General features: G+C 42.5%; 1 protein-coding gene and 1 non-coding gene across 2 annotated transcripts; both read left to right on the top strand.

The window, feature by feature from the left end:
- Positions 1–15,403: 15,403 nt before the first annotated feature.
- On the top strand, positions 15,404–65,494 carry LOC126419443 (UDP-glucosyltransferase 2-like). The gene is made up of 4 exons (XM_050086631.1): positions 15,404–15,547; positions 31,019–31,241; positions 50,114–50,333; positions 65,188–65,494. Exons 1-4 carry the CDS (start codon positions 15,404–15,406, stop codon positions 65,492–65,494), a joined length of 894 nt encoding a protein of 297 aa, XP_049942588.1.
- A 2,606-nt stretch (positions 65,495–68,100) lies between these two features.
- Trnas-cga (transfer RNA serine (anticodon CGA)) lies at positions 68,101–68,175 on the top strand. The gene has a single exon. It is a non-coding gene; the product is annotated as a tRNA-Ser (tRNA).
- Positions 68,176–134,390: the final 66,215 nt, after the last annotated feature.

The raw sequence follows: 134,390 nt of genomic DNA, 5'->3' as shown, positions 1-134,390 counted from the left end.
AGAAGCATCAGTTAGTTCAGAAGGTTAGCTTTACTAAACGCTGTCTCATGAGTTGTGCGGTTTGCAGTTATGAACGCGATAGAAGAAAGTGCTAATATCATGTAAGATGCTGGCTCTCGATCCAGAAACCAAGCAACAAGCAGGTTAGTAGAGGACTGCTTATTATTCACTGGTAAAACAAACATCTGAGGTCGGACACGGTTTTCGGTATCAGCCAATAGTTCACCATAAATGTGTTTTGTCACAGCACTTTTGGTACAGTAGACCACACGTTTCTGTGACCTCCTATCCTGACTGCGGGGCAGTGGTTTGTGGCGATGTTATTTCGTTTCTGTTTCAGAGAGGTACTCACATGTTATATCGACGATTTTATATTCAAAGGCTGTTTCCAATGCTAGAGAAACAGTTACACATTTCGATTAAAAAAAGTTGTTTTTGTAATTCAGTAGCTATAAAGGAAAAAAATTCCTTCCAAACGCCAGAAAATTCTTCGCATTGACCGCTGTAGCTCTGCGAATAACGCGCTTCGATACATTTACTCGTTTTGCGTAAACAATCTTAGCTGCCTCATCCTGTAAAACAACAAAACATGGTAATTTTCCTTTCGATGGTATTTCTTATGGAAAAAATTTATGTATGATCGATTTCGAAGCTAATACGGTTGATCATCACGCACCTTTGTTTGACTAAATCCTTCCACGCACTGAAGCAAATCCAGATGTACAAGCGCACGCACTTTAATCCTATTTGCGTTCCCAGCCGACTAACTTTATCACGTCACATTAACTGATACGTCAGTCAAGGTCAACCAGTCAGTTAATGTGTCGCAATGCAATTCGCACTGTCGGTGGCGTAAATAGGATTAAAATGTGTGCCCATGTACGTCTGCATTTATATGACTGCGTGTTTCCCATTAATCAGGCAAAACTACCAAATGATAAAGCGTGTTATTTTTAATATCGATCGCGTGTAATACTTTTAAATAAACGAATATAGCTGAAGCAAAAGCTATTATTGTCATATTTCACAAGCAACTGATATTTCTACGTTGTAGTTTGTATTATTTGTTCTCGCATATTTCTCCATATGCTATACTCATTATGCTCAATAATAAGTTTTATTGCAGCGTTTATATGTATATGTTTTTGTTGGTTATAGGAGATCAGGTTATGATGAAACAATAAACGATACATTTGGAAATACTGTTATGTTATTTCATGTGCTATGAAAGACACGTGCAAATATGAAGTAATACAACATTATATGAAATTCGGCATTTGTGTACTATAGTAATAAGTTAATAGTATAAGAACATGTATGTTTTCGACACTTAAGCATTGCATCTTTTATACTTTCATCTCATATCACATGTAAACCGTATGTTAAGTTCATGTTGAACACCATAGTGTGCCAGTGATTAATTGTCTAACACGCTAAAGCAAGGACCACAGAGCATCACTTATACCCAGAAAAATTAAAGATTGTTTTTACCAATTAGTCACGTAACATTTGTATCGGTAAAGTTAAGTGCTTTCAGTATCGTACTACTTTTTTCTACCCGTCTCATTATTGTGTATATGGAATATTAGATATGTAACTACATCTGAAAATGCAAATGTTTTGTTGCAGATGGAAAACAGCTGGCTACGAATTCTGGTGGTGGTCTCTGTGTGTGCCGCACTTGCCAGCCACGTTGACGCAGCCAACCTGTTGGTTTTCTTCCCACTCCCAGCCAGAAGCCACTGGTTTGCTCTGAGGCCACTCATCACAGAGCTTTCCAACAGAGGCCACAACATCACATTAGTGATTTCTGAAGTGGAGAAGGACCTGCCCGACAACTGGGAAATCATAAGAGTTCCAGTGATACTTCCACCGACCGGTAAAGAAACTTACAAACATTTCTAGTCAAACATCGAACTACGTGAAGCAAATTTTCAAATTATATACGTGGTGTTCCTGATCAGGTGTTTTTTCTCTGTAATTCGAAACGTAGTAAGTGAAAAGGATATCTACACTCATGCTCATAAATTAAGGATAATTGCAGGATGTAGTGCCACACAACGTGGCAATACACAAAACTGGCGCCAGGCACATAGGGAACCCACACGACACAGATCTGTAAGTCCACGGTCTTGGTGATAAGTTGAGAAAAGCGTCCCGAAACACATGTTCTACAAAACACCTCTGTTTCCTGCGCATTTACCCCGACATCAATATGGGATATGATTACCATGCACACGTACACAGGCCGCACAACGGGTTGGCATACTCTGGATCAGGTGGTCGAGCAGATGCTACCGGGGTATAGCCCTCCCCTACTTGCACCAGTGCCTGTCGGAGCTCCTGAAGTGTAGTAGGGGTTTGAAGACGTGCAGCGATACTTCGACCGAGAGAATCCCAGACGTGCTCGATGGAGTTTAGGTCTGGAGAACAGGCAGGCCACTCCATTCGTCTGATATCTCCTACAGGGTGTTTCAAAAATGACCGGTATATTTGAAACGGCAATAAAAACTAAACGAGCAGCGATAGAAATACACCGTTTGTTGCAATATGCTTGGGACAACAGTACATTTTCAGACAGACAAACTTTCGAAATTACAGTAGTTACAATTTTCAACAACAGATGGCGCTGCGGTCTGGGAAACTCTATAGTACGATATTTTCCACATATCCACCATGCGTAGCAATAATATGGCGTAGTCTCTGAATGAAATTACCCGAAACCTTTGACAACGTGTCTGGCGGAATGGCTTCACATGCAGATGAGATGTACTGCTTCAGCTGTTCAATTGTTTCTGGATTCTGGCGGTACACCTGGTCTTTCAAGTGTCCCCACAGAAAGAAGTCACAGGGGTTCATGTCTGGCGAATAGGGAGGCCAATCCACGCCGCCTCCTGTATGTTTCGGATAGCCCAAAGCAATCACACGATCATCGAAATATTCATTCAGGAAATTAAAGACGTCGGCCGTGCGATGTGGCCGGGCACCATCTTGCATAAACCACGAGGTGTTCGCAGTGTCGTCTAAGGCAGTTTGTACCGCCACAAATTCACGAAGAATGTCCAGATAGCGTGATGCAGTAATCGTTTCGGATCTGAAAAATGGGCCAATGATTCCTTTGGAAGAAATGGCGGCCCAGACCAGTACTTTTTGAGGATGCAGGGACGATGGGACTGCAACATGGGTCTTTTCGGTTCCCCATATGCGCCAGTTCTGTTTATTGACGAAGCCGTCCAGGTAAAAATAAGCTTTGTCAGTAAACCAAATGCTGCCCACATGCATATCGCCGTCATCAATCCTGTGCACTATATCGTTAGCGAATGTCTCTCGTGCAGCAATGGTAGTGGCGCTGAGGGGTTGCCGCGTTTGAATTTTGTACGGATAGAGGTGTAAACTCTGGCGCATGAGACGATACGTGGACGTTGGTGTCATTTGGACCGCAGCTGCAACACGGCGAACGGAAACCCGAGGCCGCTGTCGGATCACCTGCTGCACTAGCTGCGCGTTGCCCTCTGTGGTTGCCGTACGCGGTCGCCCTACCTTTCCAGCACGTTCATCCCTCACGTTCCCAGTCCGTTGAAATTTTTCAAACAGATCCTTTATTGTATCGCTTTGCGGTCCTTTGGTTACATTAAACCTCCGTTGAAAACTTCGTCTTGTTGCAACAACACTGTGTTCTAGGCGGTGGAATTCCAACACCAGAAAAATCCTCTGTTCTAAGGAATAAACCATGTTGTCTACAGCACACTTGCACGTTGTGAACAGCACACGCTTACAGCAGAAAGACGACGTACAGAATGGCGCACCCACAGACTGCGTTGTCTTTTATATCTTTCACATCACTTGCAGCGCCATCTGTTATTGAAAATTGTAACTACTGTAATTTCGAAAGTTTGTCCGCCTGAAAATGTACTGTTGTCCCAAGCATATTGCAACAAACGGTGTATTTCTATCGCTGCTCGTTTAGTTTTTATTGCCGTTTCAAATATACCGGTCATTTTTGAAACACCCTGTATTTCAAGGTACTCCTCCATGATGGCAGCTCGATGGGGCCGTGCGTTACCATCCGTCAGGAGGAAGGTGGGACCCACTGCACCCCTGAAAAGGCAGACATACTGGTGCAAAATGGCGTCCAAATACATCTGACCTGTTAAGTTCCTCTGTCAAAGACATGCAGAGTTGTACGTGCACCAATCATAATCCCATCCCAAACCATCAAACCACGACCTTCATACAGGTCCCTTTCAAGGGCGTTAAGGGGTTGGTATCTGGTTCCTGGTTCACGCCAGATGAAAACCCGGAAAGAATCACTGTTCAGACTGTACCTGGACTCGTTCATGAACATAACCTGGGACCACTGTTCCAATGACCATGTACTATGTTCTCGACACCAGGCTTTACGGGCTCTCCTGTGACTAGGGGTAAGTGGAATGCACATTGCAGGTCTCCGGGCGAATAAACCGTGTTTGTTCAGTCGTCTGTAGACTGTGTCAGGAGACAACTATTACAGGAGCTATGGTAAGGTCCCGACCAAGGCTACCTGCAGTACTCCGTGGCCGTCTGCGGGCACTGATGGTGAGATATCGATCTTCTTGTGGTGTTGTACACTGTGGACGTCCCGTACTGTAGCGCCTGGACACGTTTCCTGTCTGCTGGAATCGTTGCATAACCTTGAGATTACACTTTGTGGCACACGGAGGGCCCATGCTACGACCTGTTGTGTTTGACCAGCCTCCAGTCGCCCTAGTATTCTACCCCTCATAACGTCATTATGAGGTATCCCATGACCTTTGTCACCTCAGTGTATATTGCATTACAAATCGTCCAACTGTGGAATAAATTCTAGTGAGGAGATGTATTCGTTCAACACAGTAGCAGATTGCTGGTATAAAAGCGAAAGATAAAACTAAACCGGTGTGGTAATATTAGGAAACATAAGATAACATTTCGAACATTAAAGTACTCAGCATGGAAGATTATACAGCACCTTAGGCATACAAACACAAGAAAACAAAACACAGTCACATACGTTTCTGAGGTTAAATTCGTTAGCCCTAAACGTGTTAATAGCGTAACGTAACGCACTGTAAACAACAACGAAAATACTAAACAATCATCATACACAACGCCAGTGTGTAAAATACAAGAGCGTAGGTGAGTGTTAAAGACAGACGTGTTGTTCTTTCGTCGCATTTTGGGCGTTCTCTCTCTCTCGGACCTTAAAGTTAGGTTAATTTCTTCCTATGTAAAATTTAACGAAGATACCACAATTAATTTTGTGTGCTCCTAATTGTGAAAATTAGACGTATTTGTAATGTGCTGTATATTTTTCCCCTAACAGTTATGGGTCCGGAAACCTACCTGAATATTAGTCTTCTTAATCATGTTTGCTTACTTGATTGCCGCTATACAGGGTGGTCAGTAGCAGTTTGCAAAGCTTGTATAGGTGGCACGGGTAGGTAATACTGAGAGATAATTGTGAAGGAAAAACTTCGGTAAGTTGCACCGCTTCCGAGTTGATTACCATTGAACTTAGCCAGTTAGATTGTTGCACGCGCCAACTCAAAAGACCTGCTAGAGACGGTGTCAGCAAACTTACCCTTCGTTTGGTTTCCAACACTCAAGCGAGAGAGCGATACAAAAATAGGACATGGGACGGAAGTAGTGGAATGAAAGGCTGAGCAGTCTCGTCTGGTATCATCTATGATTCCACGATATGAGAACATCTGACGCTAATTACACACATCAAAAAATGTATTGCATCACCTCGGTTCCGAGAGTTCCGGAAACTGTACAGAAATTTGGAATAGAGATCAAAATAAACATCATTTCCGCCCCTTTTTATTTCTAATGAAAACCACACATTGCATATTGTACAACCTACCATACAGCGAGACCTTCAGAGGTGGTGGTCCAGATTGCTGTACACAGCGGTGCCTCTAATACCCAACAGCACGTCCTCTTGCATTGATGCATGCCTGTATTCGTCGTGGCATACTATCCACAAGTTCATCAAGGCACTTTTGGTCCAGATTGTGCCACTCCTCAATGGCGATTCGGCGTAGGTCCCTCAGAGTAGTTGGTGGGTCACGTCGTCCACAAACAGCCCTTTTAAATCTATCCCAGGCATGTTCCTTAGAGTTCATGTCTGGAGAACATGCTGGCCACTTTAGTCGAGCGATGTCTTTATCCTGAATGAAGGTATTCACAAGACGTGCTCGATGGGGGTGTGAATTGTCGTCCATGAAGACGAATGCCTCGCCAATATGCTGTCGATGTGGTTGCACTATCTGTCGGAGGATGGCATTCACGTATCGTTACGGCGCATTCCATGACCGCAGCGGCGTATGTTCGCCCCACATAATGCCACCGCAAAACAGCAGGGAACTCACCTTGCCGCACTCGTTGGACAGTGTGTCTAAGGCGTTGAAGCTGACCGGGTTGCCTCCAAATACGTCTCCAACGATTGTCTGACTGAAGGTATATGCAACACCCATCGGTGAAGAGAACATAATGCCAATTCTGAGCGGTTCATTTGGCTTGTTGATGGACCCATCTGGACAGCGCTGCATGGTGTCGCGGTTGCAAAGATGGACCTCGCCATGGACGTCGGGGTGAAGTTACGCATCATGCGGCCTGTTGCGCGCAGTTTGAGTCGTTACACGACGTCCTGTCGCTGCACGAAGAGCATTATTCAACATGGTAGCGTTGCTGACAGGGTTCCTCCGAACCATAATCCTTAGGTAGACGTCATCCACTGCAGTAGTAGCACTTGGGCGGCCTGAGCGAGGCATGTCATCGACAGTTCCTGTCTCTCTGTATCTCCTCCAGGTCAAAAACATCATCGCTTTGGCTCACTCAGAGACGCCTGGAAACTTTCGCTTGTTGGCACAAAGTAGCAATGCGGACGCGATAGAACCGCGGTATTGACCGTCTAGGCATGGTTGAACTATAGACAACAAGAGCCGTGTATCTCCTTCCTGGTGGAATGACTGGAACTGATGGGCTGTCGGACCCCCTCCGTCTAATAGGCGCTGCTCACGCATGGTTGTTTACATCGTTGGGCGGTTTAGTGACATCTCTGAACAGTCAAAGAGACTGTGTCTGTTATACAATATCCATTGTCAATGTCTTTCTTCAGGAGTTCTGGGAACTGGGGTGATGCAAAACTTTTTTTGATGTGTGTTTATCTGGAGGACCACTCGAATGTGAGCGCACAACGGCCTGTTTGTCCAGCTTCTCCGCCAGTTAGCTAGAAAACGGCGCAAAACATCGAATTTTTTTCTTAGAGGTTATTTCTCAGCACAATCTACCTTGCAACACCCTTACGAGCTTCTCAGGCAGTTTCTTACCACCCTATATAGGGTAGCACCGCACATCTGCATGCCTTGCGAGACTAACATTCCTGGAAAAGGATGTTGCGGAGAACTGACTTACTCACAGTTCAGAGGATTTTTACAGAATATATTTTCACTCTGCAGCAGAATGACAGATGAAATTCTACGGTAACGGAAGCAACAACGTTCCAATAAACGTGTGTATGCAAAGGGCCGTTTGCGAGATAATTTCAGATAATTTCGATTGTGTGCTTACTAGTTGCCAGTCACATCATTAAATATTATTGCAGGTGATGCAGTTATATTATAGCTATATACTTTTCGATTAAGCTGTTATTTGATTAGTTTAAAAGTTAACTCAAGTCCTACCTTAACCAGAAATACAGTACAACTTCAGCACGTTACATGGTACAATTTATTGTATACTCTACATCTACATAATTATTCTGGAAGAGGGATCATCGAACCACCTTTAAGCATCCAGTTCTCTAGAGCTCCTTTCTGGAACAGAGCGCGGGAGAAACTTAAATCTTTCCGTGCGAGCTCTGATTTCTCTTATTTTATTATGGCAATCGCATCTCCCTATATCTGTGGGTGCCAACAAAATATTTTCACACTCTGAAGAGAAAATTGATGATTGAAACTTCAGGAGACGGTCCTGCCGCTGCGAAAAACGCATTTCTTTAACAGTCCAGTCAAATAGTAGATATACCTTGCAAAAGGTGGGGTAGAAGAGTTTATTTTTTCAATTCGTTCATATGGTTGGAAAGATTAGAAAACCGAGTTTTGCCAACAAAATTTCTCTTGGGAAAACTTTCTGCAGTCAAAAAACTTCGAAAATTTCGGACTTTTTTTAGTTTTTTCAAAATATCTCAGTTTCATTTGCTCCTATCGCTTTAACGTCTATTTTCTTTTTTAAAGAGCACAAAATTATCTACAAATTTGATTCTTGCCATTTTTTTCTACTCCCAATGTCTAAGGCGCTACAGCGCCTCAGAAAATACCAATTCTTCAAATTTTCAGCATAGTGGGAAGATACCTTATTTTTTAACACTATTTTTTCAGTTTCTGTTTGTGTAGTATAAATACATTATACATCACGTTATAAGTTGGAATTTACCACCTCACTTTCAGGTATTCAATTTCTCTGTATGCAACATGAGGATTACTGGGCACCCAACTATTGTGATTCTTACATCACTACCTGAAGTTCACTATGGGCCACCTCAGCCCTGGTATTTGTAAAACTATAAGTATAAAAATGCATCATTAAGAGACATAAAAACACACACACACACACACAAAATAAATTGTCTCAGGAACTGAACTATTATTAGCTGCAATAGGCAACCTAATTAGGTAGGTAATTATTCTTGTGTATAAAAGCCACACAGTTGACATTAAAAATAAGTAGCTTCATTACAGTTAAAATGCATTGTCAGTTACTAAAAAATGTTGACAGTTCAGGGTGTGTAATACTTGTAATATTGCACTTAAGCGCACTTGAGACAGATATGAGCATCACTTCCAACGTTTTGATGGGCCAGGTTCCTCAGTGTCACAAGAAATACCTTGAGTTACGGATTCAGGGCCTGTACATAGAGTTGACCCCAGATTGACCTCTTCTTTAAACAGCGAGTCAGCCTCAGCAAGTTCGTTGGTTTCGTCAGCGGTTTCCTCAACATCCTCCATAACATCTTCTTCACTGTCTTCATATATAAATTTTGGCATGTCTTCACAGTTGACCCCAATACATTTGTTGCAAATTGAAGAACATTTCAAACCCACTTTTCTGCAGGAGCACGCTCCGCCACAGTTCAGCTTGCATGAGCATGAAACAATGTGAAGAAGTGCTTCAGGTGCTGGATCTTGGCTCATTATAGCGGGTATTGGACCGTGGTCACTGTGATTCCAGCCCCATTTCTCAGGAGGTTCCCAGTTTCCCATTCAACTTTGGACTTGTCGGTAAGTCCGCAACGAATGATGTTGTGCAGCATCTTGTGTAGGTGGTAACCGTGCAAGATTCAGTTTGCTTTTTGTGGCAGACTTGGCGAATAGCTGGTACCGCAAATGCTCTAGTGTGTGGGAACTGCTGACACCTCCACTATACAATGCGATAGCAACCTGTTCTCCTGCAGTTATTATTTCTTCACGGGTAGCATGTGGTTTATTGAACGTGCAAAACGCTGAGGTTAGGTTTTCATTTTTCGCAACAATATTGCAGCACTTAATTTTTCCTTGACCAAAAAAAGCAGATGTTGTATCACATCCGCTAAAGGCGTGAGTGAACAGAATATATTCACAGTCAAACTTGTAAGATGCAGTGGAAAAGCACTTGTCTTCTGCATTTCCTCTTCCTGGCTTTAAGAAAAATAAGTTTTCAATGCCTTGCCCCAAACCGGTCATCAGCACAAGCAGGTCAACATCCTCTCCTACAATGACAACACTTCCAAAATCTTTGGTTCTTGAAATGGCAGATGTTACAATTATAACGTCAGTATCTTCTTGTGCCTGGTGCACTTCAATGCTACACTCCAGAAATTCCATTTTAAGAAGTGTGATCAAACGCATCTTGTTTCGTTCGTTGTACAAGAACTTGTCCTGAGGGACTTGGTTCACCATCTCTGATTCAACCACAACGTCAACCGAAGAATGTTGTTTGGACCTACGAATCCTCTCAGCACTCTTTGTGCTACATTTGTTTCCCTCACATGGATACCCATCAAGTACAATATCAAATTGAGATCCAAAATGACGTTGCAGGTAAGAAACATAGCTTTGGGCTATTGACTTGAAGCAAACATTTCGAGTCAAAGTCACTTTGTGGATAAGGTACCCTCCATCAATGACAAAAAATTTACTCGGTCCACCTGACTTCACATCTTCCACTGGAACGAAGGCATTGTAGAATGAAGGGACATTGGGTAAGGAGCAAGTTCATATTTCAGAAAGGCTTTTTACTCTTCATCACTTTGTTTCATTAAACAAATCCTTTGGAAAAGAGTTAAAGGACCAACAGGAGTAATTGTAGTGCTCCCAGCTTTTACAGAATTGAACGCAGAAAGGAGAGTCACAACTTTATCTTTTCTACGGAAGTTTACATCGTGGAAATTGTCACCAACTATTCTTTGCTCGAGATTTGAAAAATTGGTATTTTTTGACCCGCTGTAGCGCCTTAGATACTTGGAGTAGAAAAAATGGTAACAATCAAATTTGTAGATAATTTTGTGCTCTTTAAAACAGAAAATAGACGTCAAAGCGATAGGAACAAATGAAACTGAGATATTTGAAAATACTGAAAAAAGTCCGAAATTTTCGAAGTTTGTTCACTGCAGAAAGTTTTTCCAAGAGAAATTTTGTTGGCAAAACTTGGTTTTCTAACCTTTCCAACAATATGAACGAGTTAAAAAAATAAAATCTTCTACCCCACCTTTTGCAAGGTACAGGCTTTTTTTCTGACAGTTTCACTGGACTATAAGGGTTATCACTCTAATCCGTGCATCATATCCGGGGCACTATCTTCCTTATGTCGCGATAATACAAAAGGGCTGGCCTTCTTTGAACTCTTTTCGACGTCCTCCATCAATCTTATCTGATGTGAATCTGACACCGCACAGCAGTACTCCGGAAGAAGGCGCAAAAGCGTAGTGTAGGCAGTCTTTTTAGTAGACCTGTTACATTTTCTAAGTGTTCTGCGAATAAAACACAATCTATGGTTTGCTTTCCCCATAACATCGATGTGTTTGTTCCGGTTTAAGTATTCGTAATTCTTATCCCTACATATTTAGGTGAATTTACAGCCTTTAGATTTGTATGATTTGTCGTGAAACTGAAATTTACCGGATTATTTTTAGATTTCATGTGGAAGACTTCACACTTTTCATGATTTAGAGTCTATTGCCACTTTTTGCAGCATACAGGTTTTTATGGTCTGATGATTTTACATGACTGTAAATGGCAGCATCATCTGCATATAATTTAAGAGGACTACTCAGATTGTGTCCTAAATCGTTTATGTAGATCAGGGACAGCAGAGGGCATTTAAAACTTCCTAGGGGAACGCCAGATATTATCTCTGTTTTAGTCGATGACTTACCGTCAACAGTTACGAACTGCATCCTTTTAACAGGAAATCACGAATCCAGTCACACAAGTGAGACGACACTCCAAAGGCACGCAATTTAATTAGATGTCGCTTGTGTGGAACGGTATCAAAACCCTTCTGGAAATCTAAAAATGTGTAATCAATTTGACAACCCGTGTCGCAGCACTCATTACTTCGTAAGAATAAAGACCTGGTTAAGTTTCCTAAGAATTATATTGTCTGAATTCGTGTTGACTATTTGTCAATATATAGTTTTCTTCGAGATGGTTCATAATGTTCAATCACACTATTTGTTCCAAAATCCTACTGCAGATCGATTTTAATGAAATAGATAAAAAATGGTTCAAATGGCTCTATGCACTATGGGACTTAACTTCTGAGGTCATCAGTCCCCTAGAACTTAGAACTACTTAAACCTAACTAACCTAAGGACATCACACACATCCATGCCTGAGGCAGGATTCGAACCTGCGACCGTAGCGGTCGCGCGGTTCTAGACTGTAGCGCCTAGAACCGCTCGGCCACTCCGGCCGTCTGAAATGGATAATTCAGTAGGTTACTGCTATTTCTCTGCTTGGGTACTGGTGTGAGGTTTGCAGCTTTCCAGTCTTTGGGTACATATGTTTCTACGAGCGAGCAGCAATGTATGACTGCTAAGTATGGCGCTATTTTATCAATATATTCCGAAAGAAACGTGACTGGTTTACTTACAATGTGGACCGGAAGTGTCTGAAGCTGCTTCGCTACACCGAGGATATCTCCATCTAAGTTACTCAGTTGCAGGTGATTTTGATTCGAATTATGGAATATTTACGTCGCGTTCTTTAGTGAAGCAATTTTGGGAAACCGTGTTTAATAAATCTGCTTTAGTGGCTCTGTCATCAGTATCATGACCACTGTTATCGCACAGTGAAGGTATTGATTACGTCTTGCCACTGGTGTACTTAACATGAAACCATAATATCTGTGTAATTATCTGGCAGATTTCGAGACAGAATTTCGTTGTGGAAACTATCAGAAGGATCTCCAGTTGAAGTTAGCGCTAAATTTCGAACTTCCATAAGAATTCGCCAGTCTTTGGGATTTTACGTTCTTTTAAATTTGGCATCTGTTTAAGAATGTGTTCCAAGCGTTGCCTTCGTAGTTGGCTGCAGTACTGCGCTCGTCTTTGGACTGACTTAGGAATACATTTCGCACAGCTTGACAATATTGCACGATTCACTTCTCCAGTTCTTTTACCAAATCAACGCGAATGCTGTCCAAGACATTAAGGTCAACTGATCTAGGAGGCCAGAGTACTGTGTCTGCCCTACCTACCCATCTTGTTCTGTTTTGGCGCATTAAATGTCGTCATACGTCAGCAGCAAACATTCGTTGCTTAAGGGATACATTCTCAAGCAAACCTAATAGGTCCTGTGGCAGTAACCAAAGGTAAACACGTCCACCAAGTTCTCTTACATGAGCGTTGGCCCAATGAAATGAATACATAGTACCTTCAAACACACATTCAATTACACTGACGGGAAAAATCTCAACGTCAAGCAGGAGTTGTGCGACAGAAACGAACGTCGTTGGGCGTTTTTCTGTATCTGAAAGATAATGACTATTCCAATTTCGTGCCACTATCAGTATGCAAATCAGGTTTGTTTTAAATACACGCTATAATGGTCGTAATTGATAGTTACCTTTGAAAATGGACGTGATGAGTTGATATTAGTCAACAATGCCTTTAAGGCAACAAAGACGCCATTATCGTGTATAGGGCTACGAGAAGCTGGATGGTCTTTCTGCGATACTGAAGAAAGACTTGACAGGAATTTAGCCACAGTACACGATAGCTGGCAGCGTTGGTCACAAGAATTTACGGTCACAAAAAACCGGGCTCCGAACCGCCGCATGGCACTACCGAGAGGAAAGACCATCTGTTCGACGTGTGGCCCTGTCGCATCGCACTGCATGTGCAGCAGCGGTCTGAGCAGTAGTTGGCATCACGGTTATGCAACGAGCAGTTACACATTGGTTTCTTCAAGGACAGCTCCGAACCAAACGCCCTGACGCGTGTGTTCCACTGACCCCAAACATCCGCCATTTACGATTTCAATGGTGTCAGGCAAGAGCTCATTGGCTGGTAGGATAGAGGTCTGGTGTGTTTTCAGGTGAAAGATTTTTCTGCATCGATGTCAGTGATGGTCGTGTGTTGGTTAGCACATGCCAGCTGAGGGCCTGCAGCCAACCTGTCTGTGTGCTATACACACATGCCTATACCTTGAGTTATCGTCCAGGGTGTGATTTCATATGACAGCAGGAACGCTCTTGTGGTTGTCCCACGCACTCTAACTACTACAAAATTGTGCGACTGCTTGGTGATTCGACCTTTTGTGCAGCTATTCATGAGCAGCATTGGCTCAAATGGCTCTGAGCACTATGGGACTTAACATCTATGTCACGAGTCCCCTAGAACTTAGAACTACTTAAACTAACTAACCTAAGGACATCACACAACACCCAGTCATCACGAGGCAGAGAAAATCCCTGACCCCGCCTGAGCAGCATTCCAGGGGGTGTTCTCCAACAGGATAGCGCTCGCCTATAAACAGCTGTTGTATAGCCCATCATGTTGTACAGAGTGTCAGCATGTTGCCTTGGTCTGCTTGATCACCATATCTGTCTCCAATGGAACACATTTTGGACATGATTGGACGACAACTCCAGCGTCGTCGACAAACAGCATTAACAGTCCCTTCATTGACCGACCTAGTACAAAGGCATGGAGCTCCATCTCACAAACTGACATCCGGCACGTTTGCATGTTTGCATTCAACATTCTGGTGATTACACCTGTTATTAACGTACCAGAATTTCACATTTGCAGTGGATTATCTTGCGCTTCCGTTAACCTGTGATCTTGCAATGTTACTCACTTAAATATGATACCTAGACAAACGTATTCCCGAAATTCCATTACTCTAAATTAACAATTTTTTGGTGTTGCGATTTTTTCTCGTCACTGTACATGCGGTTGCTCTTGACCAGAGTGTAGGCTTACATCGAATTTGAGCCCATTTAGATGGGTCTTATTGGAAAAGTTTATATTCAAACATCAGTTGTGCGAACTATGAAAATGTTTCATGCTAAATTCAAGGGCTGTTCGAAACCACACGTTCCCACTTATGAGGCAAATAACCCGTCTGCGGGTCCACGTTTACAGGAAACTTCTGTTCTCGTATATTTTCACATGCGCCTTATTTCGCTATTGATTATGAGACACCTTGTATACTGACATTGTGATTATGACATGGTAATGACGTGTAACTTAAATTTCGCACAACTCTTCTAAATCAATACATTCGAAGGAGTTTAATTTATTCCAACAACTTCTACAGTAAGTTTGTGAGGCACGTTGAGCTGCAGTGATAGAGAGTATGTTGTTGAATGCAGTAGCATAGCATCAAGGCATTTGTGCATTGTGAAACTTGTACCCATTCACATGATACATTTTTTTTCTTTTTCAGATGGGAATCTAAATACATTCCAGACACAAAGTGCCATAGTAAACGGTTGGGTGATATATCCCTTCTTGAGCTACATGGGTTCAGAGATGTGCGAGAAATACTTGCAGCATGAAGTCTTCCAAAATCTGATACACACAAAAGAAAGGAAATTCGACCTTCTTCTCATGGAATTCTTCCTGAATGAATGCCTAATAGCCTACTCTCACAAATTCAGTGTTCCTGTGGTTGCTCTATCTTCTTTTGGTGGATTTCCCATGACAACCGATGTAGTTGGCGACCCATATATGCCGTCATATGTTCCTGATACTATGTTCGAGTATACAGACCAAATGACTTTCTGGCAACGATTAAAGAACGCTTTGTTAGTGATGTACGCAAGATGCATTTACAGTCATTGGTATTATCCGAAACTTGATAAAATCGTTCACAAGTATTTCAATGATCCAACGATGCCAAGCGTGTCAACCCTGCTGACCAACACGTCTCTGGTGATCCTTCAGAGTCACGTCAGCTTCAGTTACCCTCGACCCCATGTGCCCAACGTGATTGAGACTGGAGGAATGCATATCCAACAACCACAGGCGCTACCAAAGGTAAGCTTATGTTTTTCCTAAGTATCAGAAGGATTAAACAGTTATCGGAATTTGTGGTACATTGTTTTAGAATACACTATAAACAGTAATTGCTTGTAACTGAAGAACGGTCATAATCTGTTCAGGATTTTCAATACAGTGTACTGTTTCAGAACATATGATCAGTACTAATTACTAATATATGACAAAAACTCACGAAGTCCAGTATCAGGGAAAAACCTCGTTTCGATCCTCACTATTAAGAAAGTACCCATGGACAACATAAGAACGGTTATTGCAGGTGTTCATTTGATACTGTAGCCTCAGGTTAATTCCGTCTATCGACATTTACTTACGACTGACTTAGCGCCCGCTGCTTCGCTCGCGTTTGCTGTGTGGTTTGCACAGATATTTTTCGTTTTTCTTTAATCGAATTTTTATGTTCTTCACAAATGCTACACCATGCAAATTTTTCGTGGTAATTAAGGCCATAGAAGCATGGTCTTTTCCGAATGTACTTACGACCAAAAAGCTGTTCTGATAACTGGAATCCAAGATTTTTTTTAAATCATGTCTTTGCGTTCCTCTGTGTATATTTCCATACAAACTTTCACACCCTAACATATATTTCTTTATATTTAAGCGAGAAGTGAAATACCAATTTTCACAGATTTAGCCTTAACATTTTTTTTAATGCAACGAAATATTTTCTTACAAATTTTCGTCCTCTGTTTCACGCCCATAGGGACTGCATTTTTGTTTCTAGCAGAGAAGTCAAATACAAATTTTCATACCTGTAGCCTTTAAATGCTTTCATAATAAAATAAATTAATGAAGCTTTTCATCTTTCATTTCACTCCCTTAGGAGGTTGAATTTCCAAAAACACTGAAACTCTTTTTTTTTTTTCTAACCGAGAAGTCAAATACCAATTTTACTAGACAGTTTGACAGATGCTTTTAAAAATGCTGTAGTAGTTCTGTAATAATGATTTATTCTCAAAAAATTTCACCCACTATTTTACCCCCATATTAGTTGATATTCCAAAAGTTATGGAACACTTATAATTTTATTTCGGCCGAGAAATCAGATAACAAAATTTCGTTGTTCTACCTTCAAAATTGCCTAACAGTGACATATTTCCAAAAAGACTTTCGTCCCCTATTTCACCCCCCTTAGGAGTGTAGTTTCGAACAATCCCTTTTTAAACGTTGCTTACAGTATAAGAGCCACATCAAATGTCAATATTCTGTCGTTAATGGTTTGGCCTGGGGACTGATGAGTCTGTCAGTCAGTCGGGACACTGCCTTTTTTGTTTAGAGATGACTACTCATTGTCGCTCTCAGTCGCTATTAGTGACGCTGCTTATTCTTCTTGTTTTGTTTTGACCATCCTTGCACTGAATACAGGGTAAAGTAACAAGGAGTGGCCAGCCAAACAGTATTAGGTACGGGAAAATACTCGTATTTAGGGGTGCCGTCCCTGTAAAACAGCGACAGGAGAGTGGAAGGGCTGCCGGATTAAGTGAGTTTTTTGTAACCATATTTATTAGAACAAAGACATTAATGGGATCATTCTTGGCACATTACCCATATTTTGATCCAGTGGGCACAGTTAAAAAAAAGCTAATATTGTTGGGCACAGCTGCCACTTTAAGCAAACAACACTCGCCGGGGTTGTCCACAACTGCCAAATTTTAACGACAGTTTCACAGGCTATGGGGAAGGGCCTAAATTTTAAAACTTACGCCAAATCTACGATAGACATTAAAACTAAAATTAAAATTAGGGCAATGCAGTTTGACCCTGCAAATAATCAATCGACGTACTGTTATACAAACTCAAACGTGCCGTCAGCACCTGCTTAAAGAAAGTTCTTAACAGGGGACGTCCATGGAAAACATACACTGTTTAAAAGATGTGCCAAATCCAAAATTTTTAAGACATGATAATGAAATTTTGTACCATGCTTTAAATGAAATTAACACATGTACTGTTAAGTTCTGTAGATTATATACATTTAATTTTTTATGGAATTTAAAAATTTTATTTTCAGAAAACAGTATATTACCTTTTTCTCAGAAACTACTCAAGAGATTTCTGCAAAACTTTCCTCGAGTAATCTATTTGCATATAGTAAGCTTCTTTCGAGAGGACATTTGGTTACATCGAATAGGAAAATTTTAATAATTTTTAAATATAGTTCTGTAAGTATAATATAAAATTCATACAGAATTCCAAGAAGTTTGCTCCATATCTCAGCTTACACTCACAACTTCACAATTTACTGTTGAGACAACATTTATTGTGTTTATAGGTATAAGTGTACAAAATTTCATAGTTGTAGCCGTCATAAATTCGGAGAGAAAGGTACATAAACTTTAAAAAGCATAATTTTTTAGGAAATACAATATAAAGTTCAACCTGATGTTTTCTCTTATGTTACCTCTTCATATAGCTTCATGTTGGTACTCAGGATCCTCTTCCCGTTCAAGGCTTCTCTTCTGGTTTCTTGTTCTCTGCCTTCTTTCCTTTACCAGGTCTTCAACTGACTTTGCAGCTTCTGAGAGGCACTGTAAATCTGCTTTTCTCAAGGTGTCTTGAGCGCAATTTCCTATGATAAGTTTTTAATTCTGCTTACAGTCCGACAGTAGGAAAAGGCAAAGAAGAACTGCTTCTTCACCGACAAAGTAGCTGGTTTGTTATTGTTCTATGATACGGAAGAGAGTCACCGACGATCTATAAAACCAAAGAGCGTACATCACAGCCTTCTACATGCATGCTGTGCAATTTTACTTGAAAGTAGTACAAGGAGTCATTTTCCACCCTGCTAATATTCAAGTGTTGCTTCAAAAAGTGGGAGTGGCACGAATGTCGAGTCACACACTTAATTTCTTTTGGGCACTTCGGGTGCGATTTCATTATCGAAACTTTGAGGACTTATTGTCAATGAATTTTACTAATAAATAATAAATAAATTGAAAATTAACATTTTATATCAGTTTCAGAACGCCACACCTAATGTTTCTCAGTAGTAGCTAGCAGTTTCGGCCGCCCTCCTTTTGATGTGGCCATGTAGAAGAATAATCTGCACCACAGTCGGCGAGACTTCCAGTGTATCACCCGATGTAAGGTCGTTGCTCTCTCCGGCCGCAATACCGGGTCCGTCGTCCGTTCACTGTTTACTGCCACATCCCGATCAAGGAGACTCACTGTCAGACGTGCGTCCTGCTTTCACTGACACTCGCGTCAAAGACGCCTTCTGTCGCTCAAGCGACACGACTGCCTCGAAATTCAAGCTGCCTAGCTTCAGGTGGTGCAGCGTGCATGCCGCAATAGTTTTCGACAGTTATGATGGCGTGCCCATTTCTCTGACATTTGGCGAATACTTTCCTGGAACACGCCTACTCGACCTTTTCACGTGGTTCTGGAAGAGTTGTTGGTTGTTGAGCGTCAGGAGTCCCTCACTTCTCGCCCCATCATACGAGGGGCGTTTGAAAAGTCCGTGAAAAGTCAGAGAGATGACACCACCGGCGCGTATCGAGGTCATGTTTAGTTAGTAGCATCTTTGGAAAGAACGCACACCAAGTTTCAGCCATAAAGGTCTATTTCTTTGTGTTTGGCATTCGTGTGGATCAAGGAAGTCGAGTGATTGGCAAAAAATGGACGAAAAAGAATTTCGTGTGGTGATTAGACATTTTTTTATGAAAGGCAAAACACCTCAGGAGACAAAAGAGAAGCTTGATAAACATTACGGTGACTCTGCACCTTCGATTAGAACAGTTTATGTTCTGGATGACCTGTGGAGGCTACGACTCTAGAAATCATTGATAAAATCCATAATATGGTGATGGATGACAGAAGAGTTAAGGTGCGTGAGATTGGTAGTACTGTGGGCATCTCGAATGAACGGGTGCATAATATTTTGCATAAACATTTGAACATGAGAAAGCTATCCGCAAGATGGGTTCCTCGATTGCTCACGCTTGACCAAAAACGGAATCGTGCGAAGTGTTACATGGATGTTTTGCAGCTGGTCAGGAAGAATACACAGGACCTTAAGCGTCGTTTCGTCACTGTGGATGAAACCTGGATACATTACTATACTCCGGAGACCAAACAACAATCTAAACAATGGGTTACCAAGGGAGAATCTGCACCAAAAAAAGCGAAGACGATTCCTTCTACCGGAAAGATTATGGCAGCTGTCTTTTGGGATTCTCAAGGGCTAATCCTATTCGACTATCTGGAAAAGGGTAAAACTATTACAGGTGCATATTATTCATTGTTATTGGACCGTTTGAAAACAGGCTGCAAGAAAAATGAAAGCGATTGGACCGCAAAAAAGTCCTTTTCCATCACGACAATGCACCAGCACACGGCTTAGCCGTTTTGATCGCAAAATTAATGGAAATAGGATTCCAACTCGTTTCATATCACACCTGTTCTCCAGACTTGGTTCCCTCGGGCTACTATTTGTATTTGTTCCCCAATTTGAAAACTGGCTGGCGGGACAAAGATTTTATTCAAACGAGGAGGTGATTGCAGCAAGTAATAGCTATTTTGCAGACTTGTACTATTCCTATTAATCGGAAGGAATCAACAAATTAGAACAGCATTGGACGAATTGTATAAGTCTAAAAGGAGACTACGTCGAAAAATAAAAAAGCTTTATCCCAAACAAGTAAATAGTTTTTATGTTTGCACTGACTTTTCAAACGCCCCTCGCATCACACACGTGCTCGATTGGTAGCAAGTCCGAAGATCGTGCTGGGCAGTGAAGTTGCTGCAGAGCACGTAGAGTTGCACAGGCAGTGTTTCTGCGAGCAGTATTATGTTAAAATAACACATCACCTTCTTGCTGCAAGAACGGAAAAAGAAAGGGTCTAATAACATTCTGCACGTGCCGAACGCTGGTTAGGGTTACCTCCAGAAACACCAAAGGTGAACAAGACTTGGGGATTATTGCACCGCAGGCCCAATGGCCTGGGGTGGTGCCAGTGTTTCTTGGTCGAATGAACTGTACGAGACAGCGCTCACCAGGTGTACGTTGTGCGCTCAGACGACCGTCACTTGCGTGCAGGTAGAATCTGCTTTCATCGCTGAAGATTGCAGCTCACCATTCCATCTTCGAAGTGTTCGAGTGACGGCACCAATCGAGCCGTTTACGACGATGCTGTGGCGTGAGTGGAAGACGGGCGACAGGTGAGGGAGCCCGTAGTCCCACTGCTAATAACCCCTCGCAACAGTGCATGTTGACTCGCCTAGGTTCACAAACCCTCATATCCGCGCTATGGTAGATGTACGATATGCCACTGATGCCCTTACAATACGACAATCCTGGAGGGCGTCTTTGCTGTGTTGACGTCCAGAACTTCTTCTACAGGTGTGAGAATGTTCACTTGACCACTGATACCAGCTTCGATGCAGCACATCTGGCTGTGAGCAACCCTTATTAATAGACAGACACAGATGGCGTTCTGAGAGCTATTTCGCTACGCTATCTGATGGTGCAAGACTTGAAAACATTATCAGTACGTCTATTATTCCCCATGTGGCATATGTCGTCATTGGATCAGAATCGACGTCGTCTTCCCAAGGCTATTAATTTTTTTCTGGCAGCGTATATAGTCGTATTTTTCTTTTACATAGAACCACCAAGAAGCAGCCAAAAATGTTATGGTGCTGCAGCAACGCTGTCAAAGGATACAACACCCTCAGCGACAAGATCACTTTATTGACAAGAGTGGCGAGATGTAGTTCATCATTTTAGGAGTGTATTCAGATCAAATGAAACACACGTGCCATAGTAAAGAATGTCCAAACACTTGCATCAGTACACAGTGTTCCCCTCCGCCTCTGGCGCAACGCAGACACGTATTCTCACATGCATATCATAAAGATCCCGAATGGCATCCTATGGTAGACTGTCTCAAGTATTTGCGCCTTTTGTTGCAATTCAGCATTGTTCTTGCAGGCCTTGGAGTACGAGTAAGATCCCGCCTCATCATGCCCCACGCGTGTACAGTTGGTGAGAGATCTGCTATTCTTCCTCGTTAGGACAGTTTTTGTACACCGGAGCTATAAGGTTGCTTGGGAGCAGCTGTATGTGGACATGTATCGTTCAGCTGAAGAAGTACATCACAATCCTGCAGTAGAAATGGGACTAGCACTGGAGTAACAGCCTGGACAGGGTAGAGGATACTGCTATCTGCAGAAACACCAAATGTGACCGCGATTGTCCCCTACGCCATGAACCCTGGGCGAACATACTCTGGAATAGGCAGCTCACCAGGTCCTATGCCATACACATGTATATCCATCGTTAACATTCATACAGAACCTGCTCTCAATCACTGAAGACAATAGTATGCCTTTCCACTCTCCAGTCAGCTCTTTCACGACACCGGTGTAGCCATGCTTGAAGGTATATGTACTTAGCAGACGTCCAGAACTTGCTCTGCTGGTGTGGCAATGTTCCACAGAAAACTGTTGAAACCATCGACACACCATCGCTACATTGTGCCCGCCATGTGCATCAACCCTTCAACATGTTCAGCAAGCTTCCCGCATGCCCACAGTGTGACCCTGTTCAGATGGCTGAAGCTGTCCAACTGGAGTACGTACTCGTCAGTGGAGCACGGTTGTACTCTAGAATGAATGTTCCAAACAATTTTCACCTCTAAACTCAGCACAGTTGCTGCCTGCAGGGTCAAATCAAAGCGTTCACAGACAGATCTTCTGAGCGACATCTGATCGCCGGCAACTGTCACAAATGAACAACTAACTCTACAACTCTATGCACATATTATACGCTGGTGCCACTAAACACAGTCCTTGACGAAGTTGCATTTTTTCCGGCTGTGTAGCTTTGACAACGTCATCCTCTCACAGCTTAGCAAAATGCTGGAAGTGCGTATATTACAAGGACAAAGCATTGCTATAGGTGCCACGTGTTTGGCAAGTGACCAAAACGTTTTGGAACCTGGGTTAGATCGCAGCTGATGCTTAAATCGTGAATAAAAATCATCAGTAATGGCGTCCAAAGACTTCTGGTCTATGAAGACACCCTAGTTCTACCATCGACCTACTCAAAAACGACGTGAATTGGACAGTTCAGGACATTCTCTTGCCTTGCATTAAACACACACAACGTGTATCCACAGAACTTGTGCCCTGTAATTGGGACAGTGTAACGCTGACCTGTCCACTGACAAAAAATCGCGATTACTCCGTCATTCAGAATTCCAGGAGGGGTTTGCAAGTGTGAGGTGACCATCAGATAAATATTGAATAATCAACAAAACGGTAGCATTTTACAAGCCCGAAAATAGAATGTCAGAAGTCTGAAAATACGGAAGCTAGAAAATACGAAATGTAAATGCAAGGCTTGGTCTAGATTTAGTGGAATTCAGCAAAGTGAAATGGAAAGAAGATTAAGATTTCCGGTCAGACTAATATAGGGTAATATCAACAGCGGCATAAAATGGTGTAATAGGAGGGAGGTTCGTCGTGAACAGGAATCTAGGACATAGAGTGAGTTACTCTTACCAGAATCAATAGCAAACCACCGCCTTACAATAATAGTTCTGGTAGACATGCCGACGTCACAAGGGAATGATGAAGCGGCAGAGAAAATGTATTAGGACGGTGAACTAATAATTCAGTATGTAAAGAGAGGTGAAAATCTAACAATTATCGTGGGGAAATGAAACACTGTAGTATACGAGGCAATACAAGACAAAGTTGCTGAAGTACATGGGCTCTGTGGTAAGACTACAAGGAGAGAAAGACTGAGTTCTGCAATAAATTTCAGCGATTATACCGAACACAGTATTGAAAATCACAAGAGGACAATGTAGGTTAGGAAACGGATTGAAGATGAGGGTAGAGCATACCGTGGTGAGACAGAGAATCCGAAATAAGATAGTGAATTGCAAGTCTTACCAAGGAGCAGATCTATATTCAGATCACAATGTACCGATGACGAAAGGTGAAGTGTAGTTTTAGAGTTTCGGTCAGTAAAAAGAAGTGGGAAACTGAACTACTGCAGAACATCTCTACTGCTGTAAAAACTGTGATAATGAATACCACAGTAGATAGTTCATTTGAAAAGTATTGGTCATTTCTAAGAAGTGTACTCACAGAAGTTAGACACGAAAAAATGGGTACAAAGAAAGAAACTGTGAAGAATGATTGAGCGACATAAGAAATTGATCGATGAACGAAGTGAGATAAAAAAGAAATACTTATGAAAAGACATGAACATAGCAATATTTCTTTCTTTCCTTCGCTTGTGCCTTTATCCCACGGTCGCGCAGGTTCGGCATTGTTAGGAACGGATTTGCCAAGATTAATGTTAAGGGGTGGCCTGATACCCTTCCTGCCGCCAACCTGTACCCCCCAGGATGGAATCAGTGTACCCCAGCTGTCTGTGTCTAGCGTAATCCATGAAAGAGTGTGAATGTGTTCAGATGCCTGCAAGTCGTGGAAATGAGGCAGGACGTGGGGGCCACCCCGATATTCACTTAGTGGGATGTGGAAAACCGCCTAAAACCATATCCAGGCTGGCTGGCACACCGGCAGTCGTCGTTAATCCGCTGGATGGATTCCATCCAGGGCTGGCGCGCTTACTAAAGTCCAGGAAGCAGGGCATTAGCGCTCTCGGCTGGCGGGTTACATGAATATAGCAATATGTCACTTAAGAAAGAAGGAAATAGCAAGCTATGGTTGCAGAAAAAGAAATCAAAAAATTAACGGTAGTCGGAAGTTCAGGTTCAGCAAATAGAAAAATTTGAACAAACTCCGATGAAATTAAAATCAAAGGCTTATTATTAGGAGTACAAGAGGAATTCCGCTGTTAAACGCAGGGTATAGAGATGATAGGTGGATATAGTACAACGTAGGGCTCTATGAGTGAGAGGAACTGTCTGATGTCGTAGTAGAAGAGAAGTTGGAATCAGTTCAGAGGACATAGGGGATCTATTATTAAAAACACTTAATAGAGCTTTGGAACATCTAATAAGGCAAAAGCCACAGATAACATTCCCTCGGAATTTTTTAAATCGTTGGTGGAAGTGGCAACCCAACGACGATTGTATGAAGCATGTCATCGGACTTTCGGAAAAATATCATCCACATAATCGCGAAGACAGCATGGGCAGATAAGTGTGGAAAAAGATGATACAACTAGCTCAACAGCACTTGCATCTAAGTTGTTTCCAAGAATAACACACAGAAGAAAGCAAAAGAAAATTGTGGACCTCTTACTCAAAGATCACTTAGGCTTTAGGAAAGGTAAAAGCATCACAGAGGCTGTTCGAAAGGTTTCGCTTGATAAAAGAAAAAAGATTTAAGAAAACGCATAGAACTCAATAGAATCTGGCGAACTAGAAAAATCGGTGAATGTAAAATTGTTCAAGATGGTTAAAATTCTCGAAAAACAGGTGTACGATGTATGGACAGACGGGGAAACCAAGAGGGAACAGTGAGAATGGAAAGCCTAGAACGAAGTAGTTGGATCAAAAAGGGTGTAAGAGGAGGATGCAGTCTTTCACCCCTATTGTTCATATCCTTGCAAAGAGGAATCAGTCATGAAATAACAGAAAGTTTCGGAAACGGGATTAGAATTCAGGGTGGAATGATATAAATAATAAAAATAGGTGATGACATTGCTATGTTGAGTGATAATGAAGAAGTTAACGAAATGCATTGACTAGAATGAACAGTCTCGTAAGAACAGAATATAGATTGAGAGTTAACCGAGTACAGACGTACGTAGTGAAGAATAGTAGAAATGAGATTAGTAAAAAGTCAACAGCAATATTTGTGACAACGAGGTGGATGAACTGAAAGAATTCTGTTAACATGGAACCAAAATAAAACGTGACAGAAGGAAGGAAGACTTAAAAGCAGTTCCTTTCTTAATGAAGTGTACTAATGGCAAATATCGACCTCTATTTGTGGAAGTAAATTATGGACTGTTTGAAAACCGGAAAAGAAGAGAATCGAAGCGTTTGAGATGTGGTACTAAAAAAACATGTAGAAAAATGACATACTGATGAAAAAAATGAGGAGTTTTTCCTCATAATCGGTGAGGAGACGAACTCATGGAAACGGTTGACAAGAAGAAGGGGCAAGATGATAGAACATCTATTAAGACATCAGGGAATAACGTCCATAGTACTAGAGGGACCTGTAGAGGATAAAGACTGTAGGGGAAGACAGGGATTTGAATACATAGAACAGATAATTAGGAAACTAGGGTGTAACTGTAAGCGCTGCTCTCAGAGATGAAGAAGTTGACAACAGCGAGCAATTCGTGGCCTTACACATCAAACAGAAGATTACTGATTCAAAAAAATACTACGTGCCTGTAGTTGTAAATTAGATTATCTCTTTAGTACTGATATCTAACCTATGTCAAAACACCATTTAGAAAAATCGAGTCTGCCACTCGATGACAGTGGTACAGTTGTAAATCAATAACACATTTTAGAAACTTTGCAGTGGTTATTCATAGCAGGTGTTACACTTAATCAAACTCTTCCACGATAACAGCTGCACAATGTGGAGTCTCTTCTCCTTAAGATATGTCCCAGTAATAATTTTATGAAGTACTTTGAAGTCCTCTTCGAAGGCTTTTTCCAAAGCCACGAAGAAAGGTACATCGTTCCTCTTTAAAAAATAGTCGGTTTCATAGTTCGTTAGCTATAAATTAAAACTAAACCAGCCCATGTTAACAAATTCGCTACGTTGTCTGCTATACCTTAGCGAAACCCGCACCCCAATGTACGAGTATGTAATTATTCTGGGTATATTTTGGGTAGTGTGCCTTTGCTGCCTCACTCTGCACTGTGTATGGATTATATATGATCCTGTCTTCGTCCGATTAGTCTGACAGGATTACGACCCGATAATTTCGACAAAACTGTCTTTCTCCCTTTGGTAAACTCACAAGCTTTTGTTTACGCTTTTTATTACTTCTTGAACTCACGGACAGGGAGGTGACTCCAAGTTTCATCCAACGTCCCGAATGTGAGCGTAACGTCCTGCTATTATTCCTAAACACTGGTAATGACTCTGAGCATTATGGGACTTAACTTCTGAGGTCATCAGTCCCCTAGAACTTAGAACTACTTAAACCTGACTAACCTAAGGACATCACACACATCCATGTCCGAGGCAGGATTCGAACCTGCGACCGTAGCGGTCGAGTGGTTCCAGACAGAAGTGCCTAGAACCGCTCGACCACGCCGGCCGGCTAAACACTGGTAATATACATTGAAATAGTTTCTGCTTACAGTTTTAGTTAACTTTCGGAAATTGTGGCACTAAGCACGCAAAGTGCTTACTAATATCTAGTTCCTCGTTCAGTTAATACGTCTTTAATGTTAGAAATGTCATGCTCATTCGATTTTAGATCTTACTTTTCTACAAAATTGGTTCCCTACGTGGCGATTTCAAGTAACAGGACTGAGATAAATTTAAATTCTCTAACGGTACCAGAAAATTTGAACGAATTAAGCTATAAATCAATATTTTTAAGTACCAGTGTCGAGTCAGTACTGAGTTTACCCAGTTTGGTTTCCTAACTATCCAAATGAAAATACCGAGAATGAGAGGAAAATTATCCACGTATTCTATACCACATTAATCATTCACGCTGATGCAAACAGACATGGCATGTCCCTTTTATTTCAAATGTTATAAACTTCATCCAGCCTATTGTAGAATATTTTAAGGGTATTTCCAGTCACAAGATTAGAATAATCGAAATGTACTTACAGTTGTTCACTATGTGATGGCCGATTTCTTATGGGGGGAAGGGGGGGGGGGAGTGGAGGAAACAAGCTCCTCCCACCAAATCCCAACACACTGACAGGCTTGGGGGAAATGTGAAGATGTGAAGGGGGGAATAGGTGGCAGAGGGGGCTGCGCTTTCCTCACGAAATGCTGACACTACACTTGTGCTTACTGGTTAGGCACAGCATGGCATTATAATAACTTCGTAATGCCTGTAGAACGCATAGATCGCGTAAAACACACAAAACGCCAGTGTTGACAGCGACCATACACAAAATACTTACGCTTTAAAGTCCGACCTGTACCGATTTCACCAGATTCAGACCTAGAAAGAGCTCTTTATAAGTAAATAGTGGTTGGAGGGTAAAACTTATATTCGAATAAACATAGGAAGGTTACAACCTGTGACCATAGCCAATAATGTGAGAACTATCTATATTGAATTACTCAGGATGAGGAAAATACATAAATACTAAAAGTTCCAGTTCACACACTCCAGTATTGTTACACAGTTATCTGCATTAAAGTTAATGTCATTCTACATTCTAAATTGCTCTTGAAACCAGTGGGAATTTAGTAGACACATCGAGTATGGCAATTACCTTTTATAATTATTCACGAGTGATTCTTAAATGTGCGTCTTATTACTGATCAGCGGATTTATGCTCCGGTTGGAGCAAAAAAACTCTGACAGAAAAGCGGGGATCCAGCTGCCTCAATCCTTATTCTGCCTTCTTCACAAAAAAATTTGGCGTGGGAACATATTCTCACTTTAATAACATGAAACATTCTAAACCCTTTTACGCAACCTGTCATTGTAGTTAAGCCTTCATACTCAGTTTCATCCGCTCACTGCTACTGTCTATGTCTCTCTCCCAAAGCCTCATTCTTCTCGAAAACGATTTACATTAAATCCCACTGCCACTGTCTCCTCTCTCACTATTGCCTTCACCCATCTCTCTTCCTCTTTCATTGCCACTTTCTCTCTCCTGCCATGTCACCTTTCTCTTTCATTCCAACTGGTATGTATATATTAAAATGGAGACCTAGAAATGATGGAGAGGCTTCGTCCCACCATAGCCCTCATTGGTTCATAAACACACAACATTCCACAGCAGTCCACCAACCCCACCGCCGCCCCACACGGAACCAAGGGTTATTGTCTCATACCAGACGAGTGTAATTCCAGATGTTTGTATGATAGGATAATTATGGTGTTGTACCCGTACGTGGAAACGGTGTTTGCGCCGCAATCGCCGGCACAGTGTAACTGAGGCGGAATGAGGGGAACCATCCCGCATTCGCCGCGTTAGAAGACCCCCACTGGTACTGCCTCCTCTCCCTTCCAACATCACTGTCTCTCCGCTAGGCCCCTATTGCACGAAAAGATGGGAATATGTTAACCTACTAAAATTTTTGTTGAGCAAGACGTCTGCCTAAGGCAGGTGTTTATCTACTTATCTGTCAGAGTATTTGAAAGAGAATAGCCCTTTTTGTGCTCCGACTCGAGCATTTTTCCACTGGTTCCCTCCTTTTCTGTACTTTACGTTAGTAGACTTTAGATAGTTCATTTACATACTTCGACTCATTTGTATACTTTGACACATATAAACAACAAGTAAGCACGTATAATACAAGATTAACACAAAATCGTTTGCCTTACATTTTTTCTGGATGCTCATAGATCACAATTCATTGAAAACGCCCGGCTTGTAATTTGTATCTTAAAACAGTAGAAATGTTATTAGAAATATTTTATTGAATTTGCAGTCTTTCCAATTTTAAGTAATTTGTAATAGTCATTTTGAGTTCCTTTCAGGCATGTTAATACCATTTTTGTCCTTTTTTTTTTTTGCTGCGGTACCACTTTGGGCATACTTGTATTACAGAGACAGCACGTCATAACGTTTAATTGGTGGAAAAATGCTGTCTAAAAACATATTTTGGTGGCCTCATATCACCTGCCATGACCCTAAAACCACTGCCATGTGTTCACTACGTTAGATGGAACTACATTTACACCTTAGACAGGATATTAGTGTATATTTTACGTGAGCAAATACGGTAACTTCGAACCTCTGGATTTCGGTAACGAATTATGATACCGAAACAATTTTCGAAGTTTCCCGAGAATATCATGTAAAGAACATACTGCAGAAATTTCCACAGTCTGCCATGAATAGAAATTATGGAAGTGATCATTCCCATGGTTGGTACTTGCGCACCCAGATGTCATGATTTCTCGGAGTTTTGTGAGGAACAAACGGTGCTTGCATAAGCTGCCTTAGGTTCAGCCCAAACCACACCTAATGCAAAAGAACCAACTGTTTTGTTAAAGTTGCCTGGGTTGCAGAAAGTGTAAATTTTGACCCAGTACTATAGGATAGCTAAAACTTGCCCTTTTTCCCATAGGTATACAAATGTTCGTTACGCCAAGGGCTATACAAAACACTTGACCTCATATCTCTACGATCAATAGAACCCGACATACGACCCTCTAAAAAATCGCATTTTCACTCGCGGTGTTTTTGTAACCCACTGGTAGAGTGTTGGTCATCCACGGACCGATTACTACTCTCTTTTTCAATGCATTTACCTTTCCCTGATCATCGTTTCCATTAAACTCATATTTCACACTGATTTCCGTATCAGATACCGGCACTGTGTAACAGTCAAAAATTTACTGCCTCACTCCATGCACACGAGAACGAATAATAATAATAAATCATATACTGTCAACAGTAAAATCCCCAGTAACTCTCTGGTAGGCTACCAGAGAACTTAGCTGCAGTAGATATTTCACGTTCAATACGTTTTATAAGTACGTTATAAAAACCATATCGTACTGGCTGAGTTGAACAACATTAATCGAACCACAGAATCTCATGCGGCTTGCATGTGGGCGCAGGAACGTCGGAACAGTGCTTTTCGTATGTCTCATTCATTCCCGCACCATAGAGGACAGCATTGCCAGACTCTGTACTTACAATTGTATCTAATTTTTTTCTTAGATATGCGACCATATCCTTTCAATTCCAGAATGTTTTTCGTAAACCATTTTACCTAACCGAAATCTTTCCTTTTCAGCTTTAATCTAAGTTTTTACTTGTCTGTATCGTTTATTACTACCGGTTGGTGTGGACTGTGATCATCGTAGGGCAGCGAACTTGGTAGATATTATACCTCGTTAACGCGGAACCGATTTAAGTTGACAAAAAAAGAGTTCGACTTTTGGCCCCCAGTTGCAAATTGGCGGTGTGAAGCAGGAAAGACGTATAGGAATCCTGAATGATACGCCAAGGTACCGAGTTCGTGTCTCGGTTCAGCACACCGTTTTAATCTGCCAGGAAGTTTCAAGTATAGAAATTTTTCCATAACTTGTAACGAATTAGGAATGGGACGTGGCCAGGAAAAGTCAACCAAGTGAGAAAGGCATAACGTTTGTTTTATTGTTAGCTACCACTTACACAGCTGGTTCAAAATGAGCACCGGCGACGTCGACGAGGTACTGCACTGCGCCAGATTTGCAACTAGTGACCAAAATTGGAACTAGGTTTTCTCGTATTAACGGATTAGCATATCTATGAAATTTCGTTGCCATACGGTAATTACAGCCCAAACTGGGCGTTTACGAGTATCTGCACTTTTATTACCGCGGTGCTGATTTAACTGCTTTGTTGTTTTTTGAAGGATCTGAAGAAACTTATGGACGCCGCAGAGGACGGAATCATATTTTTCAGTATGGGTTCTGCCGTAAAGAGCGCAGATTTTCCAGAGGAGAAAATCCAGGCCTTTATAAGTGCGTTCTCCAGGCTGAAACTACTGGTCCTCTGGAAGTGGGAGAACGACACGATGCCTGGAAAACCATCGAATGTGCATCTGAGCAAATGGTTTCCGCAGTCTGATTTGTTAGGTAAGAGTGCCTGTACATTTCTGTAAAACTCATTCATTGGTGTCCATGTTTCCATGTAGCTATCGCTGGTCATTAGTAATTTTGTTGTGTTTTTGATGTGTCTTGGGTTAAATTTCGAACAACCTATTGTAAATAGATAAATCATTTCTATAACTCGTATTTTTTATTTTGTCTTGTCCACTGTAATGAATAGTCCACCTATGGAACAATAACTATGTGACGAGCATATCTTGTGCCCTCTCGTAAAGAGTTATACACTTCTTCCACGTCTGTTCTATCTACCCGCTCACTATTTCCTACTCTGTATACCCGCTTAATTTTTAAAATGGCTCTATCACTTAGGGCTGCTCTGTGCATTCACGAAGAATTTAGCGTAGGAAGCACCGTTCAAACCGCTCTTTAAGGATTTCGCAATTCTACTACCCCTGTCATTCACTATCTCGCTAGGTTTGGGTTAATAAAGTTCACTCATGCAAAAACATCTTCAGCATTTACGTCACTAATGACGACAGTAAAAATCACTTGCGCTAAGTACCGTACAGAAGAATAGACCCAACTCACCACGGTTTGCATGTTCCATTTTTAAAAGGCTTCCTAAAGATCTGAGAAGAAAAGCAGAGTGCCAAGCCCCAAATCTTCAAATCAAGTTTGATAGCCCCCTCAAGGCGCAAGTATTATTTTGAACGGCAGTTGCTGGTATTTTGTAATAATGTATAACGTATAGTTAATTTTCATATATTGTCGCAGGTGTGTTCATCAAAGAAAGGGTATTTTTTGCTTTAGACGTCTAGTTCCGTAGGAACGAATTGAGGGGCAAATCTCTAAGGACATACATAGCGCCGGCCGGAGTGGCCGAGCGGTTAAAGGCGCTACAGTCTGGAACCGCACGACCGCTAGGGTCGCAGGTTCGAATCCTGCCTCGGGCATGGATGTGTGTGATGTCCTTAGGTTAGTTAGGTTTAAGTAGTTCTAAGTTCTAGGGGACTTATGACCACAGCAGTTGAGTCCCATAGTGCTCAGAGCCATTTGAACCATTTGACATACATAGCGACAGAGCATGATACTACAACATAAAAGCAATAACAGATAAAATAAAACGCTAATGAAACCAAAAAAGACAAGCCATAAGTTTATGTAAACGCTATCAACAATATAACACAGGAATCAGCTTATTTTTTCAAGAAACTCCTCGACAGTCTCGACAGAATAGGAGTGAACCAAGAGAAAGCTCTTCTCTTTAGATCTGAAATCGCGTGGATTACTGCTAAGAACTTTGAATTCTTGTGTTAGCTTATTGATAATCGATGCAGCAGTATACAGCACACCTTTCCGCACAAGAGTCAAGGAAGTGTGATACAAATGCATATTGGAATTTTGCCTAGTATTAACTGAATTAAAACTGCCGATTCTTGGGAATAAGCGGATATTATCAACAAGAGACAATAGTAGAGAATATATGTCTACTGAGAGGCCAATGTCAGAATAATGGACTGGGGTCTACAAGAGGTTCGCAAACTTACACCACTTATTGCCCAAATCGCCCGTTTCTGAAGCAAAAATATCCTTTGAGAAAGGGAAGAGTTATCCCAAAATATAATACGATACGTCGTAAGCGAATGAAAATAATCAATGTAGGCAACTTTTTGTGTCGAACTATCACTTACTTCAGGTACCGTTCGAATAGTAAAAATGGCAACATTAAGTCTTTGGACAAGGTCCTGAACATCGGCTTTCCAAGACAGTTTACTGTCTATTTGAACACCTACAAAATTGAAGTGTTCAGTTTCAATTATCATATGCCCATTCTGAGAAATTGAAATGTTGGGTTTTGTTGAATTAGAAACTCTAAAAAGTGAATCTTGATAGGATTAAGCGTTAGTTTATTATCTACAACCTAAGAACTTATGTCATGAACTGTACTATTTGAAACCGAGCCAATGTTGCACACAGCATCCTTTACTACCAAGCTAGTGTCATCAGCAAACAGAAATATTTTAGAGTTACCCGTAATACTAGAGGGCATATCATTTATATAAATAAGGGACAGGAGAGGCCCCAACACTGATCCCTGGGGCACCCCCCACTTGACAGTACCCCACTCAGATCCCACATCGCAGCCATTCTCAACATTGTGAATAATGGCATTTTGATGTCTGTTGCTAAAGTAAGAGGTGAACCAGCTGTGAGCTACTCCCCGTATTCCATAATGGTCCAAATTCAGGAGCGCTATTTTGTGACCAATTCAATCAAACACCTTAATTAAATAAAAAAAGATGCCTAGCTTTCGAAACCTTTTGTTTAATTCACCTAGTATTTCACAGACAAAAGAGAATATAGCATTTTCAGTTGTTAAACCCCTTCTAAGACCGAACTCTACATTTGATAGGAAATTATGTGAAATAATATGCCCAGTTATTCTTATGTACAAAGTCTTTTGAATAACTTTAGCAACTACTGATGGCATAGAAATAGATCTAAAATTGTCTACATCATCTCCTTCTTCCTTTTTATAAAGCGGCTTTACCACTGAGTGCTTTTATCATTCAGGAAACTAACCATTATTAAAATAAAAATTACAAATTTGGCTCAGTACAGGGCTAACATGTGCAACACAGTACTTTAATATTCTGCAAAGTACTCCATGATATCCATGAGAGTCTTTAGTCTTCAGTGATTCAGCTATTGACTCTGTCTCCCGCTTGTCAGTATCACAGAGTAATATTTCAGACATCAGCGTAAGAAGGCGTTTTCCAAGAAAAAGATGTGATTCCCTGTAGAACTTTTTTGAATTTACTTGCAGTGCCCAGAAAGTGATTGTTAAATACTGTACATATGTCTGACTTATCAGTAACAGAAATATTTTTACTACGAATTGACTTTATATCGTCGACCTTGTGCTGCTGATCAGACACTTCCTTCCAATTGACCATATGATTTTAATTTTGTGAATTATTTATTCTATTGGCATACCACATACTCTTTGCCTTCCTCATAACATTTTAAGCACCTTACAATACCGTTTGTAAAGGGTTACTGTAGCTCGATTGCGACTACATCCAACATTTTGAAATAATTCCCACTTTGCTCCAGATGAGATCCATGTCCCACGTCAGCCACTCAGGCTGTCTTTTACTGCTAGTACCCTGTTTAGAATGTTCTAATGGATAGCAACTGTCAAAGAGCATGAGAAATATGTTAAGGAAAGTATTATATTTCTCATCTATGTTATCGGCACTTTAAACATCCTGCCACTCTTATTCCTTAACGAGGTTTAAAAAACTCGCTATTGCCGTTGGATTAGCTTTCCTGCATAGTTTGTAATTAACTGTAACATTTGTCTGAATACAAAAGCCTTTTAGTGTCAAAATTTGTGCATCATGGTCTGAAAGGCCATTGACCCTTTTACTAACAGGTTGTCCATCTAGTAATGAAGAATGAATATTGTATTTGGGTGTTCTACTCTTCCCCTGCACCCTGGTTGGAAAATCACAATCTGCATCAGATCATGTGAAGTTAGGAGATCCTCCTTTCCCTTGGATAATCACAGACAAAATTAATACTGAAATGACAATATATAAATATCTAATTTTTGGTACTTCCTGTAAAGTGGAACAAGAACCCTCTCTAGCTTGAGAAGAAATCTTCAGAAGCGCCCCAGGAAGTGTGATAGGACCGCTCTTATTTTCTGTATACATAAATGATCTGGTCGATACTGTAAGCAACATTCTGTGACTGTCCACTGACGATGCTGTGATGTATGGGAAGGTGTTGTCGTTGAGTGACGACCATCCAGCAGCTGTCAACCACGCTGGTGGAGGAATGGTTCTCTCTACCAAAAGAACTCCTGACCAGCATTGTGGCCAGCATGCGACCACTTTGCAGAGCATACATTTCAGACCCAGGTGATCACACACTCTATAAAGAACCAAGTCTCACCTTTCTTAATGTCCAGGAGATCATTATGAATCGCGTTGACTATAGTGTAACATTATCTTTGAAGAAATGTGTCATTTCTGCTCGACTCATTGTATGTCTTTCAGTTACCTGCAGTACTACACTGAAGCGCCAAATAAAGTGGTATAGGCATGAGTATTCAAATACAGAGATATGTAAACTGGTAGGAAACGGCGCTGCTGTCGACAACGCCTGTATAAAACAAGTGTCTGGCGCAGTTGTCAGCTCGGTTACTGCTGCTACAATGACAGGCTATCCAAGATTTCAGTGAGTTTGAACGTGGTGTTATAGTCGGCGCACGAGCGATGAGACACAGCATCTCCGAGGTAGCGATGAAATATTAGTATTCCCGTAGGACCATTTCACGAGTGTACTGTGAATATCAGGAATCCGTTAAAACATCGAATCTCCGACATCGCTGCTTCAGGTAAAGGATAGCGCAAGAACGGGACCAACAACGATAGAAGAGAATCCTTCAGTGTGACATAAGTGCAACCCTTCCCCAAATTGCTGCAGATTTCAGTGCTGAACCATCAACAAGTGAACCATAGAACGAAACATCATTGATAGGGGGTTTCGGAGCTGAGCTCGTGTAATCTTGATGACAGCATGACACAAAGCTTTACGCCTCTCGTGGGCCCGTCAACACCGACATTGGACTGTTGATGACTGGAAACTTGTTTCCTCATCGAACGAGTCTCGTTTTAAATTGTACGCAGCGGATGGAAGTGTAAGGGTATGGCCACAACTTCATGAATCAATGTATTCTGCATGTCAGCAGGGGACTGTTCAAGCTGGTGGAGGCTCTGTAATCGTGAGTGGTGTGTGAGGTTGGAGTGATATGAGGCTCATGGTACTATGTCTAGATACGACTGACAGGTTACACTATGTAAGCGCCTTGTCTGATCACCTGCATTCATTCATGTCCATTGTGCATTCCGACGGACTTGAGCAATTCCAGCAGGACAATGCGACACTCCACACGTCCATAATTGCTACAGAGTGGCTATATGAAGACTCTTTTGAGTTTAAATATTTCGCTAGCCACCAGACTCCCCATACACTAACAATAATGATTATATCTGGGATGCCTTGGAACGTGCTGTTCAGAAGAGATGTCCACTCCCTCGTACTCTTACTGATTTATGAACAGTCCTGCAGGAGTCATGTTGTCAATTCCCTCCAGCACTGCTTCAGACATTAGCCGAGTCACAACCAAGTCATGTTGGATGCTCGCCGGGGCCGTACACGATATTAGGCAGGTGTTCCAGTTTTTTGGCTCTTCACTGTATAATGTGGCAGTTCTTTGTTTGTATGGTCCAAGTTTTATCAATCTACGTTAAATGAGAGCAACGCACCATGTGAAAGTTACTTTCGTCCTTTATTTTTGTGCATTAGTTGATATTGGCACTTGAGGAAGCTCACATGGGGCACCACTGTCTTCTAGCCGCACCTTGCACAGGCCTATTAAGCTTTTCGATTACTCCTTCAAACCTCTGTTCAAATATCCCAGTGCCCTTGCTACATTTCACCCAGCAAAATTACATCCTGCGATGCATTTAGCAGTGACACGGTTCGTTTTCTCTTGCGACAATACGTCGGGTATCCGCTGCATTTGCTTGCTAGTGCGTCCGTGCTCGAAACTATAGCTTCGGCTCCTGCGTAGGACTTACATTGTAGCCCAAAACCGCAGTATAATCTCTAATGCCTATTGAGGATCTAAATGAGTATTTCGCCACGCCTGCATCTCTATTTGCCAAAGGCCTTGCCGCAGTGGTAACACCGGTTCCAGGCAGATCACCGCAGTTAAGGGCTGTCGCGCTGGGCTAGCACTTGGATGGGTGACCATCCGTTGTGCCGAGCGCTGTTGGCAAGCGGGATGCACTCAGCCCTTGCGAGGCAAACTGAGGAGCTACTTGACTGAGAAGTAGCGGCTCCGGTCTCGTAAACTGATATACAGCTGGGAGAGCTGACATGCCCATCCATTTTCGCATCCAGTGACACCTGTGAACTGAGGATGACACGACGTCCGGTCTCTTCTCTTGAATTATCGGTGGTTAGTACGAACGAAAGGCGTCATCATCCGGCAAGCCTTAACACAATTAGGAGCCAGTTGCGCGAATTCGTTCGGTCGCTGCAGTAATAGACAACATAACAATGTAAATGATCAATTTCTTGGTCGTTCCATTTCTGCCCATAACAACGGATACTTTGAACCATTCTCTGACCTCTAGCGTCTTCTCAATAGTCTGGAAATAGGGACCCATAAAACCAATACTCAGAAAGGAATCTACCGAAGAACCCTCTGACTACAGCCCATTTGCAATCCACCAGCATTATCTAACACTTCAGAATACATCCTTTTCGATCTGCTTACAAATTACTTCACTCAAATAAGTTTCTGGATGAATACCAATCTGGTTTCTGCAAAAATCACAGAACGGTGACTGTTCTTATAAAAGTGACTGACAGACTATGGAAAAACAAGAGGCAACTTTTTTGTGCTTTTTGGATTCCAGCAAAGCTTTCGATACTGCCGACTTTTATATTCTAATGCTAAACTCAAAGGACAAAACTTTTCTTTGAGTACTGTACAGTGGTTCTACTCACACTTTACACCCCGCCAACAGTGTGTAATAATCGGAATGAAGAGGGCACAATGGAGGAACGTAGTAGGAGGGATCCCACAAGGAACAGTACTTGGTCCATTACTTTTCTCATTATAAGATAATGTTGTGTCAACTATTATCTCCGTTTTCACATATCATTTATACGTTGACGACGGTCAGTTACACATAATTTTAATCCCAACAAACCTTCGCACAGTCATCCAGCACTTAAATGCTGTCTTACCTGCTTCGTCCTAGTCAGTGAAGAACACGGGTTTGAACCTAAGACATAAGCAGTCTTACTCGCTCAGAAATATTACCCCTTGATTCAGAGATTCTCTTCTAACCTTATTCCTAACAGCCCAGAAGTCAACTTTTCATCTGTAAAGAGTGTGGAGATAACTCTGAACCACCATCGTGTCGACTGGACTAAACACACGGATATAGTCTTTAAGAAGGTGTCAGCATCACTTCAGTCACTACAGAAATATAAAAAAGTATTTCCTCTCGAGCTTAAAGAGTAACTCGTAAAGTCACTAGTACTCCCTATCCTTGATTGTGGTGATACTATTCTCCGTTGACTTTCGTATGGGAGTTCATACTGTGTGGAAGCGGCGATAAAAGCTTATGCACATTACATTTGCTACTTTGACCATATACTTTTGCCTGTGAACAGTTGTCGACAGTGGGCCGTGACTACATGCCGATAAGTGTAGAAATTATCATACCTTGTGTTTGCTCTATCGACATCTCAATCAATGCACTCCTTATTTATTTTCAACCTTTACACTACTATCTGGCCAACACAGCGGAAACATTCGTTCTCAACAGAGTAAAATTCTTTGTGTGTCATTGCAGACCACTGCCTTGCTCGCCAAATCATTATCTGTATCAGGAACCCGACTTTGGAACAATCTGGCTCTAAATGTTAGAGAAATTAAAAACCTTCCAAACTTTAAAAGACAGCTAACGGCCCACCGTCTATCACAATATCAATCTCTTCCACATATTTATCTGCGGCTCGCTCTTCCCTCCTCTTGTCTATGCTCTATTGAAATTATCTCCTTTCCTAACAGCCATTGTCACTTTCGTTTTAATACTCTTCCCTTTCATTCCTCCTTCCACTTCTTATAATACTGAACAAGGTTTCAAAAGTGCTAAGCTAATAAGTATCATTCTTAATGTCTCGATTATTTTATTGTTATTAGTGTTATTGCCAACCGCTGTGGCGGAGTGGTTCTAGGCTCTTCAGTCCAGAACCGCGCTGCTGCTACGGTCGCAGGTTCGAATCCTGCCTCGGGTATGGATGTGTGTTATGTTCTTAGGTTAGTTAGGTTTAAGTAGTTTTAAGTCTGGGGGACTGATGACCTCAGATGTTAAGTCCCATACTGCTCAGAGCCATTTGATCCATTTACTGTTATTATTTTTGATGTTATTGACAATTTTTACTATTATTAATAACATAAATTATTATTATTGCGTTTGTTATGCACTATAATAGCTAATCAATTGCATTCTTAATACCTTGGTTATTTTATAATCAAGTAATGTTACTGTTGTTGTTATTACAAATTATTAGTTTTATTAATAATGTAAATTATTATTGCTGTGACTGTTACGTAGCGTATTTTGTGTGAATTGTTCTTGGAGAGATGTGAGAGGCCGGCTTTACGACACCAATCTGTTCGGGCTACATAGCAAATAAATAAGTAAATACATAAATCTTTTTTATGGTCCATTTAGCGTGGGAGAAAAAAAGCAGTCCGATTCCTTTTAACTTTCTGTATTCTCGTCTAGAAGAATATCTTTATTTCTAGGAAATATAGTTCGCTACTTCTTCAGAGATAATATTTATGCTACTAGAGTGACTTGTGAATACTCTTTTTGTTTAATCTTTCATACTTTCGTTACAAAAATATGCCCCGTTGGATGTTATCATTCAACATATAAAGTACCTTCGTTTTCATGGGAAGTATCATTGCTGCATGAATAATAATTCTCTATGCAATACGGGGTTATTCTAAATATTGTACCCATTTCAAAACTTCGTATTTATTCAAGCACAAATTCAAACTGAACAATCTTTATACAAATGAAAAGAGGAAGTTTCAAAGATTTTTTTATAATGTCTGATGTCAATTTAATCATTTGTCATAAATTAGTTCTTAATAATTATTTATTAACGAGAAATGTGCTAAATGTTATAAATGTTCGATGTGGCCACCGTTAGCTCCATGGCAATCATCGACGCTGTAGCCAAGCTCGTCTCACACGTGTGAAGGCGTATCTGCTGTTACTGAGTGCACGGCAGCAGTCATCCGGTTCCGCAGATCGTTCAGAGTGGTTGGTATAGGCGGTATGTAAACAGCTTCCTGCACGTAGCCCCATCATAAATAGTCGCAGGGAGTGAGATCAGGAGATCTCGGTGGCCAGAAGCGCAAAGCCAGGTCCTCAGGTCCCCTGCGACTGATCAGAACTGAGGAAGGGAGTCATTCAAAAAGCCTTGTACATCAGGTGCCAATGGGGCGGAGCTCCATCTTGTTGGAAAATGAAGCCCAGGGAATCTTCCATAACTTGAGGGAATAGCCATTGTTCCGACATGTCCAAGTACGTATTTCCCATTACAGTTCTTTCCGCAAAGAAAAATGCTCCATAAACCTTTGTACGGGATACGGCACAGAACGGATTGATCTTCGGTGAGTCTCTTTCGTGTTGCAATGGTGGATGTGGATTTTTCCAAACCCCATATGCGAACAATATATCTGTTGACTTTTCCACTAAGGTGTAATGTCGCTTTATCGCTAAAAAATACACACTGTAGAAATGCGTCATCTTCCATGTTTGTTAGCACAAAATGCGAGAAGCTTCTTTTTGTCATTGGTGTTGAAAGCCTGCACAAGTTGTAATCGGTAGGTCTTGTACAGCAAAAGCCGTCTCAGAACTTTCCATACAGTTGGTTGGGGTATTCCAAGTTCTCGACTGGCTCTGTTGATAGACTTACTGGCACTACAAACAAAACTTTCTTGAATTCATCGGACATCATCCTCTGACACACGCGGTCGGCCTGCGCCCTTTCCTTTGCACACACTCTCAATCAGTTTAAACTGCTTAAACCAGAGGCTAACGCTTTTGCGAGTTGGTGTTTGAATACCAAATATGGTACGAAATGCCCGCTGCACTGCAATTTGCAGCTCACTTTTCGCGAACTCAAGGACACAGAAAACCTTGTGCTCCACAGTCGCCATCTCACTTACAATTGACAGCGAAACGGAATTACGGCCCTACCGCCGCGCGAACTCTACCGGCCGCTTCTGAATCCATCATCGGCCTCCTGCTGCGCCCGCCACCTCCCGCCAAAAACTTTGAAACTTCCTCTTTTCATTGGTATAAAGCTTGTTCGTTTTGGGTTTGTACTTGAATGCATACGATTTTCTGAAAATGGGTCCATCATTTAGAATAATAATAATAATAATGTCGTGTGACGATGGCCTCCCGTCGGATAGACCATTCGCCTGGTGCAAGTCTTTCGTTTTGACGCCACTTCGGCGACTTGCGCGTCGATGGCGATGAAATGATGATGATTAGGACAACACAACACCCAGTCCCTGAGCGGAGAAAACCTCCCACCCAGACGAGAATCGAACCCGGGCTCTTTGGATTGACATTCTGTCGCGCTGACCACTTTTTTTAAAAATTTGTTTTAAGTGGAAATTTTTTTCTACCAAATTTTTTTATATGGAAAAAGGCGTCTTTCAGTTACGACAAACAAAATTAGAATGTACATCCGTAGCAACAACAGAACAAGAGTTCCTTCTAAACTATGAAACAGAATTTCAAACTAATAGTATGATGATAGGTAATAAAGAAAGAAAAATGTAACCAAATTCCGCACGCCATTCCATGTGCGTGGCCCATTTGCGTACAGATTCCATGTTCCAAATTGATAAAACATTTCGCATCGTGTGGAGCTCCATGACGGCGGTCATCCTCTGCCCGGTACTCCCCAACTGTGAGGGGGGATTATCGAAGACACTAAGCAAATAGTTCGCAAATACTTGTCGGTATCGAGGTGTACACTCAAGTGTGCTATGACTGTCCTGGAGAAATTGCCAGTAATCAAGTACCATCTTCTCTTCGTCTCGAAAGAGGTAGTATATGGACATGCCTTTAAACCATGTTAGAGCGTGAGTCTTCGCAGGTGGGAAATAAGTATCCTCTGGACACAGGAGGAGCCGTGGCTCAATTGTGCGAGGCGCGATACGTAGGTAGCAGGCGAGGATCTTCTGCACTAGCAGCCATACCTCTAACGCCGATCCACACGTTAAACGGTGTTCGTCAGTATCCACGAGGTGGCAACGTGGGCAAAGGGGGGAATCCGTCATCCCTTTGTCGTGTTACAGCCTTCCCGTTCACCACGTGGTACCACGCGGCTCGTACACGCGTGGGGAGGAACGGCTTCTGGACCGCAGTCCACACTACAGGCCATAGAATCGTAGGGCTCTTCCTCTCAATCACATTGCGAGGGATGGATCTTAGCAGCAGCCTGTAAACGTCTCTCGCCTTCGGAGTGCGAGTGTTGGGGAGGTCTGGGTGCACGTAACTATAGTCAAGAATAAATGCCGAGAGGTGCGAGAGTGAGGGTGTAATGTGCGCAGTCGTGACAGGTGGCAGAAGAGACGCCGGCAGCAATTCCTCTAACAGACGTCCCGTAAGGGAAGCATCGTTGTGGGTCCACAATTTCATCATTGTGCACAAGTATAACGCTGTAGCTCTCGCTCGTACATTTATAAGTCCCAGTCCGCTATCAGGCGGAGGAAGGGTGATTTTTTCGTAGCGGACTTTGAATAGGTGTCCGGTGGTAAGGTAATATCCAAACGCTGCTTGCAGTATGTGTGCCATCGCTGTCGATATCGGTAGGACCTGAGCCTTGTGGATCATCTTAGTCGCCACGTGAAGGTTGAGGTATTCCACACGCTGTAGGAGGTCCATCCGTCGAAGTATTGCCTGTAGTAATCGTGCATAGTTCATGGCAGCCGTGCGGCGCATATCCTGTGTAAATGTTATGCCCAAGAATCGGATCTTGTTGACTATTTGGAGTGGGGCTAAAGCGTCCTCCTGTAGACCTCTCCCAATGGGCATCGCTGCCGACTTGGCCACATTCATGAGGCTGCCCGCTGCGAATCCATAGCGATTGATCCAGTGTATCACCGAGCGTACCTCGTCACCAGATCGGACAAGTAATAGAAGGTCATCAGCATATATCCTGCAGTGAAAGGTGTGATCCCTCAATGACATGCCCGAGCGCCTGTTTTTCAACCCTCCGGCAAGTGGTTCGAGTGCGATCGCGTAAAGGATCATGGAGAGTGGGCATCCTTGGTGAACTGACCTTCGGATCGGAAAGGGACCCGCAATCCGTCCATTCACCAGTACACGAGATGCAGCTTCACGGAAAAGGCGCTGAAAGATGTCGAGAAAGTCAGGCGGAAGCCCTTACGGGTCATAACAGACAGAAGGAACTTGTGGTGAGCTCTGTCGAAGGCGTGGTCGAAATCAATGGAGATCAGAGTAGCTCGAAGGCGACAGGATGTGGCGATGGCTATTAAATCTCTGCATTCGCTGGTTGCTATTTGCATGGTGGTCACTTCGCCCTGTGTCGTTTGCTCCATGGAGAGGAGTAGGGGCAGAACCTTCTTTATGCGGCTGGCGAGTAGTCGGGCGAAGATTTTATAGTCCGAGTTGAGCATTGTAATTGGCCTGTAGTCCTCGACCGTCCGACTTCTGGAAGGATTGTGTATCGGCATGAGGAGACCTTCCACGAATTCAGGTGGCACGTGGGATCCAGGGGGTCATCAGTTCTTGGTACATGATGATCCATCGGGGCATCATTAGATCGCGGAAAGTCCGGTAAAACTCGAGCAGCAGTCCGTCTGGCCCGGGAGATTTGTTGAGTGCTCCCTTGTTAAGAGCGTCCTCGATGTCGTCCCGTGTAAGTCCAGCTAACAGCGTCGCCGCTGCTGCATTGTCGAGGGTGTGCGACACGTGCTGCAGTACGTCGTGCTCGTCCGCTTCCTCTGTATTCACCTCGTCGTAAAACTGGCGATAGTGATCTGCAAAGGCTTCTGTAACTGCCGCCTGAGTCATTACGACCCTACCACCTGGCAATATGAGGTCCGTGATCAGCTGCTGTAGGCGTCGGCGGCTGTCGAGCACGATGTGATGCGTAGACGGGTTTTCTCCTTCCGCTCGGTCTTGACGTCGCGATCGCACGACGACCCCCTCCAAACGTTTCCTCGTAGGAGACAATATTTTACCTTTAATTCGGCGGCTTTCCATTTGTCAGTTTGGAGGTGGTGGTTGGCTGGCGAGTTCGCGGAGCATCGTGTGGTAAAAGTCCAATGTGTGACGATGCCACGCTGCGATATCTTTTCCGAATTGTGTTAGCACACGCTGAAACACATTCCACCCACCGTGCTAGAGTCGAAGAGTATCGGGAAAGACGACGTTCGCAATCCATCCATGCGTTGGCGATAATCTGACGGCATTCCGGGGCTTGAAGATGAGCCACATTCAGCTTCCAGGGTCCTCGTCTGCGCCATATCCGCTGCTGCTGTAGGGTGAGTGCGCATATGAAAGCGCTATGATCGGAGAAGGCAAGCGGCCAACGTTCGGCGTCCAATACTCCCTGCGCTAGAGCTCGTGAGACATAAATGCGGTCTAGGCGACTGGCTGAGTGACTAGTAAGATATGTCGTCCCGGGACGGTCACCGTGCACTGTCTTCCACGTGTCGGTGAGAAGCAGATCTCGAACCAGGAGCCGAAGTTCTTGACAAGTCGAGAAATGTGGGACTTGGTCTTTGGGGTGGAGCACACAGCTAAAGTCGCCGCCGAAGATATATTGATCGAAGCTACTGATAGAGGGGGGCGATATCCTCCGAGTAGAATAGCGATCGTTCGCGGCGTTGGTCAGTTCCTGATGGAGCGTAAATGTTAATGATGCGCTTGCCCAGTGCTGTGATCGCCAGCCCCCATCCTAACGGAAGCTAAGTCACTTCTTCGATGGCAATTCCGTCGCGCACTAGTATTGCCGTACCGCTGCCATTTCGGTCCGCCGGTGACAAATATGTCACATAACAGTAGAAAACGGGGAGGGCCGCTATATACACTTCTTGCAACGGGGCACTATCAACATCCGAAGAACGAAGCATCTCACGCAGCAACTGAATCTTCACTGCCGTTCGTATCGTGTTGAGCTTAAGCTTGGCGATACGATAAGCTTGTTGCCGAATCGCAGGTGCTAAGGTATCCATTAAGACTGGAATTACCTAAGACGCTTCTGACTGTATCGACACCTCCGCTTCCCCCGAAACCTCGCCTGCAGTCCATTCTAGAGAGCCGGCGCCAATTGCGTGGGCCCTGTAGGCGTAACTTGCATGGTGCCGTCGTCCTCGTGGTCATCCGCCCACGTCGGGGAACTCAAAGCAAGATCGGCTTCCCTAGCTTCCTCAGGACACGGAATGGGTGCTTGCACTCTAGAAGGTGGTGGGCAGCATCTGTCCTGCATTTCGGCATCCGATTTTGCCACTGTAGATATGTGCGGTTTGTCCTCAGTTCCGTTCGGTGGTGCCACACTGCAGCAAATGGCGGCTGCTTCTGTGGTAGCGTCGTCATTGAAGGTGGAGTCGTCGTCCTCTGGAGTCTGTGTCGCATCCCGGTCGGAAGTTGCTCTACGCCTCCGCTTCCGTCGCTTCGGAGAGCGTTGCTTCCTGGTGTGTCCTTCTGTGTCCGACGATGGCAAAGATTCACGACGTTCTGGCACAAAGGCAGCCGTAGGCACAATAAGCGAGTCTACTGCCATGCTATCGTCATGTATCTTGTTATCCGTCGACGGGGGCGGCGGCATCGGAGTTGAATCCGTAGCTTGTGGAACGGGTGTGTCGTCATCGCCCTGTATGGGAGAATGGAGCCGCGACCCAACAGTGGATGTCGGCTGTCGTGGTGAAGTGGTAACTGTCGTGAGGGCTGCTGCATAAGTCACGGAAAGCAGCGTCGGCTGCGATGGCGGGTCAGCGTCAGCCGGCGGCAGTTGAGTGATTCGACGTTGGATAGATTCGGATCTGAGGTGTCCCTCCTTCCCACAACCAGAGCAGGTCTTCGGTTGCCCATCGTAGAGGACGATGACGCGGCAGCCACCGATTTTAAGATATGAAGGTACATGTCTTTTAAGTTCTATTCGGACCTGGCGGACTCCGTTCAGCACCGGATATGTCTGGAATTGCGTCCATTTTTCCGCAATATGATCATGCACCGTGCCGTAGGGGCGCAGCGCTGTGACGACGTCCTCCGCCGGTAGTTCGAAAGGAAGTTCGAAAAGTCTGATCGTACGAAGTCCCATTCCAGAATAATCGACGTGCACAGTTCCCACATTGCCATCAGCTTGGCAGGAACGGAGGCCCTGTTTCGTTTCCCGAAGGATCCGTTCACATGTGGCGTCGTTGATGACCTTTATACGATACTACTCACAATAGTCCGCAGCTCGTGGTCGTGCGGTAGCGTTCTCGCTACCCGCGCCCGGGTTCCCGTGTTCGATTCCCGGCGGGGTCAGGGATTTTCTCTGCCTCGTGATGACTGGGTGTTGTGTGATGTCCTTAGGTTAGTTAGGTTTAATTAGTTCTAAGTTATAGGGGACTGATGACCATAGATGTTAAGTCCCATAGTGCTCAGAGCCATTTGAACCGAAGTGGCCGCGCGGTTCTGGCGCTGCAGTCTGGAACCGCGAGACCGCTACGGTCGCAGGTTCGAATCCTGCCTCGGGCATGGATGTGTGTGATGTCCTTAGGTTAGTTAGGTTTAACTAGTTCTAAGTTCTAGGGGACTAATGACCTCAGCAGTTGAGTCCCATAGTGCTCAGAGCCATTTGAACCAGAGCCATTTGAACCATCTGAACTACTCACAATAGACAAGTGAATGCCGAGAATGTCGGTCGCTGGGATTTTAACTTCTTCTCGTAGAAATCGTTCGACTTCGAGTGCTTTGGGCCGTGCAAATTCGATGTGGAACGTAAATTTGAGCGTCGATTTTCTGTAGTGGTGCGCCATAGTGATCTATATGCTGAGTACGGCACGCGCGAAACGGCCGAGTACGATGTAAACAACACGAGCGCTCGGTCCGCGGCAGGAACACAAACAGCGCGTCCTCACCGCAGCACAGCGAAAGGCCAACTCTCCACTCAGCTACCCGGGGCGGACATCATTTAGAATAACTCTGTATAATATACAATTTCTTATCATTCCAGTTACAGATGGACATTTATATTATAGCACGTAATGTCAGTGTGTGTGAACTTGATCAAGACTAAACGAGAAGTAATGCATCTCAACATGGCATATCGAATGATGTGTAGTAATTTTTTTTTTTTGTTGAGATTTAAGTACATGCTCAGATGTCTAGTTAGGCAACTCAGTAAAAAATTTTTACCCATGGAATTTTGAAATATATGATAGACATCGAACGGTGAAATCTTTTCGTGACCGTTGGCTGTCGCGTAATTTGCGGCGGTGGTCTGTGGAGCGTCTATGACTGCTGCAGCGAAAAATTTGTAAATATGTGGTAAGGTCTTATGGGACCAAACTACTTAGGTCACCGGTCCCTAAGCCTACACAGTACTTAATCTAATTTAGACTAACTTACGCTATGGACAACACACACGCCCATGCCCGACGGAGGACTCGAACCTTCGACGGGGGGAGCGGCACGGACCGAGACCAGGCGCCTTTAGATCACGCGGCTACCCCGCGCGGCGTTGCAGCGAAGATTCTGCCGTTGGAATGTCGCGTCGCTCGTGAAGAACATAAGCGGTTTTCAAGTATTGAAAATTAACAGTTTTAAAATTTATGTTTTCCTTAATATTGTAATATACAAACAAAATCATCTGGTGACATAGCAAATCATTTTAACATGTATTACATTACTAAACGTCTTCTCACGATCAGTCCCCGAGGCGGAAAGTACAGCAGTGGGAAAGGTCCAACATCTTGTCACACTACAGTCTCTGGTAAGTTCATCCTCTTGCATCTCCATCCAGAAATCTGAATGGGGTTATAGTTTCCCCTATAGGAACCAACTGAAGATTATTTTTGACGACTGCATGTACTGAAAATATATCTTACGTCTACAATACAGTGGTATCTAATGCGTTCAGCGTCCATGTACTATTTTTTAATTTTTATTCTTGTGCCTTTGGTCTCACTAATCGTACCCAGACCCTAGACTATTGTACCATTAAATGCGCAGCCATCCCGTGCTATTCAGAACACAGGTGGTATTACAATGCTAATTAATCGTTATTTGACGATGGATTATTCTAACAACAGTGAAACTTCCAACAACCAGAGAGAGCGCTAAAAATGAATCAGAACAAGCACATTTAGTATAATGTAGCAACAAAAACGGTTAAGACTGTGAGGAGATGGCATGCACATAGCCCCAACAACGTCTTATCTCCTCCAAATGGAAAGATCAGTATTATACGAAGCTACGGAACAGTAAAACGAAATAATTGTGACGTCATAAAGCACAATACCACCATATAAGAAACGAGCAGAATGACCTTCAGGAAGTATGTATGTCACAGCTTTGTGCTTTGATAGTGACGCGCGTGTCGAGGCAGAGGAGAGAAGAAGGTCATATAAAACAATGGCAGGAAACTGGACCACGCTTTGTAACCACAGAACGGGATGGCCGCCTTCTCTTACGTATGGCCATAATGGACCATACAGTTCGACGACTCGGTGTTGGAACACTGTGGTCCGAATGTTAATGCGACAATGGTTTAAAGCAATAAGCTGACGGTTGGACTGGTGGCACGCAAACAGTTGTATACTCTTTCGTTGTCCAGAAGCTACAAACATATAGCACTGCAAAGAGCCCACTGTTGCTGGAGTGCTGAGTGGTAAAAGGCTATGCACAGGTGTTAATCACAGCCTTGATGCTTGCCGCACTTGTTTTGATTTGTGTCGCCATTCAGTCCTTTCAGAACTCAGAAACGCTACCTCAGTCGGTACAGAATTTGTCCACGAAAGTCAAATGCTCCGAATCCCGGACCGGCACGCAGTTTTACTCAGCCAGGAACTTTCCAGTCAGCGCACCACTCTGTTGCAGAGAGAAAATTAGTGCTGGAAACAATTCCTAGGCTGCGGTTAAGTCATTTTCCAGGAGCGCTGGACTCCATAATTATGCAGGAGGACTTTTGTGAAAGTTTGTATGGCAGGAGATGAGGTACCTGAGGAAGTAAAACTGTGAGAGCGAATCGTGAGCCGTGCTTGGAGAGCGCAGTTGGTAAGAGCATATGCCAGTTAAAGGCAAAGGTTTCTGGTTCGAGTCCCGATCCAACACGCAGTTTTAAACTGTCAGAGAGTTTCAGAAGTATATATACCAGTAACAACTACAGTTGCACTACACTACACTTACTCTCAAACATACACGCACATTTCTGTATTACTTTCCACCATCTTAACGCTTACCATTTCACTCACACAAAATTAACTTACATCAGACTTCTCATACCAAACTACTCATTCCACTTCACAAAATCTACATCGTTCACTTTATTCTTCTAGCTTCAGTTACTCCACTTCATTCACTCGACACTCCTCACACACTGAACATACTTTATCGTCACACGCTACAACTTTTTTTGAACTATACTTCTAAGACACATGACGTACTCGATGTTTTTTATCGTTGATATATTTCCACTTACGTTCATAGCTACCCATGTTTCATATGTCGACGATACTCTATGTTGATGGCATCTCCATCACAAGGTTTTTAAGATTGTTTCTTGTATTGCAGAAACACTCCACAGGCAACGTTCCATTTTTCACTGTAATTTTATTAATTTTGCATAACTAGTACTTTTAATGCCATCATGTTTGTATACTCCTGATATGTACTCCTGGTATAAAGTGATGTACCTTGTCAGATAGCGTGTTATTAAATAGTAAAACACCCAATGTGACAATTAATTTAACGTGTTTAATTATTTTATTTTATCGATTCTGTGAACATCTACGTGATTTAGTGTTTCGTTTCTCTTCATTCCGTAAAACCTGAAACGGGGCTCCCATTGGAGACCGTGACATGTACTTTATTATTTGCTGTAAATAGTTGAAGACAGATAAGGTGCTGTTCTTATAAGAAAATTTCTGTGCACGCCCCTGGGGTGGAAGAGGCGTTGTCACTTCGCAAAGCAAACTTCAGAAAATTATTGTATATCACTTTAACGCTCATGTCAGCGATGTACTTTTTCAGCCCACAAGAACCTGAGACTGTTCATGTCTCACGGAGGACTGCAGAGCACTCTGGAAGCGACAGCTCGGGGAGTTCCGCTGATCGGGATGCCAGTAATGGCTGAGCAACGTTACAATGTCCAGAGGGTCGTCAAGCACGGTTACGGGATCAGACTGGATCTCACCAACGTAACTGCCCAGTCTGTGGAGTGGGCTGTTTACGAAGTTTTAAATAACCCAGAGTGAGTCATTTTGTAACTTTGTGTGTTCTGAAAACTTTTAGATGGCAAGGAAACATATTCTAACTGTGGATAAATTATTACACGGCAGGGAGACAAGTTTTAAGTTAATGACTTTATCTGCCGTTTCCTGCTTAATTACGTATGTCAACGTTATATTACCTTTGAAAGGAATCGAATCCATCTGAAATTGAAATTTAAAGTTATATCTTCCACTAATTTGCTATAATTTTGAACATAATGCATTATTTTTAGTTCTACAGGCAACGCCTGTAGAAGACAACAAGTGTCTGGTGCAGTTGTTATATCGGTTACTGCTGCTACAATTTTAGCTTATCAAGATTTAAGTGAGTTTAAACGTGGTGCTATAGTCGGCGCTGGAGCGATGTGACACAGCACGTCCGAGCTGGCGATGAAGTGGGGATTTTCCTGTACGACCATTTCACGAGTGTACCTTGAATATCAGGAGTCCGACAAAACATCAAATTTCCGACACGTCTACGGCCGGAAAAAGACCCTGCAAGAACAGGACCAACGACGACTGAAGACAATCGTTCAACGTGGCAGAAGTGCAACCCTTCCACAAATGGCTGCAGATTTCAGTGCTGGGCCATCAACAAACGTCAGCGTGCGAGCCATTCAACGAAACATCATCGATATGGGCTTTCGGAGCCGAAGGCCCACTCATGTACTCTTGATGACTGCACGACACAAAGCTTTACACCTAGTCTGAACCCGTCAGCAGCGACATTGGACTGTTAATGACTGAAACACGTTGCCTTGTCAGACGAGTCTCGTTTCAAATTGTATCGAGCGGATAGACGTGTATAGGTGCGGAGACAACCTCATGAATCCACGGACCCTGCATGTCAGCAGGGGACTGTACAAGCTGGTGGAGGTTCTGTAATGGTGTGGAGCGTGTGCAGTTTGAGTGATATGGGGCCCCTGATACCTCTTGATACGACTCTGACAGGTGACACGCACGTAGGCATCACCTGCATCCGTTCATGTCTATTGTGCATTCCGCCGGGCTTGGGCGGTTCCAGTCGGAAACTGCAACACCCCACACGTCCAGAATTGCTGCTGAGTGGCTCCAGGAACACTCTTCTGGACTTAAACACTTCCGATAGCCACCAAACTCCCTAGAAACTAATATTATTGAGGATATCTGGGATGCCTTTCAACGTGCTGTACAGAAGAGATCACCACCCCGTCGTACTCTTACGGATTTATGGACAGCCCTGCTGGATTCATGATGTCAGTTCCCTCCAGCACTACTTCAGACATTAGTCGAGTCCATGGCACGTCATGTTGCGGCACTTCTGCGTGCTCGCGGGGACCCTACACGATATTAGGCAGTTTCTTTGGCTCTTCAGTGTATGAGAGCTCTATTTCCCAAACTGCGACCTGAGCGCAAAAAAAAGGAGCCACAAAGTGTAGAATAAATTTCTTTTTTTCACCTATGATCAAAAACTTGTTACTTTCTCAGACTACCGGTTTTGGTCGTCAATGACCATCATCAGATCTGCAGCAAAACATGGGAAAAACACAAATACAATTAGCTGATTGTCTACAGCTTAAAACAATAAAACGGGCCATAGTGAAAAGTGTTACCGACATACATGTGAAAGTTGTGCGTGTTGAATTTGACGAGGCATACTACTACTTCTACTCCTTGGCGCTACAGCCCTTGTATGGCCTTGGCCTCCCGGACAACCTCCTCCCTCTCTTCTCTGCTGGTTGCCTTGGCTCTCACTCACATTCTTATCCCCTTCCACGTTGTCTAGCCATCTGGTCCTTGGTCTGCCCCTTATACGACGTCCACTGGGTTTTCCTTTGAAAACTTTCTTGACTGCGCTGTTCTCCAGCATTCTTTCCACATTTCCCAACCAACGTAGTCTACTACTCTTTATTTCAGTGACGATATCTGGTTTGTTGTACAACTCTCTGAGCTCCTTATTATTTCTGATTCTCCAAAAATTCCTGTCATTCACTGGCCCGTAGATTTTCCTAAGTATCTTCCTTTCCCACCTCAGCAGCAATTCCTCATCGTTTTGTGTCATAGTTCAGGTCTCCAAACCATACTTCACCACAGGTCTAACTACTGTACGACACACTGTCATCTTCAGATTGCTACTAAGGCTCTTTGCTTTAAACACTTTAACCAATTCTAAGTAGCTCCTGTTAACAGCTGCAATCCTTGCTTGTATTTTTTCTTTCATATCATTATTCTCAGTTACCAGTGACCCAAGATAGTTAAAGCTCTCACAGCGTTCATATACTTTTCCATTCAAAGTCATGCTTCTTTCTTCTTCACTATATTTTTTTCCTAGATGTTAACATATACTTGGTCTTTGACTGATTAATGATCAGCCCCATCTCCGCACCATGTCTTTCTACTTTTTCAAACTTTTCTTCCAGGCCCTTTTTTTCTCCTGGATAACAAATCTATATCATCCGCATATGCAAGCTCCTGATACACTCTATTAAACAGTGTTCCTCCAGGGTAGTTGCACTCTCCAAGGCAACATTAAACAGAATAGTGGAGAGCACATCACCCTGCCGCAGTCCTTGGTTAACTTCAAATGCCTTTGATAAAGTGCCCTCGATCTTTACTTTATATACTGTTCTTTTAAAAGTCATTTGGACTAATCTTATCGGACCGATGACCGTCGCAGTCTGGTCCCTTTAATCCCCCAAACCAACCAACCAGCTAATCTTATCAGTTTGTTAGGGACTCCTGCCTCTTGCATTGCCTTCCAAAGCTGATCCCTTTTGATACTATCATAAACTTGTTTGAGTTCAATGAACAGCTGGCGGACATCTACGTTGAACTCATAACATTTTTCAAGGCTCTGTATGATGGTGAAAATCTGGTCTGTTGAGGATCTGTTAGTTCTGAAACCACACTGGTAGTCTCCCAGATAGTCTTCTACGTATGTTCTTAACCGCCCAGCCATGATTTTTCCTAATACTTTATATACTATACAGAGTATTGCAATTCCTCTATAATTCCCACAGTCAGTTTTGTCTTGTTTCTTATGTGTAGGGCAGAGTATTGCTGTACTCCACTGTTTCGGCATATTTACTTTCCGCCATATTTCCACTATAATCCAACCTTGCCGTTGGTGGGGAGGCTTGCGTGCCTCAACGATGCAGATAGCCGTACCGTAGGTGGAACCACAACGGAGGGATATCTGTTGAGAGGCCAGACAAACGTGTGGTTCCTGAAGAGGGGCAGCAGCCTTTTCAGTAGTTGCAGGGGCAACAGTCTGGATGATTGACTGATCTGGCCTTGTAACACTAACCAAAATGGCCTTGCTGTTCTGGTACTGCGAACGGCTGAAAGCAAGGGGAAACCACAGCCGTAATTTTTCCCGAGGGCATACAGCTTTACTGTATGATTAAAAGATGATGGCGTCCTCTTGGGTAAAATATTCCGGAGGTAAAATAGTCCCCCATTCGGATCTCCGGGCGGGGACTACACAAGAGGACGTCATTATCAGGAGAAAGAAAACTGGCGTTCTACGGATCGGAGCGTGGAATGTCAGATCCCTTAATCGGACATGTAGGTTAGAAAATTTAAAAAGGGAAATGGATAGGTTAAAGTTAGATATAGTGAGAATTAGTGAAGTTTGGTGGCAGGAGGAACAAGACTTTTGGTCAGGTGAATACAGGGTTATAAATACAAAATCAAACAGGGGTAATGTAGGAGTAGGTTTAATAATGAATAAAAAATTAGGAGTGCGGGTAAGCTGCTCCAAACAGCATAGTGAACGCATTGTTGTGGCCAAGATAGACACGAAGCCCACGCCTACTACAGTAGTACAAGTTTATATGCCAACTAGCTCTGCAGATGACGAAGAAATTGATGAAATGCATGGTGAGATAAAAGAAATTATTCAGGTAGTGAAGAGAGACGAACATTTCTTAGTCATGGGTGACTGGAATTCGCGAGTAGGAAAAGGGAGAGAAGGAAACATAGTAGGTGAATATGGATTGGGGCTAAGAAATGAAAGAGGAAGCCGCCTGGTAGAATTTTGCGCAGAGCATAACTTAATCATAGCTTACACTTGGTTCAAGTAACATGAAAGAAGGCTGTATACATGGAAGAAGCCTGGAGATACTGACAGGTTTCAGATAGATTATATAGTGGTAAGACAGGGATTTAGGAACCAGGTTTTCAATTCTAAGACATTTCCAGGGACAGATGTGGACTCTTACCACGGTCTATCGGTTATGAACTGTAGATTAAAACTGAAGAAACTGCAAAAAGGTGGGAATTTAAGGGGATGGGACCTGGATAAACTGAAAGAACCAGAGGTTGTACAGGGTTTCGGGGAGAGCATAAAGGAACAATTGACAGGAATGGGGGAAAGAAATACAGTAGAAGAAGAATGGATAGCTTTGAGGGATGAAATAGTGGAGGCAGCAAAGGATCAAGTAGGTAAAAACACAAGGACTAGTAGAAACCCTTGGGTAACAGAAGAAATATTGAATTTAATTGATGAAAGGAGCAAATATAAAAAGGCAGTAAATGAAGAAGGCAAAAAGGAATACAAACGTCTCAAAAATGAGATCGACAGGAAGTGCAAAATGGCTAAGCAGGGATGGCTAGAGGACAAATATAAGGATGTAGAGGATTATCTCACTAGCGGTAAGATAGATACTGCCTACAGAAAAATTAAAGGGACCTTTGGAGAAAGGAGAACCACTTGCATGAATATCAAGAGCTTTGGTGGAAATCCAGTTCTAAGCAAAGAAGGGAAAGCAGAAAGGTGAAAGGAGTATATAGAGGGTCTATACAAGGGCGATGTACTTAAGGACAATATTATGGAAGTGGAAGAGGATGTAGATGTAGATGAAATGGGAGATATGATACTGCGTGAAGAGTTTGACAGAGCATTGAAAGACCTGAGTCGAAACAAGGCCCCCGGAGTAGACAACATTCCATTAGAACTACTGACAGCCTTGAGAGAGCCAGTCCTGAAAAAAATCTACCATCTGGTGAGCAAGATGTATGAGACAGGCGAAATACCCCCAGACTTCAAGAAGAATATAATTCCAATCCCAAACAAAGTAGGTGTTGACAGATGTGAAAATTACCGAACTATCAGTTTAATAAGTCACAGCTGCAAAGTACTAACGCGAATTCTTTACAAGCGAATGGAAAAACTGATAGAAGCCGACCTCGGGGAAGATCAGTTTGGATTCCGTAGAAATGTTGGAACACGTGAGGCAATACTGACCCTATGACTTATCTTAGAAGAAAGATTAAGGAAAGGCAAACCTACGTTTCTAGCATTTGTAGATTTAGAGAAAGCTTTTGACAATGTTGATTGGAATACTCTCTTTCAAATTCTGAAGGTGGCAGAGGTAAAATACAGGGAGCGAAAGACTATTTACAATTTGTACAGAAAGCAGATGGCAGTAATAAGAGTCGGGGAGTATGAAAGGGAAGCAGTGGTTGGGAAGGGAGTGAGACAGGGTTGCAGCCTATCCTCGATGTTATTCAATCTGTATATTGAGTAAGCAGTAAAGGAAACAAAAGAAAAGTTCGGAGTAGGTATTAAAATCCATGGAGAAGAAATAAAAACTTTGAGGTTTGACGATGACATTGTAATTCTGTCATAGTCAGCAAAGGACATGGAAGAGCAGTTGAACGGAATGGACAGTGTCTTGAAAGGAGGATATAAGATGAACATCAACAAAAGCAAAACGAGGATAATGAAATGTAGTCGAATTAAGTCGGGTGATGCTGAGGGAATTAGATTAGGAAATGAGACACTGAAAGTAGTAAAGGAGTTTTGCTGTTTGGGGAGCAAAATAACTGATGATGGTCGAAGTAGAGAGGATATAAAATGTAGACTGGCAATGGCAAGGAAAGCGTTTCTGAAGAAGAGAAATTTGTTAACATCGAGTATAGATTTAAATGTCAGGAAGTCGTTTCTGATGGAGTGCAGCCATGTATGGAAGTGAAACGTGGACGATAAATAGTTTAGACAAGAAGAGAATAGAAGCTTTCGAAATGTGGTGCTACAGAAGAATGCTGAAGATTAGATGGGTAGATCACATAACTAATGAGGAGGTATTGAATAGAATTGGGGACAAGAGGAGATTGTGGAACAACTTGACTAGAAGAAGGGATCGGTTGGTAGGATTTGTTCTGAGACGTCGAGGGATCACCAATTTAGTATTGGAGGGCAGTGTGGAGGGTAAAAATCGTAGATGGAGACCAAGAGATGAATACACTAAGCAGAGGATGTAGGCTGCAGTAGGTACTGGAAGATGAAGAAGTTTGCACAGGATGGAGTAACATGGAGAGCTGCATCAAACCAGTCTCAGGACTAAAGACCGCAACAATAACAATCTCATGCAAAACCCTTACTAGTTTTACTCCACCATATTTTATCATTTCTGTTGTAATATTGTTTTCTCCAGGAGCTTTATTGATTTTTAGATTCTTGATACTAACTTTAACTTCTTCCAATGTGAGTTCTGCTACTGATCCCTGGTGCTCTTCATCCCTGTTTACTTCCAGCTCCATCTCTTCTGCCATATTGTCATCTACCCCCCCTTCATTTTCCAATTCTGCATTCAGTAGTTCACTAAAATACTCGCCGGCCGCTGTGGCCTAGCGGTTCTAGGCGCTTCAATACGGAACCGCGCTGCTGCTACGGTCGCAGGTTCGAATCCTGCCTCGGACATGGATGTGTGTAATGTCCTTAGGTTAGTTAGGTTTAAGTAGTTCTAAGTTCTAGGGGACTGATGACCTCAGATGTTAAGTCCCATAGTGCTTAGAGCCATTTGAACTAAAATACTCCACACATCTATCTAAAATCTGCTCTTTTCTTCCAATCAGCTTTCCCTCCTTATCTTTACAGAAAAGTGCTCTGGGTTGGAATCCGTTTCTTATATTTTTAACCCTCATATAGAATTTCCTTGTTTCTTGAGCAGTATTTCTCTCTTATAACTCACCAATCCACTATTTTTCAAATTTTCTCTTTTTCCTCCTACATTTCTTATCTGCTTCCCTTCCCTTCTGCTGGTATTCTTCTACAGTACCTCTAGTTCTCCTCTGCAGCATTCTTTTTTTTGCCTCATTTTTTCTTCTTCTAACTTCCTCCTACAGTCTTCATCAAACCAACTCTGGGTTCTCGATTGTTTCTTTCTGCCCAGTACAGTTTGACGTGGTGTACCTGTTTAAAAAATATGTCGTAATACCATGGAGCCATAGTGGTATCGTCAAAAGATGAAAACAAAATCTGCTTAGCATCGTCGCGCATGTATAAGATATGGTATATACTAGAGTAATCTGGTTGAAAACGCTACTCCCCATAACAGACTGCAGTACGATAGCCACAAAATGTTTTCGTCTTAAGCTCGCCAGATGTCGTACTGTAGGTGTACATTTATTCTTCAATCATATAATTGTAAGATGTGATATAAGAAAAACAATAAAGTGGTAAAGTCTGTAGGGGTCTTATCAGGTGTATAAGTAACTACGGTAATAAAATACGATAAATTAGAAATATGGCCAAAGTTAGACTGTTAAAAAGGAAATAGGTGTGTGACATAATTCTGATGCGCTCTTGTGATGAATTTTAGATAAAAATATAATGACATAAATAAGAACAAGCTAACAGAGTTCACAGATAATAAGACACCATACCAGTCAATTAGCAGGATTATCTACATTACACATATGTACCTGAAAATATTAGCTATCTGAAGATGGGCGTGGTAGCTCTAAACCTCTATGGCACTAAAATAAAGTATTCAAAAAGCAATTGTGGCTGGTTTCGTAGATGTAACTGAAAAGATTATTCATCTGAAGATGTGCATGGTAGTCCGGAAACGGTTATGGCGCTAAATTAAAATACCAAAAAGTATTTTTGGCTGGTTGCGTCATTCACGAACTACCATTAACGGCCGCAGACTGCACAAGAACCAACAAGGATAAAATAACAATTGATTAGGATTAACCACTGCAACCTCACACCTTCCCTTCCCACTGGCAGTGCGGTATCTGGCTGCCCGCTCTGTCATCCCGTATCTTTGTTGGGAGACTAACAGCAGCCGGCCTAGTGAATTACCATCCCATCTACATATACACTCCGCTAGCCACCAAGCTGTGTGTGGCGGAGGGCACAATTCGGGCCAAAGTCATATCCCCCCTCTGTTCCACTCGCGGATCTCACGATGGAAAAACGACTGTCTGAACGCCTCAGTACGAGCTCTAATTTCCGTTATCTTTGAATGGTGGTCATAGGGCGATTTGAAAGTTGGTGGTAATAATCTATGCTCTACATCCTCGGCCAAGATCGGATTTCGGAATTTAGTGAGCAGCCCCTTCCGTTTAGCGCGTCGTCTATCTTCAAGTGTGTCCCATTTCAAACTTTCTATGAGATTTGTAGCGCTCTCGCGATGGCTAAATGTACCAGTCATTAATATTGCCGCTCTTTTTTGGACCTTTTGAATCTCTTAAATGAGACCCAACTGGTAAGGGTGCTATTCAGATGAAAAATACTTGAAGATTGGACGAACTAACGTATTGTAAGCAATTTCCTTCGCTTCAGGACTGTACCAATAAACCGCAGTGTAGAGTTCGCCTTGCCCTTTACTTGTGTAATCTGATCATCCTATTAGAGATCATTTCGAACAGTCACACTCAGATACTTGACGGATGTTACAGCTTCCAAAGATTTATTTTGTACTCGCACATTAATGGCGATTTTCGCCTTATTATACGCAGTAGGTTACACTTACTAATATTGAAAGATAAGTGCCTGTCATTACACCACTCATTTATTTTCTGCAAATCCTCATTTATTTGTTCACAACTTTCGTGTGATACTACTTTCCTGTAGACTACAGCGTCATCGGCAAACAGTCTAAGGCCGCTGTCAATACCATCAGCAAGATCGTTTACGTAAGTCGCAAAAAACAGAGGACCTATTACTCTGGCCTGGGGCACACCTGATTTACGCTTCTTTCTGTTGAAGTCTCCCCATTCAGGACAACATACTGCTGTCTGTATGTTAGAAAACTTTCTATCCAACCGCTTATGTCAATGTATAGACCGTAAGCGCTCACTTTTTGGAGCAAGCGACAGTGTGGAACTGAGTCAAACGTTTTTCGAAAGTCGAGAAAAATGGCATCAATCTGGGAGACGGTATCTAGAGCCTGTTGTGTATCATGCACAAAGAGGGCCAGCTGTGTGTCGCATGACCGCTGTTTCCTAAAACCGTGCTGGTTTCTGCAGATGAGCTTCTGAGAGTCTAGAAAGGTGTTCGCCGGCCGAAGTGGCCGTGCGGTTCTAGGCGCTGTAGTCTGGAACCGCGAGACCGCTAAGGTCGCAGGTTCAAATTCTGCCTCCGGCATGGATGTGTGTGATGTCCTTAGGTTAGTTAGGTTTAACTAGTTCTAAGTTCTAGGGGACTAATGACCTTAGAAGTTGAGTCCCATAGTGCTCAGAGCCATTTGAACCATTTCAGAAAGGTTTTCCATGATTCTACAACAAATCGATGTCAGTGAAATTGGCCGTTAATTATGTGCATCCGATTTTCTACCCTTCGTATGGACTGCTATGACCTGGGCCTTCCTCCAGTCCCGTGGAACTTTACGCTGTTCCAATGATCTCTGATAGATGATGGATAAGAATGGTGCTATCTTTGTAGCATAGTCAAAGTATAATATTACGGGGATAATATTACGGGGATACCGTCTGGGTCAGATGTCTTCCTGGCGTCTAAGGATCTTAATTGTTTTACAATCCCAGATACACTAAACACTATGTCAACCATCCTTGTGTTTGTTTGATAATTAAAAGGGGCAATGGTGCTGCAGTCCTCTACCGTAAACGAGTTTTTGAAAGCTAGGTTTAGAATTTCGGCCTTCTGTTTATCATCATCCGTTACATTACCCGTACTGTTAGCAAGAATAGGTACTGAATTATTTGTAGCGTTCATAGATTATACGTACGACCAAAATTTTTTGGGGTTATTTATAGAATCTGCAGATAAAATATTTCTTTCAAATTAGTTAAAAGAGTCTCTCATTGACCTTTTGACAACTGCTTTCATTTCCCATAATTTCTTTTTGTTAGCGGGGCAGTGACTACGTTTGAAACGACTGTGCAATATTCTCTGCTTTCTCAGCAACTTCCTAATACGTTTGTTGTGTAGGCTGCCGTTAAGACCTCAGCACAAAAGGCTGCCTCTGGAGTGGAGCCGTGACCGGCAAGCATGGACCGCTGATGAATGGCGTCGCGCTGTGTTCAGCGGTGAATCATGGTTCTGCCCTAGCCCTGATCGTCATTGTTGACGAGAATGACAGTGACTGGAGGGAGGTCCCGTTCTCGCAAGGTTTTGGAGAGGCACAGCAGTGTTGCCAAGGTCACGACTGGTAGTCGCGAATGTCGTGTGTCCTCATGTCTTACCTCACATGCGGAAGCATTGTCATGCCATTTTTCAACAGGACAACGCTTGTCCACATATGCCAAGGTTTTCTATAAAACGTCTGCATAACTGTGAGGTTTTCCCGTGACCATCAAGATCCCCACATCCGTCCCCAACAAAGCATGTGCGGCATCATCTCGGACATTAACTCTGTCCCAGTGTCAATATCCAGGACATCAAGTACCAAAAGTTATACCAGTTGTGGACCAACTAGCCTCAGGAGAGAATACAACGACTTTATGACACCCTCCCCAATTGAATCAGTGATTGTACCCAGGTCAGAGGGGTGAAACGACTTACTGATAAGTGGGCTCATACCGCCTAGTTCTTTGTAAATTTGGCTCCTCAGATACCCTATCAATTAGGGAAATTTTGTTTCCTTATCTTCTTCACCTTCTGGTTGCTTAACTTTTTTGTCAGGCAGTGTATTTCAGTTAGGGCTCCAGCGTACCTTATAATGTTTTTCATAATATCTTTCATGGCTCATATAATAAATGATCTTTGGCATACCAGGACAAATTAAAGTTCTTCTTATACGATTCGTACTGCCTCAGGAATGTCGTAGTACACCATCAACACTAGAACCATATAGTTGATTTTGTAAAATTCAATTCAAATTCAGTTTTCCTATTCATGGTGCTATGAAACTTCAGAATATTGAACTAAATTAAACAGGATAGCCTATATGAGAATACAGTCAATTTTTTCATCATTGTGCAAATAACACGAATAGTTGTTGCTTGGGAATCAGAAACATAATGTTCTGTATAGCGTGGATCTAAATCGACTTCTCTTAATCAGAAAAGGAATCTAGTTGATTTCTTCCTATTAAGAATAGAGAATATAATTTGTAAGTGTATTAAAATAAAGTTATCCCATGCTTATCATTGATAGTGTGAACTTTTGTTGACATGTACCTCTTACAGCTCTTAGACTGTTTATGAATATTATATTGAGACTATGTGTGATACTTGTATAACAATTACATGGTTTTTTGCAGTCGAAGGGAAGAGGGACCATATTATATTTAGGCAGACAGATCGTTGACGTCTTGAAGTTGAAGATTTGATTCATTTCTCTGATTTAATTAACAATATCGTTCCAAAGTCAGGTCCGTGTCACTGGAACGGCGTACTTAAGCAGCTATTTGATTGACTAGAACAGAAATGGTTACTCCCATGGGAAAGAGTGTTTCCACTGTCTTGTTTTGATGTCGTGGAGAGATTTGAGAGACTGTATGCACTGACGAGACAGTAGGGCAAACAGAGTGTGTGGAAGTCACCACACTTGTGTGGAAGAGGCTCCTAATAGCTGTTCACAAGGTTTTTAGGAGTTCTATAACATATATATATATATATATACTTTTGTGTAAATGATTTTTAAATTACCGCTACCAGTCACAAACTTTGTCAACTATTGGTTCAAATGGCTCTGAGCACTATGGGACTTAATTTCTGAGGTATTCAGTCCCCTAGAACTTAGAACTACTTAAACCTAACTAACCTAAGGACATCACACACATCCATGCCCGAGGCAGGATTCGAACCTGCGACCGTAGCGGTCGCGCGGTTCCAGACTGTAGCACCTAGAACTGCTCGGCCACTCCGGCCGGCGTCAATTATTTTCTTACTTATTTATTTAGTGACATTTTTCGAGGGAATACCTCACCTTAAGGCTAAATGGCATTAGAAAACAACTTTAGAAGAAGGCCATACTGATGTTACATAGTCTTTTCGTAAATGCTATGCTCATCCTGTGGAAGAAGAGAAAACTTAGTAAGAGGTGATGTCACTTTGGAAGCTGGACTGATGTTTGCACGAAAATGTTTTGTAACGGTCACTCACTTTGTTCTTCTGGCGTGGCAGTCTCGTTGTGATGCGCTGTGGTGTTTCCATTTCCGCGGCTCTCTTGGCCACTGTTCACAAATGTGTCACTAACATAGCAGTAACTTGGAAACGCGATCACAAACAGTTCTGTAGTGCAGTGGACAAGATGGCGGTCGAAATACTCATACAATCGGTTTCGATTTGTCGATGTATGTGGTGTCAGATGTTTACATGTCTTTCTGCACGTCTTATTATCGTATTACAGATGTAGGTGGATGGATTACATTACAAATTGAGCACCTGTTACAATATTATTGAACACATCATGATATAAACTAATTATTTTACATATTTCTATGCTATTTCTGGGGCTAGAGTCATGTTATGTATCTTTTATTCTAGGAGTATTGTAGTGAAATTGGAAAATAAATTTGAATTTTTGAAGTCTGTCATTTCATTCGGGGTCTTGTTATTCTCCATGTGACCATGGATGAAAGGCTTCAAATATTTACATTAATTTTAACAACAGTCGTTCATGTTTTGTTTTACAGTTTCTCACTGAACGACAACTCTGAATACTGCTTGTATGGTAACATGTGTCATTCATAATTACTTAAATAAAAATCTATTCACGTTTTTAAATCGGACTTGCAAGTATAAAATACTATCTCCTACCCTAATATAGATTTCTACCCCTTACAGACAGTTCTGAAAAACAATGATTGTGAAATTTTAATAGCTATGAAAACGCATTAAGATTTAAAACGAAACACATGAGGCGCTTGCAACTGAGGAAGGAGTTAAACTGCTCATGCATCAGTTAGTAAACAGTGTAATAGTAATGAGGTGAACTACTCATGTATCAGTGATGTATTGCATTGCCCAATGTTTTTCATTCTAAATCTTACAAGTGTGTCATACCTATTAAAAATACACAATTCTAAATTTTCGGTACTGTCTGTATCGGGTTAGAAATCTGTAAGGAGTAGGGAGTAAGTATTTTATACCTTTTAGTTTGATTTGAAAGCTTGACATATTAAAAAGTCATTTTCATTTAAATAATTAATTTTGATTCGTACACTTGGGTGTATGATAATTTTTCAGCCGATTTCAGACATTTCGATGAGATTGCAGCACAGATATGGAGTAAATTTCAGGCTTATTTCATTTTTTTCTCACCTCTTGTTTCCTCTTATGCTGTTGTTTTCTCTTATGCGTATCTCCCGAAAAGGTCAAAACCAAAATATTAGAGATATGTGAGATGACACGCATGCTTACCAGGAATCAATATTCCAGCGAACCGTTAATGATTGGAACAAGAAAACGGAGACTTGTAGTGGTACGCAAAGTACCCTCCGCCATACACCAGACATGAAAGCGAGATATTATTCCAGTATCATCCAGTTCTCAGCTACGTTGAAAGTTTCAAGTCTGTAGCTCACTGGGAAGTTAGTTTAAAATTAGCTGCAAAATTGGAACCGAACAGACAGACAAAGAAATGCTTCAAATGGCTCCGAGCACTATGGGACTTAACATCTTAGGGCATCAGTCCCCTAGAACTTAGAACTACCTTAACCTAACTAACCTAAGGACATCACACACATCCATGTGCCGGCCGCGGTGGCCGTGCGGTTCTGGCGCTGCAGTCCGGAACCGCGGGACTGCTACGGTCGCATGTTCGAATCCTGCCTCAGGCATGGGTGTGTGTGATGTCCTTAGGTTAGTTTAGTTTAAGTAGTTCTAAGTTCTAGGGGACTTATGACCTAAGATGTTGAGTCCCATAGTGCTCAGAGCCATTTGAACCATTTTGAACCACATCCATGCCCAAAGCAGGATTCGAACCTGCCACCGTAGCAGTCCCGCGGTTCCAGATTGCAGTGTCTAGAACCGCGCGGCCACCGCGGCCGGCACGGACAGACAGACAGACAGCATAACCGATCTGCTCGTATATGGGCCAAACCCCATTCTGATACTACCGACACAATACACAAGTTCGCAGTGCATACGAGATGTCAAGCATAAGAAAACTTTTTCATCCTTGCCGCCACTGATAACCGAACACACTAAAAAGAAAGAAAGTTAATACTGCATTTCCATCCACTTAGGAGCTATGTTTAAAATTCCCAATCTAGGAAGTTGTCTAAAATCAACAACGAAATTCATACTGCACAAACAGGCAGAAACAAAATGGTATCCATCTCCCCTTTACCCCTCTGTCCGCTCATTCATGACTGCCCACTCATACACCAGCTGGAACGCGTTCTGATACTACCCACACAACATGCTGTGTCAGTAGGACAGCCGAGTTGTCAGGCACTACAATCTTTTTTCGCCGCCATTTCCACCCCTACCGCCTGGACCGACAAAAAAGTGAGTTAACGTTGCATTGTCACTCAGTTCAGAACTATGTACTTCAAGTGTTTAGCTCATCGGGAAGTTAGTTTAGAATCAGTCGCAAAATTCATACCTAATAAAACTTGATAAAATCTGTGTAATCGGTGTAAATATCGATTCTCCCTAACAAATTTTGTAAGCCTTCGTAGTTTTTGCATAGAACATGACTGTTTGCAGGTACCGCGAGAAGGCGGAGCTGCTGTCCCGCCTGTTCTGGGACCGTCCAGAGAGCCCTGTGGAGACGGCCGTCTACTGGACGGAGTACGTGCTGAGGCACCGGGGCGCCCCCCACCTGCGCAGCGCCGCCCTCCACCTCAGCTGGTACCAGTACCTCCTGCTGGACGTCGCTGCCCTGCTGCTGTCTGGAGCGCTCCTAGTGCTTATAGTCGCTGTCGTGGCTCTCAGGACACTCTACAGGCTAACCACAGCAAGAACTTCTGCATCACACGAACAGAAGAAAAAGAAAACAACGAAGAAAGAATGAAAAAGATGTGGGGAGCTAGCTGCATTGTCCATAAAAGATTCGAAACTGTACCCAACTGATTGACAGTGCAGCGGGATTACGATCACCACGGATTGCCTTACAAAGGATAATTAGTGCTGCCTCGGACCGCATCGACTTCTGTTCTGCCCTACCCGACAAGTTGCATTACATTCTGAACGATATTCTGCAGCTGCAGTGTTGATATCTCTACTTAGTCATTCACAAGAAAGGTGCCTATTACCAAATAGGAAACAATGAACTTTTCCAGGCAATGGGGCGTTTAACAGCTTCATTCTGGAATGAGATTTTCACTCTGCAGCGGAGTGTGCGCTGATGTGAAACTTCCTGGCAGATTAAAACTGTGTGCCGGACCGAGACTCGTACTCGGGACCTTTGCCTTTCGCGGGCAAGTGCTCTACCATCTGAGCTACGCAAGCACGACTCACGCCCTGTCCTCACAGCTTTACTTCTGCCAGTACCTCGTCTCCTACCCTCCAAACTATACAGAAGTTCTCCTGCGAACCTTGCAGTTCTGCAAGGTTCGCAGGAGAGCTTCTGTAAAATGTTCAAATGTGGGTGAAATCTTACGGGACTTAACTGCTAAGGTCATCAGTCCTTCCATACTACTTAACCTAAATTATCCTAAGGACAAACACACACACCCATGCCCGAGGGAGGTCTCGAACCTCCGGCGGGATCAGCCGCACAGTCCATGACTGCAGCTTCTGTAAAGTTTGGAAGGTAGGAGACGAGGTACTGGCAGAAGTAAAGCTGTGAGGATGGGGCGTGAGTCGTTCTTGGGTAGCTCAGATGGTAGAGCACTTGCCCGCGAAAGGCAAAGGTCCTGAGTTCGAGTCTCTGTCCAGCACTCAGTTTTAATCTGCCAGGAAGTTTGAGCTTCATTCTCTCGTTAACTATAGAATAAATAAGCAACAGAATCCCGCTTGATAAGGTGAATACAGCATAAATATAGAGGCAGCAACGTTTCACTGTGGAATACATAGTGTGTCATAAATTATAGTAGTTAAGATAAGTGGTCATGCCAAAATACCAGATGTAAGGCTTTGGGGTTTCCATTGATATTTGAGTCTTATCCTTTCAGTCAAATTGGTATTTCCTTCCTCCATTGCTCCAGTCCCAGTGTGGTTAATTAGAGTGCGCCAGATTCTTATTTGGAGCTCTTAGTGGAAAGTGCAGCACTCGGCCTCGGTACCAGGTACCAGTTTCTCCTCTTGGACGTCGCTGCCCTGCTCTTGCCTGGAGCGCTCTTAGTGCTTATAATAGCTTTAGTGGCTGTTAGGGGGCTCTACAGGTTAATCACCGCAAAGATTTCTCCGTCACACGAACAGACGAAAATAAAATCACGACAAAGGAGTGAAGGAGATATGAGAAGGCAGCTGCGCGGTCCCTGAAGGTTCCAAAACTGTACGTTAGTGAATGACAATGTGACACCCTTCCCTTCCCCATGGACTGCCTTGCAAAAGATCATTACTGCTGCCTTTAGTCACATCGAACGTTTTCCGGCGGTAATCTCAGATCGATATTCTGCAGCGACAATGTTGCTATTTCTACATTCTAGTCCTTCACCAGAAAGGTGTTAGAAATGGATGGGAAGCAGTGAAATCCTCAAGCCACTGATGTATTGATCAGCGAAATTCGTTAACTGTTAGAACAATGACACAAATCCCTGTGGATCTGGTCCTACATTTATTCGATTCTTCTGATAAGTCACGAAGAAAAAGATTAGTTTTACGGTATTACCCATAACTAATTTCCTAAAGAAATTAAAACGTCAGAGGATTAATATCAAAATAAATACTATAGATCTGAGACGTACAACATTAAATGCGGGGGCTGCAACAAACAATCTGTGGGACAAAAAGGTTACGAATTTAACATAAGATTCTTACAATGTGTCTCACGGGCAGCATGTGCCAAGTCTACTTTTCGTTTACACGTCCTCAATAACTATCATTTCTGATTGATGTTGGGGAAACTTTACATGCAGCTCCAAAAAATGTACTGCTGAATACCCTACAAGAAATACAAATCTGCAGTGATGGTAAGAATAACAAACAAACAGACTTCGGAGAAAAACATTTTTACGATTTATTTTCTGATCTACTTTCAAATTAATATTTTCAGTTTTGGACTGATACCAAACTACTATTTTGCTGAATGAGATTTTCACTATGCTGCGGAGTGTGCCCTGATATGAAACTTTCTGGCAGATTAAAACTGTGTACCGAACCGAGACTCGAACTCTGGACCTTTGCCTTTCGCGGGCAAGTGCTCTACCAACTGAGCTGCCCGAGCACGACTCACGCCTTGTACTCACAGCTTCACTTCTGCCAGTACCTCGTCTCCTACCTTTCAAATTTTACAGAAGCTCTCCTGCGAACCGTGCAGAACTAGCACTCCTGAAAGAAAGGAAAGTGCGGAGACATAGCTTAGCCACAGCCTGGGGGATACTTCCAGAATGAGATTTTCACTCTGCAGCGGAGTGTGCGCTGATATAAATGTTTGCAGGAGAGCTTCTGTAAAGTTTGGAAAGTAGGAGACGAGGTACTGGCAGAAGTGAAGCTGTGAGTACGGGCCGTGAGTTGTGCTCGGGTAGCTCAGTTGGTAGAGCACTTGCCCCCGAAAGGCAAAGGTCCCGAGTTCGAGTCTCGGTCCGGCACACAGTTTTAATCTGCCAGGAAGTACTATTTTGCTGCTTGTCCATCCCCTTTGCCCTCGTGGCTATAGCTACTTTACTATCATAGGGTTTAGTTTTGTATGTAGGTCATACATACCAATTTTGTAACATTTTTATGAGGTTCTTCTTGTCACCCTGATGATTGGAATATTGAAGATATTAATACAACACATCAAAATGGCTGTGTCACAGAGTCGTGGGGGAAGCTTGTGGCACCCAGCGGTCTGAGGATCGCATATCAGCGGAGCAGATGAATACGTATCAGATGCATGGTCGCTGAAAAATTAATTCGTGGGTGTCGACGATAAGCAACAGCTACAGTCATCTCCATGGAAATTACATTGTTCATTCAAGACATCTTCAGTCAGCTATCGTCGATGCACATCACATTGAAGATTGGCTTTTATTCTTGTTAAGACCTGCAAAGGAAAGATGTTTAGCTGACACTACTGTTGATTACTTTGCCGTGGTAACCACAACACATTTTATACATATGTGCCTCAGTTTACGTTATACATGCCACTCAAACAACTGCTATCGATATCCGTGGAAACCATGGCGTCCATTCTCACCAAAGCCAACACAGCAAAAATTTCTTGCCTAGGCCACTTTAGACTGACGTCACCATGATGACCACTAGACAAGATTCTGGATATCTGTGACTCAACATTTCCTGACATTCGTCAATACTGAATGTGTGTTTTCAAATAACTTCCGGGAATTCAGCCAGGTAACACTTCAGCGACCGCCGATATTTCGGCGGGAGAACACCCCGCCATTTTCAAGGCAACTGCAACGGACAGGCGGCGTACATGCAGTTGCAGTTTGCCTTGAAAATGGCGGGGTGTTCTCCCGCCGAAATATCGGCGGTCGCTGAAAGTGTTACCTGTCTGAATTCCCGGAAGTTATTTGAAAGGTGAATACGCCAGGAGAAACTCAGGTCTGAATGTGTGTGTTTAACGCTGGGAGGTTGCGCAATAACATTCAGCAAATCAATAGCTATTGAAATATATTACGCTCTACCTGAGATATATTTCCAGCCTATGGGTATTATTGACAATATCCTTACCAGTCTCTCAAACGCGTTGTTGTAGTATAGCCTCTGGGTTCCTTTGTGTACGTTGTTCGTTGTTGTGTTTAAAATGTGCTCAAAACGAGAAGAAATATCATATTAGTTAGTGTACGAATCATTGGCAGCACTATGAGATGTTAAGAAACATAATACAAAATCTGGAAAACTAAGAATGTTTCTCAAGGGTTGTAGCACAAGAAATGTAGGGAACAGCATGCTATAGCTTTTAAAAAATTTAATTCTTGAAGAACAAATATCAGGAGGGAAGTTCAATAAATTCACAGAAAAGGGGTGCAGGCACTGAAGGAACATTGGAACCAACAATGTGGTGTTTCGAGGAGATGAATTTCCTTCTGGGCAAGAATGTGGTCAGCTCAGTCAGCGCAACGAATTAGTTAAAGGAGTACGAAGATCACTTACTTGCGTAAATATTTTTTCAGTGGATTTATCATAGCCACGTAAAACGCACATTAGTTAATGACAACACATGTCAAGCTATAAAATACTCTAGGTTAGCGAACTCCATGCAAGCAATATTAACAATCTTTGTCTTGCCAAGATACTTTATCCTTTTTGTTATTAAAAGTTATTACGTAAAGGAACTCTAATTAGGTCAGTGAAAACAAGGAAACTCAGAATGCGGGAATTTAATTACTCCTGCCAAGAGGCAGAGAGAACTATCAGCACAAGAGGACATTCTTTATTTACGCCGTCGGCGCCTACAGAAATGGGAGACTCCTTGCAAATTACCAGAGCTTTGTCGCTGGAGCTTGACAACATGTCTGTAGAGCAACAGGTACCCATGAAGAAGACAATTAATATCATTGTGTACGAAGCAGTTCTGAAATTTGCGCCAAAATCATTTGGAGACAAATCTGTTTGCCTCAACAACACCTATGTGCGGTGCATCGTCATCCACTTCGCTTTTTTTCTGTAAGTCACTGCAAACTTGCATACTCAGAATGCAGTGAATTAGTTTGCAAAATTTTTGTAAAACGCTTTCAACTTCGTTAAAAAAGTGTTACGTTTATAGCTTATAATTTAAAATGTATTTTTTTTTGTATTAAAATAAATATTTATATACCGTACGTCTATATGCATATTACTTACACCAATACAATCGTTTATATCCCGTATTACTGCATGATAATGTTTCATAAGTATGGCTACAATACAAGGTGAAAATAAGCTTGTAAATTTCAAGTCTTGCGTACTAGATAAGCGATAACATTGTGGAATTACCTCTCTCATTGTAAGGTTTTGCTTTATGATCCCATTTCCAGTAACGCTTCCTACATTGCACCACCAATGAGTAATAAGTTCTGGCAATCATTTATCTCATTGAACTTGAACAGTTGCAATATTCGTGGAGACTGAATATTTGGCGCTACTTATGCCACTTATCTTCTGTGTTACTTCTGCCTGCAACGAAGTAGAGTTATTACCACAGCAGCAGCAGTTTGCTCAGCCAACATTTCGTACCTTACTAAGAACTGCACCATATTAATGTACGCTTTTATTGAGCAGTTTAGGGGGAAGTTCAGTAATATTAAAAAAAAATGGCTCTGAGCACTATGGGACTTAACTGCTGAGGTCATTAGTCCCCTAGAACTTAGAACTAGTTAAACCTAACTAACCTAAGGACATCACAAACATCCATGCCCGAGGCAGGATTCGAACCTGCGACCGTAGCGGTCTTACGGTTCCAGACTGCAGCGCCTTTAACCGCACGGCCACTTCGGCCGGCGTTCAGTAATATTGTACACTGCTTTTGTAGGGTAATATGGCCGTCTAAGGGTCGCTTTAGATTATACGTGCTATGTAAGTAACGTACGTATGTGGCGTTTTCGTATGCTTCCTCAACGTTATACCAGTAACATCGCATACTCTCTAATTTTTAATAATTTGTTTTTAGCTTTTAATATTGTTAAACGTTTCTGGATACTTGTCTTCTCTTTTGAATACGTCGTATTTAAGTTAGTTATATTCCACGTAAAGCAAAGAAGGCATGGCATAGCCTTTATAACTGCCAGACTTCTTCTGTTTACTCAGTTGAACCTTGCTCAGCAATTGAGAGATACCTTTCGTTATTACCTCGATACCGTAAGACACATTCATGTTTTTCTTTCACTTTATATTTTTTGCTGCGTTACTACACAGTTATGCTGTGTCTTTGACACATTTATAAGAGTTGTCTAATGTCAGTCTACTTACTTCAGGCACTCAAAACACTGAACAGACACTATTCATGCCGTTTTTTTTACAATTAGTATATAAAAATCACTGCAATTATGCAAGTGTTACAACTAAAATTAATAAATGACGTAATTAACGTTAGAACCAAGTCATTGCTCATAAAACAACTGAAAAACGACAGATCTTACAATGGTCCAGTCGCTTGGTCCTAAGCTATAGGGATTGTTGTTTTGGACTTCGATATGATCAAGAGTATTATATTCTTTATTAAATTCAGGGTACAATGAGAAAATTAGGAGGATACCGTCGCAACAATTAATTTTGTATTTTTACAGTGTGGTGGTGTGGGACAGCTCAGATCTATTAAAAAAAAAAAAAAAAAAGCTTTCTTCACCTGTGGTGGTCAGTTCCAGACCAGATTTCCTCATTACTACTGAATGTTGCATCCCAGACACAGCAGTACTGTTCTTCTGATTGTTCCCTAGTATTAATAATTATAGTGCTGTTCTCCGCTATAATACTATTCCTCACTTCTAACTTCTATTGTTAATGCAGATGCATATGAGAATGGTTAGATATGTTTATTTTGTGTGCCATACAAAAACTGTGTGAAAGCATTATGACGAATACTTTGCATGCCCATTCGTTTATATTTGAGAACTATGTCACCCGTATCATATAATGCTCCAAAAATTACCGTTCATCCTTTGCACTGTATAATTTTTTTTATTTTGGACATATTACTTTTTATTTCTCATTCGCTTTGACTTTACACTTTTTTACTTCATTAGTAGCCCATGTTTTATCGTCTTTGCATTTGTTGCACTTATGATGTCTTCTCTACGTTCATTCTTTCCTGCTTTATTTATTTTCACTAACCGTTTTCTGTATGTTTCATGACCACAAGTTTTTTCTCTCCGCACTCTGTAATGAGGCTTTTGTTAGCTTCACTTTGGTAAACTATATTGGTTGATGATGCATTTTCTTCTTGGATCCAGCTCGGAGAACTAGTTTCCGTTAATTACTTTCCTTAATTGCAGATAATACAATCAGACGCAGGCAATTACAATGAAACAAAATAACTAAAGAACTGCATATAATTGGTGCATTTACTACCAATAAAATAATGTTTGATGCATTAGGTATAGGAATGTAATAAAGGAACTTCATTATACTTTATGTCCGCCCCCGGTAGCTGAATGGTCAGCATGACGGATTGTCAAACCTCTGGGCCCGGGTTCGATTCCCGGCTTGGTCGAGGAATTTTCTCCGCTCAGGGACTGGGTGTTGTGCTATCATCATCCTCATCGGCTGCAGGTCGCCGAAGTGGTGTCAGATTGAAAGACCGGCATCCGGCGAACGGTATGCCCGACGTGGGGCACTATCCATACCAATAAAAAAAAGAAATATATATATAGTTCACACTTGCATAAAATATATCTATTTTGATCCATAAATTTATAGTAATTGTTCTTTACAAGTACATCATGGTGAGGAGCTGATTTACTTGTAGTATTTTGCGCCTCTTCTGTCATCTTTCTTATACTGTAACGAAGCTGTAGCAATTTGCCTGTTCTGGTAGTTGTTATACTCTGCACAAAATTCCGTAAATAAGCGACTCACAGTTTGTTTTTGTCTAACAGTTTCACCGATTTTAATCACTTTCTCTTAAACTGCTATAATCTTCCGTTTTCCTCTATTCATATGTCCCAAATCCTACATACATCTCATCTGGTATTACTTTTGGATGTCATTATTTTCATTAATTATTAGTAAACTAGTTTCCCTATCTATCTCTTGAATTTTACAAACATGTAAAGAAATCTTCGATTGCTTGCAGAAGTATTTCTCTTTTATTATTTATTACGTCAGGTAATACATTTAATTCACTGGCCAATACTAAATGGATCAATGAATGTTTTCACCAAAGCCGTTTCCAACTGGACTGATATTTCAGTACTTCTGTCACACTGAATTTCCTTACAAATGAATCGTTATTTAGTTCTGTCCAGTTTTTACAATAAATTGCCACCTTATGACCTCAAATAAGTGTGTCCGCACGTTCCAAGACTGCAGGAGACACAGTTGTGTGTAGCCGGCAGGAACACAGGCGATCGGACAGGTTCGAGAGACCATGTTGCGGTGATGAAATACCCCTCGCCCAACGACTCATCGTGATTTTGTTCACTGCCAGTTTTCCGTAGCCTATGAATATCTGTGATGCTCTGGTTTTCCGCCAATAGGAACTCAATGACGGCTCTCTGCTTGGAACGCACCTCCGTGTCACACGTCATTCTGAAGGCTGCAAATGTCATAAAACTATAGGGGTTGAAGCGGGGTGTACCAAGATGTCCCACAACAAATTCTGTATTTCTTAAACCGAAACTGGCCGAGAAAAGTGTTGCATTACGTACTGAACGGCCATCGCACATATTTCCATCCAAGGCTTCAGTATAGTCCACTGACTCAAAATATTAAGGATTTTTTTGAACAGTGTTCATCAAAAACGCTGTCTAATACATGCGATACTGTAACTGCCTTTGTTCTAATCTTTCGGTATTCTATTAACTTATCCAGGATAGCTGTTGGGACACTAAGACCAAGCACACTCTTTCAAGACATTTGTCGTGCATTTAGTACTATTACTAACGCGGAAGTACTGTGTTGGAAGGCATCACATCCCAACTCAAATATCCTTCAGTAGTTTCAAGCATTCTGTCCACATTAAAATCTCAGGGGAAATTGAAATTACTTCTGCATTCAGCATCCTTCCTGGGTCTTAAACAGCATTTATCACAGTGATGAGAGCGAGCCGACGACAATGTGCCGAGGTATTTCAGGATGAGGAGAACTGCGGATGACAAATGAAATAGATGTGTGGATATTGAGAGCTGCCCTGGTCAACCACGGACAGTTAAAAACTGTGTCGTCTTCCGAAGTACAGTCCAGCTATAATTTCAAAAAACTGTAACTTGGAGACTATATGAAATCGTGGTTTGTTGTAAAACGTTTAGCAGCTCTCCAAGTTTCTTTCTGTCATGAGAAAAGTTTAATGTGCGTGCCACTCGTCGCTCAGCATCAGGGTGATGGTCGAGTTCTTCCAGTGTACTCGTGTACAGGTCAGCATTGAAGTATTAACAGTTCTACTTACTTCATTGATTCGTACACGAGTGATTGCAATATGATTGAAAGGTATTGTGTGCACGCAATCCTTGACGTGATGCCGCAAAAAAAGTGTAACGGCGTGACGTCGGGAGAGCACGGGGCCATGCGATGAGACTATCAGGACGCATACACCTCTGAGGAAATGAGACATAGAGCACACCCCGTGTGTTCCAACTCCAAACTCCAGTGCGGTGTGCACCATCATGCAGGGAGATGGTGGACGACTGCAGCTTTTCGATCTGTGGTACGAGGAACTTTTCGAGCATGGCCAGGCAAGCATTTCCCGTCAGGGTTTTCTCTGGACTTCATGCCATATAGTACATTAGGCCATGTCAAACACTCTGCACCTACATCGACACTCATACTCTTGTACCACAACTAGTCGTTTCCTTTCCTGTTCAACTCGCAGATAGAGTGAGGGGGAAAGCCGGCCGCTGTGGACGAGCGGTTCTAGGCGCTTCAGTTGGGAACCGCGCTACTGCTACGGTCGCAGGTTCGAATTCTGCCTCGGGCATGGATCTGTGTGATGTCCTTAGGTTATTTAGGTTTAAGTAGTTCCTAGGTCTAGGGGACTGATGACCTCAAATGTTTAAGACCCACAGTACAGCCATTTTAACCATTTGAAGAGCGGGAAAACAACGGCCATATGCCTCTGTATGATCCCTAATTTCTCATATCTTACCTTTATAGTGCCTACGCGAAATGTAGGTTGGCCACATAGCATCGTTCTGCAGTCAACGTCTAATGCAGGTCCTCTCAATTTTCTCTGCAGTGTTCCTCGAAAAGAACGCTGTCTCCACTAAAGGGTTTTCGCATTTGAGTTTCCAAAACATCTCAGTAACACCTGCATGTTATTCGAGCCTACCAGTAACAAATCCATCAGTCCATCTCTAAATTCGTTCGATGCCTTCTTTCAATCCGACCTGGTGCGGATCCCAAATACTCGAGCAGTACTCAAGAATAGGTCGTACTAGCGTCCAATATGTCATCTCCATTACACAGGAACTACACTTTCCTAAACTTCTCCCGATTACCTAAAGTCGACAATTCACCTACCCAATCACAATCTTCACATGCCCCTTCCATTTCTTATAGCTTTGGAACGTTACGCCCACATATTTACGTGACGCCGCTGTGTCAATGAGAGCAATACTAACACTGCATCCGAACATTAAGGGTTTGTTTTTCCTACTGATTCACATTAACTTACATTTTTCTACATTTAGAGGCAGCTGCCATTTTTCACACCAGTTACATATTTTGCCTAAGTCACCTTGTATCATCCCACAATCACTCAATGACGACACCTTCACGTACATCACAGCACCATCAGCGAAAAACGTCTGATTGCTGCCTACCCTGTCCAACATATCATTTATGTATATAGAAAATAACAGCGGTCCTACCTCGCTTCCCTGGGGCACTCCTGACGGTACATTCTAATGAACACGCCGTCGAGGACAACATACTGGTTTCTTCGAGCCACTGAGATACCTACTTCGTATGTTCGCACCTTCTTTAACGGTCTGCAGTGGAGCATCGCGTCAAATGCTTTGCGGAAATTTAGGAATACGGAAGCTGCCTGCTGCCCTTCATTCTCACTTCGCAGTATATCATGTGAGAACAGTGCTAGCTGAATTTCACGCGAGCCGTGGCTTCTACAACCGTACTGATTCGTCAACATAAGCTTTTCGGTCTCTAGGAAATTCATTAGATTCCAATTCAGAATACGTTCTAGACTTCTGCAGCAAACCGTTGTTGAAGATATTGGTCTGTAATTTTGCGGGCCCGTTCTTTTGCCCGTTTTATAAACAGGAGTCACCCGCGCTTTTTTCCAGCCGCTTTGGACTTTGCGCTGGTCGAGAGATTCGCGATAAATGCAAGCTCAGTAAGGGGCCAATGCCGCAGTGTACTCATCGTAATTCTGAACTGGGATTCCATCCGGACCTATTGATTTATTTTTTTTTTTCAAATCGTTCTGTTGTTTCTCTTACGTCTGGGACGCTTATTACTATATTGCCCAAACGGGCGTGTATCCATTGGTCAAAAGATAGTATGTTTGTACTATTCTTCTGCATAAACGATTTCTTCAGAGTTAAGCTCCAGGCTGTCACGGATATGTTCACGTGTGTTCCGAGTTTTCGGCACTTTTTCAGGTACTACTCACTGTCAGCATCTGTGGAGGCCAGGATGGAACACGCGAATGCTTACCGCAGAGGACGATCGCTTGGCTGCAATGCTTGAACGAGTTATACTTTGCATCGCTTATGCAACACTTTATGAGCAGTTCATGTTGTCTCTTGTAATTAGAGTGATGCACGACGAACTGACTACCGAGGACTGCGATAAATGCAGCTTGTCCTGTGTCAACACGTGCTTTCAGACACAATGGGACGTCTACTTCGAGAAAGGTCTTTGACACTGCCTGTCGCTTTAAGGTTTTTGAAACGCCTGATTGTGCTACCATTATCAATGGTGCCCTGCCATACTGGCTGCGATAACTCCGCAGTACCACTGTCGCAGTCTTACTACGAGGGCAGTTCAATAAGTAATGCAACACATTTTTTTTCTGAAACAGGGGTTGTTTTATTCAGCATTGAAATACACCAGGTTATTCCCCAATCTTTTAGCTACACAACCCTATTTTTCAACGTAATCTCCATTCAATACTACGGCCTTACGCCACCTTGAAATGAGGGCCTGTATGCCTGCACGGTACCATTCCACTGGTCGATGTCGGAGCCAACGTCGTAATGCATCAATAACTTCTTCATCATCCGCGTAGTGCCTCCCACGGATTGCGTCCTTCATTGGGCCAAACATATGGAAATCCGACGGTGCGAGATCGGGACTGTAGGGTGCATGAGGAAGAACAGTCCACTAAAGTTTTGTGAGCTCCTCTCGGGTGCGAAGACTTGTGTGAGGTCTTGCGTTGTCATGAAGAAGGAGAAGTTCGTTCAGATTTTTGTGCCTACGAACACGCTGAAGTCGTTTCTTCAATTTCTGAAGAGTAGCACAATACACTTCGAAGTTGATCGTTTGACCATGGGGAAGGACATCGAACAGAATAACCCCTTCAGCGTCCCAGAAGACTGTAACCATGACTTTACCGGCTGAGGGTATGGCTTTAAACTTTTTCTTGGTAGGGGATTGGGTGTGGCGCCACTCCATTGATTGCCGTTTTGTTTCAAGTTCGAAGTGATGAACCCATGTTTCATCGCCTGTAACAATCTTTGACAAGAAATTGTCACACTCAGTCACATGACGAGCAAGCAATTCCGCACAGATGGTTCTCCTTTGCTCTTTATGGTGTTCGGTTAGACAACGAGGGACCCAGCGGGAACAAACCTTTGAATATCCCAACTGGTGAACAATTGTGATACCACTACCAACAGCGATCTCAAGTTGAGCACTGAGTTGTTTGATGGTGATCCGTCGATCATCTCGAACGAGTGTGTTCGCAGGCTCCACCATTGCAGGAGTCACAGCTGTGCACGGCCGGCCCGCACGCGGGAGATCAGACAGTCTTGCTTGACCTTGCGGCGATGATGACACACGCTTTGCCCAACGACTCACCGTGCTTTTGTCCACTGCCAGATCACCGTAGACATTCTGCAAGCGCCTATGAATATCTGAGATGCCCTGGTTTTCCGCCAAAAGAAACTCGATCACTGCCCATTGTTTGCAACGCACATCCGTTACAGACGCCATTTTAACAGCTCCGTACAGCGCTGCCACCTGTCGGAAGTCAATGAAACTATACGAGACGAAGCGGGAATGTTTGAAAATATTCCACAAGAAATTTCCGGTTTTTTCAACCAAAATTGGCAGAGAAAAAAAATGTGTTGCATTACTTATTGAACTGCCCTCGTAGATGACATATTGCGCATTATGGTCTGTCGCCATTTTGATGTACTGGAAGACAAATCTGCAACAAAGTACAAAGGAAAAGAACTTTTAGTGCTACTAAATGTTTTGAAACAAACCACGTTTCTCTAATATTTTCTAAGTTCCGATTACAAATACACAGGCCTTGCATCACACAGCAGTAGTCTTTTTACTGCACTTTCTACAGGCCATGGCGCTGCCTCTCTATAAGGCAAGCTCCCGTTACTGTATAACATCAGTCGTGCCACTTATCCTACTGATTAGAGGCAACCTCAAACAACTCCTTATACGTTGCTTTAGTGTAGTTTCGAATGTCTGCCACGAATGTCGTTTTTGCTGTCTCTTTGTATATCCTGAAATTCATTCAAGTACTTTCCTGTTAGATCCACCGTCCATCCTTACAGTTGCATGTTCCTCCCGTTTTCACCGTATTACTATTTCAGTCAAGATTAAATCTTACACTCCTCCAACTAAGCCTGTCCCTAGATGAATTGTTTTCTTGTCTTTCATGATAACTCCTAACATCCAATCTGTATTGTCAACTGTGAAATTCCCAAATGTTTTTGTCATTAAGAGTCGTGTCACTGCCACAAGTTTGTATTAGTAATACTCATTAATTGTCAACGTTTCTCCTCACATACTTTTGAACTTTAGTTGCAATTATAGTCACAAAAAATTACTCCAGTCCATTGTTTATTTCTTTTTTCGTTATACAGAAGCTGTTTGCATCAATCCTCATCATAAAAGCTCATCAGCTGTTTACTCCTTTAAATTTGTATGGTTTTCTTCTCAATATGTAAATAATTTTGAAATTGTCATAACTGATTTTCAGACCCCTGTCACGTTCCCCCATTCACTGTTGACGTTTATCTAGAGGAACAAGTACGATGCCATCCTCAGAACGTAGGCGATTCTGATATGTTTCATTGACTTATAGCTGTATCAGTTCTCTTACATTACTTTACTTTCTTCCTAACCTACAGCCGCTACCCTACATTGTTTCAGTAGCAGTATTGCATTCAAAACGTACATACCAGAGTAACGCGTACTTGAAGACACCGGACACATGTACATGTTACAAAATACGATATCTGGTTTATCAAAGGTTGAAAAAAATTCTATTTTTAATGTAACGCTGGCTATAAGGCTCCAAGCACTATGGGACTTAACATCTGAGGTCCGTCCGCTAGACTTGGAACTACTTAAACCTAACTAACCTAAGGACATCACACACATCCATGCCCTAGGCAGGATTCGAACCTGCGACCATAGCAGCAGCTCAGTTCCGGACTGAAGCGCGTAGAACCTCTCGGCTTCAGCGGCTGGCTGGCTATAAGGAACTGCGGAAATAATGATTTATCATTGCTACTTTTGAAACACCTGTGCTCTACCATAATGGAACACATATATCAACTGATCAATTGATTTCATTTCCGACTTTGATTCTAAATAAATAAATTTGTTTCCCTTCATATATAAGAAGGAAATCTTTAAACTTTATGTTGGTTCTTGCAACGTACGCTCTAAGACGAAAAGAAAGTGATTAAGCTCCAAAAAGGAATAACCCGAATGGAACGGAAATCGGTAGATGTAATGTGCATGTACAACCAAACTAATTTTTACGATTTCAGAAAAATTGGATGATTTATTCACGAGAAAGAGCTTCAAAAATTGAGCATGACAATAACGCGTTGGTCCACCTCTGGCCTTTGTGCGAGCAGTTATTCGGCTTGGCACTGATTCATAGAGTTGTTAGATGTCGTCTTGAGGCGTATACTGAAAAATTCTGTTCAACTGGAGCACTGGGTCGTCAAAATCCTGAGAAGATTGCAGGACGCTGCCCATAATGCTCCAATGTTCTCAGTTGGGGAGAGATCCGGCGTCTTTCCTGGACGGGACATTGGCAACCACAAAGACAACATAGAAACTCTCACTGTGTGAAGGTGGGCATTATATTGATGAAATGTAAGCCAAGGATGGGCAACAAACCGGGCGCAGAATATCGTTGACTTTCCTCTGTGCTGTAAGGGTGCCGCAGATAACAACCAAATTGATTCTACTGTGAAACGAAATGCCGCCCCAGACCATCACTCTGGCCGTTAGGCCGTATGGCAGGCGACAATCAGCTTGGCATCCCACCGCTGTCTGGGGCCCATCCAGGCACGCCTTCGGCCTTTAACCTCATTGACTGGGGTAGCATTGTCTTTGTTGATGAATCCGGCTTCGAACTGAGCCCCAGTGAGCAGCGAAGGCATGTCTGGTGACGCCCCAAACAGCGGTGGAATACCAACCTGATCGTTGCCCGCCGTATGGCCTCACAGTGCCAACATCTAACCGTGTTAACACTGTTCAGTGCACTTTTGTCCATATTTTTTTGCAACCATCAGCTTTAGAAATTCATCAGTAGATAATAAACGAACTAAAAATTGACTCAGATGAACTTGTCGCAATGAATTTAAATTGTCCATTTCATTAAGCAGTTCTGAAAATTTTGGACAGTGGCTTCTGTCAGAAGTTAACGGCTTTTAACGGTGATATTTACAAATGTTGTTGTGGTCTTCAGTTCAGAGACTGGTTTGATGCAGCTCTCCATGATACTCTATCCTGTGCGAGCTTCTTCATCTCTCAGTACCCACTGCAACCTACATCCTTCTGAATCTACTTAGTGTATTCATCTCTTGGTCTCCCTCTACGATTTTTACCCTCCACGCTGCTCTCTAATTCTAAATTGGCGATCCCTTGATGCCTCAGAATATGCCCTACCAACCGATCCCTCCTTCTCGTCCTGTTGTGCCACAAATTTCTCTTCTCTCCAATTCTGTTCAATGTGATCTACCCATCTAATCTTCAGCATTCTTCTGTAACACCATATTTCGAAAGCTTCTATTCTCTTCTTGCCTAAACTATTTATCGTCCACGTTTCACTCCCATACATGGTTACACTCCATACAAATACTTTCAGAAACGATTATCCTACACTTAAATCTATACTCGATGTTAACCAATTTCTCTTCTTCCGAAACGCTTTCCTTGCCATTGCCAGTCTACATTTTATATCCTCTTTACTTTGTCCATTATCAGTTATTTTGCTCCCCAAATAGCAAAACTCATTTACTACTTTAAGAGTCTCGTTTGCTAATCTAATTCCTGCAGCATCACCCGATTTAATTCGACTACATTCCATTACCCTCGTTTTGCTTTTGTTGATGTTCATCTTATATCCTCCTTTCAAGACACTGTCCATTCCGTTCAGTTACTCTTCTAGGTCCTTTGCTGTGTCTGACAGAACTACAATGTCAAATACAGTCATCAAAATGATAAGATTCTTCAAAGGGGTTACGGAGTTAAGAATGTAGAAGTGTTCCACTTGCTCTTTGAAGTATCATTAGCTTATGGAACACAATACATAGAAATAAGAGAGAAATTAATCATTAACAATATATTCTCTCACGTTATTTAAATCGGTATGACAATGCTCAGGTAGTTTTTCAGTATCGTATGAACCTACTGGATCAGAGTTAAAGACATCAAGTAAAATTTTAAGTACATATTTGTCCGGAATGGAATTTCTTCATGGTTCTAAGGGAATTTTTGTATGGTTGTATGAGTGGGGAATGTTAACATTTGGGAGCACAGGATCAGAATAGTAAGTATGATGTACAACATCTTTTCAAGTAATCTCGTGGATAACTTTACTTATAACTAGTAACCACCTCAACCTCAGTTGTTTAAAGAAGCGAACCCCCACGTACAAAACATCTAGAAATATCTGATCACTTTACTAATGAGTTATTGTGATAAATATTTTACGTCAACCTTGTTTAGTAAGTGATGAACTGTTTTCGTTTTTTTATTTTTTATTTTGGGTGGCAGTGGAGAGGAAAAATTATAGAAAAGGGTTGAAATAATGTTTAAGGTTTGTTGGAGTCTCTAATAGGTCTCATTATCAAGCACTATTTGAGTGTAGTCTGGGAAATTTGTGCTCCTTTTTAAGAAAAGCAGTTTTTTTCACTCACCTCAATACCCTCCGCCACGCACCATTGGGTGCCTTTTGGAGTAGCTATGTAGATGTAGTTGTAGGTTTTAATGGCACCATATCTCCTTAATATAATTTTGCGGGCACGAGCAGCGGCGTATAGTAAGTTGACAGTGTCTGTGTAATATGTTTCGAACAGAGTTAGTAGTGAAGATATAATAAATTATGATGGCATGGCTGATTCGTCAGTTTTACTGCATGAACAGCTGAAATTTAATAAGCTATTAACTTTTTCCTTTAATTATTCTCAAGGCCTGTCTGCGAGAAAAAGTTTCGAAAAGGTTTGAAATTATTTGTAGTGTTCGTTGGAAGTCGTTGACTAATTTTATTCTTAGATATTGAATTAATATAGTATAGGTAATTTTCACGCCGTGAGTTACATTGCCTTAAGATATATATTCAACTTCTAACTTTAATTCTTGATTTATTCTGTTAAATCTTTAACATAACGTTAATTACTAGGCTATGACAGTATTTCAGATTTTTAAATTGTGCCCTATTTATACAAAATACTGAAAATCAAATTTTTGTCACCCCTGAATGCAGTTAAATAGGCAACATGCGAAGGCAACGTCAATATTTGATCCTCTTCAATATTTGATTCTCTTCTATGTTAAGTTTTACAGCCTTCTCCTAACACACGTTAGATGCAAAATACTGTTGCTCAAATGACATTAACTAGGTGTTTACACTGAGATTCTGAAACACACGTATTTTGTTGCAGACGAAGGGTGGCTGGCTACTTGCTCTGGTGATATCCACGACGTGTGGCTTGTTTGTTAGCCATGTGAACGCGGCGAACGTGTTGGCCCTTTTTCCCCTGCCAGCCAGGAGTCCCTGGTTTTCGCTCAAACCGCTCATCACTGGGCTGTCCGAAAGAGGTCACAACATCACACTGCTGATGAACGAGTCAGAGGAAGATATACCTGAAAACTGGGACGTTATCAGAATTCCAGTGGTATTTCCGATGACCTGTAAGTAAATGCACTGATCATTTTTCTAGGCATGATAGTTAGAAGTACATTGCATAAATTTTGGTGCACTGGAGATATAAAGAGAATAACTAATGTTTCGAACGGAACTACTATTTCACTCTACATGGTGCTTGTTAGGTAATGTCTTAGAAAGACATCTGATATCGTTGTTCGCTATGACAGTTCCGAAAATAAGGTTCTCTTAGTTTTCACATCGAACGAGTTAGAAATTCTACTGTTCAAAATCTCAGCATATTTGTTATGAGTGTCTGCTGGATTCAAGGTGAATAATAAAAAGCTGTTTCTCCATGTAGCCCGGAAAACATGAAATCCGTGAAAGGTAAACGAAAGCTTTATTTACTATCTGGCCATGTTATGTATAAGAACGCGCTAGAGGTAGCTGCGTAGCTGGGGATGAAGTTGTTTGCGAGAAAATTCCGAATATGTGGTTACGAAGCCTCACTGTCTTCAGTGTGATATAGTCCCTTAATTAGTACAGGTGTAATGTAAATCGAATTAGGCTTTCATTTCATACGTGGCCTCCCTTAAAACGAAATACAATATTACTTTAGCACGCTACATATTATTTTCTGTACACTCGCATCCTGTGGAAGGAAGTGTTCCACTAGTCGTCCTCACATTTAGATGCAGTAATGCAATAAGTTTCGGATTTTTTCAAACACTCAGGATGATATCGTAAATCTTGATAAGACTGTGAAATTCTCTGCTTCAGATATTGAACCACAACAGTGGGAGTGCTGTATAATTTGTTACATGGCAGCTTATCCCCAAACTGTCGTTTCATAATGTTGTATGCACATCCCCATGATCGATGTGGTCACCATTTTACACTGCATTATAAACGGAGACAGTATTCAATACTACGGGGGATGGAAGAGTAAATACTTGCTGCCGGACGACGTATGAGACAAGACTTGGTATCGTACACAAGGATGTCTTCATATTATTACTGATTACGGATTTCGAGCTGGAGTCAGAATTTCCAACCATTACTGCAATGCTTTATGAACGTAGTAAGAATGAGCCGCCAAAGCAACCACTAAGCAGAGGAGAATGCAAGGCTAGTTAACTTTCATCAGGCTTTAATTACACAGTTTTAATGTTCGCAGCCAGCTACTTGCTTTTACCATGCACTTTGGTGATTCTACTGGTGTTCGTACTTATTTTTCCGGGTTCTTTTCGTAAGCCACTAAGCATTCTTCATTCCACCATTTAGTTTCATGATTGTGCCGTTATTGCGTGCACCTACCTGTGCCAAGGCTGTATTTCTCATTTACAATTCTTTGCCCTTTTATTAAATGTTCACATATTTAGCTCAGTGGACAATTCATATGTCGATGCTTTACGGTAAGAAACCTCATTGCTATAGTGACCGCTAGTTTCTGTTATAGACAGGTGAGCCCTTTTATTAATATATTCATGTGTGATGTGATACCTGTATTTTCATGCATGATTGGTCCACCTCTAATAGTTATTATTCACTATGGCATTTCGGTTGGGCAACATTGTCTTCTTTCTTAAGCTTGCACGATCTTGTGGGGAGCTCCCCTTCTCTGTAGGTCACCAGGCACCGGACTTGCAATATCTCAGGTGTATGCTGAACAGCTCAATTGCTACATAACAATTTCACTTTTGAGTTAACTCAGACAGAAAAAATTCACAGCGTTGAGCTCAGGTGATCTTGCAGACCAAGGTGTTGGGTTGGTGCATAAGTTCGTAGTGTTTTTCCCACAACTTTAATAAACTCTGTAGATGAGCATAACAGGGACTTTATTCGTCAATAGCATATTCTCCTTCAATAATTACAACAGTCTACAAACGCTGGGGTAACTTTATGGTTTCGCGACAGTAGAAATCACGCGGTTTTGAGACGAAGAGCTAGTCGAGTCGTGTTCGGGACGCTTTTTCATCCAGTAAGGAAGTTCCTTGGTTTTTCGATAGAAAACGGTAAACGTGAAAATCTCATGGCCCAACATCAGGTGGATATGATTTATGTTAAATTGACTTCCCAAACTACCACTTGTATAGTGTCTATTGTCAGTCTAGCAGAATGCGGGCTGGCGATCTCGTGGAATGGCATTACTTCACGCATTCTGACTGGTCATTGTTCTTGGATTGCGTCTGCGAGACGTCTCAGTTGTTGACAACAGATGTTAGCAGTGATGGTTACACCTGCGGGAAGCAAAATAGTAGTACTGCACACCGTCGCTGTTCCACAACATGCGTAACATTATCTTTTGTGAATGCGCACAGGTCTTTCTACGGCGAATTGCTGCTTTGTTTGGGCTCAACATTTCCCTTCCTTTCCTTATTTTAGTATAAAGACATGATTTCTCGTCAGCAGTAACGAGACAAGGCAGGAGTGGTCGGTGTTGTTCACGAGTCAATTGACGAGCAAGCAGAGACGCACTTGTGCCCTCTCGCTGACTTTTTGTGTTTGCCTTAGTGCATGCGGTACCAATACTCCGGGTTTTAGAACGTTCCCCACTGCATGCAAATGTCGCACGGAAGTGGAATGATCACAGTTCATCACATTTGCCAGTTCTCGAGTACAATGACGTGGATCATTGTGAAATAATGAGTTTGAACGATCTTCATCAAACCCTGAAGAGAAGCTCTTACTAAACGTGCAGAGTCACTAACATCAAAACGATCCTCCTTAAAACGAGAAACCATTTTCTTGCCGTACTCTGCCCAACGGTATTATTCCGTATACGGCACAAATGCTTCTGGCTACGGTGCTGCTGTCGCCCTTCTACTGAATTCAAACAGGAGAGTACGTGGGAAATGTTCCGATTTCTCCTACTGACACTCCATTTTGTAGTGTCCACAGCTCCACTCACTGTCCCCAAATGACAATATGTAAACCCGAAAGGTAACACTGAACTATAATAAAAAGCGATAATCCATATCCATGTAGCACTCTCCATAAAATGAAAGCTTTCATGACCGGATGTTTCAGCTGCCGAGAATTCTTCAGGGTTGTATGGCCGTGGTCCATGGAACTCTTCTATCCCTGACGTTTCGTCCAAAGCTACGGTGGACATCTTCGGAGGTGCTCCTGGTTGTGCTGTTCTCACACGGCAAGACTCAGCACAACCAGCAGCACCTCTGAAGATGTCCACCGTAGCTTTGGACGAAACGTCAGGGATAGAAGAGTTCCATGGACCACGGCCATACAACCCTGAAGAATTCTCGGCAGCCACACTCCGTAACCATGATCCACATGTGAGATTTGACCCCACTGAGTGGGGGTTAATCAAAAAGTTTACATTCTGAAAACTTTTGTATTAACTAGGGCAGTATTTCATACTGTAGGCAGTTACAACTTCGAAACAAATATTCGCAATTATCTCGCAAACAGCTCTTTTGCAGACCGATGCTTACTGGAATGTTTTTTTTTCGTTCACACTGTTGTTGTTGTTATGGTAATCAGTTCAGCGACTGGTTTGACGCAACTCTCCATGCTGATCCGTCCTGTGCAAGAATCTTCATCTCCAAATAACAACTACAAGCAACATCAATTTGAATCTGAGTATTTTATTCATTTATCGGTCCCCCTTTATGACTTTTATCCCTCACACTTCCCTGCAATACTAAATTAGTGATCCCTTGATGTCTCAAAATGTGTCTCATCAACCAATCTTTGTCTCCCCAATTCCACTCAGTACCATTAGTTACACCATCTACCTATCTAATCTTCATCATTCTTCTGTAGCACCACATTTCAAAAGTCTATATTCTCTTCTTGTATAAATAACGTCGACCCGCCAGGGTAGCCGAGAGCGCTAATGCGCTGCTTCTTTGGGTCAGGTAGGCGCGCCAGCCCCTGATCGAATCCCCCCCCCCCCCCCGGCGGACTGACGACGAGGACCGGTTTGCGGCCAGCCTGGATGTGATTTTTTAGGCAGTTTTCCAAATCCCACTAGGTGAATACTTGGCTGGTCCCAACGTCCCACCTCAGTTACATCACTTGCAAATACTTGAAACACATTCACACTATTTCATGATTTACACTAGATGCAGACAGCTGGGGTACAATAATTTCGTCCCGGGAGGGTGGGGGTGTGGGGTTGGGGGTGTAGGGGTGTATGGGGTGGCGGCAGGAAGGTCATCCGGCCACCCCTTAAAATTAACCATGCCCAATACGTACTTAACCCTGCCGACCCTGTGCACGATGCGGGATAAAGGCAGTAGCAAAATAAGCAAAAGAAGAATAAATTGCTTATCGTTCATGTTCCACTTCTGTACATGGCTACATTCCATACTAGCACTTAAGTCTATATTCGAAGGTTACAAATCCCTTTTCTTTAGAAACGATTTTCTTGATATTGCCAGCCAACATTTTACATCCTTTCTATTTCGGCAATTATCAGCCATTTTGCTGTCCAAATAGCAAAACACATCTGCTGCTTTTAGTCTCCTCTTTCCTAATCCAGTCCCTCGGCATCATCTGATTTAATTCGACTACATTCTATTCTTCTTCTTTTGCATTCATTTATCTACATGTTACATCCAGCTTTCAAGACACTGTCCATTCCGTTCAACTACTCTGCGAAATCCTTTGTTGTTTGTGACAGAATTACAATGTCATCGGCAAATCTCAAAGATTTTTTTTCTTCTCCCTGAACTTAAATTCCTACACCAATTTTTCTTTTGTTTTCTTTATTTCATGTAGAATGTACGTATTGAATAACATCGGCGATAGGCTACAACACTGTCCCTTTTCAATCACCGCTTCTCTATCATGCCACTCCACCTCACAACTGCCGTCTGATTTCTGTAGAAGTTCTATACAGCCGTTCGCTCCCTGTATTTCACTCCTACCTTCAGAATTTCAAAGAGAGTATTCCAGTCAACAGTGTGAAAAGCTTTCTCTAAATCTACAAATGCTATAAACATATGTTTTTTTTTCGGGCGGGAAGAAGCACAGGTCCCCGGCACGAATCCGCCCGGCGGATTTGTGTCGAGGTTCGGTGAGCCGGCCAGTCTGTGGATGGTTTTTAGGCGGTTTTCCATCTGCCTCGGCAAATGCGGGCTGGTTCCCCTTATTCCACCTCAGCTACACTATGTCGACGATTGCTGCGCAAAAAAGTTCTCCACCAACGCGTACAGCACCAATACTCTACCACACAAACATAGGGGTTACACTCGTCTGGTGCGAGACGTTCCCTGGGGGTCCACCGGGGGCCGAACCGTACAATAACCCTGGGTTCGGTGTGGACTGCGGTAGTGTCATGGGGTTGCGGACCACTGCGGCTGCTGCGGGGACGAAGCCTCTCCGTCGTTTCTAGGTCCCCGGTTAACATAACATGTTTTTCTTTCCTTAGCCTATTTTCTATGAGAAGTAACCTATCTCCTATGAGAAGTCACAGGGTTAGTATTGGCTCGAGTGTTTCTTCATTTATGCGGAACCCAAACAGATCTTTTCCAAGGTCAGCGTCTACCAGTTCTTACGTTCTTCTGTATAGAATTCGTATTAGCTAATTTGCTACTAAGCATTATTAAATTTCTAGTTCGATAATTTCCACTCCTATCTGCACCGGAGTCTTTGGAAATGGAATCGTTATAGTCTTCTTGCCCACAAAATGGAAGAGTTTCGTCATGGTTTGGTCTCTCAAGCCTATCAGTAGTTCTGACTGAATGACGTCCACTCCTGGGGCCTTATTTCAAATTAGATCTTCCAGTGCTCTGTCAAATTCTTCCCACAATCTCATGTTCATCTACGTCCTCTCCCATTTCTATAATACTGTCTTCAAGTTCATAGCCCTTGTACTTACTCTCTATATACTCTTTCCAACTTTCAGCTTTCCCGACTTTGCTTATGACTGGTTATCCATTTGAGCTCTTGATTTTCATACAGTTGCTTCTCTTTTCTGGGAAGGTTTCTTTAATTTTCCTGTAGACAGTATTAATCTTTCCCCTGGTGATATGAGTAAATCCGTACATTTATCCTTTAGCCATTCCTGCTTTGCTTTTGTGCACTTCTTGTTATTCTTATATTATAGACGTTTCCATTTCCTTTCGCCTGCTTCATTTGCAGTATTTTTGTATTTTCTCCTTTCGTCAATTAAATTCGATATTTCTTGTTTTATCCAAGAATTTCTGCTACACCTTGTCTTTTTATCTTTTTGATCCTTTGCTATCTTCACTATTTCATCTCTCTAAACTACCTGTTCTAGTCAATTGTTGCCTAACGCTCCCTCTGAAACTCCCAGTAACCTCTGGTTCCTTCAAGTTATCTAGTTTCTATCTCCTGCATTTCCTACATTTTGCAATTTTTTCAGTTATAATCTGCTGTTCAAATCCATAAATTGTGATCAGAGCCACATCTACCCCCAGAAATGTCTTAAAATTTAGACTCAGGTTTCCAATCTCTGCCTTACCATTGTATAATCACTCTGAAATCTTCCGATATCTCCATGTCCCTTTTGTAGAAATATATACACATACAATTCTAATAATAAAGACAGTGAAAATGCAGTTCTGTAACTAAAATTAACACTTATAAACGAGATGGACCATACAGTGACGGTCATGCCGATACGCTGGCGTGCTCTGCGGAGAATTCTACCAGACCGCTTCCTCTTTCATTTCTTTCCCCCTGTCAATATTCACGAACTATTTTCCCATCTCTTCTTTTGCCAGCTGTCTAAACTCCCATCACAATTAAATTTTCGTCTCCCCGAACTACCTGAATAATTCCTGTTATATCATCATACATTTCTTCAATCTCAACTGCGGAGATAGTTACCATATAAAACTGTACGGCTGTGGTGTGTGTGGGCTTAGTACCTATCTTGGCTACTACAATGCATTTACTACGCAGTTCATAGTAGCTTACGCGTCATTGTTAAAACTACTCCAGCATTATCCCTATTTGATTTTTTATTTATAACCCTGTATAAAACTGACCCCCCCACGCCTAGTGAACCATGGACCTTACCGTCTGTTGGGTGACATACTTGCTTCAACAATATAGATAGTTGTAAAATAGGTGCAGCCACATTGTATCTGCTGAGAGGCTAAACAAAAGTGTGGTTCCTGAAGAAGGACAGCGGGCTTTTCAGTTGTTGGAGGGGCAACAGTCTCGATTATCGCCTGATCTGATCTTGTAACATCAACCAAAATAGCCTTCCTGTCCTGGTACTGCGAACGGCTGAAAGCAAGCGGAAACTACAGCCGTAATTTTTCCTGAGGGCATGCAGCTCTACTGTAAGGTTAAATGATGATAGCGTCCTCTTGGGTAAAATATTTTGGATCTCTGGGAGGGGACTACTCGGGAGGATGTCGTCATCAGGAGATAAAAAGTGGCAATCTATGGACCGGAGTGTAGAATGTTAGATCCCTTAATAGGGCAGGAAGGTTAGAAAATTCAAAGAGGGAAATGGATACGTTGAAGTAAGATGTAGAGGGAACTAGTTATTTCCGGTGGCAGGAAGGACAGGACTACTGGTCTGGTGATTACAGGGTTATAACTACAAAGTCAGATTCGAGTAGTGCGGGAGTGGATGTAACAACGAATAAAACAAATAGGAATGCACGTAAACTACTATGAACAGCATTGTGAACTCATTAACGTAGCCAAGATAGCCACGGAGCCCATGAATACCGCAATACTACAAGTTTATACTCCAACTGGGTCCGTAGATGACGAAGAGATTGAAGAAATATGTGATGAGATAAAAGAAATTATTCATATAGTTCAAGGAGGTGAGAATGAATTGTGATGGGGAACTGAAATACAATAGCAGGAAGAGGAAGAGAAGGAAAAATAGTAAGTAAATACGGACTTGGGAAAGGAATATAAAAAGGAAGCCATCTGGTAGAATATAGCACAGAGCAACTGCAAATGCTGTGTTCGGATGCAGGCTGAGTTGGCATCCCTTTGCTCCCAGCTTCCGGCAGTGTTGGCTTCTGTCACACAGCTTGAGGCTGTTGCCAATGGGCATCACTGTGGGGGTCCGGATGGGGGTTTGTCGGGGACAGCCAGCTCGTCCCATGCATCCCCCGATCGGACTACGACTGTGGCTGTCCGGGATACTGCCCACATTGAGGCTGATACCTCACCTGTGGTAGAGTGGGAGGTCGTCTCGAGGTGTGGCAGGGGGCTAAAGACATTCCGGAGGGCTGGATGGAAGGCCTCTCCAGTTTGTCTGATGAACCGGTTTCAGGCTCTGTCTCAGGCTGCTACTGATCTTTGGCCGGACATGGCTGCTTGTCCTGTTCCAGAGGTTGCCCCTCAGTCTGCAAGAATCGGGCGGTCGCACAGGGTGGGCTTACTGGTAGTTGGGAGCTTCAACGTCAGGCGCGTAATGGGGCCCCTTAGGGATATGGCAGCAAGAGAGGGGAAGAAAACCAATGTGCACTCCGTGTGCATACCGGGGGGAGTCATTCCAGATGTGGAGAGGGTCCTTCCGGATGCCATGAAGGGTACAGGGTGCACCCATCTGCAGGTGGTCGCTCATGTCGGCACCAATGATGTGTGTCACTATGGATCGGAGGAAATCCTCTCTGGCTTCCGGCGGCTATCTGATTTGGTGAAGACTGCCAGTCTCGCTAGCGGGATGAAAGCAGAGCTCACCATCTGCAGCATCGTCGACAGGACTGACGGCGGATCTTTGGTAGAGAGCCGAGTGGAGGGTCTGAATCTGAGGCTGAGACGGTTCTGCGACCTTGTGGGCTGCAGATTCCTCGACTTGCGCCATAGGGTGGTGGGGTTTCGGGTTCCGCTAGATAGGTCAGGAGTCCACTACACGCAGCAAGCGGCTACACGGGTAGCAGGGGGTGTGTGGCGTGGACTGGGCGGTTTTTTAGGTTAGATGGCCACGGGCAAGTACAGAAAGGGCAGCAGCCTCAAAGGGTGCGGGGCAAAGTCAGGACATGCGGGGGGCAAGCAGCAATCGGTATTGTAATTGTCAACTGTCGAAGCTGCATTGGTAAAATACCGGAACTTCAAGCGCTGATAGAAAGCACCGAAGCTGAAATCGTATTAGGTACAGAAAGCTGGCTGAAGCCGGAGATAAATTCTGCCGAAATTTTTACAAAGGCACAGACGGTGTTTAGAAAGGATAGATTGCATGCAACCGGTGGTGGCGTGTTTGTCGCTGTTAGTAGTAGTTTATCCTATAGTGAAGTAGAAGTGGATAGTTCCTGCGAATTATTATGGGTGGGGGTTATACTCAACAACCGAGCTAGGTTAATAGTTGGCTCCTTTTACCGACCTCCCGACTCAGCAGCATTAGTGGCAGAACAACTGAGAGAAAATTTGGAATACATTTCACGTAAATTTTCTCAGCATGTTATAGTCTTAGGTGGAGATTTCAATTTACCAGATATAGACTGGGACACTCAGATGTTTAGGACGGATGGTAGGGACAGAGCATCGAGTGACATTGTACTGAGTGCACTATCCGAAAATTACCTCGAGCAATTAAACAGAGAACCGACTCGTGGAGATAACATCTTAGACCTACTGATAACAAACAGACCCGAACTTTTCGACTCTGTAAGTGCAGAACAGGGAATCAGTGATCATAAGGCCGTTGCAGCGTCACTGAATATGGAAGTTAATAGGAATATAAAAAAAGGGAGGAAGGTTTATCTGTTTAGCAAGAGTAATAGAAAGCAGATTTCAGAATGCCTAACAGATCAAAACGAAAATTTCTGTTCCGATACTGACATTGTTGAGTGTTTAGGGAAAAAGTTCAAGGCAATCGTAAAATGCGTTATAGACAGGTACGTGCCGAGTAAAACTGTGAGGGACGGGAAAAACTCACCGTGGTTCAACAACAAAGTTAGGAAACTACTGCGAAAGCAAAGAGAGCTTCACTGCAAGTGTAAACGCAACCAAAACCTCTCAGACAAACAGAAGCTAAACGATGTCAAAGCTAGCGTAAGGAGGGCTATGCGTGAAGCGTTCAGTGAATTAGAAAGTAAAATTCTACACTCCTGGAAATGGAAAAAAGAACACATTGACACCGGTGTGTCAGACCCACCATACTTGCTCCGGACACTGCGAGAGGGCTGTACAAGCAATGATCACACGCACGGCACAGCGGACACACCGGGAACCGCGGTGTTGGCCGTCGAATGGCGCTAGCTGCGCAGCATTTGTGCACCGCCGCCGTCAGTGTCAGCCAGTATGCCGTGGCATACGGAGCTCCATCGCAGTCTTTAACACTGGTAGCATGCCGCGACAGCGTGGACGTGAACCGTATGTGCAGTTGACGGACTTTGAGCGAGGGCGTATAGTGGGCATGCGGGAGGCCGGGTGGACGTACCGCCGAATTGCTCAACACGTGGGGCGTGAGGTCTCCACAGTACATCGATGTTGTCGCCAGTGGTCGGCGGAAGGTGCACGTGCCCGTCGACCTGGGACCGGACCGCAGCGACGCACGGATGCACGCCAAGACCGTAGGATCCTACGCAGTGCCATAGGGGACCGCACCGCCACTTCCCAGCAAATTAGGGACACTGTTGCTCCTGGGGTATCGGCGAGGACCATTCGCAACCGTCTCCATGAAGCTGGGCTACGGTCCCGCACACCGTTAGGCCGTCTTCCGCTCACGCCCCAACATCGTGCAGCCCGCCTCCAGTGGTGTCGCGACAGGCGTGAATGGAGGGACGAATGGAGACGTGTCGTCTTCAGCGATGACAGTCGCTTCTGCCTTGGTGCCAATGATGGTCGTATGCGTGTTTGGCGCCGTGCAGGTGAGCGCCACAATCAGGACTGCATACGACCGAGGCACACAGGGCCAACACCCGGCATCATTGTGTGGGGAGCGATCTCCTACACTGGCCGTACACCACTGGTGATCGTCGAGGGGACACTGAATAGTGCACGGTACATCCAAACCGTCATCGAACCCATCGTTCTACCATTCCTAGACCGGCAAGGGAACTTGCTGTTCCAACAGGACAATGCACGTCCGCATGTATCCCGTGCCACCCAACGTGCTCTAGAAGGTGTAAGTCAACTACCCTGGCCAGCAAGATCTCCGGATCTGTCCCCCATTGAGCATGTTTGGGACTGGATGAAGCGTCGTCTCACGCGGTCTGCACGCCCAGCACGAACGCTGGTCCAACTGAGGCGCCAGGTGGAAATGGCATGGCAAGCCGTTCCACAGGACTACATCCAGCATCTCTACGATCGTCTCCATGGGAGAATGGCAGCCTGCATTGCTGCGAAAGGTGGATATACACTGTACTAGTGCCGACATTGTGCATGCTCTGTTGCCTGTGTCTATGTGCCTGTGGTTCTGTCAGTGTGATCATGTGATGTATCTGACCCCAGGAATGTGTCAATAAAGTTTCCCCTTCCTGGGACAATGAATTCACGGTGTTCTTATTTCAATTTCCAGGAGTGTATGTACCGACTTGACAGAAAATCCTAGGAAGTTCTGGTCTTACGTTAAATCAGTAAGTGGCTCGAAACAGCATATCCAGACATTCCGGGATGATGATGGCATTGAAAGAGAGGATGACACGCGTAAAGCTGAAATACTGAACACCTTTTTCCAAAGCTGTTTCACAGAGGAAGACCGCACTGCAGTACCTTCTCTAAATTCTCACACAAACGAAAAAGTGGCTGACATCGAAATAAGTGTCCAAGGAATAGAAAAGCAACTGGAATAACTCAACAGAGGAAAGTCCACTGGACCTGACGGGATACCAATTCGATTCTACACAGAGTACGCGAAAGAACTTGCCCCCCTTCTAACAGCCGTGTACCGCAAGTCTCTAGAAGAACGGAAGGTTCCAAATGATTGGAAAAGAGCACAGGTAGTCCCAGTCTTCAAGAAGGATCGTCGAGCAGATGCGCAAAACTATAGACCTATATCTCTGACGTCGATCTGTTGTAGAATTTTAGAACATGTTTTTTGCTCGCCTATCATGTCGTTCTTGGAAACCGAGAATCTACTCTGTAGGAATCAACATGGATTCCGGAAACAGCGATCGTGTGAGACCCAAATCGCTTTATTTGTTCATGAGACCCAGAAAATATTAGATACAGGCTCCCAGGTAGATGCTATTTTCCTTGACATCCGGAAGGCGTTCGATACAGTTCCGCACTGTCGCCTGATAAATAAAGTAAGATCCTACGGAATATCAGACTAGCTGTGAGGCTGGATTGAAGAGTTTTTATAGCAAACAGAACACAGCATGTTGTTATCAGTGGAGAGACGTCTACAGACGTTAAAATAACCTCTGGCGTGCCACAGGGGAGTGGTATGGGACCATTGCTTTTCACAATATATATAAATGACCTAGTTGATAGTGTCGGAAGTTCCATGCGGCTTTTCGCGGATGATGCTGTAGTATACAGAGAAGTTGCAGCATTAGAAAATTGTAGCGAAATGCAGGAAGATCTGCAGCGGATAGGCACTTGGTGCAGGGAGTGGCAACTGACCCTTAACATAGACAAATGTAATGTATTGCGAATACATAGAAAGAAGTATCCTTTATTGTATGATTATATGATAGCGGAACAAACACTGGTAGCACTTACTTCTTTAAAATATCTGGGAATATGCGTGCGGAACGATTTGAAGTGGAATGATCATATAAAATTAATTGTTGGTTAGGCGGGTACCAGGTTGAGATTCATTGGGAGAGTCCTTAGAAAATGTACTCCATCAACAAAGGAGGTGGCTTACAAAACACTCGTTCGACCTATACTTGAGTATTGCTCATCAGTGTGGGATCCGTACCAGATGGGGTTGACTGAGGAGATGGAGAAGATCCAAAGAAGAGCTGCGGTTTATTTAGTAACCGTGATAGCGTTACGGAGATGTTTAGCAAACTCAAGTGGCAGACTCTGCAAGAGAGGCGCTCTGCATCGCGGTGTAGCTTCCTCGCCATGTTTCGAGAGGGTGCGTTTCTCGATGAGGTATCGAATATATTGCTTCCCCCTACTTATACCTCCCCAGGTCACGAATGTAAAATTAGAGAGATTCGAGCGCGCACGGAGGATTTCAGACAGTCGTTCTTCCCGCGAACCATACGCGACTGGAACAGAAAAGGGAGGTAATGACAGTGGCACGTAAAGTGCCCTCCGCCACACACCGTTTGGTGGCTTGCGGAGTATAAATGTAGATGTAGATGTAGAGCATAATTTAATACACTCCTGGAAATGGAAAAAAGAACACATTGACACCGGTGTGTCAGACCCACCATACTGGCTCCGGACACTGCGAGAGGGCTGTACAAGCAATGATCACACGCACGGCACAGCGGACACACCAGGAACCGCGGTGTTGGCCGTCGAATGGCGCTAGCTGCGCAGCATTTGTGCACCGCCGCCGTCAGTGTCAGCCAGTTTGCCGTGGCATACGGAGCTCCATCGCAGTCTTTAACACTGGTAGCATGCCGCGACAGCGTGGACGTGAACCGTATGTGCAGTTGACGGACTTTGAGCGAGGGCGTATAGTGGGCATGCGGGAGGCCGGGTGGACGTACCGCCGAATTGCTCAACACGTGGGGCGTGAGGTCTCCACAGTACATCGATGTTGTCGCCAGTGGTCGGCGGAAGGTGCACGTGCCCGTCGACCTGGGACCGGACCGCAGCGACGCACGGATGCACGCCAAGACCGTAGGATCCTACGCAGTGCCGTAGGGGACCGCACCGCCACTTCCCAGCAAATTAGGGACACTGTTGCTCCTGGGGTATCGGCGAGGACCATTCGCAACCGTCTCCATGAAGCTGGGCTACGGTCCCGCACACCGTTAGGCCGTCTTCCGCTCACGCCCCAACATCGTGCAGCCCGCCTCCAGTGGTGTCGCGACAGGCGTGAATGGAGGGACGAATGGAGACGTGTCGTCTTCAGCGATGACAGTCGCTTCTGCCTTGGTTCCAATGATGGTCGTATGTGTGTTTGGCGCCGTGCAGGTGAGCGCCACAATCAGGACTGCATACGACCGAGGCACACAGGGCCAACACCCGGCATCATGGTGTGGGGAGCGATCTCCTACACTGGCCGTACACCACTGGTGATCGTCGAGGGGACACTGAATAGTGCACGGTACATCCAAACCGTCATCGAACCCATCGTTCTACCATTCCTAGACCGGCAAGGGAACTTGCTGTTCCAACAGGACAATGCACGTCCGCATGTATCCCGTGCCACCCAACGTGCTCTAGAAGGTGTAAGTCAACTACCCTGGCCAGCAAGATCTCCGGATCTGTCCCCCATTGAGCATGTTTGGGACTGGATGAAGCGTCGTCTCACGCGGTCTGCACGTCCAGCACGAACGCTGGTCCAACTGAGGCGCCAGGTGGAAATGGCATGGCAAGCCGTTCCACAGGACTACATCCAGCATCTCTACGATCGTCTCCATGGGAGAATAGCAGCCTGCATTGCTGCGAAAGGTGGATATACACTGTACTAGTGTCGACATTGTGCATGCTCTGTTGCCTGTGTCTATGTGCCTGTGGTTCTGTCAGTGTGATCATGTGATGTATCTGACCCCAGGAATGTGTCAATAAAGTTTCCCCTTCCTGGGACAATGAATTCACGGTGTTCTTATTTCAATTTCCAGGAGTGTAGATACTAACATGAAAGGGGAAGCCGCCTGGTAGAGTTTTGCACAGAGCATAACTTAACCATAGCTAACACTTGGTTCAAGAATCATGAAAGAAGGTTGTATACATGGAAGAATCCTGGAGATACTAGAAGGTATCAGATAGATTATAAAATGGTAAGACAGAGATTTAGGAACCAGGTTTTAAATTGTAAGACATTTCCAGGGGCAGATGTGGACTCTGACCACAATCTATTGGTTATCAACTGTAGAAACTGCAAAAAGGTGGGAATTTAAGGAGAAGGGACCTGGATAAACTGACTAAACCAGAGGTTGTACATAGTTTCAGGGAGAGCATAAGGGAACAATTGGCAGGAATGAGGGAACGAAGTACAGTAGAAGACGAGTGGGTAGCTCTGAGGGATGAAGTAGTGAAGGTAGCAGAGGATCAAGTAGATAAAGAGACGAAGGCTAGTAGAAATCCTTGGGTAACAGAAGAAATATTGAATTCAATTGATGAAAGGAGAAAATATAAAAATGCAGTAAATGAAAAAGGCAAAAAGGAATACAAACGTCTCAAATATGAGATCGACGGGAAGTGCAAAATGGCTAATCAGGGATGGCTAGAGGACAAATGTAAGGATATAGAAGCTCATCTCACCAGGGGTAGAATAGATACTGCCTACAGGAAAATTAAAGAGACCTTTGGAGAAAAGAGAACCACATGTATGAATATCAATAGCTCAGATGTAAACACAGTTCTAAGCAAAGAAAGGAAAGCAGAAAGGTGGAAGGAGTATATAGAAGGTCTATACAAGGGCGATGTACTTGAGGCCAATATTATGGAAATGGAAGAGGATGTAGATGAAGATGAAAAGGGAGATACGATACTGCGTGAAGAGTTTGACAGAGCACTGAAAGACCTGAGTCGAAACAAGGCCCCTGGAGTAGACAACATTCCATTAGAACTACTGACAGCCTTGGGAGAGCCAGTCCTGGCAAAACTTTACCATCTGGTGAGCAAGATGTATGAGACAAGCGAAATACCCTCAGACTTCAAGAAGAATATAATAATTCCAATCCCAAAGAAATGAGGGGTTGCAAGATTTGAAAATTATCGAACTATAAGTTTAATAAGTCACAGCTGCAAAATGCTAATACGAATTCTTTACAGACGAATGGAAAACCTGGTAGAAACCGACCTCGGGGAAGATCGGGTTGGATTCCGTAGAAATATTGGAACACGCGAGGCAATACTGACCTTACGACTTATGTTAGAAGAAAGATTAAGGAAAGGCAATCCTATGTTTCTAGCATTTGTAGACTTAGAGAAAGCTTTTGACAATGTTGACTGCAATACTCTCTTTCAAATTCTGAAGGTGGCAGGGGTAAAATACAGGGAGCGAAAGACTATTTACAATTTGTACAGAAACCAGAGCGCAGTTATAAGAGTTGAGGGGTATGAAATGGAAGCAGTGGTTGGGAAGAGAGTGATACAGGGTTGTAGCCTCTCCCCGATGTTATTCAATCTGTATATTGAGCAAGCAGTAAAGGAAACAAAAGAAAAATTCAGAGTAGGTATTAAAATCCATGGAGAAGAAATAAAAACTTTGAGGTTCGCCGATGACATTGTAATTCCATCAGAGACAGCAACGGACTTGGAAGAGCAGTTGAACGGAATGGACAGTGTCTTGAAAGGAGGATATAAGATGAACATCAACAAAAGCAAAACGAGGATAATGGAATGTAGTCGAATTAAGTCGGGTGATGCTGAGGGAATTAGATTAGGAAATAAGACACTTAAAGTAGTAAAGGAGTTTTGCTATTTGGGGAGCAAAATAACTGATGATGGTCTAAGTAGAGAAGATATAAGATGTAGACTGGCAATGGCAAGGAAAGCGTTTCTGAAGAAGAGAAATTTGTTAACAAGGAGTTTAGATTTAAGTGTCAGGAAGTCGTTTCTGAAGGTATTTGTATGGAGTGTAGCCATGTATGGAAGTGAAACGTGGACGATAAATAGTTTGGACAAGACGAGAATAGAAGCTTTCGAAATGTGGTGCTACAGAAGAATGCTGAAGATTAGATGGGTAGATCACATAACTAATGATGAAGTATTGAATAGAATTGGGGAGAAGAGGAGTTGGTGGCACAACTTGACAAAAAGAAGGAATCGGTTAGTAGGACATGATCTGAGGCATCAAGGGATCACAAATTTAGCATCGGAGGGTAAAAATCGTAGAGGGAGACCAAGAGATGAATACACTTAGCAGATTCAGAAGGATGTAGGTTGCAGTAAGTACTGGGAGATGAAGCAGCTTGCACAGGATAGGGTAGCATGGAGAGCTGCATCAAAGACCACAACAACTACAACAACACTTTTTTAAGAATCATAATACAAGGATGTATACATGGAAGAGACCTGGAGACACCGGAAGATTTCAAATTGATTTCAAAATGGTTATACAGAGATTTAGGAACCAGGTGTCAAATCGTAAGACATTTCCAGGGATAGATGTGGAATCTGACCATAATTTATTGGATATGAAATTTAGATTAAAAGAGTGGACTAGAATAGACCAAAGGAATATGGGTGAAGAAGAATAGGTAGTTTTGAGTGATGAAATAGTGAAGGCAGCAGAGGATCATAAAGATAAAAAGACAAGCAGAAATTCTGGGATAAAACAGGAGATACAGAATTTAATTGACGAAAGGAGAAAATATAAAAATGCTGCAAATGAAGCAGGCGAAAGGAAGTGGTGATATCTATAAAATGAGACTGACAATAAGTGCAAAACGGCAAAGCAGGAATGGCTACAGGACAAATGTACGAATTTGGAAGCATATATCACTAGGGAAAAAAGAGACACCGTCTACAGGAAAATGTACGAATTTGGAAGCATATATCACTAGGGAAAAAAAGAGACACTGCCTATAGGAATATTAAAGAGGACGTCGGGGAAAAGAGAAGCAAATGTATGAATATCATGAGCTCAGATCGAAAACCAGATCTAATCAAAGTAGGGAAAGCGGAAAGGTGGAAGGAGTATATACAAGGCCTATACAAGAGAGATGAACTTGAAGGCTGTATTACAGAAAGGGAAGTGGACACAGCTGAAGGAGAGATGGGAAATATGATACTGCGAGAAGAATTTGAGAGAGCACCGAAAGATCTATGTGGAAACCAGGCCATGGGGTAGACAATATTCCGTCAGAACTACTGATAGCTTTGGGAGAGCCAGCCGTGACAAAACTCATCCATCTGGTGCGCAAGATGTATGAGACAGGTGAAATACCATCAGACTTCAAGAGGAAAGAAGTAATCCCAATTCCAAACAAAGCAGTTGCTGACAGTTTGGAAAATTACGGAACCATCAGTTTAAAAGTCATGGCTGCAAAATACTAACATAAATTCTTTACAGAGGAGTGGAAAAAATGGTAGATGCCAACAATACTCTGCGAAATTTTTACAAGTCCGGAGTGAAATATTTAGGAATATTACGTCACCCAAGTGAAGCAACAGTCTCGCTGCCCACGTGGATCAAACCACCACAGATCTTTCCTCGCCAAGGTCCTAACCATGACATAGCCGCCACGCTTATAAACCCTCATACTGATGTGAGTGAAAAGAAGTACTTTTTATTACCTTAATATACTAAAAACCATAATTGTAACATTTTATGTACATATTCTACATCAAATAACACATAAATTGTCTTAGCATTTTGTATATTACCTTTGATTTTTGTTTTATCTGCTGTAGTTCATGTATAAATAATGATTTTGTGCTTATGATCTCGTTTTTTGCAGGTTTTATAGAGCAAATAAGTATAAATAAATACAGTTCGCCCTGTTAATATTCCTTAGTTACTTGTAGTCTTGGGTGATGCAGCTACTTTTAAGATTTTAGTTATTATTTAGTTAAAAATCAAGATTTTGTGATGAGGAAGGAACAGTCTGGCCAATAATTCAAATTGAGTAGTATTTTAATATTTCTGCTATGGCTGTTTGGTAGAGCTCAACGAGATCTATCGATTGACACCTCTCTTGCTGTAAACGCATAATGCTTTGCCGAAATATGAATTTTTTATAGGTAGATTAATACTAAATATTCAGTTTGCAGTAACTTGTAAAGTATTTAAATATCGATGGCGCATCTTTACTGGTACAATCGCCTTATTTTTCTCTTTACAATGAACATACTAGTTCCTCAGCAGTTCAAGTGATTTAATATTCATTAATTTTAGTCTTATTTTTGCACATTGCAGTGGTCACATAGAGCGATCATTCAGCACTCCTCCATTGCCCAGTTCAATGTGTGGGTTTTCCGCCTCAGGAAACTGACCAGCCACAGCTGTCCGCCCAGCCCCCAAGATTTCTCATACCTAAGAGTTTGTCAGTCTCATGTCAAAATCACTGCCATCTGTTTTCAACAAGTGTGAAATCGTCCCTTCACCTGTCTCTCAAACTGCAGCACCAGACACATCCTCTTGCGTGGCTGTAAACACATGTGCGCCATCCGATCGTGACACTGCATTCACGCCTGAATTCATATTCGCTTGTCACTCTACCGGGGCCGTACGCTCGCGGATTTGGTGATCAAGACAGAAGCTGGACACCACATAACGTATGCCGTACGTTCAGTAGACTATAAGGAGACATATGAAAACCTCAGAGCTGTGATGAAATACGTGAACCATGAGAAACATTCTTAGACAACATGTGGAAATTTTAGTAGTTGGCACGTTACTTGGTCAGTAATACACCTCCACAAAAATGCCGTATTTCATTCGCAAGTGGAACAGCTGAGCCAAGGGAAAGCATTGGAAGGTAACTAACTGACTCGAATGAAATACTTTCCAAAGCGAATCACAGAATGTAATAAATGAAACAAGTGTTGAACCACGCGAGGTACTACTACATCTTCTTTACATCAAGCTTCTGTTAGTGGGGTAGTTCTCTAAGGCACTTTCAAGAGATAGAGACTGCTTCCTGTACTTGGTAACAATATTTTCAGAAATATCTTATGAGGAACTTAAAGAAAGGGCCTTTGTGGAGTCACAGATTAGAAATTTAGTGGGAGACAATTTGTCTGAAAGTACAATTAATCTGTTGGAAGACAGGGCCTGGGTGTCTTTTAATGAATTAGTGGCTAAAGTTTTTACAACAAAAAACACCCGAATAATAGAACCATGATCAAATCGGTGTTGGAGTTCCATAAAATTGGAATGTAACATGAGTGTGCAGCTTCATTTTCCACATTCACGCATTGATTCATTCCCTGTGAACCTTTGCAATGTCAATCAAGAACAAGGAAAACGATTTTACGAAGACATGTAGGACATGGGAAAGAGAGATACGAGCGGAGGGGAAATGTAAACATGATGGCTGAATACCGTTTTATGCTAAAGAGAGATGGCACTGGTGAAGAGAGGCAATCAATGAAGATAAGTTTTGTTGCATACCAAAAAGAGCTTGATGTAGTGAAATCATCAAATGGAAATTAAATTGTCATACATATGTTTTGTTTTTGTAACAATTGTTAGCATTGCTAAAAAAGCATAGACAACTGATTACCCTAATGAAGTGTGTAAAATAAATATTTTAATGAAATTAAAAAATGCCTGTTAGGAGAAAAATGTGATATCAGCTAAAACTTCAGACGTGTCTTGTACAAAAATCCGATACAGAAAAACAAAATCAGTTTTGCAATTGGAATGAAATTTATTTTAAATATCATAAAACATGGTTCCAAAAAAAAGAGTTTTAAAATGCAGCACAGTTATCATATAATTTCACCTGTGTCAGTTTTTGTTATAAGTTACAATGAGCACTGTATGTTGTATATTGAAATTTATTCATTTTGTTGAATACTAAAAGTATGTAGAATACTAAAAGTTGTTTATGACATTGTACGATCGTATATGATGTACATGTGCTGCCAAAGTTTTTTTTTTTTTTTTTTTTTTTTTTTTTTACAGTGATGAAACAAGATGTGATGAAACTAAGATCAACGAAAGGCATGAAACTGTATGATATATTCATTGACGCTGGCATCGAAATGTGTGAAAAACTCTTGCCACTGGAAGCTGTTCAAAAACTGATGACTACAAAAGAGGAGTGGCCGAGCGGTTCTAGGCGCTACAGTCTGTAATAGCGCGACCGCTACGGTCGCAGGTTCGAATCCTGCCTCGGGCATGGATGTGTGTGATGTCCTTAGGTTGGTTAGGTGTAAGTAGTTCTAAGTTCTAGGGGACTGATGACCTCAGATGTTAAGTCCCATAGTGCTCACAGCCATTTGAACCATTTTGAAATAGATGAAATACTTCTTCATGAACGATTGCTTCTTAGGTTTCTCACACAAATTCAATGTACCCCTGGTCGCCTTGTCTTCTGTTGGAGGATTTCACTGGGTAATACACTCCTGGAAATTGAAATAAGAACACCGTGAATTCATTGTCCCAGGAAGGGGAAACTTTATTGACACATTCCTGGGGTCAGATACATCACATAATCACACTGACAGAACCACAGGCAACAGAGCATGCACAATGTCGGCACTAGTACAGTGTATATCCACCTTTCGCAGCAATGCAGGCTGCTATTCTCCCATGGAGACGATCGTAGAGATGCTGGATGTAGTCCTGTGGAACGGCTTGCCATGCCATTTCCACCTGGCGCCTCAGTTGGACCAGCGTTCGTGCTGGACGTGCAGACCGCGTGAGACGACGCTTCATCCAGTCCCAAACATGCTCAATGGGGGACAGATCCGGAGATCTTGCTGGCCAGGGTAGTTGACTTACACCTTCTAGAGCACGTTGGGTGGCACGGGATACATGCGGACGTGCATTGTCCTGTTGGAACAGCAAGTTCCCTTGCCGGTCTAGGAATGGTAGAACGATGGGTTCGATGACGGTTTGGATGTACCGTGCACTATTCAGTATCCCCTCGACGATCACCAGTGGTGTACGGCCAGTGTAGGAGATCGCTCCCCACACCATGATGCCGGGTGTTGGCCCTGTGTGCCTCGGTCGTATGCAGTCCTGATTGTGGCGCTCACCTGCACGGCGCCAAACACGCATACGACCATCATTGGCACCAAGGCAGAAGCGACTGTCATCGCTGAAGACGACACGTCTCCATTCGTCCCTCCATTCACGCCTGTCGCGACACCACTGGAGGCGGGCTGCACGATGTTGGGGCGTGAGCGGAAGACGGCCTAACGGTGTGCGGGACCGTAGCCCAGCTTCATGGAGACGGTTGCGAATGGTCCTCGCCGATACCCCAGGAGCAACAGTGTCCCTAATTTGCTGGGAAGTGGCGGTGCGGTCCCCTACGGCACTGCGTAGGATCCTACGGTCTTGGCGTGCATCCGTGCGTCGCTGCGGTCCGGTCCCAGGTCGACAGGCACGTGCACCTTCCGCCGACCACTCGCGACAACATCGATGTACTGTAGAGACCTCACGCCCCACGTGTTGAGCAATTCGGCGGTACGTCCACCCGGCCTCCCGCATGCCCACAATACGCCCTCGCTCAAAGTCCGTCAACTGCACATACGGTTCACGTCCACGCTGTCGCGGCATGCTACCAGTGTTAAAGACTGCGATGGAGCTCCGTATGCCACGGCAAACTGGCTGACACTGACGGCGGCGTTGCACAAATGCTGCGCAGCTAGCGCCATTCGACGGCCAACACCGCGGTTCCTGGTGTGTCCGCTGTGTCGTGCGTGTGATCATTGCTTGTACAGCCCTCTCGCAGTGTCCGGAGCAAGTATGGTGGGTCTGACACACCGGTGTCAATGTGTTCTTTTTTCCATTTCCAGGAGTGTAGATGCAGTTGACGAGCTATGCGCGCCATCATACATTCCTGATATTTTTAGCGACTATACAGACCACATGACTTTCTGGCAGCGTTTAGAAAATACCGTGGCTCTAACGTAAGCAAGGTACGTTTATAATTATCACTACTTACCGAAAATTGACGAAATTGTCGAGAAAAATTTCAAAGATCCTACGATGCCTCGGCTGTCAGCTCTGTGAGCCAACACGTCTCTAATAATCGTTCAAAGCCACGTGAGCTTCAGTTATCCCCGACCTCACTTACCCAACGTGATTGAGACCGGCGGAGTGCACATCCAGCACCAAAGCCACTACCACAGGTAAGATAAGGCATTTCTAAAATGTTCTACAATTATTAATGAAATATATTATGGTCCTTAAATGATGTTTCTCTCTCCCAATTAAACACACGCACACACACACTTGTACACAGTTAAAACAGATACAATGCACATAGGACTTTTGTCCCAGGATACAGTTTGCTGAAATATTCAGTAAACGAACAGACTTGTAAGCAATAACGTGGGTCTAAAATATAGTTTTTTCAAGATGATTCATCCGATTTCCCAACACTATATTTCTACATGAGTGAAGATGTTACATACTAACCTACTCTTGTGTCTACAAATTCCTCATTTTCCAAGGAACCATACAATTTGACATGGGTATATCTTTTGCATGCATGCACATAAGACGCGTTGCCTTACAGATACTGAACCTGAATTCCTTTTGCAAATTTATCCCTGGTTTCCCTTATTGTTTGCTCTGTTGCCATGCGGGTGATAAGTTGCAACCCTCCTCACTTCCTTCTCAATTACGCGACCCTTTGTGTTCTCTGACTCTTTGAACTTTCTGTAAAAATAATAAACAGATTTTTTCTAAACATAAAAATACAATTAATTTTCGTTAGTCTTTTTTCAGTCTGTCTTCAGACATTTGGGTAAGTTTAGTATAGCTTCGTGTGTACCTACAGATTCCCAGAATCCAGACTCAAGTAGGCTTCTATCAGCATCACATACTGCTCCGGAAGCTAGTTCGAAAATATCCGTCTATTAAAGGGAGGAACACACCAAACAGAAGCACCTTCAACACTGAAACAAGGGCCAACTTGTGTCCACGAGAGCCACGCGAAAGAGATCGTGCCGAAATACCCGTAGCTGTGATCTGAGTCTGCCATTACTACCTAGTGTGACCAAATTTTTAAAAAGAAAATGATGGAGATACTTATGTCCTTGACAAAAAGATGAGGTAGATTAAGAGCAAGGCAAAATTTAACCAAAAATCAAAGCAGTATCTGTAAAAGGTAACTATTTAATTACACATTGCAAATACTTACACATATTTTGCAACAGATTTTCTCTCATTCAGTAATTTTATATCATTTGTAGCAAATTCACAGAACTCACTGCATGAATACAGAAAATTCACTGCAACTTGAAGTTCAAATTTGATTAGGTTTTTACTACTTCTACTCCTTACATTGGTCCACTTATTACTCACAAGAGAAGGTACTCTCTTGGTGTGAGCATTACTTCCTGTTGTACTCATAACCTATCAGCTTATCCAAGTTTTCAAAATTCACATTATTTGATTTCAAAGTTGTTAAAACTTTTATCCATTTCTGACTAATGCTACCCTCTAAAGAGACAGAACATTTTATTGGGATCATTAGAACAACAAAATTCCGCTTATAATTCATCTTCATTAATACAATCCAACTAGACACATTCCACAATTTCATTCAAGTCATTGAATGTTAATTCACTTTTTAGACAAAGTGCGAGTAAATACTTTAAACTATCATCAAATTTGTCAATTAAATAAGAGTTTAAAGACTCACAGTATTCATTTATGTTGTTTCCACTAGCAGATTTCAAATTTGAATCAAGAACAGTGGCTAACATTTCCAATATTCACAAAGAAAGTAATATAAGACTGAACAATTATGTGTACTTACGTATTTTCATTGCGAGAATACTTTCTCAAACCTTTGGGACAGTCTGTATCATCTACGCTTTTAAAGCAGCTTATTATAGGCTCCCAGTTTTTTTAAAATCCTTTCTACAGCAGGTGTGAGAGATAACTGTCTAGTATTTACATGTCGCAGAATTTCAGGCCATTCCACATCAATAAAATCAAAAAATTATTTTTAAGTTTGCCTTCGTTTGGGAGATCAGGAAAAGTGACAATATATTTTCAATACTAACACTTCAACATCTACATATTGTAAACAACTGCATGCATGTTTCATGGCATTACGAATCACATGGTTAAAAAACTGGCTTTGAGTATTTTTTCATTCTCGTTACTTAATAGTTTCATGAGTGAAAGGTACTTGCCATAATTTATATTGGCACCATCAGCACAGTACGATGACATATTACTGACATTCAAATTATTTGAATTAGGTGAATTTTTTAACACCTTATCGACATTCATTGCAGTTTCATCTGCCCATTAGATGAAATCTAACAATTTGTTTTGAATTCCACTAAAGGGGTCAAAATATCGTATTACAAGTGAAATATTTTCCTGTTTAGGTGACAGGAGCCACCAGTTCGTAAAGAAAAGAACATCCCACACTTTTTGGGGTCATTTAAAACTTCCAAAAAATCGTTCACACTTCTTGGGGCCAATACATTCATTATGATCATTTCAGAAAGATATTTTCTTTGACATATTAGATTCACTGAACATGTTTTCTTTTTTGAAAATTTGATCGTACAGTCCAAGCTCCTATCGTGGTAGGCCAATGAAAGTTCACCAGCAATGATTTTCAAGTCGTCGTTTGTTGGGCCTTTGCTCAGGTGAGGAGAGCTGAAGAAAGTAGTTGTCTTGGATGAAGTAGTGACATCATTTGCTTTGCTACAAGCAAACGCAAATGCAAGAAGTTAACTCAGAAAGTAGCCAATTACTATGTGCTGAGCAGTAACATATATTACCCGAAGTATTCATGTGCTGTACACAGTCAATGCCTCCATTTTTGATGCTAAACTCACGTTAGCAGATTGAGCGTTTTGCTTTATAAGCATTTGTCTGTGCTGGTCCAATCCAGAAATTCGTAGGATATGTACACATGTACCTTGTTTTCTTTTTTTTTTTTTTTTGTGGCGTTTTAGCTTCGTCAGTATGTCGACTGCGATTGAAAATAGAGAAAATTGAGTTTCGTGCTGAATGATTCAGTTAAAGGGAAGGATGGAACAATGTGGACACATTTAATTGGAAGTACACAAGTGTGAAATTTCTCAAAAAGATGCCAGAAAACGGTACACGGTCCAAGGCTTATTCGATTTCCACGGGTAATAAATTTGTGGATCTTTCGCTCTGAAGCTTATGCCTGTAGATAGGACTTGGAATGGAAGCCACATTGTTTCGAAGGAAGCTGTAGGTGTTGTTTCGTTGTTTACGAATGCGTTGAGAAAGGATGGTTTATAAGATCTTGTTGAATTGTTATGCGCGTGTGATGAGTAGGTGAGGGGAATCGTTATTAGCGCCTTTATCAGGAGTAAGTGGCAGTAGGAGTATTACAGAGATGAGAATAATAATCTGTATAATGGAGAACATTATAGAGGGTGGCAAGGATTTCTGGATAAAACTACTGGGAAAGAATGAAGGGCCGGATCTTAGAGCTCATATTCCACCCATACGTACCAGGTATCAAAGAAAGAGTACAATTTTGGGGAATTACCTTAGATTGTAAAGTATGTTCTCGCAGTATATGTGTAGTGAGCTATTCAGTTAAAACGGTGTAATGGATGTATATGAGTATGCGGGCAAAGAATCACAAGAACCGTTAAGGGGCTCCGGAACGCCCTATACTTGCAGTGTTAAAATAACACTTATAAATTACAGCTTTCCTCACAAAATATTTGAGGTAGGAAGTTGAACGTTTTACAGATTATTTACTGGAATATGGGCTACAACTTAACACAGGGATTTTACAAAATTTTAGTTCAGTTAATAAAGATGATTTTTTTTAATTGTAATGAAAATTCACAACATTTTTTTGCAATTTTTTATTTATATATTCAAAAATATACAGTTTTTTGGAAAAAGGCTGTGTTAAATTATGCAGAAGGTACTGTGTAACATTTACTGAAAGTTTGAAACAAATATGTTTGGAAGATCCTTAGAAAACATGTAATTAGTATGAGAAAATAAAAGTTTTGGGAATCGAGCGACAAAGATTGGATTAACTTTTTAGGGGATTCCAGGTCCTTAGGATGGATTATCTTCATCCTCTGCAAACTCCTCCTGCAGCTTCCTCTTGTTCCTCCTCCTGTTTACTCTTGCTTGTATTTCTAGACTCTTTACAGCCCTGTCTGCAGCCCGAAGGTGTTCCTTGTCTAAAGCAAGCATCGCTTGTACCATGTTAGAACCTATCTTCATTCCCATATTTCTAAATACCTTGCACCTTACAATGTTGCCATCATTGAAAGTCGCAACAGCATCATACACACCAAAGTGAAGTGTTTCTATGCCAACAAATACAGTCTTGGGGATTCTCGACCATATAACACTATTTACACTTTCATTGGGGTTTTGAGTTTTTCCATGAATACACTTTTCCAACAGTTCAGGTGCTGCTAAGTCTCTGAAAATAGGTTTTATCACCTCCATTATTGCATGAGGCAGACTATGCTTATGAGTGTACACTTCACCAGTTAGCAATCCTTTGTTATATTTACACCAACTGTCTTCTTCTTTGGGACACAAGCTATGTTGGGGATTTTCATCGGTTGAAGAAGTATGAAAAAAAAGAGCCCGAACAGCCTTCTTCATTTCGTCGACACTTTGTGTATTTTGTCTAATAGGCATTCCATAATAGTTCTGTATTTTGTCAATTACACTGTCAGTTAACCTTCCCTTCCCATCCAACCCTTTACCATCACTGAGTTTTTGTTTTTTGTACGAAGCTTTCAGTCGCCGAAGTCTTGGTCCCATTCGCTTCTGTACGTGTCCAATACACTCAAATTTCTGCACTACAACATCATCACCATAGGGCTTCAGTCCTTGAACATGTTTGAAACCTTTAGAATCACCGTCACCAAGGTAATTAACATATCGCACTTTATCACACGCCTCAGAACGCTGGAATATACTGGCAACACCAGCCACTTCCATTCCTCCACTACTGCCACTTTATATTTTTGTGGACATCTACAATACTTTGATATTACTGCTACATCTAAAACTTTCCCTGTATATATACTGGTGGCAGATACTACACCATGAAGAGATGTGTGTTCCCGTTTATGCCAGGTACCATCGAACGCTGCAGTCAAATCTCTGTTACCATTATTTTCCATTACTGCCTCTTCCACAGCGTTCTTCATAGATTCTATACAGACATCTTCTACTTTAGACCCTATTAATTTATTATACGTCGTAAACTTGGTTGGGGGATTTGGAAGATTCATGATGCCACAGAAAATTGCACCTGCAGTAGCATCCTTACCAACTGAACGCAAGGGATAAACAAATCTAGTGTTGTGTTCGTAGATTTTGCTACCATTTTCTTCAGTTGCAGTTACTGCAACACTGTTCCAAAAGGTGGTCATGTATGAACACTTATCACTTTTCAGTTGTATTTCACTAGCAAGTCCTACGTGCTTTATTATGGAGAGTTCCAGACCAACTTCACTACAATGAATACATCTTACACAGTTTGAAAAAATTCCTTTGAGAATCGACATTTCAAATATTTCATTCACATCCGATTCGCCCATAAAACATTCATAGTTTTCACTCATTGAACCAAGCTTCTTCTGTGAAGTATTTTCTTTCCCACTTTGACTGCTATGGGCAGGTGTACTTGAGAGGTTAGGTTCACTCACTTGGTTATCGTCTTTATTGTTTACAGTAATAACAGATACCTTTGGCTTTCCAACATTTCTCCTTTTCTTAAAAGCCTTCAGAGGATTTCTAATAACTTTACTTTGACTCATTATTGTACTTCAACAAAACAGAGACTCAAGAAACAGAATTAATTACGAATATTTTCGAGATAACGACATAGTAAATAAACATGAAACAATCGACAATCACACCAGCGATATATATTGAACCATCACAGGTTAGACACAACACATACTTTATCTCACATCACTAAAATGTACCTGATGAACACGGACGTTAATAATAACACCATTTGACAGCAGTTTAACAGCGCCACAGCGGGTCACGCCCACGTAGAACACATTTCAAAAAAAAAATTAAAAATAGTTGTAGTCTTCGGAATTGAATTAATTATATATCTATTAAAAGGTAATAGTCTGCAGATTCAGAAAACGCAAAAAAGTAAAAATTGAACTTTTCATGATTTTGAGCCTTTCCGGAGCCCCTTAAGTATAATAAAGTGCGATACGATTTCACGCTATACCGGTGTTGCAGAAGAAATGGTCAATATTGAGGCATAGGACAGGACCGATCTTTCGAAGCAAAAATGTCTACTAAAAATGAGGTCTAAAATGCATACCTTAACAGCTACGAGCACTTGTGCAATAGAGGAGATGCGCTTCACAGTAGCGACGATGAACAAGTGTTCATAGCTCTTACGGTACGCACTTTAGAGCTCACGTTTACTGCAGAGTTTTCTCCTGTTTTTGTGCATAATATCACCTCTGAGAACATGAGAAGCAAATAGCCTGAAGAGAAGAGATTTGTTTCAGAGTATTGAAGATAGAGTGCCTACAGCTCTTCTGATATGCATTTTAGAGCCTATGCTTATTAGCCTTTTTTTCCTTCGAAAGATGATTCCTGTCATCCCTGACCATTCCTCCTGGGAGATCCTGTGTATTTCCAAACATATATACCTAACTATGGTAGTTACTGTCAAAGTTACAAAGTTTAGTGAACATCAACCAGGAATATTGTATTAAATGTGTGGTCGTATCTGCCCAGGAACAACGACAGTTTGTTTCTTCGTGATGCAAATGTGACTCTTTCTTCTTTCGTTTAAGGACTTAAAGAATGTAATGGACAACGCAAGAGACGGAGTAATATTCTTCAGTATGGGATTTTTAATAAAGAGTGCAGATTTTCCACAGGAGTGGGTTCAAACCTAACAGTCTTTTCTAAACTGAAGCAACAGGTCCTGTGGAAATGGGAGAACGACACCACGTCTGGGAAACCAGCAAATGTGCATCTGAGAAAATGGTTTCCGCAGTCTGACTTGCTAGGTAAGGTATACCACTCTTTCTGTCAAAATGTATTTCTTTTCAACTTACGTATATTAAATTTACTTTAGCTGTATCTCTCACTTTACCCAACACCGGACCACCATTTCGGTACTGTACCAAACCAGTCTTTATTATCGAGAGTACGAGCATATGAGCTACCGAACGAAATTTGTGACTGAATTAAGGATATCTTGGTAGGTACGCAGGATGCAGAGTTATCGACAGATATAGAACTAATATTCTGACGTGCGGAAGGAAAATGCGTCGAGTCCCTAGCTGTTGATGTTTAGTATTGACGCTGAAGACCGTATTAATTGTGATTTCAGTTTCTTGCAGATAACGCAGTTATCGGTAATGAAGTACTGTCTGAAAAAGATGCTAAAATAATCAGGTTAGAATTATAGCAATGTGAGCTTCACAAAAGTAAAAACCCTTGGTATGATATGGAATCAGTAATAATCATCTTGGGGTTGAAGCTCTTTGTTTCATGTTTGCTTTAACAACACATGTTTTTGGATAGGGTCTTCCTTTAATAAAACACAGTTTTTGTTTTTTAACCCAGACATTTCACTGCAGTTGTAGCATCTTCAGTGGAATTTTATTTTATGGCTGTTAAAGATAAAGAATGTTCTTTACTGTTTGTTTTTAAATCGTAATTACAGATATTTGAAAAAAAGCACATAAAATTATGAATTCATACCTTTTTACCACATGGTGTGGTCTTTCTGATGTATTGTGATTCTACAGTGACTGTTTTGTTTCACAGTTTGTGGTAAATTGCTTAAGCCTAAATTACGATTTGAAAATTATTATGGCTATGCATGAAATTAATTAATTCTATGTGTGTGTGAGAGAGAGAGAGAGAGAGAGAGAGCAGGTTTGAGGATATCTCATTATTATTATTATTATCATTACAAGGACATTTTGTGTGTGTGCTCTCACCCCCCCTCCCCTCACCACCACCACCCCACCCTACACAAAAAAAATCCTCAAACCTACTGTCACACTCTCTCTCTCTCTCTCTTTCCTTCTTCTCATACAACACACCCGAAAACAGTCCTTGCAATAATAGTAATAATAATAATAATAACAATAATGAAAAATCCTCAAACCTGCTCTCTCTCTCTCACACACACACAAATGCACAGACACCTCTGAAAGATTCAGAACAACCGCCAGGAACACCTTCAACTGTTCCACTGTCAGCCATTTTTTTACACCTTCCACTGTTACACTGTCCGCCGTGTTTGTTTTTGCAGCTGGTAAACAGTGAAACAGTGACAGTGACAGATCAATATATAGTGGTTGAAAGTGATGAAGATAAGGAAAAAGAAAACGTAAGTGAAAGATAATGTAAATACACACCACACACACACACACATATATATATATATATATATATATATATATATATATATATAATTTCAGGCATAGCCATAAGAATTTTCAAATTGTAATTTTGGCTTAAACAATTTATGTACTTTAAGGTGTAAGTGGTTGCAGATGACAAACTATGAAACAAAACAGTCACTGTAGACACACAATACATCAGAAAAACCACACCATGCGGTTTAAAGGTTTGAATTCATAATTTTATGTGGATTTTTTTTCAAATATATGTAATTAAGATTTAAAAACTAATAGTTACAAGTATACAGGCAGTAAGGAACATTCTTTATCTTTAATAGCCATAAAATAAAAGCCCACTGAAGATGCTGCAACTGCAGTGAAAGATGTTTGGGTTAAAAAACCAAAATTGTGTTTTGTTAAATGCAAACCCTATCCAAAAACATATGTATGGAACTTACACTTTACCTAGGTATCACAATTTTGTAGGATAATTAAATGGAATGCCTAGACGTAGTCATAGGCAAAGCAGATGATAGGCTTTGGTTCATTTCAAGGATACCAGGGAAATGCAGTCAATTTACAAAGAAGATTGATTAAAAACAGTCGTACGACCTGTCCTACAAATTTGCTCAAGTGTTCGGAACGAATACCACATAGAACTAAAAGGGAACTTAACCAGCCTCCACGGCTAAGATCGTTAATGGACGCCCGTGGATTGGTGTTCGACTCGCAGCCGGTTCGAATCCAGCTGGTAGATGAGAATTTCTTTGTCAGTATTTGGCTGGCAAGCGAAAAAGAGGTGGTAGCGGAAAGTCCCTCATCACCAGTCTTTGTGCCAATGTCCTGAATTAAATGTCACACTCTGTGCAGTATCACGTGGTGTGTGGGCATGCCACACTGTTAATTCGAACATTCGCTCGGATAGGGGCCCCTTGGCGCTATCCGAGAGGAGTAGCTTATGTGCCGACATCGAGTCTCCTGACGCAGTGGAGAACAGACGCCAACTCTCCCACGACAGACTACTTGAGAAATTTCAATATTCAGCTTTAAGTGCAGAATCTAGGAACTGATACGCTTTCCTTAACACATTTCTCATGATCTTTGAGCGTTGCTTTCCATTAGAACGTTCTAAACGGGGTATTAGCAGTAATAGGCAACCTGGGTGGCTACTAGTGGAATAAGGATATCATGTAGATCAAAGCGGGAATTATATCATAATGTTAGAAGTTGTCGCAATCAGGCTACAGTAGTCCGATACAATCGGTATTGTAAGGTGCTTAAAGATGTTATTAGGAATGCAAAGAGTATGTGGTATGCAAATAGAATAGCTAATTCACAGGATAAAATTAAAACTATATAGTCAGTTGTGAAGGAAGTGTCTGGTCAGCAACATAAGGTCGACGATATAAAGTCAGTTCGTATTACAAATATTTCTGTTGCAGATCCATCAGATATACGTACAGTATATAACAATCATTTTCTGAGCATTGCTGGTGAATTAAATAAAAATTTAGTTTCTACAGGGAATCATATAACTGTCTTGGCAAATGCCTTTCCGAGATTGATGTCTGAAATACTTCTCTGTGATACAGACAAGCGGGAGATTGAGTTAATAATTAAATCACTGAAGACTAAGGAGTTTCATGGATGTGATGCAGTGCCTAGCAGAATATTAAAGTACTGTGCTGCACATGTTAGCCCTACATTTAGCCATATTTGTAATTTTTTTTTTCGGAATGTTCAGTTTCCTGAACGATTAAAGTACTCAGCGGTAAAGCCGCTTTGTAAAAAGCGAGAAAGGGATATCGTAGACAATTTTAGACCTATTTCTATGCCATCAGTGTTTGCTAAAGTTATTGAAAAACTTGGTTTGTAAGGATAATTAATCATTTTATAGCACACGATTTGCTATCAAATGTATAGTTCGGCTTTAGATGTGGTTTAACAACTGAAAATGCTGTATTCTCTTTTCTCTGTGAGGCATCTTTTTCTATTTAAATAAGGCGTACGATTGTGTTGATCACAAAATATTGCCCCAGAAGTTGGACCATTACAGAATACGGGGAGTAGCTCACAATTGGCCTACCTCTTACCTTAGCAAGAGACAGCGAAAGGTCATTATTTACAAAGTTGAAATGGTTGAGATGTGGGGTCTGATTGGCGTATAGTCAAGTGGGGGAGGGGGGGGGGAGGGTGCCCCAGGGATCAGTGTTGGGGCCATTCCTGTTCCTTATTTATATCAATGTTATGCCCTCTAGTATTATAGGTAACTCTAAAATCTTTCTGTTCGCTGATTACACTAGCTTGGTAGTAAGGGATGTTGTGTGCAACATTGGATCGGTTTCAAATAGTGCAGTTCATGACCTAAGTTCATGGCTTGTAGAAAATACACTAACGCTAAATCACAGTAAGACTCAGTTTTTTACAGTTTCTAGCACATAATTTAACAAAACCTCACGTTTTAATTTCACAGACTGGGCGTATGATTGGTGAAAGTGAACAGTTCAAATTTCTAGGTGTTCAGATAGTAAACTGTCGCGGAAATCCCACGTTCAGGATCTTGTTTAAAGACTTAATGCTGAAATTTTTACTGTTCAGACGGTATCTGAAGTGAGTGATCGTTCGACACGAAAATTAATCAGCTTTACTTATTTTCATTTGTTTATGTGGTATGGTATTATATTTTCGGGTAAGTCTTCCCATTTTAAAAGGATATTTTTGGCTCAGAAACGGGCGGTTCGGACAATAAGTGGTGTAAGTTCAAGAACCTCTTGTCGACCCCTGTTCATGAGTCTGGGTGTTTTGACATAGGCCTCTCAATGTATATATGTATGTACGTTACTATGTTTGCTATTTCTTGTTAACAATATTAGCTTATTCCCAAGAATAAGCAGCTTTCACTCAGTCAATACTCGGCAGAAATCATACCTGCATTTGGATCGGACTTCCTTAACACTTGTGCAGACAGGTGTGCAGTATACTGCTGCGTCCATTTTCAATAAGCTGGCACTGGAATTCAAAAACCTTTGCAGTAATCAAAGCGCTTTCAAATCGAAACTGAAGAGTTTCCTCGTGGGTCACTGATTCTATTCTGTCCAGGAGCTCTTTGAAAAATTTAGCTGATTCGTGTAGTATTGTTGATTTCGTTTATTTAAACTTGTGGATTGACATTTTTGGGGTTCATAAACGTTCATTTCTATCTGTTATTACTTTCACGTTGCAATTTCATGTACTGACACGTCCCATTACCTTGGAGATTTGCTTCTCAATTTGGTCCTAAGGATAGTTCAAATGGCTCTGAGCACTATGCGACTTAACTTCTGAGGTCATCAGTCGCCTAGAGCTTAGATCTAATTAAACCTAACTAACCTAAGGACATCACACACATCCATGCCCGAGGCAGGATTCGAACCTGCGACCGTAGCGGTCGCTCGGTTCCAGACTGCAGCACCTAGAACCGCACGGCCACTACGGCCGGCGGTCCTAAGAAACTTGACTCAATACATTGTGCTCAGAAGCATCCGAGCAATAATTTCTCCCACACTCAGTACACGACGAGAGTGTGAAGAAGTGCTAATAACTGGTACAGTGGATAATACTTTCTGGTGGCACTTCACAGAGCTTTGCCGATTGCAGGTGTAAATGTAGGTGTACCAAAATTGATAATCACTTAATATCCATAAGTTATTTAAACGTCTTGAGAACCCTCAGCATGGGTGTATCTAGCGGGTCTCAGAAAGGACATCTGATGTGAAACGTCGAACAAGAAACTACCGATCCTCTCCTCAGGACTACAGGTGGTGGACAAAAATATGGAAACACCAAAAACCAAACACATTGTCATCCCTACTATGGTGTAGGAAAGCTTTTGGCATCCAAAACAGCTTCCACTCCTCCCGGAATGGATACATATTGGACCCATGTAATTTTCAATTGAATCTTGTACCATTACTCTTGTAAAATAGAGTTAGATTGAGATAACGATAATGTAGGTGGATAGCGATTACGCAACCTCCCCTGCAAGGTAGACCACAAAGGCTCAATTATTTTGAGATCTGGATACTGTGGTGGATAGGGTAGATGCAACAGTTCGTTCTTGTGCTAACAAGGTCAGTCCATGGCGATGCGAGCTGTGTGAACTGATGTTTTGTCGTCTTGAGACATTGCGTCAGCATTGGGGACTAACATTGTACAATGGGATGGATCTGATCACCCAAAATGGTCACACTATCCTTGGGCGTAACGCGACCTTATGGAGTACCAGTGGGATACCACGATATGGCTCCCGAAATCTTCACTGAATCCCCGCCGTGTTTCACTCCTCGGACGTAAATTCGGCCAAAGATGGAAGAAGTGTGAAAGAGGACTCATGCAATCAAATGAGTTTCTTCCATTGTCCCATAGTCCAAGTTTTCCTGTTACGGGTATTTGCACCACTGATGTGTGCTTGTTTAATACCAGCTCACCCAGCGATTACCTGCTTACGGAGCTCTCATTGTATTGTTTAGGTTCGTGAGTGCGACATCCAGTTCGGCAGTGGCTTTTGTAGCTATCGTCTTAATACTTTCCATCACGGTCCTCTTCAGTGGCCACTTGTCCTGATCACTCACACACACTTTAGGCAGCGTTGTGACTTAGCGGATGATGTTTTTCCACTTTCCTTCTATTTTATATAAACCTTCGATTCGGTGCCTCTTGAAACGCCAAACATTTCTCTTAGTTACGGTAGCACCCGAGCACCAACAATCAACAATTTATCCACTCTCGAAGTCACTTAGGTCCGACATGTTGCACTCACAACTACATAGAACACTATTCTGACCACTACGAGTGACACTTCGAACGTATTCAGGAGACTGAGAGGTGCCACTCGTGGTCTAATACAGCAGCGCAGCTGACAGACGGCTCGCAGTGTTTTCCGTAGTTTTATACAACATCTCTTAAGTCTCTGTTTGCCGTGACTTACGAGGAAACTTCAAAAATTAACTTAGACGTGTCGTCCGAAGCGAAGACCACTGCACATGAAAAGTTGCGCATTGTCCGAAGAAAGTAGCTACAAAGTTATATACATAACTGTGTAGAAGATGATATTAGCTTAAACTGCTTAGGATTCGCTGATGACCTTGCTCTCCTAGCCAACACCGTTCAAGAAGCCAGGCAACAAGTGAAATCACTACAAGAAATAGCAGAGAAACTAGGCCTTAGAATATCATTTGAAGAAACGGAGATTATACTAACCGATCCACCACTTGCAAACAAAATTACAATAGGAGAACAGGAAATCAAAATTGTTGATAAATTTAAATATTTAGGCGAAATAATAACATATAATCTAAATGAGAAGCCATCATGGCAGAAGAGAATAAAAAAACTGAACTACGCAAATTACATTACCAAAACTACATACAACAAGAAAAGCCTATCTGTAGATACAAATTAAAACACTATAAAATAGTTACACAACCAGAAATAACGTATTCAGCTCAAACTATCTTCAAAACAACTAATACAGCAGAAATTGACAGAATACTAAAAATAGAAAGAAGAATAGTTAGGACATGTATAAATAAACAGTACAAAATAAATGGACATTGGAGAATAGCATCAAATGAAACAGTATATAAGAAAATAGAACCAGTCATGAGCACGGTCAGAAAGAAACGCATCTCATTCGTTGAACACCTGATGAGAACCACAGAAAACAGAATTAGTAAAAAAATAATACAAAAATTGTATAATAGCAAGAACGACATTAAATGGCTCACAGAAATTAAGGAAGATATAAAAGAACTCCAAATTACAGTAGATGACCTAAAAAACAAGACAGAGAAAACCAGAATACTGCGAGACCCGCAAACCAGACTACAAATGAAAATCAATAAAAGGAGTCCAGGAAGAGTGGTCTCAGATGAAGAAAGAAAGAAAATATCTGAAAGAGTGAAGAAATATTGGGCATACGGAACAGCAAAACACCTTTCATATAAGAATGGACTCTAATAATTATATTACCTAAATATCATATTAAGTTATTGTTGAGCCAAATTGTATCCCTGTGTAACAACTTGTTTACAACTTTGCATTTTTGACTAGAGTGGTCCAATGAAGGCTATAAAATAAATAATAATAATAATAAATATTACTGTACATAGCTCAGGATATTTGGCATCATAAATACTGAGATTCGTGGAAAGCCAGTTTGCTTTAAAAAAAAATAGAACGCATATACTCAGAATATGCTCATCCAGTGTTAAATAATGAGAGCAATCTGCCACTTCCCACGAACTTTAAACATAGTTCAAAACTGTTCTAATTATTTTCCTCACTTACATGCTTGACATCAAGTATTCAATGCTATATTAAACAGAATTTTATAGCAGTTTCATTCAGGGGAGCTCCATTCTTTAAAGAATCAGTGGTTACTGGTACTACTCAAGGCACATTAGAGAATACGTAGTACCAGTGCTAACGATTACCTCCATGAGTCTGGATGTCCCCAAATCTTCTTTACCTTAGGCTGCCTGCTTAGCTGCGCAGCGGGCCCTGGTTCGATTCCCGGCTGGGTTAGCGGGATTCGGAATTGTGCTGTCCTCATCACCAACGACGCATAAGTCACCCAATGTGGCGTCAGCTGAAATAAGACTTGCACCCGACCGCCGAGCTCCCCCGGAAGGAAGCTCTCGCCCAACAATGCCACACGATCATTTCATTTCATTTTCTCTTATTCTCACTACCCCAGTGCGGAAGTGTTACTTACGAACTCAATGAAGGAAGCAAATCGTATTAAGTGTTTTTCTTTCCAAGCACCAATTTCATTGAAAATGAAGAACTGATGACTTTAATATTCATAAGAAAAAGAGGCGCGCTGACGTTTAGACAACAGTCAGGTCTCATATGAAGCGTGTTCTCTCTGTTGACGACCCCTTACTCATATCCGATTGTCGTGAAGAAAATTGCTTTAGGAAGAATGATATTTTAGTCGATATGGAGATCTCTTTCTTTCTTTGGACTTTGACCCGCGGCAACGAGGGTCCGGCCTTGTTATTACGGATCTGGCAGTGTCAGTTGCAGAGGGTGGCCGGATGCCCTTCCTGCCGACACCCCGAACCCCACGGAAAGCAAGTAGTGTACCCCAGTTGCCTGCGTCTAGTGTAAGCCATGAAATAGTGCGAAAGTATTCAAATGTCAGTGAGTCGTGTAACTGAGGAGGAACGTCGGAACCAGCCCGGTATTAACCTAGCGATGTGGAAAACCGCCGAAAAACCACACCCAGGCTGGCCGGCATACCCGCCATCGCAGTTAACCAGCCGAGGGGAACCGATGCGAGGCAGGCGCGCCTACCCGAGTCCAGGAGGCAGCGCATTAACGTTCTCGGCTACCTTGGCGGATCGATATGGAGATTACAATGATCGATTAGTCAAAATAATATATTTTCCGACACAGTCACACTGACCTTCAGTATCTCCAGTTAAGCCTGTTTGGTATGAGGATGCAAATCAGGTTTGCTTGAAATACACGCTGTAACCATCGTCAGTGCTAGTTACCTTTGAGATTGGATGTCATGAGGTGATATAAGTCAAAAATGCCTGACTGAATGAGGTCGTGTAATAGGGCAACGAGAAGCTGGATGTTTCTTCTGCGGAATTGCAGGGAGACTTGGTAAGAATGTAGCAATTATACATGGCTGTTGGCAGCGGTGTTCACGGGAAGGTACGGTCACAACAAGACCGGGCTTCGCACGGTCGCGTGGCACTACCAAGGGAGAAGACCGTCGCGTTCAGTGTGTAGATGTGGCGCATCGTACTGCAACTGCAGCAGCAATTTGAGCAGCAGTTGACACCACAGGGGCACAACGAACATTTAGAAACTGGTTACTTCAAGGTGAGCTCCGAGCCAGAACCTTGTAGCGTGCATTCCACTGACTCCAAACCATCGCCATTTGCGATTTCAGTGGAGTCAAGCGAAAGCTCGTTGGAGGGCAGGGCGGAGGCCTATTGTGTTTTCTGATGAATGCTGGTTCTACCTCGGTGCCAGTGATGGCAGTGTATTGGTTAGAAGAAGGCCAGTTGAGGTCCTGTAACCAATCTGTCTGTGTGCTAGACACACTGGCCAGCTGAGTCTGGGGTGCGCTTTCGTACGACAGCAGGAGCACTCTCCTGGTTATCCCACGCACCCTGATAGAAAATCTGTATTTCAGTCTTGTGATTCGACCTGTTGTGCAGCCGTTCAAACAGCATTCCACGGGTGTTCTCCAACAGGATAACGCTGGCCCACATACCGCTGTTATAACCCAACACGCTCTACGACGACATGTTGGCTTGGCCTGCTCTATCAGGAGAGCCAATCGAGCACATATGGACGTCATGGGACTACAACTCCAGCGTCATCTACGAACAGTATTAACCGTCCCTGTATCGAACGATCAAGTGCAACAAGCATGGAACTGCAACTCAAAAACCGACATCCGGCACCTGTAAAACAAAGTGCATGGACCTCTTTGCATTCTTGCTTTCAACACTACGGCGGTTACATGGGTTATTAATGAACTTACCTCGCGCTTACATCAACCTGTGATCTTGCAATGTCAATCACTTAAATATGTTACCTAATCAAATGTGTTCCCGAAATGCCATTACTCAACATTAATTATTTTTTAATGTTGTGACATTTTCCGTTAGTGTAAAATAACTGTTAAACCAATAACGGGTAACTGACTGTCAGAGGTGGATGGTAAAGACAGAACTAACATGTGGGAGAAGAGAGAGAGGGAAATGGAGAGCAAAAACTTGGAAAAGCATCACATTCATAGCGCAATACAATGCACCCAACGACATAGTTTTTTTGCGCCAATACTGCACTTCCAGGTTGTCATAGGAATAGAGAGTTATTCTAGCGACAATACTGGCCGCAAATGGGGAGATCCGGTGACATATGTGACTTTGAGAAAAGGGCTGACTTATGGCCCGGTGCTTAGGAATGAGTTCTCAGAAACAGCGAAGCTAGTCGACTGTTCGCGCGCTTTTGTCGATATCATGTATGAAAAGTGGTTTCTTGACGGTGAAACCACAAGTAGACGATAAGGTTTGGACGGCCAGCTTTATAACAAGACGTGAAGGTTGGGGGCATGCCCACTCTGCAAAGCAGTATACGCGGCGATCTATTGCAGATCTGACGGCAGAGTACAATGCTGGAGAACCCACAAGTGCTTTACCGCTCAAACACACGTTGTTGAACCTGGCGCCGCGGCGAAGCAGAACTACGTATTATTATATCTTTGACTCTTTTCAGAAGTTTTTTTTTTGTAGTTACCTGTGCTAGGTGAGAAGACATGGTTCTACTCTACCTTAGCATTCATATCACCTATCAACACCTTTATATCATTTTGGGCACTGTTGATAAGCTTCTTCTCTTCTGCTGCATTCTCCTCAGTAGGGACATGGGCACCTGGGAGACTGTAGTTAAAGAATTTCCTCTTCAATGGCTTATAACATATCCTTAGACTCATTGCCTTAAATCATATCACTAGTTGTTCAATACTTTGACTGACTATAAATCTTGACTCTAAATGCCGCAGTAGTACACAGTACACCTCTGTTTGTGGAACGTACCCTGTCCAATCCATCATATCTCTTGCAAGACTATAATATCCACCTTGTATGTTTTATTATTCCAATCCGGCTTCCGGAGGCTCCAATTCTGTATAATATTGCATGATGCAATTCTTCTATTCCTTGAAACTTTTCCATGTCTTTCCCTTAGGGTCCATCCACCTACTTTTCCTTGAGCTTTCGTAATAAAACTTTTTTACCGGATATGGGTTATCAGTCCATAGCCAAACCCTCTATTTTTCACAGGACCATTTCTACCCCTCTCGTCTGCCCACTGGGATTGGGTACCAAGTCTTTCACAGGGTTGCTCATGTTCCCAGGGTTCACCAACTTGGTGGTAAGGGACGTAATTAAGCAGGACCGGCTAAGAGACTTGCTTGAAGTCATATTTTACACATCACTACCCCATCTCAACCGCCCACAAGTTGCCGACCCGCAATTTACGCGAATTGCGGCACCTGCCGCCTGGGTGTCATGTTATTAATTTATTAACAACTAGTTGACAAGGCCACCATTGCCCGCGTATTCATTTTGCCGATTTGCTGTTAGAAACGAAAACAAAAAAGAACTTCAAATGGTTCAAATGGCTCTAAGCACTATGGGACTTAACATCTGAGGTCATCAGTCCGCTAGACTTAGAATTACTTAGACCTAAGTAACCTAAGGACATCACACACATCCATGGCCGAGGCAGGATTCGAACCTGCGACCGTAGCGGCAGCGGGGTTACGAACTGCAGCGCCTAGAACCGCTCTGCCACAGCGGCCAGCTAAAAAAAAAAAAGAACTGTGTTTATAGTGTAATATCGCTTTCCATGTATTCGTGAAAACACCTTTCAGATTATGAAACAGTCGTACAAAGAAATGTGCATAATATACAAATGTAAGTACAGTATCGTGGACAGTTTCTGTACGCTGTACGCAGCTGCTTCGCGTATTTACAACGCGATTCCGTAAAAGCCTCTTTGCACTACGCGGCAATTTTTCACGCATCTCAGTGTTTCTCATGTCATATCTCTTGAACTATGTGTTGTACATTGATATATTTGTATAGATATATTTAACGGAATATGTCAGTACTGTATGCGAAATATGTTGCGAATAGCGTATGTAGTAAAGAAATAACAAATTTAAATCTCATGCACAAAGTTAGTGTGTGCGACATATCTTCTGAAATATGAGTGGTACCATGTTAGATGTGTTGCGAACAGACTTAGTAGCACAGAAGTAATAAATGTAGACGTCACGAATGATGCCCCGGTTTTCACGCGTCTCAGTGTATAGGACGTCATATCTCCTGAACTATGATAGGTATGTGGTTCGTACCCCCACAGGATTGTTGCCTGACAGGAAATGATATGCGTGTTACGTTTGGTTGAAATCGGTCGAGTGGCTTAGGAGGAGATATGGAACACACACACACAAAATAAACATCATTTTACATATTATGCGCATAGAATCGAAGAGAAAGAGTACATGATTGATTTGTAGATGATTTGTTGGCATGCAGAGTGTGAAATTTAGTACACAGAGCTGCCATCGCTGGCAGCAGCATTGGTTGTAACCCGCACGGGCAATCGAGTTGAACTCACGTTATTCGTACTGAATGCTTAGCGCTGGCCTGTCACTCTCTCGGCATCCTGTGATCAGGTGTTTTTAATGGGTGAGAGATCTGCAGAACGTGCTGGCCATAGTATCGGTCTAGCAAGCACTGTGAAGTGGTAGGCCAGCACGGAACGGATATTATATCGTCTTGCATTATCTTGTTGAATGATCAGAAAGCTTTTCTGTATCAGGTGCGGAAAGCTTCCCTTTATGATTCGGTGTATTTGTTTTGAGATGAGTTGTTCTGTTCACAGTCCGACCTGCTTGAACTGTGAGGATTTCTGTTTGTTATCGCCGCCTCAGGAAGAATCCACACAGAGTAGTAGCTAATCTACAAAAATTAAATACCCTGCACATGAGCGACTTTCTACTAATCGTGAACAGGACCTGACTGACTACTTAGAAGAGGTGAAGTGTCAGACCTTATTATTTCAACCGCACATGACAGGAAAAATTCATAAAAGTCAAGAAATAATTCACTTTCCTAAACTAATACAGTTATCAAGAGTAACGTCGTTAGAACCGCAGTGGAAAACCCTACCGTAACAGATCACGCAGCCCGTCCAGTCATACCAGTACTGTTTAAACTACGAAATCACATCCAAAGGCATTTAATAATAACCCATTTATAGTTTCACGTAAGCAATACCAGTGCACCATCAAATCCTTGACTGCCTTGTAAACCATTAACCATAATCAAAATTCAGTTAAACAAAAACTCGCCGCTGTTCGATCATTACAGGAATTATGACGTCAAATAAATGCCTCTTTACTTTTTTTGTGTGTTTCCTGTTCGGTTTCAGCGACGGGCGCCGATAATCTTTCTCTCTGGTGTCACTTGTATTCTCGACCGATCGTCGGTTACACGCCGCCATTGTCCACGTATTCAATCCCATGGATGTGCGTTCCCACAAGCATCCCACAACTCTGTAACATATTCCATAACGTTCAGACAAGGAAATTCCGCCTATTGGACCAGGTCCGTATAGACGACTGCCCATTTGCCAGTTACATCAATCAACCAATCCCTTCACTATAACGGTACAGGAAACGCACTAACATGTCGGCAACAGCTGGACATTTACAAATCTGGAAGATGGGGCACAGTCTTAAATGTAGCGACTGCTGAATGAAAGGTGCTTTGTTACCCTCAGAGACTCCACACCCATCACGCACATCATACATGCATGAGAACCTGGATTTGTCTGAAAAGACGATGTGGTGCCTCTCCTGTGTCCATGTAAATCGCAAAATGGTCGAAATGCCAACAGTCCACAGCGCACCAGTCGTTGTAGCGCTGTCTAGTGGGTACTTTCTGCAAACACTACCATCTCCAAACTCAAGGTACCAGATGTGGCTGCACGATCCTGCACGAGCATGCGAACTATATGTCTATCCTTTCGGGTGCTACTCATGTGTGGCCATTTGGATACAGCATGGCGATGAGTATGGCTCTCTACTGATCCCATCGAGTGCGTACGGTCATCGTACTTTGGAGTCCTACAACACCAGCAACAATATCGTGGGTGATGAAACGCAGTTGACAGGCAGCAATTTTGCTGCTGTCGAATTCCAATATATGGTTGTATACGTCTGTGCTTAGGCATAACATGATCCTCCCATAAACAACTTTCAAAGGTGGTTGCTGAAGAGGAGCCCAATGCATAAACTTTCAGAATTTACGTACCATTGCTCCTACCTGCTACGTGTGGTTGCGCTAAAAAACAATCATTTACGCACCCAACTATATTTGTTGCAATTTGCCTTCGCGATGTTTTAATTTTAATGCCCAGAAGTGTCTCAAGTTTTGTAGCTAATATACCTGTTTGTCACTGATGATGATGATGATGATGATGATGATCATGATGTTTCAGGTCACAAAAAAGTGCAGCTTTTCATTTCCCATGGGGGACTGCAGAGTTCTTTGGAGGCAACCGCTCGAGGTGTTCCGGTGATTGGTATGCCAGTTGCAGCCGAATAGCGTTATAACGTTCAGAGGTTCGCCAGCTACGGATACGGCATCAGACTAGATCTGCAAAACATCAGTGTTCAGTCCGTGGAGAGGGCTGTTAATGAAGTTTTAAACAATCCAACGTGAGTCAAATGGTTCAAATGGCTCTGAGCACTATGGGACTTAACTGCTGCGGTCATCAGTCCCCTACAACTTAGGACTACTTAAACCTAACTAACCGAAGGACATCACACACGGCTCTGAGCGCTATGGGACTTAACTGCTGTGGTCATCAGTCCCCTAGAACTTAGAACTACTTAAACCTAACTAACCGAAGGACATCACACACATCCATGCCCGAGGCAGGATTCGAACCTGCGACCGTAGCGGTCGCGCGGTTCCAGACTGTAGTGCCCAGAACCGCTCGGCCACTCCGGCCGGCCCAACGTGAGTCACTGTGTGTTTTTTAAACCGCGTATAATATCTTACGAGAAACAGTCTTTGGCTAACGGACACATGTTCGTACAAAAATAACGCGAAGCGTGCTAGCTGACAAAGCAGGGCGATGACGCAGGCCCAGATGGAATCCGCACGTCAGAATAGCAATCATAGGTAAGTTACACCTGACCAGCTGAACGTAATTTACAGGTAGATTCCACGCTAGATTTGGTAAATATCCCTCTGGTTCCAATTTCATCTCATAAAACGCGTTACACAAACTATTGAAATAAGATACACGGAATAAAGTTAACATGGTCCACGCAGAAATGATGCACACGGCTTACCTGACTCGAGTTGAGATACAACCATGAGGACGAGATCTAACGAAGAAAATAATTAAAAAGTTGAGAAGTTGCGTTAAAGTTCTGAAAGGACGTCGGTGATAATACGAGTATTACCCTGATGACATTACTGGACGAACAATTGCAGTACCTGTTGAACGTAATGAAAGGTCTACTGGGAAAGGAGAAGACATTGTGAGTGAAGCAAAGAAACGCGAGAGTATTAAGGAGTAACAGAAATGAGGTTAGCAGTGAAATTGACATAAAAGTTGGGGAACACATAGTAGACGAGACGAAGGAATTCTGAGACACGAGAAGTGAAATAAAACGCAGTGGATGAAGCAACGAGGAAATAAGAAGCACAGGCAACACTTCCACTAGAATAAAATATATGCCTTAACTTGAGAACGAAATTTCTGGAAATACGCGTGCGGAGGTAAATCACGAACTATGCAGAACAGAAAATGAAGAGAATCGAATTGTTGACGTGTGCCGATACTGAAGGAAGTTGAAAATTAAATGGACCGCTAAGAAAAGAGGAAGATCTCCGCAGAACAGACGAGAAAAGGAAATCACTAACTAGAAGAAGAGGCGGAATGATAGAACATGCTTTAAGACACTAAACGATAACTCATGTGGTACAAGAGGAGATCATAGAGGGAAAAAGTTGTAGAGAAATCATGGAAGTTAAATTTGTGGTTGTCCATCGTATTGTATGGCCGAGGGATTTCAACCTGATGATACATATAAAAGAAGTACCACCACACCTATATTTTGAGAATGTCTTTATTGTTTCACAGGACTAGTTTCGGTGGCGCGAGATAACACGGAGACGGAGACAACACGGTGTCGAGTACACCTGGGGAAAGTTAGCCCACGTGTACTAGTAAAAAGAATTCCACAATAAATGCCCAATGGAGAACTAACACTCTTTTGGCAATGATGGGGCCTGAGGGTGGCGGTAATGTACGGCCAAAATTAGTCATGTGAGACAGTAAAGATATTCTCAATATACAGCTGTGGCGGTACTTCTTCTCAACACAATAGAAGTCTTTGGGCATAAGTGCTACTTTGAATGAAGAGATTGCCATAAGAGAATAAATATTGCTAGGACGTATCAAACCATTTTAAACAATAAAAACCAGAAAAAGATAGGTATTCTGCAACAAATTTAATTTAATACGTATTCGCTAAATATTGAAATAGAGGACCCCAGCACAGGCGAACCCGTAACCACCGAATCATACCTAGGAAAAAGACTCTGCGATTCTTATACTCCTTATATGCAAGTGATGTGGATCGAGATGGAGCAATGTTTAAAACAGTTGCAATCTCCTGATGATCTAAATTTTTCCACGGTTTTCCAAAGGCCCGTCAGGATTGGTTCCTTCCAGGCCAGTTTCGATTATCTTCCCTCTCCAAATTCAACGGGGTCATCTCCTCTCCTGACAGTGGGTACCACTTTCCTGTACGCTGAATAGTAAAACTGCTTACCGACTATTTATTAAGACGAGGGGCTACTATAAGACAAGGGGCTACTATAAAGTTCGTACTATCACCACCTCGCGTAATTCCTCGTGGTCGTTCTGGAACTGCGTTTGTTCTTTGTATGAGGAAAGAGGAGGTGTCACTGTTTCCAAGTTGGCGGAGCAGGGAAGACAAAACAAAATTTTATGCGCCGAAGCACATGCATGAGTGTCAGTTGCGAATACTGATCTTGTATGTGGTCATACAGTAAATAAACTATATAGGACAGCTTTTGACGGGAACCATGTTCGGCATCCTCTTGCTATCTCTTCAGGAGGCCATAGTATTTAGTACTTCTTTTCTTCTTTTTGGGATTTTTTGGGTAGGGGGCGGTGATCATCAGCCTTCTGACTAGTTTGTCACGGACCATCGGGAATTCCTCTTAATCTGAGAGTGGAACTAGCATCCAACATCCTCTTGTTGGGTATATGCCAATTCTGATTTTTCCAACAGCTGTTAGCCTCTACAACGCCCTGAAGTACCTTGTCAATGTTTCCTGCATGCTCCTCTCCTCACCGGTTCTGCAATGTACTTTCTCGCTCCGTACCAGTATACACATTTTTCAGCATCAGTTTATAGCACCACGTCTCAAAGATTAAATTTTATAGTTTCCAAAGTCTTGCAGTGCCTGTCAAATAATGCTGTATCTTAGATTCACATTCTCGGAAATTTCTCCTTAAATTAAGAGGGGTGTTTGATACCAATAGACTTCTTTAGGCCACGACTGCCTTGTCCTCTTTGCTTCTTCCGTCACCGAGCGAGATGGCGAAGTGGACACTGGACTCGCGTTCGGCAGGACGATGGTTGAAGCCTGCTTCTGGCCATCCTGATTTAAGTTTTCCGTGATTTCCCTAAATCACTTCAGGCAAAGACCAGAATGGTTTCTTCGAAAGGGCACAGCCAACTTACTTCCCCATCCTTCCCTAATCCGATGGGACCGATGACCTCGCTGTTTGGTCCCCTCCCCCGAATCAATCAACCAACCTTCTTCCGTCATCTTCCGTCATTTGTTATTTAGCTTTCAAGGTAGCAGAATTCTTTAACTTTGTATACGCTGTGATTCACAAATTTGGCGTTAAGTTCATCGTCAATATCATGTTTGCAACTTCCCATTACAATTCGCCTTTTTTTGTTGGATTAAATCTACAGTTTTACTCGTTTATATTTTTCATTCCACTCAAAAATGATCTGCAACAATCCCTAACTTTCATTGAGAGCAGCAGTATCATCAATGAATCTTATCATTGACATCCTGACAACTCGAATTTTAATGTCATTCTTTTTCAATGAATAGATTAAGTAATAGGAGCGAAAGACTACGTTCTTGTCTTATACGCTTTCTAATCAGAGTCCTTCGTTCTTGGTCTTCTTTTCGTATTTCCTCCTCTTGGATCTCGTGTGTATGGTATACCACTCGTCTTTTACTTACTTGTTTTCCTAAGAATTTCGAGCATTTTGCACTATTTTATACTGTATAACGCTTTTTTGTAAATAGACAAACACTTTCAATATCTCTCGATTTTTCTTGTTATTTACTTCCATTATCAAGCACGTCTGAACTATTCCTCTGCTGCCTTTATCTCTCCCAAAGTCAAAGTGATCGTTACATTATAAATCGTAAATTTTATTTTCTGTTCATTTATATATTATTTTTGTTAGAAATTTTCTTGCTTAAGTGTTAAGCTCATTGTATGTGATGTCTCATAGATTATACATACAAACAGAACGGCCGTTTGGCTGCCATTTATGCCAACGATTTCGAAACTGCGAAGTGTTATGTATGTCTTCCCCTTTATTTGATAGAAAATCATTCAAAGTTCATTTAAACTCTGACTCTGATACTGGACGCCCTATGTATTCCTTATTCTCTGTCGTTCCTTCTTCTGGCACTTCAGCAGACAGTTCCTATGACTCGATAATTTTATAGTATACGCAGGCGTCCTTTGGCAACAGAACACCACAGATACTCCGAAATGTCTTTCAGATACTCCAAAATGTCTTTCAGATACTCCAAAATGTCTTTCAAAATTACCATCCACAATTACATTTGTGCTCTTCGCTCCCCCCTTCTCTGTCATACACACACACACACACACACACACACACACACACACACACTGAAGCGGCAAAGAAACTGGTATAGCCATGCGTATTCAAAGACAGAGATACACGCGTGTAAACCGGCAATACGGCATTGCGGTCGGCAACGCCTATATAAGGCAACAAGTGTCTGGCACAGTTGTTAGATCGGTTACCGCTGAACATGGTGTTATAGTCGGCGCAAGAGCGATGGGACCCAGTGTCTCTGAGGTAGCGATGAAGTATGGATTTTCACGTACGATCATTTCAGGGGTGTACCGTGAATATCAGGAATCCCAAACATCAAATCCTCGACATCGCTGCGGCCGGAAAAAGATCCTGCACGAACAAGACCGACGACGACTGAAAAGAATAGTTCAACGAGACAGAAGTGCAACCCTTCCGCAAATTGCTGCAAATTTCAGTTCTGGGCCATCAACGTGTGTCAGCGTGCGAACCATTCTAAAATGGTTCAAATGGCTCTGAGCACTATGGGACTTAACATCTGTGGTCATCAGTCCCCCAGAACTTAGAACTACTTAAACCTAACTAACCTAAAGACATCACACACATCCATGCCCGATGCAGGATTCGAACCTGCGACCGTAGCGGTCGCGCGGTTCCAGACTGTAGCGCCTAGAACCGCTCGGCCACACCGGCCGGCTAACCATTCTACGAAACACCTTCGATATCGGCTTTCGGAGCCGAAGGCCCACCCGTGTACCCTTGATGACGGCACGACATAAAGCCTCACCTGGACCTGTCAACACGAACATTGGACTGTTGATGCCTGGACACATGTTGTCTAGTCGGAGGAGTCTCGTATCAAATTGCGGACGTGTACGGATATGGAGACAACTTCATGAATCCATATACCACGCATATCAGCAGGGGACTGTTCAAGATGGTGGGGGTTCTGTAATGGTGTGAAGCTTGTGAAGTTGGGGTAATATGGGACTCGTGATACTACGTCTAGATACGACTCTGACAGGTGACACGTACATAAGTATCACCTGCATCCATTCGTGACGATGCTGCGTTCCGACAGAAAATTCCAGCAGGACAATTCAACACCTCATACGTGCAGAACTGCTACAGAGTGGTTCCAAGAATGCTCTTATCAGTTTAAACACTTCCGATGGCCACCAAACTCCCCAGATATGAACATTATTCACCATATCTGGGATACCTTGCAACATGCTGTTTAGAAGAGATCTCCGTCCCTCGTACTTTTACAGATTTATGGACAGTCCTGCAGGATTCATAGTATCAGTTCCCTCCAGCACTACTTCAGACATTAGTCGAGTCCATACCACGTCGTGTTGTGGCACTTCTGCGTGCTCGCGGGGACACTACACGATGTTAGACAGGTGTAACAGTTTCTTTGGCACTTCAGTGTATTTTTCACCGGTGATTCTGTTTCCATTGCTTGCTCTGCTGCCTCGTCTCGGGCTCCGAACCTTGTACTCAATATTTATCCATATCGAGAAAGAATTATCATTGTGCAGCGGAGTGTGCGATGATTTGCAACTTCCTGGCAGATTAAACCGTGTGCTTTTCTTCCAGGAGTGCTAGTCTCACTATGTATACAGTAGAAACGTGAGGTTTGGAAGGTAGGAGATGGGGTACTGGTGGATGTGAAGTATGGCAGGCGGCTCACAAGTAGTGTCTGGATAACTCAGTCAGTAGAGCACTTGCTCGAGAAAGGAGAAGGTCTCAGGTCTCGGCTTCGAGTCCCAGTGCAGAACATACATTTCATCTGCCAAGAAGCTTGATTTATCCATGTCGTTCATATATTCAGTGGTCACGTCCAGGTCGGCAAAGCAGGAGAAATTTTACAATACCCCCTCTTTCCTGTTTAGAGGTAAGCAAGCGTAATCCTAGCCTGCATGCGATCGTGGCCGTCATTGAAGGCAAAATGTTCCAACTTGATGGGCTGTATCATTTTCCTCTTCAGACATCTCCGAAACTCGATCTTTATACTACTCTGCATGAACTACAATTCAGGGATCTGGGAAAACTGGAAGTCTTGTGAAGTAGATCCCTGCAAGTAGCAAGTAGTTTAGAGGATTGATCGCTTACCTTGACCACCCGACGTAACATTCTACAGTGGCTATTTGGAATGCTCGCGGGAGTCCTCCATCCCTAGAGCCTTTCCGCCCTCAGTGCAACGCTGTCGGCTGGTCCCGGCGGAGGTTCGAGTCCTCCCTCGGGCATGGATGTGTGTGTTTGTCCTTAGGATAATTTAGATTAAGTAGTGTGAAATTTTTGGGACTGATGACCTTAGCAATTAAATCCCATAAGATTCACACACATTTGAACATTTGCAACGTTGTGACGAATATTGAATTCAGTTCTAATGGAGCCCATACAAAACATCGAGGGCATCACACTAGGTGGCTATAATTA

Source organism: Schistocerca serialis, chromosome 9 (genome assembly GCF_023864345.2).
Source record: "Schistocerca serialis cubense isolate TAMUIC-IGC-003099 chromosome 9, iqSchSeri2.2, whole genome shotgun sequence".
In the NCBI taxonomy this organism is placed as follows: domain Eukaryota; kingdom Metazoa; phylum Arthropoda; class Insecta; order Orthoptera; family Acrididae; genus Schistocerca; species Schistocerca serialis.
Note: the sequence above shows the minus strand (reverse complement) of the source record. Positions and strands in the feature narration are given on the sequence as shown.

Bases quoted from the DNA above. Each gene is read 5' to 3' on its own strand.
- LOC126419443 (XM_050086631.1), top strand. From the start codon at position 15,404: ATGCCAAGCGTGTCAACCCTGCTGACCAACACGTCTCTGGTGATCCTT. The intron at 15,548-31,018 runs GTAAGCTTATGT...TGTTTTTTGAAG, and splicing joins AACCACAGGCGCTACCAAAG to GATCTGAAGAAACTTATGGA. The intron at 31,242-50,113 runs GTAAGAGTGCCT...GTACTTTTTCAG, and splicing joins TCCGCAGTCTGATTTGTTAG to CCCACAAGAACCTGAGACTG.